This window comes from Musa acuminata, unplaced genomic scaffold (assembly GCF_036884655.1).
Source record: "Musa acuminata AAA Group cultivar baxijiao unplaced genomic scaffold, Cavendish_Baxijiao_AAA HiC_scaffold_1137, whole genome shotgun sequence".
In the NCBI taxonomy this organism is placed as follows: Eukaryota; Viridiplantae; Streptophyta; class Magnoliopsida; order Zingiberales; family Musaceae; genus Musa; species Musa acuminata.
In genome coordinates, this window is record NW_027021349.1 from 656,116 (window position 1) to 800,294 (window position 144,179).

Genomic DNA, 144,179 nt, shown 5'->3' on the forward strand with positions numbered 1-144,179 from the left:
ACCCAACACAATTTGATTACCTGATATATGGCTTGAATTCGAAATCAACCAATGTCCACTTTCAGGATCATCTCATGTTGAGGTATCGGAAAGCAAGAAATTTAGATCGAAACTTTGCAAAAACTATACTAGGGTGAACATGCAAGCCCCCCTCTAATGCTAAAGTTAGAAAGGAGTTCAAAAGATTTAGTAAAGTAATCTTAATTAGAATTGAAGAAAAGAGACAGTTGAGAATACACATACGGGGCCTTTTATATTGTGATGAATGATCGATAGATTGAGGTTTTAATAAATATCGAGATGATTATGCATGTTGTTCGATCATCAACGAGTTATGAGATCGATAAAAAATTTAATATTACATATAAAAATGAGAGTGTGTACATATGTATGGTTTTATGTATACTTAAGATTATTTAATTTCATATTAATTTCGATATTTTTATATTAAAAAAATAATTTTAAAATTCTATAAAATTTTAAATTATTTTTAAATTGAATATGTGATCCGACATTTTTAAGCCAATGACTTAAGGTTTGAATCTTATTATTATTATTATTATTATTATTATTATTATTATTATTATTATTGTCTTGGTTCCATCTTGCTAAGTAGGTGATGGTGCATGTCCGGACTCATGGGTTCTTCTGGTGGAAACATACATGAGTTTATCTTTCGATTTAAATCGTGTATGCTCATCCAAAATGAATAAGCTTATATTTTTTATAATAATTATTATTAATTTTGCTTTTGTCCTCGAGAAGAAGCAACTTTGATGACCCTGACGTGTCCATTGAGGCTGAAACGACTTGGACTTGCAAAGTCTTTGCAAGTCTGATTAGAGGAAGAGGAATCAACCAATGTAGCCAATTTTGAAGCGGAAGTGTATGTTGTTCTGATCGATCATTCAATGACTCTATGTCTATGTTGAAAGTCCAAATTTTTACTAAGTACACTCTTGTAGACTCGACATGAGAAACCCATCGTATACTCTTTCGCATAAGTTGGAAAAAGATTGCTATCTCAATCTTTCTCTAGATTCATCGAGAGAAACTTAGGAGCATCCGAAGATTTAGATCTCTAATATAAATATTATTTTTAATTCATAAAAAATTTGAATCGAATTAAAAACTAAAAAAATTCACCAATCATAATATTCTTGAAGTGTAGACCGGATCGGTTAGTCAAAGTTTTCTTAGCCAACGCCGTATAGACAAGAATGTGAAAATAAAATCCATCGAATGCTATGTCGCCTGTCTTATCGCATTAATTTCTTGGTTGATGTTGTGCGTCGTTGCAGCTTAGGCATGTAACGTTTCTCACCGCTCATCTTCTCTGCACCAATCAAATTCCATGAGAACGAACGTAAGATGATGGGAACAAAGTTGGACTCTCACGTTACATGATGCCATGTTGAAAATTTCATCAAGAGATGGTGATTTCTGTCGTCGAGAACAAATGTTACTATTATTGTTGATGAACCTTTACGATGTAGTCGAGGAATCAATATAGTTTGATCAAGTTCCTGATGTGCAGGGTCGCTCATGTGGATGTTCGGATGGTGAGAACGAGCGTCGAGTCGGATGGAGTTTGGGTTCTAGTTCCATCGTTGAGTTCCTATACATAGGTCGAGATCGAGAGGAAGATTTTTCAATTCGATCCATCCGATACTCTAAATCAAAAAGTAATATATATCTATCCATCCGATACACTAAATAAAAAAGAAGGATTTCTTGACATGACTACTGACCGTCACCTCAGGGGTGGTACCATATCAACTTTGAAAATTTTCTAGGAAAAAGTGACTGGCATCGAAAATTTTCTTAGGAGAAGTGATTGGCATCAACAACTAACGTTACTCTCACGTCACGTAATATTATGTTGAAAATTTTCTTAGGAGAGGTGACTGGCATCGAGAAATAACGTTACTCTCACGTCACCTAATACTATGTTGAAAATATTTCTGAAGAGAAGGTGATTAACATCGAGAACTAATGGAAATTGACAATAGAGAAGAACAAGGCAGAGAGTTTAAAATTCAAAATTATATATTCAATATAAAATTTTCAATAGTTCATCTCTCCATCTCAAATTATATATGTAAATTATTACATAAGCTCTTTATTTATATAGGGTAAACTTAAGTTTTTTATTTTAACTATAGTAAAAACTCTTTATCTTACGTATGATTCCTAACCCAAAATCCTATCTAATCATAAAGTTTATTATTATTCCAATCACGTATATACAGCAATCGAGTGAGCTATGACCGTAACGGGGAATGGCTCAATGTCAAAAGAATAATCAAGAAAATAAATAACAGAACATATACTCAAAATAAATTACATAAAATTTATGTGGTCAGGCATTTTTATTCTTCATTATGCAAAAAAAAAAATGTTTTAAGTGTAAGGAATAAAACTATCTCACGAGTCAATCCAAATATATTTGGTATATCATCTCCAATGGAAATTATTTTCTATTTAGAAATGAAACTCCAAAGAGTCTAATTTTCCAAGTAAATTAGGTACCGAAGAAATTTAATTCTAATTAAGAAATAAAAAAGAAATAATTACTATTTTGCACTTTAGTTATTTCAGTCAGTCAACTGTTTCCGAGTCAAAGTGGTGTAATCTCGATCAATTCTATGCATACTTGGCTTCACGTTCATGACCCGCATGATGCTCTGCATCGTATCCACTGGTTCCGGCCGTCTGAACTCTTACATCTTTCGTCACATACGAACTCTCCGATGGTGAAGGTGACTTGTGTGCTCTCAGTCGAAGTCTTCTTTAGAGAACGAGTCGGTGCAATTAATTCCATGCATGATGTAATGGAGCGGAGAAAGTTAGAGCTTGGAATGGAAGAAGTTGTGTGCATCAGTTGGCTTATAAATTTGTGATTTGGCATAGCGTAGCATGCACCTCCACCTTCGTCCTGTTCTTCTGATTGTGGCGGCTAGGAGTAGGTAGAGAGGGAGGGAGATCAAACTGCGCGCCATGGGTTTCCCTTTACGCTTCTTATCATCATTGTTGTTGTGCCTCTTGGCCCTCCTCCTCCACCGGGCCACGGTGACAAGTGGGTGTTTCAGCATGGAGAGGGAAGCACTGTTGGACTTCAAAGCCGGCATCCACGACACTCATAACCGGCTATCTTCTTGGGTAGGCCAAGACTGCTGCGCATGGGCGGGGGTCATCTGTCGCGCCACCACCGGCCACGTCGTCAAGCTGGACCTCCGGAACACGAATACGCTTGATGGGGCATTACGCGGTGAGAGGATGAACTCGTCATTACTTGCTTTATCTCATCTGAGGCACTTGGATCTTAGCTTCAATGATTTCAGCGGAATCCGCATACCGGAGTTCATCGGCTCCTTCAAGAAACTGAGATACCTCAATCTATCTTCTACATATTTCATGGGAGGAATACCTGCTCGGCTGGGGAACCTTTCGAGCCTCTACGTTCTTGATCTAAGCGATGCTTTATACATCGATGATTATGGCAACGGATATCCCGTCGACAACCTCGACTGGCTCTCCCATCTCACGTCCTTGAAGCACCTGGACTTGAGCGGGTTGAACCTAACCGACGTCCCAGATTGGTTCTCGTCGGTGAACATGCTGTCGTCCCTCCAGGTGTTAAACATGTCTTACGGTGGTCTTAATAGCATCCCGGTTTCTGTTGTCCACGTCAACTTCACCTCCTCTCTTACCGTCCTCGATCTCTCCTTCAATAGTTTCAGCTCCACCTTACCCAAATGGTTGGGGAACGTCAGCGGTCTCACCTCCCTTGACCTTTCCTCTAGTGACTTCCGGGGCACCATTCCCGATGCGATCGGAGACCTGAGCTCTTTGACCTTTCTCAATCTAGGAAATAATTTTCTGCTCGAGGGGATAGTGCCAAGATCCATGGCAAATCTCCGCAGGCTAGAAGAATTAGATATGTCGGTCAATCAATTATCAGGAACTTTGACCGGTTGGCTCGAGCAACTCACAAACCTCATCGTTTTGAACCTCAGCTACAACTTATTCAATGGCTCCGTGCCTAAATCCGTCGGAAAGTTCTCTAATCTCACCGGACTTTATCTCGGTGGGAATTCTCTCGGAGGTGTCATTTCAGAAGCTCATTTTGAGAGTCTCACAAAATTGCGAGTGTTGGACTTGTTCGACAACTCCATCACCGTATCTATTGGCCAGAGTTGGGTCCCACCTTTCCAACTCAGAGTTATATATCTAAGCAATTGTCATCTCGGGCCTCAATTCCCCGAGTGGCTACGGTTCCAAACGCAGACCCAAGAATTGACGATGCACGATTGTAAAATTGCAGCAACGATCCCTAATTGGTTTTGGAACTTTTCATCTTCCACCGTCACACTCGTAGACCTCTCCGACAACCGAATAGGAGGAAGGTTGCCATCTTCTTTGTCGTTCGCCAGGTTGGAAGAATTATATTTGGACTCCAACATATTTGAAGGTCCTTTGCCGGCGATGCTGCCGTCTGCACTCGACACTCTATATCTCTCCAATAATTCTTTTACGGGGCAATTGCCGGCATGGCCGCATGTTAGCTTGGCGTTGCTCTCGAACAACATGCTCGATGGTGACATATCTTCATCGATCTGCCGATGGACGTATCTGCGATACCTTGTCCTCTCCGGCAACAATTTATTTGGTGAAATCCCTTATTGTTTGGGGGAGTCATTGCAAGATCTTTCCATATTGAGTCTGGCCAACAATCATTTTTCCGGTGAAATTCCAAACACGATTGGTTTCTTAACAGAGCTCAAACTATTACAACTGAAAAACAACAGTTTTTCAGGTGAGCTTCCTTTGTCATTGCAAAATTGTACAAATCTACAATTTCTTGATCTTGCTCAAAATAATTTTGTCGGAAGTATTCCGCTTTGGATGGGAGAAAATTTATCGCAATTGGCAGTCCTTCGTCTACGTTCAAATATGTTTTCTGGAGACATCCCTTGGCAACTAGCACAACTTGGACGACTTCAAATATTGGATCTTGCGAATAATAATTTCTCGGGTTCCATTCCCCACAACTTTGGTAATTTTAGTACCATGGCATCAACTTCAGACAATGGTACATTTATTTATGACTTGTTCGATATATCTACGAAGGGACAAGATCTTTTTTATATAAAAGATTTAGATCTTTTGAAAAGTCTAGATCTTTCAAACAATAGACTAATCGGAGAGATCCCTGATGGAATCGGAGACCTTGCAGGACTCAAGAACTTTAATTTGTCAAGAAATCATTTAGAAGGAAAAATCCCCTGGCAGATAGGAGGAATGAAATTATTAGAATCCCTTGATCTATCAATAAATGATCTTTCTGGTAGCATTCCTGAGAGCTTATCGGATTTATATTTCTTGAGCTACTTGAATTTATCGTATAATAATCTTTCGGGAAGGATACCAACTGGTCATCAACTCCAAACCCTCAATGATCCTTCTATTTACATGGGCAATGCCGACTTATGTGGACCACCAACTTCCAAAAGTTGTCCCAACAATAAAATAGCTCAAAATAATATACAAGAGTATGAGAAGGAGATTTCCGAGTGGCTGTGGTTCTATATCAGCATGGTACTAGGATTTATGATGGGATTTTGGACCTTTTGTGGTATTCTCTTCCTCAAAGATGCATGGAGGTATGCTTATTTCCGTATGATTGATGATATGTATGATCGGATTTGGGTGCAATGGCAATTAATTCCTCGACGATTGTTTGAACGTTAATCCTAAACTTGTTACTATGGATGATCAAAAAGGCTCTACAGTAGATGGGAATAAGGTATGTCATCACTCTACTTTTTATTTGTATAGTATTTTGGATTCGTAATGTTTGTTGTGATCAATGAAAAAAGAATTTGTATTGTTGATCTAAGGATGGGCTGCTGTATTATCATAACATAACATCATAACATCTTCTTTTTGAGGCTTGCATTATCATAACATCATACAAAAGTAGGCTCATAGTTTTAAAGCAGAGAGATATTAGAAAAAGAAGAAAACATACACCCAAGTCTTCCACATAAAGATATAGTTTAAAAATATGCTATATTGATTTTAAAGGAACAAACACATTGTATTCAAAATGATAGAACAAACATTATAATTTGACTGCGTGTGGATTGGACACTCAGGAAGAGAGGGGTGGCTTTGGCAAGGAAGAAAAGAGGAAAAAAAAAAAAAGAGGTGTGAGATTTAAGGATGTCGTTTTTATATCAAGAGAGTAAGTTTAAAATTTGAAAGATTACATATACCAATCAGAGAGCAAATAGGACTATAGATTAATTAATCTAAAATCATTGAGTATGTTGTGATGTTAGAGAAAACAATAGTCATTATTAGATAAGAAAGAAAAGATTATGATTGATGATCGGATTGGTTTATATTATTTGAATCATTTAAGAAAAGAAGGAGAGTCTTATCACTATATCAGTTATAATAGTCTAGGATTAAGTTAGGTATCCAATGATTTTATCTAACTTACTTTCAAATTTAGTAATACATATTTGTTAATAATTAAGTTATGTGATTTGCAAATGTTAAATTGGCTTTTGAAAATAAGCTTGTTGATATTGCATTTATTTAAAATAATTAAAATATTTTATTATTATTTTGATTGTTATATTGTTGGACATATTTGAAATGATATGTAAAGAGTTATGCATTGCAAGGATATGTCAATATGTTATTTTAAATGATGTTTAATGGTTCAACCAGTTGGTTTTGATTTGGACTTTACAAATTGGGGTTATAAATTGGTTATAAGTTCATAAGTTATTGATAATCTTTGCATTAAAATGAAATCTATCTACTTATGTTTTATTATGGAAATATATTCAAAGATTATGTTGTCTAATGTGCTTATCATACTAAAAGTTAATGTAAAGTTATTTTTGCTCTTTATATAAGTGTATAGTTTTCTAAACTGCAAATATGGTAAGTTTTGTCAATATATGAGTTTTTGTAAGTTGTGGTTGCTTATATCTTTGCTGTTAAAATTTTGCAGATCCTTGGAAGAAATTGAATTTTGTTATACCTCGAGGTAATAAATTATATTATTTATGGTTTAAACTCTTGAGACTTGTGATGTAATAATCCATTGATGAGATGTCTTTGGTGAACTTATATATTACTGATGTTATATGTGGACATTATGGATGTATCTGTTTTGTATTGTGTCAAGTGTAAGGATTCGGATTTCATTTGTATACAAGTTTAGGCCTTGCAATTCTCATATAAAAACTTATGGAACTATGGTTATAATATTATGACATATATTGTGACGATGAATGATTAAGAGAAGGAGAAGATCTTTACAAGACCTCTGCTATCACCTTAGAAACCCTTATTTTCTCTCGTCTTTAGCTTTATGGAATAATAGTAATGATAACATGTATCGCAACCACAAAACGTAACGTAGCTCTATTGGTTAAGCCTTAACCAATGAGAGCTGTATATAGCGCAGCCAATAGCACGGACAGTGTGCTGTGAATCCTTGAAATAAAACCTGGCCATCAGAGTTGAGGGTGAGCAACGTAGAGATTAATACGCGTATCTAACAGTGAAGTAGTCAAAAGTAACAACAGTAGTTGGCAATCGAGGTGTAAGGACTCTCCTCCTATCATACGTACTTCCACCACCTCTCAATCAACTATTCCTATCCTTTCTATTTTATCTCTTCTTCTTATAAATGATATTGCATTCCACGAATGGTAGAAGGAACAGTAGTTGTCTTATCACACTAACTTGATAAGTGCCTCTGAATCATTCTAAGATGTTACTGAACTTTTTCTTCTCAACTCCTCATTCAACAAACTGCTTGTTACTTGACTCATAGTGACAACACCATCTGGCGCAGAATTACTGAGGGAAACCACTAGTGTCTCCCAACTTTCTGGTAATGAACTGAGAAGTAACATTGCCTGCAACTCATCATTAAGAGACATTTTCATAGAGGATAACTGGTTAGTAATACTCTGTATTTCATTCAAATGCTTAGCAATATAAGCACCCTCTCTATATTTTAGGTTCATAAGTTTTCTGATAAAAAAAGCTTTGTTGCCAACTGTTTTTCTTTCATAGAGACTTTCCAACTTTTTTCAAAGAGAATATGCAGAAATTTGAGTAGAAACATGGTGAAAGACACTATTATCAAGCCACTGTCGAATAAACCCAATTGTTTTTTGATCTAACTTGGTACACTATTATCGTGTAGTCGCTTGTCTTATCACACTAACTTGGTAGTGGTCGTTGAATGTTGTGTGTTCCTTGCAGCTTAGTGACGTAGATTAATCAGTGTTGGCCTTTACGATTGACTCGACTGAGATGGCAGCTGATACAGGAATATCACCGCACCATCGAAGAATGACAGTTGGCAGTCACAGAGTAATCGATATGAAACAATCTGACGTGTGTTCAGTGGGGAGAGAGGCCGACCTGGCAGATGACTCACGATTGACTCTGCATCGCTCAGAATCGTATGGATCAACATCGTGCAGCAAAGGTCCGGACAAGATGACTCAGCTATCGGGAACATACGGGTTGGCTGCTTATACGGTTGCGTCCCACAGGACAATGGCGGTATTAATGATCCATGTACCTTCGGCTTCTCATGTGTATAAATGTCGATCGCAGAAAGGAGACCGAACCTTTTACATCACAAAAGAATTTTTTTTTGTTAATTTAAGCATGGAAATGATCGAGTCAAGAATTTTACCTCAACCTGATGCAGTATAGATGGGACCACTTAAGCTTCACTTCGAGGTCGACCATAATGACGTAGCGGGAGCCCGAAAGCTATCCCCCGACACTATCTCGTTGCTAGTCATGGATGCCCTACAAGCTAATCAAATGAGTAATGATACGTGTGACATGACATACTATCTTTTTAATTATATTATTTAATATTTTATCATTTTATATTACTTGTTGCATAAATATATTGTGATGTGTATGGATCTGTGCAATGAAAATCGGATCGTGATGAGATCATGATAATGAGACCGATTCACCTTTAAAAACTTACTCTAAATAATCCTAGTCATATATTACTCGAGAGGATATCGAGATAACTGAACATACTGGTGTGTTGTATACTCATCCATATGATAGAGGTAGCTGGTCTCACAGTTGTTCGTGTGGGACCATAAGAGATACAGGTGATCATTGGAGAATGAGTTCGCTGATTGATCTGCTCACAGAATGTTGGATGATTAATGATGCCTTATTGTCAAACAGTGATTCCGTCATCCTAATAGTGCATTTGGTCTATGAGAAACTAAGGATGTCCTATATAAGTACTCTGATCTTTAATACCAAACCTATAGGTTTAGAAGTTCTAGATCTAGTACAACAGGTTATTTGGAGTGGCAGCCAACCTTACGAGAGCTATTAAGTATCGATAGAGGATCATCTGCTCTCGGTATCATAAGAGGAATATCATGTGTGTTCTTCCTTAGATAAATCCTTGGCCAAGATCGTTCGGATTGAGAGAAAAAGAGTTCTCCGGGAGAATCCAATTAGAGCGAGACTCGAGGAGAAACCATATGGGTCTGACATTACCATACTAGGTATACGGTTTCTGGGATATTAGATGGATAAGTGACTATAGGTATATAGTAACTGAGGACAGATAGGTCCAAAGGATTGGATTCCCCTGTATCGTCTAGGGACTACAGCATAGTAGCCTAGTACGTTCACAGTCGATGAGTCAAGTGAATTATTATGGAGATAATAATTCACTGAGCCAGAAAGAGTTCTAATAGGTATGACTCATAACAAGCTCGATATTGGGCCTAGAGGGTCACACACATATAGTAGGTGTTGCGACGAGGAGAGGTTCGGATATGAGATATCTACTGGAACCCCTATCTTATTAGATATCCAATAAGCCCCTGAATTATTGGATCCCATGGGTGAGATCCAATAAGAGCTAATAAGAGATTATTGGGTAGAGATCCACTAATCTAAGAGGCTTAGGTAATTAGAAAGGAGGGAACTAAAGGCTTGGAGCTTCTTGGTTGCTACCTCCTATTCTCCTCTCCCATTTTCCTCCTCAAATACAGGCGTAGAGATTTGAGGAGCGTCGTCATAGCCCTACTGTGTGGATTACCGCTAGAGGGGATTCAGGTATTCAGGGATATACGATCTCCCTAGGTAATACAACTATCTCACACGTGATTTTCTGTATCGCAGGTTTTGCATACCAATCTTCGCATGATGATGAACACATTTTGAAAAATTTAGGATTTTTATTTTATGTTCTTCCATTGCGTATATGATGTCACCCCTAGATTTCCCTACAATGGTATCAGAGCCAAGTTGTTCGTGCGAAAGATTGGTTTTGAACTGCGTGTGTTGTGTTTTAGAAAAACTTTTGACATCAAAATTTTTGACGCAAAAGACGAGAGAGGGCAGCAACTATTGCTGCCCTCGTAGGTTGAACAATGGCTACTTGCAGCATTGGCCGAGGCCTAGCCACCTGCGTGTAAGTGGTCGGTAACCTACAGTCAGCTGCCTGCGGTCGGTAGCCTGTGGGCCATAGGCAGGCAACCGCATGGGTGACACCTATTGATGTTGTGCCCGTGGGCAGAACTACCCGCAGGGGCGCCCTCCGACGGGGGTAGCACCGCTTGCGGGTGGTTGTAGCGTCGCCTATGGGTGCTGCGCCCACGGGGGCAACATCGCCTGTGGGCTAAACTGCCCATAAGCGCTACACTCGCAGGCAGAAGTGTTCGTAGGCACTACACTCGCGAGCAGAAGTGCTCGTAGGGGCAGCGACACCTGTGGGCGTTGCGCCCACAGGAGTAGCGCCGCCTGCATGGAGAGGCGGTGCCCCGCTCTCCCCCTTGCAATGGTCGTCACCGGTAGGGTGGCGGTGGCTGCAACGCAGCAAAGGGGAGGGTTAGGGTTTTTTAGGTGAAATGATAGTTTTGCCCCTCGAAATTTATGAAATTCTAGATTTTATCTTTTTATCTAAATTATCAAAATACCCTTCATAATTGAGAAAATTTCTTGTATGTCCCTAATTAAAAAAAATTAGTTAATTAAAATATTTAATTAACTATTATTATTATTATTATTATTATCTAGTAGTCCTACATAATGATATTAACATGTGATGTATGATGTGGACGGATAATCATGGATCGTATGATGTGTGTGTACTTGTGATTATTATTATTATTATTGGAGCTTGCGAGCCTCCATTTTATTTCTCGTTTATTGTCGGGCTTATGTGCCTATGATTAAGTTGTAATCACACAAGGAGGCACAACGGGAGCGTGAAAACGATAGCAGGACCCACGAGGCTGAGACGAACGATCGCGATGCATGGAGATGCACCGAGATGCCGACGGAACCGACGAGGATAAGATGGACGATCACAGGGCATAGAGATGCGTCGCTATACACATAGATCTTGATATGAGTGATTAGGCCTTCTGGCTCGAGCATGATCGTATTAGGTTGTGGTCCATGATCATTTGGTGTGATTGCTCGTGTTATGTGTGATTGATTATGCATATATTAGATATGTATATATATTTGCATGAGATGTAGATATATATTAAATATGTATGTGTGTGACTCGTCATATTAGGAGACCAAATAAAAAATTCTCTCTTTATAATATTAAGTCAGTAAATGTGAGATAATTAGATTAACCCACGTGGCCTTCCATCGTTATAGGTATGGACCGATTCCCAACGTAGGTTGAATTGGTCGAGTCAATCAAGGCTCACCTATTTCACAATTCGCTATCTTGCCAACGACATAAAGATGTTACCAGTGACCTGAGGATATGGTGTACTTGGTCGAGTCACTAGATGGCATATTATCGAATCAGACTCATCTTGTAACGATAGTGATGGCTTAACCAAACACCATGGTTGGTCGAGTCACTCGAGACCATGGTATTTCGGAGGCCGACAAAGACGGGAATCACAAGGAGTTGTGATTAGCAAGAGTTGCCTACTTTCACAGGCTCAGCGTAATTGGTTGAGTCACTCGAGGTTACGTTAAGATGTCAATTAGTTCCCGATCCCCACTAGAGATCTGCCGGGGGTCTCCGATTCACATACCAAAGGGAGTTGTGTGATTTATGAGAAAATAATGGGAGTAGATTAAGATAGAAGTCTGGTAGAACCCTTGCAGATTCTAAGCTTGGGGTTGATCTCTTTAAGGGATCGGCCTCCTTGGAACTCTATAGGGGTTCCTTCCTCCAAGTTGCTGCTCAAAGGCTGCAAAAAAGATTCATCTATTGCTTATCAAAAGAGGATGAATACATGACTATTTATAGGGTTTCTAAACCCTAACTCCTAATAGCACTCCTACTCAAGACTCCTATTTCTTTACAACTCCTAATACTTCTCTAAGAAATAACCTCCTAACCCTAGTCGACCTCTTTACCTCTTTAATAGGGGTCGGCTAAGTAGGTTAACATGAATGCTCCTCTCTATTAGGACTCTCTTAGCTAGAGTCCTAACAGACTCTCTCTCTTCAAATCAGCTTTATCCTCGAGGCTAAGATTCCATAAACTTAAGGAACCTAGTCTTCAGCTCCTTGTATGATTCTCATGTGGCGTCTTCAAGTGGTAAATTATTCCAATGCACTAGTACTTCAGTAGAGAGACGTCAGCGATGCATCATGATCCTGCGATCGAGGATGGCTTGTGGTTGGGCTTGAATAACTCCATCCTCAATGGTGTTGAGCAGGGGGCGACTCTTGTTCTCCCAACTTGGGCTTCAAGCATGACACGTGGAAGATAGGGTGAATTTTGGCATCTTCATGCAATTTAAGTATGTACTCCACGGCTCCAATACGCTCTGTGATATGATAGGGCCCATAAAAACGTAGGGATAGCTTTGTAGAGATGTCAGTCCACATTGAGTCCGGTATAGGTAATGGTTGTAGCTTCCCTGGACTTGCCATTGTTTTACCCTTATATTGTTGACATACATCACATTATGCCATATATTCAGCAATAATTTTTTTTCATCCCTCTCCAATAAAAATTTTGCTTCACTCTTTTGTAGGTTCTTAGGAATCCGGAGTGCCCTGCTAAAGGAGTGGAGTGCATTTCATGCAGGATGATTTTGATGCAAGGGAAGTCAAGTATAAGCACAATGTGACCTTTGTAACGTAGATCCCTCGAATCCCAAGTGTAGTGGGCTATTACACTTGGATCCTCCAATTTTTTTATGATATTGTTGATCTTTGGATCCTTCTTTCATTCTTCCCTAATGTCCTTGAGGAAGCTAGTGGTAGGAAGGGAGATGGCTGAAACCTTAGCTTGCTCAGGTAGCCGTGAGAGTGCATCTACAATAACGTTTTCTTTCCCCTTTTTATAAATAATTTCATAATCAAATCCAAGAAGTTTGGTTACCCATTTTTGCTACTCAGGGATTGATATATTTTGCTCTAAAAAGTACTTAAGGCTTATATGGTCGGTTTTAATTTGAAATCATCGACCGATCAAGTAGGGTCTCCACCTCGTTACTGCGTGTACAATGGCGAGCATCTCCTTATCGTATATTGACATATTTTGATGGGAGGGAGATAATGCCTTTATGGTGTATGTGAGTGGTCAACCATCTTGCATGAGAACAGCTCCAATAATGACTCCAGATGTGTCGGCTTTAATGATGAAGGGTCGATTGAAATTTGGTAGCGCTAGCATTGGCGTCATTGTCATGGCTGCCTTAAGTTTATCGAAGGCAGCGGAGGCTTTGTTCGACCATTGGAAGACATCTTTTTTTAGTAGAGAAGTGAGGGGTGTGCTGATCTTCCCATAGTCCTTAACAAATTTTTCGTAGTAGCCCGTTATCCAAGGAACCCGCATAGTAATTTCACATTTGTAGGTTTCGGCCAGCCTTGCATTGCTTCAATTTTTGTTACGTCTACCGCCACTCCTTCTGATATTATGTGCCCAAGGTACTTTATTTTTTGCTAGAGAAAACTGCACTTTGGTTGCTTAACAAAAAGTGTATTCTCCTGAAGGATCATCAAACCAACCTATAAATGCTGAAAGTGAGTCTCAAGAGAAGGGTTGTAGATGAGAATATCATAAAAAAATACCAGCATAAATTTACGAAGAAAGCTATGAAAAATATCATTCATGAGACTTTGGAAGGTTGAAGGAGCATTAGTGAGTCCAAAAGGTATTACCAAGAATTCATAATGGCCGTTATGTGTGCAAAATGCAGTTTTTGGAATGTCGTCTTCACATACCTGAATTTGGTGGTAATTGGATCGGAGGTCCAACTTCGTGAAGACTCGAGCTCCTTTTAACTCATCAAGAAGTTCATCCACCATTGGTATTAGGTACTTATCCTTGACAGTGATGCCATTTAAAGCTTGGTAGTCGATGCACATCCGTCAAGTTCCGTCCTTCTTGCGTACAAGTAGCACCGGTGAGGAATAGGGGCTGCAACTTGGCCGAACCACCCTTGTTTCAAGCATCTCCTTTATGATCTTTTCAATTTCATCCTTCTAGAGGTGAGGATATCGGTACGACTGAGTGTTCACTGGTGGTTTGCCCGGAAGGATTAGAATATAATGGTCATGTTGCCGCGTAGGAGGAAGACCGTGCGGCTCAACAAAAATGTCGACAAATTCAGCAAGCAATTGGGTGATATTTTGATCTTCAATTTCTATTTTCTTCCCCTCTAGTTACTACTGGAGGTGCATCAAAAAACTACTATTTATCTTGTGTAAAACTTTCTCCATTCGTTGAGTCGAAATGGTGGTTACATTACTTCCGCGCTTTCTTCGTAGGATGATCTGTTTGCTTTTGTAATAGAATTTCATAATTAATTTGGAGAAGTTCCAAGAGACATCACCTAGCGTCGTCAGCCATTCTATGCTAAGCATGGCCTCATAGTCATCAATTAGTAGGAGGAAGAAGTCGATTATAATATATTGGTCTTACAATAATAGTTTCACCTGCGGACATCTTTGGTCGCACTTTAGGATTCTTCCGTTGGCGACCTTTACATTGAACTTGCTGCAACCTTCGATGTCGAGTACCTATAGTATCATAAGAGGAATATCCAGTGTATTATTGCTTAGATAAATCCTTAGCCAAGGTCATTCGGACTGAGAGAGAAAGAGTTCTCCGGGAGAATCTAATTAGAGCGAGACTCGAGGAGAAACCATCTGGGCCTGACAGCACCATGCCTGGTATATGATTTCTAGGATATTAGATGGATAAGGGACTATAGGTACACGATAACTGATGATAGATAGGTCCAAAGAATTAGATTCTCCTATATCACTTGGGGACTACGACGTAGTGGCCTAGTATGTCCGCAATCGATAAGTCAAATGAATTATTATGGAAATAATAATTTACTGAGCCAGAAAGAGTTATGATAGGTATGACTCATTGCCAGCTCGATATTGGGCCTAGAGGGTCATACACATATGATAGATGTTGCGAAGAGTAGAGGTTCAGATATGGGATATCCACTAGAGCCCCTATCTTATTGGATATCCAATAAGCCCATGAATTATTAGATCTAATGGATGAGATCCAATAAGAGCTAATAAGATATTATTGGGTAGAGGCCCACTAATCTAAGAGGCTTAAGTAATTGGATGGAGATCTAGTACCCAATAGGGCAGGATCCATTAGGGTTAACTTGGGGCCTCTATAAATAGGAGGGGACTAAAGGCCCATAGGCTAGGTCTTCTTGGTTGTCACCTCCTATTCTCCTCTCTCATTCTCCTCCTCAGATAGTAGGTGTGGATCACCGCTAGAGAGGAGGATGCTTAACCTCCTTCATCCTCTCCTACAGATCTATAGGGATTCAGGGATATATGATCTCCCTTTATAACACAACTATCTTACACGTGGATCTCTATATCATGGGTTTTACGCACCAATCTTCGTACAATGATGAACACTTTTTGAAAAATTTAGGATTTTTATTTTATGTTCTTCCACTGCACATGTGATGTTGCCCCTAGATTTCCCTACACTCGCTTTCCCGTCTTCCTCGCCCCAAGGACCCATATGGACGCCCTCACTCGTTCGGATAAGACCATGCTATATTGGCTCTCGGGACATGACATAAAAGTTTATAATATTTTTGACGTTAGAAGGAGGGTCGAATGTCACAAGAGCATCCATTGATGAATCCACTCAATGAGTGCTCTAGCAAAGAGGCTCTGCCCATGCACAACGCAGTTGTGACTGGTGAACCAGCACCTTGACGAGGTATAGTAGGAGTTTCAACAGTCAAAGTGTGAGGATAATGACCACACCTCGGGCAGCTCCCCCTTTGTCCAAGATATTCAGGAGGAGCTGCTCTCAACTAACTTTTATCTCCTAAGCAGGAAGCTTTTGATGGCAGTTCTGACCCAAGAGAGCACATGGCAACCTTCCAAGCTCAGATGGCATTGTACGATATGTCGGACGCTCTAATATGCCATGCATTCCTGACCAGACTAAGGGGGGCAGCTTGGGAATGGTATAGTCACTTAAAGCACCTCTTAGTGTTGTCCTTTGCCTAGTTAGCGAAGGAATTCGAGCTTCACTTTTTTGCGAACATGCACCCAAAACCCTCAGTAGCAATGCGACTTAGCCTAAAGTAGAAGGAGGATGAGCCCCTCTCCCATTTTGTCACTCGATTCGCTAGTGAGATTCGGGGAGTTCCTGATGCTCACCCCTCACTAGTCATCCAAGCTTTCAGGATGGACCTAAAGCCCTCTCAATTCTTCTGGTCATTGGTCGAAAGGCCACCAACGACCATTCCCGAGGCTTTCCAAAGGGCCAACCAGTATGTGGTAGCCAAGGTGATGATTTTGAGCCACCGAGAAGAATCGCATAAAATGCCTTGTTAGGAGCCACCCTGAGTCCAATCCTATGACTCACCTCGAGGAAGGCCCAACTGACCTGAGCCGTCGAATATGAGATCTGGCCCCCCTCCCCTTAACATGACAAGAATAAAAATCTTCCAAATGATCCGGGAGAAGGGGTATCTGAAAGGCTTTTTGGTAGATAGGAGGAAGATATGTCTTTGCTCTACCTTTATTTATATGGTGATAGTGTCATGAGTACTATCGACTAATGAGTCAGCACGGTTAGTCCACTACCGAAGGTGCAGGCTTATCCAGGTGCCTTTTCCTAGCTGACGTGGGAGACTTGGTAAGGTGAGATTGAATAAGCTGCTCGGTCGAAAGCCATTCGTGAGGACCCAGTTTAGGATGGCCAAGTAGCCGGACTGAGATCTTCCTAGTTGCAAGGTCCCTCCCTTGGGGCTAGGTCGTCTGGGTGTCTTCAAGCGACCGACGATCCTATTGTTAAATCTCGGATTTTGATGATGAAACCAATTGATAGTATTTATCTTATTTGTGTTTTGAGTAATGCAGGAAGCTTCGATCAGGGAGAGACAATTAAGACAGGAAGAATCATATTAGGCCAGAGTTAAACATGTCAGAAGATTAGATGTCAAGCCAGAGGATCGGTCGACATAAGGCCTTAGGCCATGGGATCGGGCATCGGGCCAAGAAGAGCAAAAATTACGCCAAGGAAATCAGGGTTGTAGAGGTCAACTGGCCGATTGGGCAATAGGCCGCAAGAGAGTACGATGCGCCGAAAAATCGGACGAGGCGTCAATGAATCAATGACATGCCAGACAACATTTGATTAGCTTTGTAATAATTATTTAGATCGAAGTAGGTTTTAGGTGTAATTGGATTGGAATTGGGCTAACTCAATTATGAGCCAATTGGGCCTAAGTTTAGGCTATGTTGGGCCAAGTGAAAGACCCAAATAGTGACCCAAACTAGTGAAAACGTCGGTGACATAGTCTCTGAGACTATGTTAGGCAGTGGTACCGCTAGTTTGGGCGGTGGTACCGCCCAGTGGCAAGGTGTCAAGCGGTGGTACCGCAAGACAGGGTGGTAGTACCGCCTAGTGTTAGTGCTGCAAGCGATGGTATCGCCCAACATAGGCGGTGGTACCTCCAGTATCCCAAGTTTGAATCCACTTGAGGCATATAAATATCCCTCTCATCTTTGGTTAATATACACAAGCACAAAAGGCTTAAAAGTGGGAAAATACTGTAGCAATCACTTGAGAGATCCCCTCCTCTAGTTTTAAGTTTAGAATTCTATTTAGGGAGGAGTGAGTGCTTGTAAAAGGTTGTCTCCTAAACTTATGAAAAGGAGAAGAGAGGTGTAAAAGGGTAGTTGATCTTTGCCTGTTGAAAGAAGATCATTAGTGGATGCCGGTGGCCTCGACGGAAGAGGAATCGATGGAGTGAATATAGGTCACGACGACCGAACCACTATAAAAATCTAATTTGCATTTACTTCTTGCTACTTTTATTGCAAACTGAATTCTTACTTTCACTAAGCTTTCGTACGCTTTCAAGTTAAGCATTTTTTGTATCGATTTTCATCGAACGAACATATTTTAAAAGCTGACGTTTTTATCCGCTGCACTAATTCACACCCCCCCCTCTTAGTGTTAACTTGATCCTAATAGTTTGTATTAGAGCCACGTTTTTTGTTTTTCTCATTTGGTTTAACACCCAAGAAAAATAGCTCTTTTCGGTTTTCAAGAGGGTCACTCTATCATTCGTCTTCCCATGTTCAATAGGACAGACTACACATATTGGAAAACTCGAATGAGAGTTTTCTTACTTTCATTGAATCTCGATTTATGGAATATAATCAAATTTGGTTTTCAAAAGTCTTCTCTTCTAATGAACGATTGGAATGTGTTGGAGAAGAAGACTTTCTCTTTAAATGCAAAGGCTATGAATGCCTTATTTTATGCTTTAGATAAAAATGAGTTCAATCAAGTGTTTATTTATGAAACGGCTTTTGATATTTGGTACACACTCGAAATCACACACGAAGGCATAAGTAGGGTAAAAGATTCTAAAGTTAAACTTTTGATGCATAATTTTGAGTTATTTTGTATGAAGCCAAGTGAAACCATTGGAGACATGTATACCCATTTTACGGATGCCGTCAATGGTTTAAAAGCACTTGGTAAAAGTTTTTCGAATCTTGAACTTGTTAATAAAGTTTTACGATATCTTTCTAAAAAGTAGGATTCGAAAGTAATGGCAATATAAGAATCAAAAGACTTGAATCTTTTTCTAATTAAAGAACTTATCGGGTCTTTGATGACCTATGAAATGACTTGTATTGAATTTGAGAACTACCTTCCAAAGAACATGAAGGATTTGGCACTTTGAACAATAGGATACTACTTGAGTGATGACTCAAGTGATGATGATGATGATGACCTTGAACTCCCCATAATAAAGCTTAAAAAATTCTTAAAACAAGAATCAAATAACAAAAATGAACCTAAAAAGAAGAAAACACTCAATGTGGCTTGGGACGAATCAAGTTCATCCGAAGATGAAGAACAAACCAACAATGGCGAGATGGCAAACTACGCTTTAATGACTTTCGACGATAAGGTAACCAAAACCTCTTTGCTTTATTTTGAATTTACTTGATGCATTTCATGAGTTATTTTTAAATTAGTTTAAAAAAATTATATGTAAATTATTTAAAAAAATGGGAATCATGCTTATCCTTCTAGTAATTTTGAAAATGATCATGAAAATTACATGTTTTATGATAAAGGAATAAAATGTTAGACCTAAATCTAATGCTTAAGATAAATCCTATGTATGTTTTAAAGAAGAAATAATGTGTATCTTGATGATTTCCGTATTGTTTTAGATTCAAGATGGTTTATGTTTAATGAAACCATACTTGATGATGTAATAATGTAATGATGATTTGAAGCATTAATGATTTGAAATCATGTTTAATGAGCTTATATTTCGAAATTATGTGTAATGATGTAAGACGTTAAAATTTTTGATACCATGCTTGATGATTTTATGCTATGCATGAGAATTTGAAGTAATAATGATTTTTTTATTATACTATTGATCTTTGTTGTGATGAACTTTGTTTTTAAATGATGATGTATATTTTTATTTGGCATATTTGGTATAAAGACAAAAGAATGTTTGCATGAAATAAAAAGAGAATACATTTTTCTTGAAAACTTCTCAATCCCTATCTTATCGAGTTTTCAAAAAGAGATTGATGAATCTATTTGTATTAATCTCTTGGACTATGAAAAAAAATTTGATGATTTGATTATTTAAATCTAAATGAGATTTTTCTAATTGAATCATGAACTTTCTCTTGAGATATCTTCTATTTTATGTGAATCAAGATCTCTTCTTTGTTCTTCTATGTTTCTTCTTACCATTTACTAAAGAGGAGATTTTCTATATAAATCATAAGATTTCTTATGCATAAATTGAAATCTTTTTCTCATATGTTTCTTTTTATAATTTACTAAAGAGAATATCTTTTTTGGAATTCATGACTTAAAATTTCTTTTGAAGATCTTTTACTATTTAATCTTCTAATATTTTCTTTTGATTATTTATGAGAAGATTTGTCAAAATGAATTATGTCTTTTGGTATTCATATGATCTTTGATATTATCTTTCATGACATGATGTGTAATTCCTTTATATTTATGGTTGTAAACCTTAGGTTATAAGTAGAGCATTGATCTAAAAAATTGTACCATTGTATTCTTCCACTCTACTTCTTCCTTATTTACAATGATAAAGGGGGAGAAAATAAATGATGAATATTTGGTATCATGATCAAAATGTTGATTTAATGTATGAAGTGATATATGCTTAAAAATTTTAATGTCTTATCATCATGAATGCTTGAGTATCATATATGATATGCCCATAGAGATGATTGATTTATTATTGGTATCATGCATAAAGTAAGGATGAAATATAAGGTTTTGAAATTGTATATGTTCTAATTTGAAACTATAGATGCACAAACATATTGAATTAAGAATGATATTTTATCTTTGTCATGATTTAAAGATTGAAGTAAAGGGAAAAGAATTACAACATTGTATTCTTCCCTTTTTTTTTACAATGACAAAGGGGGAGAAAAATTGCTAGCTTATACATTTCAAGGAGAAAAACTTGCTGTGAAACAAAAGTTCTATCTTGCACATCTCAAGAGAGGCAATACTCATGATGCATGAACATATCAAATTATTGCTAGCTTGCATGTTGTAAAATGATGTAAAATTTTGCTAGCTTGCACTTTACCAAGGAAGCAAAAAATTACACTTCTCAAAAGAGAAGAAAGAAAATTACTAGCTTGATGATAAAACTTGATATTATGTTTATAATGTAATGATTTGAAATTATATATCAAAAACTTGATAGTTGTACCTCTCCTTTTTTTTTATGACAAAGGGGGAGAAGTTATGATGACAATCATACATAGAATGATGTATTGAAATTTTGATTATGTATGATTTTATAATGACATGTTGCTTGGATTCATGATTAAATTTGCTTTGACTTGAATTCAATTTGAATTCAAGGTTCTATCAATATGACATATTGATAGGGGGAGTTTAGTTAAACTTCGTCATTAATTGGTTATCATCATCAAAAAGGGAGAGATTGTTGAATCTCGGATTTTGATGATGAAACCAATTGATAGTATTTATTTGATTTGTGTTTTGAGTGACGTTAGAAGCTTCAATCATGGAGAGACAATTAAGGCAGGAAGAATCATGTTGGGTCGGAGTGGAACATGTCAGAAGATTGGACATCAAGTCAAAGGATCGATCGACATATTGATAGAAGGCCTCAGGCCATGGGATTGGACATCGGGCCAAGAAGAGCGGAAACTATGCCAAGGAAATCAGAGTTGCGGAGGTCAACTGGCCAATTGGCAATAGGCCGTAAGAGAGGACGATACGCTGAAGAATCGAACGAGGTATCGATGAACCAATGACATGTTGGACAACATTTGATTAGCTTTATAATAATTGTCTAGATCAAATTAGGTTTTAGGCGTAATTGGGTTGGAATTGGGCTAACTCAATTAGAAGCCAATTGGGCCCAAGTTTGGGCTATGCTGGGCCAAGTGAAAGGCCTAAACAGTGACCCAAACTGGTGGAATCGTCGGTGGCATAGTCTCCGAGACTATGTTAGGCGGTGGTACCGTTAGTCTAGGCGATGGTACCATCCAAACTCAATCTCCAAGAGACTATCAGGCGGTAGTACCACCAGATTGGGTGGTGGTACCGCCTAATGTCAATACTGCAGGCGAGGGTACCACCCAGAATAGACAGTGGTACCACCAGTACCCGGATAACCAAGGATGAGATATTTTTAGGCTCCAAGTTTGAATCCACTTGAGGCCTATAAATACCCCTCTCATCACTGGTTAACATACACAAGCACAAAGAGCTTAAAAGTGGGAAAATGTTATAGCAATCACTTGAAAGATCCCCCCCTCTAGTTCTAAGTTTAGAATTCTGTTTAGGGAGGAGTGAGTGCTTGTAAAAGGTTGTCTCCAAAACCTGTGAAAAGGAGAAGAGGGGTGTAAAAAGGTAGTTGATCTTCGCTTGTTGAAAGAAGATCATTAGTGGATGCCGGTGGCCCCGACGGAAGAGGAATCGGCGGAGTGGATATAGGTCACGATGACAGAACTACTATAAAAATTCAGTTTGCATTTACTTCTTGCTATTTACCTTTATTGCAAACTAAATTCTTACTTTCACTAAGCTTATGCATGCTTTCAAGTTAAGCATTTCCGATATCGATTTTCATCAAATGAAAAGAATTTCAAAACTAACATTTTTTATCCGCTACACTAATTCACACCCCCCCCCCCCTCTTAGTACTAACTCGATCCTAACATCTATATGATAGGCTGACACTAGGGGTTGCCCGACATGATCCCTCCGATGGTTAAGTCAGTAAAGGAGAAAAGATAGTAATATAAGCTGTATGATTTAGTTAGTGTATAAAGAGCCCCCCATTCAACATGTGCTCGGGGGTAGTTTTTATACCTCTCCGGTGATCTACTATATGTAGGTTATTTGTTCTCGGGGGTAGTTTTTAAGCTAGTGGTTCATTTGTTCTAGGGCGATTATTCTGATCTCGTGTTGTATGGGGCTATCCCCCCACTTTCGAGTGCCGCTTTATGTGATTTCGAGTGGTGTAGATTATGTTTTGCATTGCTTCTAAGCCAAGCGATGTCACTTTAGGACATAGCTGTTTTTGAGTCGGGCTGTGTATGCATGACTCCGGTTGGAGTGGCACTATGTGTGATATGAGGTGGCTGCCAATTGGGTGATACAAAAGTATCCTCTATCATTTTCTCCCTCCCACAGACATGTACCTCATGTTTCTTGTAGGGGGCTGAGAGGTGCGTCGTTTGTGTGTTTTTCTTGATGGCTTCCTTGCTATCCAAAAAACATGTTAGCTCAACCGAGGTGTAGACCTCAGTTCTTCATGCCAAGTGCATGGCTAGAGAGTGCGTAGGCTCGATCGAGGTACAGGCCTCGGGTCTTTACACTAAGTGTATGGCTAGGGAACATGTAAGCTCAGCCTAGGCGCAACCCTTGCGTCTTCATGCCGAGTGCACGACTAGGGAGCATATAAGCTTAGCCTAGGTGCATTCTCGGGTCTTCTTGTCGAGTGCATGGCTAGGAAGCATGTGAGCTCCACCGAGGTGTAGCCCTCAGGGTTTCATGCTAAGGTATATGGCTCGAGAGCGAATCCTTTTTAACTCTTACTCATCGAGGTGCAGGCCTCGGGTCTTCAAGTCGAATGTATGACTAGGGAGCATGTAAGCTTAGCCTAGGTGCAACCTCGGGTCTTCATGTCGAGTGCACAGCTAGGGAGCATATAAGCTCGACCTAGGTGCAACCTTCGGGTCTTCTTGTCGAGTGTACGGTTAGGAAGCATGTAAGCTCAGCCTAGGTGCAACCCTTGGGGCTTCTTGTCAAGGTGCATGGCTCAGGAGCGAGTCCTTTTTAACTCTTACTCATCCGAGGTGCAGGTCTCAGGTCTTCATGCCGAGTGCACGGCTAGGGAGTATGTAAGTTTGGCCTAAGTGCATCCCTCGGGTCTTCATGCTAAGGTACATAGCTAGGGAGTGTGTAGCCTCAGCCTAGGTGCAGCCCTTAGGACTTCTTGTCAAGGTACATGGCTAGGGAGCACATAGGCTTAGCCTATGTGCATCCCTCGAGTCTTCATACTGAGGTGCATGACTCGGGAGCAAGTTCTTTTTAACTCTTACTCATCCGAGGTGCATGACTCAGGAGCAAGTATTTTTTAACTCTTACTCATCCAAGGTTCAACCCTCGAGTCTTCATGCTGAGGTTTATGGCTAGGAAGCACGTAGGCTCGGCCTAGGTGCAGCCATCGGGTCTTTATGCCGAGGTGCACGGCTAGGGAGTGCATAGGCTTAGCCTAAATGTAGCCCTCGGGTATTCATGTCGAGGTGCATAGCTAGGGAGTGTGTGGACTCGGCCTAAGTGCAGCCCTCGAGACTTCTCACCGAGGTGCACAGCTAAGGAGAGCATATGCTTGGCCTAGGTGCAGCCTTCGGGGTGCTGAGCTTGATCGCATTGAGGCTAAGGATTGGGCTCGTCCAGGGTCAGACTCAACCGCATTGAAGTGGGGGTCCGGACCCATCCAGAGGTTCGGCTCAACCACATTAAGGTGGGAGACTGGATCTGTCTGAGGTCGAACTTAGTCGTATTAAAGCGGGGTCCGGAACCATCTAGAGGTTCAGCAAGAGATTGGATCTACTAAGGGATTTGACCGCATTGGAGCAGTGGATTGGACCCACCAAGGGGTTTGACCACGTTGAAGCGATAAGTTGGACCTGCCATCATACCTGACCAATGGTGGTGGATGATGCTATGACGAGTGGCATTTGTCACTGCTAAGGCACTTTTCCCAAGATGTGATGAGTCATCTTGCCCTTAGGATTTCTATTACCTATGGTACTTATTTACGGGGGAGCTTTCTGTTACCTTAAGGTTTGATGTGCTTAGGGGGTCATGCTCCTCTTTAGGTTCCACTAGCGTGCGGTGATTAGAGGTGCAGCTTCTATGGCGAGTCTGAATTTGGCCACCATAGGCTGGGGAATGGATCTACCTGAGTGACTTCTGCTATGGCATTTTGCCAATGGTGGATGCTAGGGTGCAGTGCTGCCGAGGTTCAGGCTGCTGAGCTACTCCTAGTGCTACAAGCAAAGGAAGCCAAGCAGAAGCTTGCAGAGGCCCGAAGGAAGTTACCGAGGATGAGACAAAGGCACAAGGTTATTGAGGCCTAGCAAAGGAGGTCGAGCAGAGGCTCAAGGAGGCCCGATGGGCACTGTCAAGGATGAGGCAAAGGCGTAAGGCTGGTGAAGCTTAGTTCCTAGGGCAATCCTTAGCATTGTCGAGGACGAGGTAGAGGCGTAAGGCTGCTGAAGCTTGGTTCTTTAGGTCATCCTTGGCACTGTCGAGGACGAGGCGGAGGCACTGGGCTGCTGAGGCATAGTTCTTGGGCTATCCTTGGTGTTGTCGAGGACGAGGCAGAGGCATTGGGCTGCTAAGGCCTGGTTCTTGTGCTATCCTTGGCATTGCTAAGGACGAGGCAAAAGCAGAGTTGACCTTTCATCGAGGGTTCCCAAGAGTCATCAGACGAGGCCTCAGACTCTAACATGGCTATGACACATCTTAATGGTATGCTACACTCCACCATCGGAAAGTGTAGCGCTAGGCCACTTGTCCCTCTTGTTGAATCTCGGATTTTGATGATGAAGTCAATTGTCATTTGTTGTCTAATGTATGTGTTGAGATAAGTGTGCAGGATTAACTACGATGAAAGTAAGACATGCAGTAGGAGTTGCGTCGGAGTCATGACAATGATCACGTTGGGAGTTCGAGAGCTCGACGGAAGTTCGGACAGTCGTCAGAGGTTCTGCGGGAACAAATCCGAGAAGTCCAGAAGCTTGCCAAAGGAGCTCGTCGGAACTTGCCAAGTGGATCATCGCAGTCCAGGAGTTTGCCGGAAGTCCGCAGGAGCATCACCGAGGGTTCATCGGATGATCGATGGAAGTTCGCCGGAAACTCGCCGGAAGAAGCGAGTGACGCACCGAAGCAAGTTACAGAATATGTCTTAGGAAATAATCGTAGTTAGCACTTTGATTAAGTTAGAAATGGGAGGTGATCCCATTAGCTTAATCCTGGGGCAATTGGGCCCCTGAAGAACTCAAATTGGGTCGAATGGTTCAGCCCATTCGGACCTAGGTTTCTGTGGGAGGTGCAACCGCCCAAGCAGGGAGGTAGCACCGCCCAGGCTATGTCTCCCAGCGAGACTGGGCGGTGCAACCGCCCCAGCCAAGAGGTGCAACCGCCCAGGGCTCAGTCTCCGAGCGAGACTGGGCGGTGCAATCTCCTCTGTCAGGAGGTAGCACCGCTAGAGCTCAAGTTTCGAGCTCTGCCAGGCGGTGCAACCTCTCCAGTCAGGTGGTGCAACCGCCTGAGCTCGGTCTTCGAGCTCTGGCAGAGAGGTGCAACCGCCCCTGACAGAGGTGGCACCGCCTAGAGGCTCAGTCTTCGAGCTCTGCCAGGCGGTGCAACCTCTCCAATCAGGAGGTGCAACCGCCTGATCTCGGAATTCCGGGATTTGATCGTTTTGAGCTCTAAATTTGAACTGGGTTGGGGCCTATAAATACCCCACCCATTCAGCACTGAAAAGATACAGACCTACACCGAATTCTTGATCTTTTCTGTGATTCTAAGAGCTTAAATATTGTGTAAAAGTCCAAAAGTTCTCCTCTTTCTGTTCTTCAAGTCTTGAGTTGTAAAGAGAGGAGAGAAAGGTTCTGTAAGGGTTGTCTCCTGAGCCCGTCAAAAGGAGTGAAACTGTAAAAGGGCAGTTGGCCTTCGCCTATTGAAGGAAGGCCTCTAGTTGACGTCGGTGACCTCGTCGGTGGAGGAAGCCAAAAGTGGAGTAGGTCAAGACTGACCGAACCACTCTAAATCTCTGGTTTGCTTTTATTTTGAGTACTTTATCATTACTGCAAACCTCCTACATAGCTACTGCTCTCTGCGCTTTTACAAACAAGTTTCTAAGTTCTGATCTTTCCGAATCTGCATTCAGACGTAAATCGGTGTTTTCGTACGATCTTTACATTGCAGTTTACATTTACGTTTTGATTCTATTTATAACTGCAAACTGTCTTCTGCGCTTTTACGAACGAGTTTCAACGTTCAGACGTAAATCTGCGTTTAGACGTAAATCTACGTTTAGACGTAAATCTGCCTTTTCGTATGATCATCATATTGCAGATTGCGTCTACGTTTTGAGCTTTACCATAACTGCACACTGCCTTTACACACCTGCTTAAACTGCGTCTTATCTAATCAAGCGATTTACGAATCAGCATTTAGACGTAAATCAGTTTCTTGGTACGAACGTTGGATTTCAGTTTGCGCCGATATTCTGGTTTTCATCATAACTGCAAACTGCCTGCATAGATTGACTTTAACCTTGCTTAGTTTCAACTTTCATACAGAAGTTGTTTTTATCGTTCGAACGCAGCTTTCAATTTTAATCGCAGAAAGTTTTCCGCTGCACTAATTCACCCCCACCCCCCCCCCCCCCCCCCCCCCTCTTAGTGTTCTCGATCCTAACAATTGGTATGAGAGACTTAGTTCTTTTCTTATTGAAAATAATTTCATAAAAGGCAAGGTAGATACTACATTATTCATCAACAACTTTGAAAATAATTTTCTCATTGTTCAAATTTATGTTGATGATATTATATTTGGTTCTACGAATGAATCTCTTTGTGAATCCTTTGCTAAAACAATGAGTCTTGAATTCGAAATGAGTCTAATGGGAGAGTTAACATTCTTCTTAGGTCTACAAATCAAACAACTAAGCAATGGCATCTTTATTAGTCAAACTAAATATGCTATGAGTTTACTAAAGAAGTTTAATATGAATAACTCAAAAGCTATTAACACTCCTATGAGCACCTCCACTAAGTTAGAAATTGATGAAAGTGGAGAAAGCTTCGATCAAAAAACCTATAGGGGTATGATAGGAAGTTTACTTTACCTCACTGCAACTAGACTAGACATAATGTTCAGTGTAGGACTTTGTGCTAGATTTCAATCAAACCCTAAGATATCTCATCTCAAAGCAGTTAAAAGAATACTCAGATATCTTAATGGTACCACAAATCTAGGATTATGGTACCCAAAATCAGAGAAGCTTGAGTTAATTGCTTATGCTGATGCGGACTTCGCTGGCTGTAGATTAGATAGAAAAAGCACATCAGGAACATGTCAATTCTTAGGACATGCCCTTGTTTCCTGGTCATCTAAGAAACAAAACTCGGTTGCACTATCAACAACCGAAGCTGAATATATTGCAGCAAGTGCATGCTGTGCACAAGTTGTTTGGATGAAAAATACTTTAGAAGATTATAAAGTTCATCTTACAAATGTTCCCATTAAATGTGATAACACAAGTGCAATATGCCTAACAAAAAACCCTATACAACACTCAAGAACAAAACATATTGACATCAGACATCACTTTATACGAGATCATGTTACGAATCATGATGTAATCATAGAATTCATTGATACGAAACATCAACTAGCTGATATCTTTACAAAACCTCTAAGTGAAGAACAATTTGATTTCATAAGAAGAGAATTAGGAATGTTAATGTGTCCGAATACTTAAACTAGTTAAAATTATTTCTCGGAAGTTATTGGTTACTATTGCATGCCTTGGTATCACTTGATCAAATAACATGTTGGAAATTATGTGACAAATGTTTTTGAAAATCAGTAGCTTACTCATATCCGAATGCATGTAAGAGTTCATCTTATTTTCGGTTTGAATGCTAAAAATAGGATTTTCCTGTACACTCTTATGAAAACTTTTTGAAAAAAGAGTTTCCTCCTTCAAGCAACGAACTATAACATAACAAGGAGAAGAGATATTCAAAGTATTATATGTGTCATGCCTTCCTTTATGTGATCAAATAAACTGCTTATATGTTCTCTTGGAATCACATCTACCATGCTTTTTGATAATGCTATCATGCTTTTTGTTGATGACAAAGGGGGAGAAAAATATGAATTGATATGGTTGCTATTACTGATGCTATGATTAGGCCATACCTGCTATCACTGATAATGATATGGTTGCTATTATTGATGTTGATATGGTTGCTATCACTGATGCTATGATTAGGCCATACTTGCATCACCAAGAAATATATGATTGCCATATGCCCTGTATCAAGATATCAAACAAAAATTTGCATCGTACGAACTGATATCTTACCATGTGATGCAATGCCACACTTGCTAAAATATTCGAAATGTGTACATCATGTAATGATATCAAAATCTTGCTTCACAGCTTTACATGTCAATATCTTACAATATGATGAATTGCTACAATAACCATCATTCAAACTTGTTATATTTGAAAATGTATGTCAAGCCTTGACATCATCTTCAAAGAGATACATTATGATAGGAATCATGATGGGAATATGTCTCTTGAATTTATAAAGTTTTTTAAATTCAAGAAGTATGGCATATAGACAGGGGGAGTTAAGGTTAACTCCATTATCAATCGATTGTCATCATCAAAAAGGGGGAGATTGTTGAATCTCGGATTTTGATGATGAAGTCAATTGTCATTTGTTGTCTAATGTATGTGTTGAGATAAGTGTGCAGGATTAACTACGATGAAAGTAAGACATGCAGCAGGAGTTGCGCCGGAGTCATGACAATGATCACGTTGGGAGTTCGAGAGCTCGACGGAAGTTCGGACAGTCGTCGGAGGTTCTGCGGGAACAAATCCGAGAAGTCCAGAAGCTTGCCAAAGGAGCTTGTCGGAACTTGCCAAGTGGATCGTCGCAGTCCAGGAGTTTGCCGAAAGTCCGCAGGAGCATCACCGAGGGTTCATCGGATGATCGACGGAAGTTCGCCGGACACTCGCCGGAAGAAGCGAGTGACGCACCGAAGCAAGCTGCAGAATATGTCTTAGGAAATAATCATAGTTAGCACTTTGATTAAGTTAGAAATGGGAGGTGATCCCATTAGCTTAATCCTGGGGCAATTGGGCCCCTGAAGAACTCAAATTGGGTCGAATGGTTCAGCCCATTCGGACCCAGGTTGCTGTGGGAGGTGCAACCGCCCAGGCAGGGAGGTAGCACCGCCCAGGCTATGTCTCCCAGCGAGACTGGGCGGTGCAACCACCCCAGCCAAGAGGTACAACCGCCCAGGGCTCAGTCTCCGAGCGAGACTGGGCGGTGCAGCCTCCTCTGTCAGGAGGTAGCACCGCCAGAGCTCAAGTTTCGAGCTCTGCCAGGCGGTGCAACCTCTCCAGTCAGGCAGTGCAACCGCCTGAGCTCGGTCTTCGAGCTCTGGCAGAGAGGTGCAACCGCCCCTGACAGAGGTGGCACCGCCCAGAGGCTCAGTCTTCGAGCTCTGCCAGGCGGTGCAACCTCTCCAGTGAGGAGGTGCAACCGCCTGATCCCGAAATTCCGGGATTTGATCGTTTTAAGCTCCAAATTTGAACTGGGTTGGGGCCTATAAAAACCCCACCCATTCAGCACTGAAAAGATACAGACCTACACCGAATTCTTGATCTTTTCTGTGATTCTAAGAGCTCAAATATTGTGTAAAAGTCCAAAAGTTCTCCTCTTTCTGTTCTTCAAGTCTTGAGTTGTAAAGAGAGGAGAGAAAGGTTCTGTAAGGGTTGTCTCCTGAGCCCGTCAAAAGGAGTGAAACTGTAAAAGGGCAGTTGGCCTTCGCCTATTGAAGGAAGGCCTCTAGTTGACGTCGGTGACCTCGTCGGTGGAGGAAGCCAAAAGTGGAGTAGGTCAAGACTGACCGAACCACTCTAAATCTCTGGTTTGCTTTTATTTTGAGCACTTTATCATTACTGCAAACCTCCTACATAGCTACTGCTCTCTGCGCTTTTACGAACAAGTTTCTAAGTTCTGATCTTTCCGAATCTACATTCAGACGTAAATCGATGTTTTCGTACGATCTTTACATTGCAGTTTACATTTACGTTTTGATTCTATTTATAACTGCAAACTGTCTTCTGCGCTTTTACGAACGAGTTTCAACGTTCAGACGTAAATCTGCGTTTAGACGTAAATCTGCGTTTAGACGTAAATCGGCTTTCCTCATACAATCATCATATTTCAGTTTACATTTACGTTTTGATTTCAATCATAACTGCTTACTGCCTTCTGTGATTTTACGAATGAGTTTCAAACGTAAATCTGCGTTTAGACGTAAATCTGCGTTTAGACGTAAATCTGCCTTTTCGTATGATCATCATATTGCATATTGCGTCTACATTTTGAGCTTTACCATAACTGCACACTGCCTTTACACACCTACTTAAACTGCGTCTTATCTAATCAAGCGATTTACGAATCAGCATTTAGACGTAAATCAGTTTTTGGTACGAACGTTGGATTTCAGTTTGCGCCGATATTCTGGTTTTCATCATAACTGCAAACTGCCTGCATAGATTGACTTTAACCTTGCTTAGTTTCAACTTTCATACAGAAGTTGTTTTTATCGTTCTAAAGCAGCTTTCGATTTTAATCGCAGAAAGTTTTCCGCTGCACTAATTCACCCCCCCCCCCCCCCCCCCCCCCCCCCTCTTAGTGCTCTCGATCCTAACACCTCTTGGCTGAAAAGGTCCTTGGAAGATGAGGTGTGGTCTCCCCGATTTGACTTTGGAAAGAAGAGGTGTAGTTGGCGATCCGAGGGTAACCCATTGCACTAGGATTACCGACTAAGTCAACTGAGGGAGAAGTGGGGTGATAGTTTATATCATGCTGGTAAGAGTCTATACTCGCTGAGTGAGGCTCAGGAATACTTCTGATGGGACGAGCAAGGATCTTGTCTCTAGTCTTGGGGGGGGGGGGGGGGGGGGGAGCCTTGGATCGTTGAGTAGGTGCTAGTTGGGCCCTGGTGCCTCAGTTGAGGCAGAGGCATCGTTTTGTTGAAATGGGGTATGTGCCTTCTCTTCTCGAGGGAGCTTGGGACTAGAGGTAACGTCTCTTCGCTCGAACATTCATTTGGAGGAGTAACAAAAGGATATGCCTGCAACGTTCGACCCTCCTTCTAGTACTAGAATGATGGTGTCATGAGTACCGTTGATTGATGAGTCGACATGATTCGTCCACTATTGAAGGGATAGGATCATCCAGGTGCCTCTTCCTAACTGACATGGGAGACTTTATGAGGTGAGACCGCATAGGTTGTTCGGTCGAAAGCCATTCTATTGGTGAGGACCCAATTCAAGATGGCCGGGTAGGCGAACTAAGATCTTCTTGGTTGTAAGGTCCCTCCCTAGGGGTTGGGTCATCCGGGTGTCTTCGAGTGGCTGACGATCCTACATGACAGGCCAACGCCGGGGGTTGTCAATCATGACCCCTCCGATGCTTAAGTCAGCAAAGAGAAAAATATATTAATATAAGCTTTATAACTGAGTTAGTGTGTAGATAGCTCCCCCTTTAGCGTGTGCTTAGGGTTAGTTTTTATATCTTTCTAGTGATCTACTATCTATAGGTTGTTAGCGCCCATCGATATTTCAGGCAGACGGTTCATTTGTTATGGGGTGATTGTTCTAATCCCGTGCTATGCGGGGCTGTCCCCCCACTTTCGGGTGCTGCTTTGTGCGATTTCAAGCAACGTGGATTATGTTTTGCATTGCTTCTGAGCTGGGCGAAATCACTTCGGAACGCAACCGTTTCTGAGTCGGGCTATGTATGTGTGACTCCAACTGGATGTTGGGCTAACAGCCCATAGTGGGTTCAGCCCATAGCCCACACCCCTTTGACCTAACCCTAGATCAATATAAAGGGGTGTGGTGGCTGTGTTTTGAGGAGCAGGTGGCTGCGTTTTTGGGAGAAAAACTGCAGCAACGTAGAGATCCTTGTAGCAGCAAAGAGGACAAGAAAAAGGCAAAAAAATAAGAGAAAGAAAGGAAAGAAAATAAGGACAACACAAAGAGACTGTTCTCAATCATCTAGCAGTGTTCTCATCTCAAGTTAGATCAAATTTACAGTAGACTCTTGTTGTGATTACTTGGGCAGTTTTAGATATTGTGGACAGTGACGTGATCCTTGTATCCTAGTTATTCTCTTATGATTGTTGCTAGGGTTTAGGGTAATAGATTGAGATTTGTATATTCATTATTCTTATAGTGGATTATCTCTAATTTGCTCCATGGTTTTTACCCTTCACATTGAAGGGGTTTTCCACGTATATCTTGGTGTTCTATTTGATTGTGATTTCATTTAATTCCGCTGCGTATTATGGTCTTCTAGTACTTGTTCATATACAAAGGTTATTCCACTTTATATCCCATCAACTGGTATCAGAGCAGGATTTTGATGATTTAATTTTGTATTTGAACATGGAGGCTAATAATGTTTCTCGCATGATTAGTTTGAATGGAAACAATTGGATGATATGAAAACCAAGAATGGAAGATCTCTTATATTGTAAAAATTTGTATGGATCTTTGTAGGGGGATAGTGCAAAACCCATAACTATGACAGATGATGAGTGGAAGTGGTTAGATCAAAAAACAATTGGGTTTATTCGACAGTGGCTTGATAATAGTGTCTTTCACCATGTTTCTACTCAAATTTCTGCATATTTTCTTTGAAAAAAGTTGGAAAGTCTCTATGAAAGAAAAACAGTTGGCAACAAAGCTTTTTTTATCAGAAAACTTATAAACCTAAAATATAGAGAGGGTGCTTATATTGCTAAGCATTTGAATGAAATGCAAAGTATTACTAACCAGTTATCCTCTATGAAAATGTCTCTTAATGATGAGTTGCAGGCATTATTACTTCTCAGTTCATTACCAGAAAGTTGGGAGACACTAGTGGTTTCCCTCAGTAATTCTGCGCCAGATGGTGTTGTCACTTTGAGTCAAGTAACAAGCAGTTTGTTGAATGAGGAGTTGAGAAGAAAGAGTTCAGTAACATCTTAGAATGATTCACAGGCACTTATCTCAGAGAATAAAGGAAGGTCAAAGTCTAGAAGCAGTTCACGCATGAGTAGAAGCAAGTCAAGATCAAGAAAAGATATTGTTTGCTATAACTATGGTGAGAAAGGATATTACAAGAACCAATATAAGCAACCTAAGAAGAGCAAGAAAAAGGGAAAAGAAGTGGAGTCTATAGAGTCAAAAGATAATATCACAACTACAATGCAGGGTGGTGATTATTTGATTTTGTCTCCTTCTGATGACATTTTTTCTTGTATGTGTTAGGATCTTGAGTAGGTGATTAATACAGGTGCTTCTTATCATGCTACACCACGGAGGGAGTCTTTTGCTACCTATAGGTCTAAAAATTTTAGTATTGTCAAGATGGATAACTATGGCACAGCAGACATCATTAGCATGGGTGATATCCATTTAAAGACCAACCTTGGCTGCAAGTTGGTGCTTAAGGATGTGAGGCATGTGGTTGACTTGAGGCTGAATTTAATTTCAATTGGAAGGCTATATGATGAAGACTATGATAGCAAATTTTACGGAGGGCAATGGAAGCTCAGTAAGGGTTCTCTTGTTATAGCTAGTGGAAAGAAATGTCATACTTTGTACAGGTTGCAGGCTAAAGCTTATGGTGAGTAGTTAAATGCTACAAAAAAAGACTTCAACTTGGAGTTGTAGCATAGACGACTGGGACACTTGAGCGAGAAGGGGCTGCAAGCTCTTTCAAAGAGAGAGGTATTGCCAGATTTCAGAGGTATATATCTGAACCCTTGTATTGATTATTTGGCTGGTAAACAACATAGAGTTTCATTTGCTAGTCCTGCTTTGTCTAGAAAAATGCATGCCTTAGACCGTGTTTATACAGATGTATATGGTCCTTTGAGGACAAAAACTTCCGGTGGATCTGTTGATGTTCTTGGTATAAGTAGTGCACTTTATTTTGTCACTTTTATAGATAATTTTTTCAGGAAAGTTTGGGCCTATGCTTTGAAGACCAAAGATCAGATTATTAATGTCTTCAAAGAGTTTCATGCCAGGGTTCAAAGGGAGACAGAAAGTCAATTGAAATGCATAAGATCATATAATAGTGGTGAGTATATAGGATTATTTAATGATTATTGTAGGTCACATGACATCCAACATGAGATGACAGTTCCTAGTACACCTCAGCATAATGCAATTGTAGAGAAGATGAACCGTACCATCATGGAAAAGATCAGATGTATGCTTTCACAGGCCAAGCTATTCAAAAGGTTTTGGGATGAGGCTCTGAGGACTGCAGTTGATGTGATCAACTTATCACCATGTACAGTCCTAGATGGTGATGTTGCAGAGCATGTATGGATAGGGAAAGATGTTTCCTACAAGCATTTGAGAGTGTTTGGTTGTCGTGCATTTGCATATATTCTAGACAATGAAAGTTCCAAGCTAGATGGTAATTCTAAAGAATGTATTTTTCTTGGTTACTCATATGATCAGTTTGGTTATAGCCTTTGGGATCCAGAAAAGCAGAAGGTGTTCAGAAGTAGAGATGTAGTCTTCTTTGAGGATCAAACCTTTGAAGATTTAAAGAAGAAGACACCGGCCAAGACTTTTGCAGAAGGATTAGCAAATTATAACCCAGTTACTCCTTCAATATATCAGGGTGATGAGAGAGATGTGCAGGAAGATGGTGTAGAGCCTGATGTTGATCTACCTGCAGGACATGTTGAGCAAGAAGAAGTTGGAGAGCAACTTCCCGTAGAACCTCAATTAAGAAGATCTTCTAGACAACGTCAACCTTCCAGAAGATACTTTATATATGAGTATGTGATGCTTACTGATGCAGGTGAACCAGAGAATTACCAGGAAGCAGTTGAAAGTGAGCAAAAAGAGAAGTTGTTAGTTGCTGTGCAGGAAGAGATTGATGCTCTTCAAAAGAACCACACTTATGATTTGGTGCTACTACCAAATGGAATGAAGGCCTTAAAGAACAAGTGGGTTTTCAGGTTGTAGACTCAAGAATATTGTTCTCAACCAAAGTACTAAACTAGATTGATTGTGAAAGGCTTTGGTCAAAAGAAATGTATTGACTTTGAAGAGATTTTTTCTCCTGTTATTAAAATGTCTTATATTCGTGTTGCTCTTGGTATTGCAGCTAGCCAGGACTTGGAGGTTGAACAGTTAGATGTGAAGACAGCTTTCCTTCATGGGAATTTGGAGGAGGAAATTTATATGAAACAACCAGAATGCTTCAAAGTCAAAGGTAAAGAGCTTGTATGGGCTAAAGCAAGCTCCAAGACAGTGGTACAGAAAGTTTGATTCATTTATGATAGAAAATGGATACAAAAGAATGGCTTCAAATCATTGTGTGTACATCAAATGGTTTGGTGAGGATTTTATTATTCTCTTACTTTATGTTGATGACATACTTATTCTTGGGAAAGATATGTCTAAAATTACATATTAAAGAAGGAACTGAGTGAGTCTTTTGCAATGAAGGACATGAGGCCAGTAAAGCAAAAACTAGGTATGCAGATTTTCCGTAACAGGAAAAATAAGAAGATTTGGTTGTCACAGGAGAAATACATCGAGAAGGTATTGGAAAGATTTAGTATGAGCAATGCAAAACCAGTTGGTTCTCCTCTTGCAGGTTACTTCAAGTTGTGCTCAGAACAGAGTCCATCAAGTGATGAGGAGAAGGAGAAAATGCTTCAGGTTCCTTATGCTTCATCAGTTGGGAGTTTAATGTATGCAATGGTATATACGAGGCCAGACATCGCATATGCAGTTGGTGTTACTAGCAGATTTCTTGCAAATCTAAGCAAAGAGCATTGGGCAGTAGTGAAGTGGATTTTTAGATATCTCAGAGGGAGCTCTAAGGTTTGTTTAAGCTTTGGAGGTGGACCACATGTGTTGACATGTTACACAAATGCAGATATGGCAAGAGATATAAATACGAGGAAGTCTACTTCAGGTTATGTACTTACTTTTGCAGGGGGAGCTGTGTCATGGCAATCCAGGTTGCAAAGGTGTATTTCTCTCTCCACCACAGAAGTAGAATATATTGCTGCTACATAGGTATGCAAAGAAATGTTATGGATGAAAGAATTTTTACAAGAATTGGAGCTGAAACAGGAAAATTATGTGGTGTATTGTGACAGCCAGAGTGTCATCTATTTGTGTAAGAACTCAATATTTCATTCCAAGTCAAAGTATATAGATGTCAGATACCACTGGATTCGAAATGTATTTGAAGAAAAGCAGTTGCAGCTTCAGAAAATTCACACAGATGACAACGGAGCATACATGTTGACAAAGACATTACCTAAAGAAAGACATGAGATATGCCGACAACTTGTCGGCATGGCTTCACATTGAGGAGTCATAGGACAGCCTCCCTTATGGGCTGAAGGGGGAGGTTGTTGGGCTGATAACCCATAGTGGGTTCAGCCCATGGTGGGCTTTATCAGCCCACAGCCCATACCCCTTTGACCTAACCCTAGATCAATATAAGGGGGGTGTGGTGGCTACATTTTAAGAAGCAGGTGGTTGCGTTTTTAGGAGAAAAACTGCAGCAACATAGAGATCCTTGCAGCAGCAAAGAGGAGAAGAAAAAGGCAGAAAAATAAGAGAAAGAAGGGAAGAAAACAAGGACAACACAGAGAGACTGTTCTCAATCATCTAACAGTGTTCTCATCTCAAGTTAGATCAAATCTACAGTGGACTCTTGCTGTGATTACTTGGGGAAGTTTTAGATATTGTGGACAGTGACGTGATCCTTGTATCCTAATTATTCTATTGTGATTGTTGCTAGGGTTTAGGGCAAGAGATTAAAATTTGTATATTCATTATTCTTATAGTGGATTATCTCTAGTTTGCCCCGTGGTTTTTACCAAGGGATTTTTCACGTATATCTTGGTGTTCTATTTGATTATGATTTCATTTAATTAGAGTGGTATCATGTGTGATTTGAAGTGGCTGCCAGCGGGATGATATCAAAATATCCACTATTATATGATATTTTGGATATGCAGATGGCTTTGGTCGATGCATTCGCATCGAAAGATCTCTTGTTTATTGCCGCCCATTGCCCCCAGTGCTGTACATCATTCTTAATGCAGAGGTTGACTTGAATCCGCTGTCCTACAATTCAGTAAATGTCTGACTGAAATCAAGTATCGGTACCTAAAAACACCATTGAATTGTGTTGTCTTCATGCATCTGAAGACACACAGCTCAGACCCTCCAACTTGTAAATCCATGGACCATACCACAGAGAGGACCCAACTCTATTCCACCGGAATTCTTCGTAGCTTCACCGTGCTGACTGAACTCTAGAAGAGTCGTACTATTTCATTCAATATCATATTGCATGGATCGATTTTGTCAATGGCAATTGAATGCATAATAGCAATATATCATACAGTTTTCTGTATTGCATACATCATTTTTGGTTTAGGAAAATGTAGCCAGTTGATTGCAGCTGTACTCACTGGAAATAACTATTATGATACAGAATATTCAACGGAGTCCAAAACATCTCTTGAAGATATGAGAATATTCCTATGAAGTAGTAGCATCTCAGTCGAAGAGCTGAGGCAGTGTGATGCAGCATTTTGGGGAAAGAAGCAATTGACGTGACAAAGTGTGGGAAAGAAAAGATGAAGTGTATGGAATTATTCCATCAGAATGAAACCCTAATAATTGCTGCAAAAGAAACTGGAAAGAGATCCTTGTGGGCTTCATGCATCAGCATCAAGCTGCTGCCCTCACACTGGTCTTCTGCGTTCCTGACCTCCCCCCCACATGATCTCTGCCTGTCATCGGCGCCACAGCTGCCCCACTCGGCCAACAAAAGCCGATGTTTTCTTCTGTCTTCCTTGTCACCAAAGAGCCATTGGTCGAGGATGTGTTGCTGTCAAAGCAGAACCCTAGGACTGAGAACCGAGAACCAGAAGTGCAAGTGATGAGTCACCGGTATGGAAGATAGTGCAAACAGGAGTCGGTCATCGACCGACTGCAGTAAAGATTTTGCTAAATCTCTCTCTACCTTATGGGAAATAACTGCAACTTCAAACGCCAGTCTCATGGGAAGAAGCACAAAGCTAAGCTCACCATCCGTGTCAGTGCCACTGACATCGTCCCACGACCTGTGCAGCCTTATCTTCCTGCAACACAACATTATTCCATTCCTTTCCCACCTTATGTTCAAGTATCCAATTGTATTGTAAGCCAATAATGATTGATGATTTCATCATGTTATATTTTCACCATTCTAAAGCCAAAGAAGAGGAGAGTTGAATCTTGTTTATGTTCTCGTTTGAGGTGTCGATAGATTAATTACCGGACATCATTGGGATGCATGATGGGAGAACCATAATTAGACTGGCACGAGTTCCAAAACAAAAAGGCTAAATTCATGGTGAAATCTTTTTAATGCTTTATGTTTGAATCATAGATAACATAATCCCAATGGTGTAAGTCTCGTTGCCCGAGACTTGGAATCTTACTATTGTCTAATGGATCCTTCACATGGTCGTGTTGTCAGTAAGTCAACTCCGCTTATGGAATAGGATTCTATAGCTAGAATGTCAGAGAGAGTGAGGAGGCAATCTATACACGCATGACATGCATCTAAATGAAGACTAATATGCAGCAATTTCTTATCGAATATAGAACGAACAATAATACATTCGAAACAGTTTTGATGATGATCACGAATAAAGCAAGTCAGTCTCTCTTGTTCTCATTCGTCCAGCTTTGTTGTTTTCCCTTGCTATGTAGTACGAATGGCTCAAGACGTACCCCCGACACAGAGATTTGTCATATGTGTTCTTGTCGGTCTTGATAACATGAGGCACATGATAGAATCATTAGATGACTAGAAGGAGGACTGGATGTGATCAGTTCCTCCCATCAGTACAAAGAATGCTTCAAGCTGTTCTTGTCACCCTCCAAAACACACATTGTTCGAAATGAAAACCAAATGATTGGTGAGCAGCACACTGAAATCAAGGGAGAGAGATAGATGTTGATTCCATATCGATCCATCGAGTTCGAGGAATCAACCATAGGGGATACATGAACTCAGATCCAGAACAGAGATAATAATACTACACAAGTGTACCAACAAAACAATCTAGAGATGAAGTGCATCATTTCCTGTTATTATACGGATCCAGCTATGGTCAGCTGTTCCTATTCAAATGATGCTCGGCCAACCACTGTTAACAGGTGCAAACAGGGACTCTCGATCTCCACCAATGATGTGGCAGCCAAAGATTGGCCACGGCAGTGGGTCCACTGCCTGACAGTCAACTCCATTTAAATGAAGAGTGGGTGGTGGGATATCCATCGGTCCCATGGTTGGCAGCTGCATCATCAACATGGATCCCTGTCAGTGCAGGACGCAACAGGGAGATGAGCACTGAAAACAAGAACAACACATCCTTAAAACCTCTTGAAAGATTCAAATCGAGTAATGTTCTGAAGCTCCACTTCGCACCATTCGATGAAGAATCTCATACAACATGCTCACACGAACAGGAAAACAGAACAGATCACCAGAGGGGAGAAAATAATCACTGGGTTTCCTCCATTGCATTACCACCTTCTGTGGGAGTAAGCCTCCCTGTCTGCCTCCTTCGTCATCAGCTCCGAGGACCTATCGAGCCTCCCGATCACTGTTTTCTTGAAGTTGAAAGCCTCTTGAGCTTGAGGGCGTGGTTTCTTCGTTGCGATGCCAGCTACATTAGCCCTGGCCTCCACGTTTACCTCGCTCAACGGCTGCCTCCTCCTCGTCTCTGCCGGATCCGGCGGCTGCTTTGCGGCGCTCTGTGACCTTAGCTTTGCCTTGGATGACTGCGTCTTCGCCATGTAGGTGGGAGAGTTCGATACGCTCAACGATTGCCGGAGCACGGGAGTCGCAGCTACATCGCAGGACAAATTCACGTATCTGGGTGTGCTCTGTGCGGTGACTGAGCACCGGCACCTGTCGCCGTTGATGCAGTACCAGTCGTTCTCTTCGAAGTTTCGCCGGCTGGGTACAGAGATTCGTGCTGGAATCTGAGAGGAGAATCCACGCAGAGGTATGTCGTCCGCTGGATCTGTGAAAGAGGCAGCAGTCGGGCGAGAAGAACTCAGCTTCTTCGGGTAGGACGCATCGATCTCGACCATCTTTGGGCTCCTGTCGATGATGGTGCTATCGAGGCTTGTCGGGAGCCTCCATCTCTGGAACGACGACATGAGATCTTTCGACCTCTCCTGAAACCAAGCAAAACGATAACGCTGAGTGCTGATCGCTTCAGGAGAATTTGAGGTGCATTTTGGAACCGCGACATACTAAGGATCTCCGATGGCGGATTTCCGGTCGAAGGTTTCGAGCTCTTTGAGCTCGGACGGTGGCCTGAGCTCTCACCAGAGCTTGCATGCTGTGAAGAGTCTTGGCGGCTTGCTTGCGAACAAGATATCCTCGAACCAGTGCTTGCAATTTGACTAGTGCTCTGAGAGCTCTGAGTGCTTTCCTCGCCTTCAAAACATTAAAACACCGAACGACTCAAGAACATTTACGTGGAGCAGGAAAGATGCATCTCTATCTCAACAACAGTTAGTGAGGATTTCCGATACCAAGAAGCCTCTGAATGCAGTTTGGATCTTCACCGCCGCCAGCTGATCGCGAGCGCCCGCTCCATGGCTGGTGAGCCGCGCCATGGCCACCGCTGCATCGGCCGCAGCAGCTGTGGCCGCGGCCACGGCGATGGCGTGCTTGCTGTGCTCCTTCTCGCTTTCAGCATAGAAACACTTGAACCACGCCGCCTCGATTGCCGCCGCCGTGGAAGCGTTCTGGCCCGGCGCTACATCGCCGGAGGTCCTTGACTTCCTAAAGCTCCATCTTTTCTTCTCCGTCCTAGCCTCGCCACCGTAACTGGAGCAGTCCTTCGTCTCCTTGTTCTCCTTGTCGCCGCCCCAAAGGTTCCGCAGCCACCGAGTCGCCCGACCCATCTCTCAGCCGCCGGTATCCGATGAAGTCCTGCAGGAAAACTAATACATTTCGGCGACGACGCTTACCGTCTCCATGTCCTACACAGAAAGAACGAGAGGGAAAGGTGTGGGAATCAAAGCAACCTCTTTGAGGTGGCAAGGAAGATAACAAGTATGAGGCCTGCATTAGAAGACAAAGGAGTAGACAGAAGCAATCCCCACCACCCGAACCCATTGATCTAATAGATATCAGAGGTATGTCAGAGATATTGCTCGATGAACTCACGATTCAAACGAAGGCTTTGTTCGACCACTTGATACCCGCAGCTGATTTAGAAGTAACACACGAAACTACTCATGTTTCTATATATCCTCTACGCTCCGAACCTCCCGCAGAAAAGACGGAGAGAGATCGAGGAAAGGGGCAAGGAAACCACCTTAAACATGGCGAAAGAATGGATTTTTCCTGCTCTGCTTTGTAACTTACCAACAAGACAAAGAAAAAGGCAGCAAACAAGACGCCATCTGCTGGGCTCTACCTATGTGTAGACTACGTGACATGCCCGAAAACCACGGCCGTCGCACGACGACGACGAAGCAAGAGAGAGACAGAGACAGAACGAAGAAGAAGGAAACTGACCGACCTCGAAAGTTCAAAAAGCTCCCTGTTTTGCTCCACCAAAACCTTCGCAAACCATTCTATAGCTATGATCTCTACAGTGGCACTCCTACTTCTCATTAGAGTTGCTGACACTCTCGTGAATCAATCTGAATTCTACATTTACTACACATGCAGATTACTCTCCAACCATATCATTCAAAGGGCTGTTATGATAGGAGTACGAATCTTACGAGCGAGAAGAAAAGAAACCACACTGAGCATTCATCTGTATCCATTCATTGCATCAGCATCACTAAAGAAGAACAATGAAAGCTTACTCTTTTCTCGCTGCTCCTCTACGACGACGCTGTTTCCTCCCCTGTTTGCAGAAAAGATCTCAACTCGGAGTACGATCTCAGATTGGAGATGCGAGAAGGCTTATATACACCCGAGTTATGGATTTGAAATCCGAATCTTTAGTACTAACCTTGCGATTCTTCTCCAACGATCTCATTTATGAACGGCGATCTTAATTACGTGAAACTCCCTGTCATACTGCTTATTATTTACTTAATATACCGACAAGACGAGGGCGAATTGGTAATTTATTGTTGCTCGGAATCTTCGGCAGACATCACCCTGATTAAAGCCTTTAATTAATAATCCTTGGATCTGCGGAAATATATTTGTTTTCAGAGGATCAGATATATATATATATATATATATATATATGGGTTAATTTAATTACTTTTAATGGGCCTACTTTTGGGCTTTCTGTCAACACAGGGCTTCAGACAATAGGCCCAACAAGATCATGGGTCAAGTCTGGTTTTGGATAGCCCATTAACTGAGTTATTAGTATGGGATCAAACCCAATAATTGGGAATCGGCCCATTAGTTGATCTGTTCTAGTCCACTTATGTCATCATAGTTGATCGGCTCATTAGTTTGTTCGATCCATTAACATATGCTTAAATTATTATTTTTTTAAAATATATTATATTTAATTTTCTATAAAAGGTATATCTAATACATCTGCAAAATTTGGAGAAGATCATTGTACATAATCCTAACTTTAAATATTCAAATATAATATTCTTATGACTCAAATATCAATCGAGCAATCTTATCATTGTGTCGAAGCCTATTATGTTTGATTGATCACTTCTCGATTTAAGTCTAATACCTATAAACTTAAAATGTGTTAACATATAGAGATCGTTGACTAGTGAGTCAGCTCGGTTGATTTAGTACCGAAAGTGTGGGTCCCTTCTTATGACTCCTCTTGGCAAACATGACAAGCAAGCATTGCAGGAAGGATGAATGATTCTATAGGGAGAGGAGATTCACCGGGAGCAGCCTTGTCTTTGAGCGACGATGCTTAGTTTCAAAGTGGGGCGATCCCCTCTACTAGGTAGGCTCCTAACCGTGCCTCTGGGCGATATCGATAATCCTATATAATAGGCCTACACCGAGGACATTCCGGCTTGACCCATTCGATACTTAAGTTAGAAAAACGAAGAGGAAGGTTAATAATGTAAGTAAGAGAGTAAAGAGCTCTTACCCGCTTGCCCCTATTTGACCTGAGGTTCAACTTTTATACTTGAGCACCTGGTGGCATGGACTGGTGCTCGTGAAGGTCCCCTCCCTTACCTCGCATGGTGGAGGCATTTAATAAGGAAGGCTTGCTAGCATATACCCTAGGGGCTTCGCTTAGGGTGGACTATCGGGGTGGCTCCTCCAGTCTGACCCCCTTGCTCTTTTGGGTTAGGCAAGGTGTGGTCCCTCTACTAATCATTCCAAAGGGAAGGTTCATTAAGTCGAACCATGCCATCAGCCGTTAATGAGGAGGCGTGGTACCCTTCTCGATTATGGTGCTAGGATAAGGTCTTGTGGACCCATTTTGGGATGTCAGGACAAGCATCATGGCCTCCTACTAGCAGTTGTGGGGAGCAGGTAGCTCCCATGCTAGTGCTTATGTATTGCTTCCTTGGCCGATGTGGTGAGGAGGGAGCTGGCAGTGCCAAGATTATCCCTATCATTCATCACTCCCCCGAAACAGCATTCTTTGAAGCTTCAAATAGAGGTATCAAAAGATGTTGTTTTTCCTGTATCCTTATGTGTTTACACGAGTGTTGTTTTGGCGACTGGTTTATTGCTGAGGTTGCGATGGTTGACGAGAGATCTTGTGGGGTGGATTCCACTCTCTTGCTAGGGTGATCTCTGCTTTATCGGTAGACATATGCTATCCTAAGGGACCCTCTCTATCTTCGTTCTCCCTCTCTCATTTTTTGTCCTCCCCCTTTTTTTCTCATGAGGTTTTCCCTCCTCCTTCCACACAAGAGGTTGGGTCTTCTTTTGGGCCTGCCCATTCTTTCACTTCTGAAGGTAGGTACTCGATTGCTTGGGCGGGAGTGTAGGTCTGCAATAGTGAGTGTTGGCTCGATCGCATAAGTGGGAGGATTGATATTAATCCACCATAGTGGCTTCCGTTATAACGGGTCTTGATTCGAGCATCGTAGGTGGGAGTATCAGTATCAGTCTTTCGTAGTAGCTTCCACCGTAGCGGGTCTTGATTCGATCGCCATGGGTGGGAGTATCGGTATCAGTCCACCGTAGCATGTCTTGATTCGACCATCGTGGGCTGGAGTATCGATATTAGTCTATCGTAGCGGGTCTTGATTTGGCCGCTGTGGGTGAGAGTATCAATATCAATCCATCATAGCAAGTCTTGATTCAATCGCCATGGGTAAGAGAAGGGACCCATCGTGGCAGGTCTTGGCTCGACCATGTCAATGAGAGAAGGGACTCGTTATAACAAGTCTTAGCTTAACCGCATCAGCAGGAGGAAGGACCTATCGTGGTAGGTTTTGGCTCGATCGCATGAGCGGGAGGAAGGGACCCATCATGGCAAGTATTGGCTCGACCGCATGAGCAAGAGAAGGGACCCATCATGGAGGTCATGGCTCGACCGCATTAACAGGAGAAAGGACCCATCGTGGTGGGTCTTAGCTCGACTGCATTAGCAAGGACCTATCATGGTGGGTCTTGGCTCAATTGCATCAGCGAGAGGAAGGACCCGTTATGGCAGGTCTTGGCTCGATCATATCAGTAAGAGAAGGGACCTTTCATGGTGGGTTTTGGCTCAACAACATGAGCAGGAGGAAGGGACCCATTATGGTGAGTCTTGGCTCGACCACATGAGAGGAAGAAGAGACCCATCGTGGGAGGTCTTGGCTTAACCGCATCAGTGGGAGTAGGGACCCATTATGGAGGGTCTTAGCTTGACCACGTAGGCAAGAGAAGGGACCTGTTGTGGCGGATCTTGGCTCAACCGTGTGGGCAGGAGAAGGGACCCGTCATGGTGGGTCATAGCTCGACCACGTCAGTGGGAGGAATGGACCCATTATAGTGGGTGGCTAATAGCTGTGGGTGATGCTACGATGAGTGGTGTTATTGCTGTTGGGGCGTCTTGCCCATGGTGCACATCGAGTTGCAACATGCCTTCTCATCCTTAGGATTTGTATCGCCTACGACTTTAAATTATAGAGGGGTCTTCCACTACTTTGAGGTTTGATCTACTTAGGGAGTTGTGCCCCATTTTCAAGCCTTACTATCATGCAGTGATTGGAGGCACATCTTCCGTGGCGGTTTCATCTTGTTGAATTTCACATCATCCCTAGATGGATTTGTACAAGCATTGCCTTGTGGAAGATGAGTCATTTCTAACATCCACCAACCTTATTCTAAGGTCTTTATATGGTTGGGCTTCATCTTGGTATCACCAAATTTCAAAGCTTCATTTTGTTATTGTCTGTTAAGACTCTTCATGCCCACAGGAGGGTGTCCCTTCGTTGTTGGAGCTATCAAGCTCATGAAAGGTGATTTAGAGAATCCCAATGGGGTTGACCCAAAGCCATCTACGAAATCTTCCACTAGACCGGTCCCGTCATAACGGTCGGCTCTTTCGACATGTGGGGACATCCCATTGTGGGTCCACAAAAAGCCCAAGCGCACTACAAGGAGTTTTCCAGGACTATGTGGCCCTTCTCCGTTAAAGGAGGGCATGGAGAGCTGCTCCTTCCTGATGGAGGTAGGCTTGGAACTTCCAACGCATCCTGGCCCATCACAGCGATTGGGACACAGGCCCCTCTGCCAACTGTGTTCCTAAACCCCCCCTTCCCTCGATGATTACATGGTCTTTGAGATGACCAACTATCCTCTTGTGACCCCCAAGGCTCTCCTACAAACCAGGTGGGAGGGTTTGACGTAGGACACGAGGCTATGGGAGAGTAGAGCAGTCATGAACGAGTATTACCACGGGTCGCTTAGCCTAGTTCTAGGAAATCTGATATACCAGACATCCAATAAAAACCTCAAATATTTCTTAAAGCAAAAGATTTCTTCTTTAGAACAGTAGAAATGTGTCACCAAGCTATTAGGATTTGATTATGAGATTATTTATAAAAAGGAGAGCGAGAATCTAGTTGCAGATGTACTCTCACGCCTTTCAAAACAAGCTGAACTAGTACCTATCTCTATTCCTACTTGCGAGATTTTAGAAGTTATTAAGAGGGAATGGTCAAATGATCTTGAGATCCAGAATATTATTAAAAGATTAGAAGAAGCTTCGGGTTCTATCCTAAATTATAGTTAGGATTCGATGGACTTGTGTTATAAAGGCCGAATAGTTGTAAATAGTTGTAGCACAACATTCTTTTTGCTAAACGATAATTCTGAAGGAGTTCCATTCATTACCAATTGCTGGTCATTCTGGATATCTTCGCACTTATATGTGAGTATGATAATTTTTTTATTGGAAAGGTATGAAAAAATTTATCCAGAAATTTATTGTTGAATGTGATGTTTGTCAATGCCACGAAAGTGAAACAATAGCCACCCCAGGTTTATTTCAGCCCCTCCCTATTCCTGATGTTGCTTGGATCAATATATCCATGGTCTTCATTGACGGACTCTCTGTTAGGACCGTGACGACACTAAGATATGGGGGGTGAATTAGTGCTTATATAAAAATTACATAGATTTGAAAGTCTCGTTCAATGAAACTTGTATCGAAAAGATGTTTACTTGAAAACACGTTCATAGGCATAGTGAAACTAAGAAATCAATTTGCAATAAAAATGAAAAACTTAAAGTAAATACAAACTAGTGGTTCGATCATCGAGACCTACATCCACTCTTGATTCCTCTTCACTCAAGACTACTGGCTTCCACTACCGATCTTCTTTTAACATGCAAAGATAAACTATTCTTACAACTCTTTCTCCATTTCACAGGCTTAGGAGAGAACTTTTACACCTCTCTTTTAGACCTCACTCCTCCCTTGGAAAACTTCTAACTCTAGGAGGAAAAGACTCTAAATCCTAAGAGAGTTTTCATTTTTTTTCAAGTATTCTTTGCCTTTTTTGCTCAAATTTGTGCCTAACTAAGCAGAAATAGCTGGGGTATTTATATACCCAAAATAGCTTCAAAAATGGAGTCAAAAAAGGTCTCATCCTGGGTTTCCCAAGTCTTGGCGGTACCACCGCCATTACTAGATGGTACCACCACCTGATAGACTGAAAACTGATGGTACACCACTTGTTAGTCTGACACTAGGTGGTACCACCGCTCACTTTGACACTAACACAGTTTGGGAGACTATGTTTGGGCGGTACCATCGCCAGACCCTGCGATAGGTCATTGAATGGGCCAAACAATAGGCTCAATTCAGCCCTAATTCATGCCCAATTGACCACTAATTAAGAGGAACATCGAGATAACCGGATAGACTAGTGTGCTGTATACCTGTCTATATGATGGAGGCAACTGGTCTCATAGTTTCTTGTATGAGGATACTAGAGCTACAGTGTATGGCTCATTGGAGAATGAGTTCACTGATTAATCTGCTCACAGAATGTTGGATGATTGATGATACCTCATTGTTAGACAACGATTTCATCATCCCAGTGGTGTACCTAGTCCTTAGACTTGAGATAACAAGGATGTCCTATATGAGTATTCCACTCTTTGATACTAGACTTATAGGTTTGAAAGTTCTAAATCTAGCACAACTAGTCATCGGGAGTAACAGCCAACCTTACAAGAGCTATTGAGTGTTGATAGAGGATCATCTACTCTCAATATCATGAGAGGAATATTTTATGTGTTCTTGCTCAGACAAATCCTTGGTCAAGGTCATTCGGATTGAGAGAAAAAGATTTATCCGGGAGAATCCGATTACAGCGACACTCGAGAAGAAACCGTATGAGCCTGACAATACCATGCCCAGTATACGATCTCTAGGATATTAAATGGATAAGGGACTATAGGTACATGATAATTAAGGATAGATAGGTCCAAAGGATTGGATTCCCTTGTATCATCTAGGGACTACGGCGTAGTAGCCTAGTACATATATAATCGATAAGTCGAGTAAATTATTATAGAGATAATAATTCACTGAGCTAGAAGGAGTTCTGACAGGTATAACTCATGACCAGCTCGATATTGGGCCCAAAGGGTCACACACATATGGTAGGTGTTGCAACGAGTAGAGGTTCAGATATGAGATATCCATCGGAGCCCCTATCTTATTGGATATCTATTAAGCCCCTTTGGTAATTTGGCTTTTAGTGAGGAGTCATGGAAGAATGTTCATGCATTATTTGACCCTCCTTCTAGCACCAATCTGATAAGTCACTTAGTTGACGAAGGGCAAATAAGCATACCCACACGATTTTGTCCTTTCAGAGTTGTGGGCTCCAAAAAGCACCTTTAAAGGTAAAGGAGACCTAGGGGACTTATGAGCCCTTAGTTCTCCTACTCCTCAACCGATGTGGGACTATATGACCTTATCGGTGCTCCCTCCTAGAAGAGAGCCAAGGGCTAAGGGGCCCTTCTTTTAACGCCAAAATGTTAACATACAGAGATCGTCAACTAGTGAGTCAACTCAATTGGTTCACTACCAAAAGTGTGGGTCCCTTCTGATGACTCCTTTTGGCTGACGTGGCAAGCAAGCTTTGTGAGAAGGATGAAGGAATCTGTAAGGAGAGGAGATTCACTAGGAGCGACCTCGTCTTCAAGCGACAATACTTGGATTGGGAGCAAGGCGATCCCCTCTACTTGGTAGCCTCCTGGTTGTGCCTCTAGTTGACGTCGACAATCCTACACAACATGCCTACACGGGGGGCATCCCGACTCGACCCCTCCGATACTTAAGTCAAGAAAATGGAGAGGGAAGTTAATAATATAAGTAAGAGAGTGAAGAGCTCTTGCCTGCTTGCCCCTATTTGGCCCGGGATTCGACTTTTATACTTGAGCACTTGGTGGCATAAACGGGTGCTCATAAAGGCCCCCTCCCTTACCCTACATAGTGAAGGTGTTGAATCTCAAATTTTGATGATGAAACCGATTAATAAGTGTTTATGATTTATTCTGCATTTTGAGTGACGCAGGAAGCTTCGATAAGGAAAGACACTTAAAGTGGAAAGAATCATGCTGGGCCGGAGGAAAACATGTCAGAAGATTGGACGTCGAGCCGAAGGATCGGTCGACATATCCACATAAGGCTTCGGGCCATGGATTTGGGCATCGGGCCAAGAAAAGCAAAAAATGTGCCAAGGAAATCGGAGTTGTGGAGGTAAACTGGCCAATTGGGCAATATGCCACAAGAGAGGATGATGCACTGAAGAATCGAACGAAGCGTCGATGAACCAATAACATGTCAGACAATTTTGATTCAAGCTTTATAATAATTGTCTAGATTGAAGTAGGTTTTTAAGTGTGCATGATTAACTATGATAGTAAGGCATAAAGCAAAATGAAGTCCTGGAGTTAAGAACGAGATTTCGTTGGGAGTTCGAGAGTTCATCAGAAGTTCTGCTAGAATTGATTGAGAAGTCTAGGAGCTTGCCAAAGAAGCTCATCGGAACTCGCCAAGAAGATCGTCGTGATCGGCAATATCCAAATAAGTCAAGAAGATCATCGGAACTTGCCAAAGTCGAGAGTAAGTTGGAACATTGCCGAGAGATCATCGGAAGTTCGCCGGAAGATCGCTGGAAGAAACCTAGAGATCGTCGGACTTATTTAGCTTAGTGTATGCCTTAAAAATCATAGTTAGCACATAATTGGGTTGGAATTGGGCCAACTCAATTAGGAGCCAATTGGGCCTAAATTTGGAGTGATTTGGGCTCATTGGGAGGCCCATTCAATGACCCAAATGTTCAGCCAAGCGGTGGCACCGCCAAAACAAGCGATAGAACTGCTTGTGAGTTGGAAAACTTGAAAAACTCAGTCTTCGAGGCTATCAGGTAGTGGTACCGCCCAATGACAGTGTGTCAGGCAATGGTACCGCCCGGTGTCAGGTTGCAGGCAATGGTATCACCTAGTGTAGGCGATGGTACCACCCGTACCCGAAAGACCCGGAAGTTTAAATTTTTAGCTCTATTTTTTAAACCATTTGCGGCCTATAAATACCGCACTTTGGCAATAAGAATTCTAGAGGAAAAAACTAAGAAAACTTTGTCAAAACCTTGACTTCATTCCTCCTAGTGCTTAGAGTTAGTCCTAAGAGAGGTGTGTGAGGGAAAACTTGTAAAAGAGTGACTTGTAAATGTTATCTCCTAAACCTGTAAAAAGGAGAAAGTGTCGTAAGAGTGTAGTTGGTCTTCACCCATTGAAGAAAGACCGATAGTGGATGCCGATGGCCTCAACGGAGGAGGAATCGGGAGTGGATGTAGGTCACGATGACCGAACCACTATAAACTTTTGTTTATGTTTTGCTCCTTCCTTTAATTACAAACTATCATATTTCCTTATTACTTTTGTTTCACACTCTTTCGTATGCTTTTAAAGTCAAGCACTTTCCGAAATCAGTTTTCGATGAACGAAATATTTTACAAACCGATGATTTTCTCTTATTGTGGGTGGCTTGCTAGTGTGTGCCTCCGAGCGCGTCGCCTGGGGCAGATTATTGAGGTAGTGCCTCCGGGCACGTCGCCTGAGGCAGATTATTGAGGTAGTTCCTCCGACATAACCGTTTTCTCTTTTGGGTTAGGTAAGACATGATTCATCTATCGATCATATGAAAGAGAAGACTCGTCAAGCCGAGCCATGTCGTTAGTCGTTAATAAGGGATTGTGGCCCTTTTTTCGACTATGGTGTCGGAAGAGGATATTGTGAGCCTCTTTTGGGAGGTCAAGACAGGCATTGTGACCTCCTAACGGTGATTGTGAAAATTAGATGACGCCTATCCTGACCTCCTAATGGTGATTGTGAAAAATAGATGACTCTCGTACTGATGCTTAGGTGTTACTTTCTTAACTAATGTAGGGGAGAGAGACTTAATAGAAACAGGGGAGAGAGACTTAATAGTAACAGGATTATCCATATTCGATGGTGAGTCGGCCTCTGTAGCTCCTTAAAACATGGCCTCTCTTTACGTAGACTTAATACCTGCTCAAGAGCTTGGATCTCCACCAAAGAGTATATACAGCTCTTGTGTAGACTTAAAACAAATGGCTCGTGAGCAGCTTGATGGTTTGCCCCAAGTGAATCGTTCGACATTGGTCACCGTGAACCAGCATCGTCACGTTGCGGTGGTGGTGGTGGTGCAGGTCATGTCGAGCGAGGTGCAAAAGATGATGGCGCTGCAGTTGATGCAGTGCGGAGAAGAAGGCACACGAACAAGGGGAACAAAGCAGCCAACCCGACAAAGGATCAAGTCATTATGCCGAACACCTGCCAGATTCTTCCGTGTTGGAACACAATACCTTTGCAGCTTGATTGACCGGAGTTAGGCGTGCCCGGTGAACGACAATGACGCCTCATCTGTCCCCCACCACCAACCCAAACAAGGATATGACAATGCCTCCGCCATCCAATCACTCACATCCATCGACGCCACATGAACCCCCTTCTCCTCTTCCTCCTACGTTTTCCAACTCGATCATTAGTTTAATGCTTCGTGCTGTCCCTCGTGACGAGGACAGAATTAGGTGCAATGGCCAGTTTAGCTTCAGCTTCAGCTGGCGACTGGTGGTTTGGAGAGACACGTTGAGAGTTCAAAGTACTGGTTTCCTTAAGATGGAGAAAGACAGCAGTCAGAGAGGGAAGTTTGGCAGGTGCAGTCTCTTCTTCTCAGCTTGCGACTTGCGCATGGGTTGGTTTCAGGTGTCTGGGGAAGGCTGACATTGTTAAGGTATCACCCTCAGGAATTAGCAGGAAAAGACTGGCCTCATGCAGTGAGGGGTTAATGTTCATCAAGATACCATAAGCTAAGGGCAAGGAGAAACGATCAAAGTGTTCCATCCGATATCAATCTGGCCTACACACCAACACCAACCACATGCAGTAGCTGCAAACAGAGAGGAAGAAAAAGAAGCTTAGAGTTGGTGGTTTCATATGATTTAGCACTAGATATTAATATTTCAGACTGTAGATTTACAGATTGTATACAGATAGATAGATCTGTATCAACATCATGTCCCGTCAACTCTATTTCTGCAAACCCATGAAGGCAAATTAGGCAGTAAGGAAGCATCCCAAGCTTCCAGGGATAATGCAAGAAAATAAAAAGGGGGAAGGAAGCCATCCCTTTCAGGTTACAAACCAAAAAGAAGCAAACATTCAAATGACAGACTTAATGACAGAGTGCTCCATTCTTATCTCATGAGTTGCTTGTTCTTTTCCTGCCGACTGCTCTCAGCTGGAGAAACAAAGAGGGTGAAGGTGAAGTTATTATATGACTGATGATGGTTACGATAGCAGTATTGGAGTGGACAATTAAAAGAAAAAAGAACTTACAGATGATGCAGAAAGATCGGAGCTCTTCAACACACGCAGCCTCTTGGCCATGGAAACAAACATGCTGCAAGCGGTTAAAGGTAGAAGCAATATAAGAACATTCCAAAATACAAGCTAGAAAAGCATTATTAGGTTGAGCAACATATATGTGGTGTTTTCAATATGAATCCCCAACAATGATTTGATTTTTTTCTCCCTTTAGAGAGGAAGAACTACAAAGTGATCACAGGTGAATTATTTCTGATAAAAGAGTTTTTTTTCTGTTACTTGACCTTTAAGTTTTTATTTGTTTATATCGGATGGATAACATTTCTGTTCCAGATTGTAGTGCTAACTCAAAATTTTGAAGTTGCTGAAGAATATTCAGCCATGCCGAAAAGGTAAACAATCACTAGCTTATTTAAACATAGAGGTAAGTATTCGTGCAGATATTGAGTTGAATTTGGTGAGCTCGATATCAATCACTAATCACGGAAGACCATTTAGTATGACAAGACTTACTCCCATGGAACATCACCAACCAGCATCCTGTCCCCTTCATCATCTTCATAAACCAGAGTGTATTCACCGCTTCCATCCAATAAGCCGATAAGCACATGCTTTTCTTCAGAGTTCTTCCGTATACTAGGAGCAAGAGGATCCGCTTGAGCTAAATATTGAGCAAGACAAACATCCTCGGGTTAGTATAAGTTGTATGGCAATGGCCGAGAAGACGAAAAAAATCGAAATGTGGTTTGTACAAAAGCCTCTGCTGGTAACATGCGAATTGAAAATTTTGACTATAATTGCATGAATATGAAAGGAAACGTATCGAGTTATGATGGTGATACAGCTGCAATATCTTCGGGTAATTGGGAAAGGCATGTAAAATTAAGATGACCAGATAAACTTAACAAAGAAATTTGCAGAGCACCTGCCATAAGGCCTCGGAAGAGTTCATCTACAGCTAAAGAGAGCTTATCGTAGCTATCATAGGCCTTCAGGTCTACTTTTCTTCCGATCGGTATGCCATCCATGTTAATTTTCACAAACAAGCTCTTCCTATCATTCTCGAGCTTTTTTGCAACCTCTGAGCTCCCATTGTGAGATTCTGCTGATGCCTTAGCGGTGCCAGCAAGATTCATTCTGAATGATCGAACAGGAGGCCAACCAACAACAGGTGTAGCGGCAGCTCTGCTTTCATAGAGACAGACCGTTACAAAAGAATTTTTCCGACAATAATAACATAGTACTAACCATGAAGTGCTTTGACAACAAGAGCACACGCAAGTTTGACCATCGAAACAATTAATAAAACAGCTAATTAACAAACCTAGAGGTATGCAACTGTGCAATCTAAAGTGATAAACAGGGGAAAAAGATATTGTGAAAATCCCACACAAAATATATCATATACCTAAAATCACACACAGAAATCATATCACCAGCCACCCAAGGTAGTGAACAAGTTATACAGCACTTTTAGATTTTCTGGTTCATGCACAAAATGAAGGAAAACAACTTCTACATACACAGTAACAAGAACAGAAAATTAATTTCTGGATTAATCTTCCTATTTTTTCTTCTATTAAGAACTAAAACGATCGCAAATATGAAGCAAAAGAAGTGAACCACGGTGTCAATCTTGCGGAAATATCGCAAGTTTTCACAGAATACAAATGAAAGATTTTTTCTCCAATTCATATATATTTACTTTGCAGTTTAACAAGACAATTTAGATTCCTAAGTATATTTTGCCTGTTAATAAGCTCCACCTTGCGGCAGATAGACAACAAGTCGGTCACATACAACAGGATATATACCATATTACAACAAGTCAGTGACATAACGATAGCTTCTTCTAGCAGATGTTGGAGATAACAATGTTCATGCATTAGGTAAACAACTATGAACAAGAACCAAATTCCTAACATTACAAATCAAAACAGTCAAACCATCAAGCTTCATGTCCACAAGTTTGTGACAAGAATAAGCAAACAAGAAATAGATTTGCACCTAACCACATAAAAATGGAAAATAGAACCTAGTGAACAGAGGAGCAAGCAGGAGTTGGAGGCCAACATCAAGAGTAGAACAGAAACATAAAAGAGGAGATAGCAACCAACATAAATTTCCTTTGCAAGAGAGGAGATCAACATGGAAATTGCAGCAGGATATGATTACTAACCGTGATTGAGAGGCGGTGTGTGCTACTGCTGCATTCTTGGTGGAAGATGCATGTGCCGCATGAGGACCACACCCCTTCCCCTCGAGGCTCTGCTGCTCTGCGCTCCCACTTGTCTTCTGTAATGATTCCTTTCCTTTAGCCTGCAACTGGAGAAACCCAAGCTGTTGCTGCTGCAGCTGCTGCTGTTGGAAAGCTGAAGGAAGAGACAAACAAATGGTCAAGAACTCATGGAATATGGGAAGAAGATTACGGGTACAGAATTAAACTCATGTTATCGATCAAAATACCTTCTGTTTTAGGTTCGACTTGAACCAAGAAGCCTCTTTTGGAGCTAGAGGAAGCATTAACGTTGGTGCTCTTGCGGACCTTGGAGATGTGATCGAGAGATAGAGGAGACTCGACCGGGTGTTCTCTCTTCTCCTGCCCAGCTGACCAATCTTCTCCTCCAGGGAGGCCGAGGCGCAGTTCCAGCTTTTTCTCCTCCGCCGCGGCATAGCTGCCCCAGTCTCTCCCATTGGGAATGAGGTCGAGCAACCGAGGCCGGCCTTCTCCTCGTGTAAATTCTTCCTCCATGTCTTTTCTTTTCCACCAGGAGAACAAGAAAGGAAGCCGAACAGATGAAAAAGATCACGCTTTTATCCTTGTGCGACCTCCTCCGCAGGGGAGAAAGAACGAGGAGCTTTAACGAGAGCGGTAACAGCAAAAGATCCAGAAAGATCACAAGAACGCAAAGAAACCGAGAAGAATTCTGAGGCCTCCAACAGATCAACAGAAGCCTTCTCAAACGACAAGGCAAAAAAGCACTGAAACGGAACAGGGACGAGTGCTCTTCCTTTTGCTTTCCCGCTCACCAACGCTTGCTCAATCTCCCAGGAACCCCAACCTCAAGCCACAAGATCTTAAACCCGCATGTGAAACCACCATTATTAACCATCCAAATCCTCGAAATGAGATATTGTTGACAGGGAGAGAAGAAAGGCCTCCTCCTTTTTTATCTCTCTCTCTCTCTCTCTCTCTCTCTCTCTGATCACTACTATGCTCTGTTCGCCGTGCACTCTGTTTCCTTTTGCTTGCCTTTCTTTCTCTCTTTCCGCCTTCGCACTGTGCGGGATCAGAAAGGGAATGAGAACAGCGGAACAGCAACAGATTCCATGGCTGGAACGAGGCCGGAAAAGGGAATGAGAGCGTCGCTCACGCAAGGTCGGACAGCGGGAGTAAGGCGTGCTCAGACGACAACAGCACGCCTACCGAAGCCGCCCACGGCAGGGAGAGAGACAGAGATGTGCGTGGCGTGGCGAGTGTGTCGCAGTGTCTACTTCCCACTCCTCCCTCTCCCTCCTCATCCCTCTTTATTGAAGGAATCAAAAGGTGCTTTAGAGCTGCATTAATCATGCCTCATAAAACTAGGCTTAACCAGAGCTTATCATGTAATTTGACCCTCTATGACGGATGACTGTGAAGTCGTGAACGGACATACGCACAGCTGACGGACCGCCAATATCTTAATCGGTCTTTAACGTTTAATGCACCCTCAAGTCGGAGATGACGAAGCCCGGAAGAGATAAACCTAAGCTCTCCAGTGTTACGTGGGTTTTTAGTGGGCGGCAGACAAGCAGCGAGACGTGAATATTCTTCGGAGAAGGAAGGGTACTTCCGGTACCACGTTGCTTTTAGGAGCAGCCCAATGAAACACCGAGGATTAAAGTGGGAGGGGAATAGGAATTCCGCCCTGCCGTTCGACATCATGTTCGTAGCTTTGTTTCCTGACCACCTCCCTGGGAAAAGATGGTGGAAGGTAGCAGAATATAAGCTCTTTTCTTATCCCAGTGCTGGGCTCAAGAAAGTTCTTCTTCTAATGGCTGAATTGCCCTCGAGTACGAGCACGGGGTGGATGATGTTGATCAACTCCGAAGCTTCAAAACAATCTCGTTAAGTATGTTGATCGAATCATAAGACCAGTCGGCGGAGTCGGAAATCAGATCTATTGGATGTTCTACCGCATGGGGAATCCATCCACCACAAGCCTTTGATGTCCCTGTCCACGACAAATCTGGTCGACGAACGCCTCCTTTTTAGGTTGGAAACCTGCTTTACTCATTTTCTGCAAACTTTTCTGCGGCCATCGTTCTGCACAAGTCACCGGCTGAATTCATCAAACAGTTCCCATTTCGGATTTGCTGGCCAACTCTGCCAGGAAAGGCCAACAACAAACTCACTCGAAGAAGACGAAGGGTCGACGAACCCATCCGTCTCACGTGATCAGGTTGAAGCTTCACGTTGACGTTACATCTCTTGTTAGATATTGGCACGTAATGACACGACCATTTTAGTAAGTATCCGAGGAGTTGCATCGCGGTTTCTCAAGTCAAAGAAGAGTCGGCGTGCGCTCCTCACCCTCCGCTGGCTGTTACATCGGTGATCCTGAGAGGGAAGACGATGGAGACCACACGTGCATGGCTCGACGTCGATCTCGAATCGGATCTGAACCCTTCGTTCTCCGGTCGACAGAGATCTCGACCGTGCATTCATGATAACGCACCCGGGACGGAGACGAGAAGGCGAGAATGACTGATCCCCGCCGCCTGCTCTGACCTTGGTCGGTCGACGTCGACGCCCGGCCCCGACGACCTCCTCCTCCTCCCTCGCCCCCTCTGCGGTCAAACCTGGTGAGTCATGCGATGGGAGCTCGAAACGTGCGTCGATTCCCCGCGGGGCCCGCTCGCGCCGAACAATGGCCCCCCCGAGATCGTAATCCCGCGTGTCGCCTTCGGGCCGCGCGCACTCCTCCCCGACGAGAAGATTCCGCGCATGAAGTCGCTGTTCGCCGTTCATCATCGACAACTACTGCAACACGAGAAGCTATATTCCTCATGGAGTCTCTGCTGTTGCAGAAAGCTTTTCTTCCTTTTGTCGATGCTGATCAAGGTTAACAGCTACTACAGGATAACGAGTTTGGTGGCCACATGAAATCCCAGCGAGCATGGAACGAGGTAGAAATACGTCGCTAGCCGTATGTCATACTCCACACAGCCGTATGGATTCAGCATTCCTCCCCGTGTCCGGTGGATGCTCGAAGGCCACAAAGCAAATGGAGTCATGGGGTCATCTGTCATCCGTTACGCATAGCATTCACTTTCGAAGGTCTTCACGATGATGATGTTGAGGTACTCCACTGGTAAAGTTGCGCTTCCATTTCCATGGATGGGATGAGGAGGAATCGAATGATTGAGATAGCAACCGAGTTGCATTCCTGGCAATGGGTCCCTGCATTAGCAGTCGAGTGGAGTGCATAGGCATCACCTTCGTCGGCTTAGGGTTTGGTTCCACATATATGAACGGGGTCCTCATGTACGGTTTGGACGTGCATGCAAAGTTTATGTTCTTATGAAAGACAGTCGAAAATATGTTATGAGATTAAGCAGATGGAGTTTGTAGTTAGCAGTCACCGATCTGCACTGAGAGGAGAAGTTGGGTAGGTAAATCGACAATGCCACGGCCATGTTCTGGGCTTCTTCTTTTCTTCCATAAAGAGAAGAAAGAACCTGAGAACGCTTTCTCTGCGTGTGAGAGAGAGAGACTGGGGTGGCCGATATCATGGCCACTTTGCGACCACTTTATCTCTCTCATTGCAGAGAAACTTCGAAGTCCCACTCGATGATAACAAGATCCTGCAGCCATCCTCAGCCATCATGATGACCTCCCAATCCATGATGACCACCAACAGGCGTCAAAGCCAAATCCATGCTTTCGTATGGACCACCGGCGCCACATAGCCTGGACAAAACGGAAACAAGAACAAACTACAAGATGCATGTCAGCGTCTCATCTCTTTCGTGGCAATGGGTTTGCGAGGGAGGCTGCTGCGCTTGTGGCGTCGTCGCGTGCTCTTTTGGAGGGATAACACAGCACGTTTTAAAGGAAAAGGTGGGTGAGAGCGGTTCAATGAACGCATGTAGGGTTTTGTTCTTCCGTCCTGTTTCGGGGGTCCCCTTCGTGGCCGCTCGCCATGCGAAGATATGGTTCACACTCACAGCCCCCCTTCTCTCCACACCTGCAAAAGCAGAGCCCCATATGTCAATGATCATGAACATCACACACACCCTGCCAAGACTCCACGAATGACATCTCTGAAATGGACCCTTTAACCCTTGGCCTCACATCTCTCTCTCTCTCTCTCTCTCTCTCTCTCTCTCTCTCTGCAGAATTTTACTTTAGAACACTCATTGTACCACAGTCTTTTATCACATAGATAAAACACTTACCATAGGAGAGAGACTATTAAGCAAATCACCTTAATATCAGTATATGTATCTCTTGGTGTTCTTTCCATAATATTGTTGACAAAATATAACTTTATATTACTAGAAAAATAGTAGGGCTATAATTTTCAAATTTATTTTATAGATCTCAATAACGATAAAAAAATTATGTTGTTATATAACACGAATTTAATGCTTAAGCTTTTGAATTGGATTAGTGTTCGATATGAATGTTTTTAATTGTTTATAGGGTTCGAGGAGAAAACCGTATATTTTTAACTTCTAATTTCCATTTTGAAAGTTAAAGAACATAATAATTGATAAAAAAAATTTATTAGATTATTATATATCGTGAGAAACGAAACAAAACGATGATGATCAGACTATTTTAAGATGATATCAAAACGAAAGGTCCTATATATGTATTCTAATAAATTCAAGTTTCGCATGTTAAGTCTACGCATAAGCGTCGAAAATATAGATAATGTGGAAGAAGCTTTCGGTATAATAAAAAAAAATAAAGATAAATAAATTAGAGAATATATATCATGATCCACTTACACTTGCAACTTTATTTGATCCATCAGGTGTGCAGTGGACAATGCAATGACAAGTTAGAGAATATATGTAGATATCATGACCCACTTTACCACTCTGGTTTGATCCAGCAGGTGTGATTGCTTCTTTTCACCCCTCCATGCCTGCATGAATTGGATGATGCAAGAATCATTTGTCTAATGAAAGGGGCCTATGTTGCTTGGCTAACACAAAGCCCTCAGCAACCCCACCTTGTCCATCCTTTCCCTGGAATGGATATAAACAAGTGGTAGGTAGCATCTAATGGTGTATGTTTAGCTCATCAGAGAGCGTCAAGTGTCCCATGCGGAGAGATGCTTTACCAAAGCAAAGATGGTTCCTTTGCACACCAACAGCTAACACAAGATTTGATTTGTTGTGATGTCCATCATGTTCGTGGCCCCACTTTTCTCCCTCCTCCTCCTTTTATTGCTTTCATTCCCTCGGCAGCTCATCAAAGAATGAGAGGAATTTATGCAGACAAAAAGGAGTACAAACCTTTACTGGTCCTCTTCACCTTTTACCCACTCTCTCTCTCTCTCTCTCTCTCTCTCTCTGTGTGCAAACAAGCGAGGTGGAATAGCGGCAGCCATGGCGCTTTGTCATCATCTCCAAATCAGCCATGGTGGTGAAAGAGAAGAGACTTTGTGAGGACTCCATCAGCAGCAGAAAGAAGAACGGTGTAGGATCTCCACTTTGAGCTGTCTCCATATGCTGCCGATATCAGCTTGTTAGGTAGTACGCGTGTGTCTAACTCGGCAACTTTGATTCTGCTTCTTTGTAGGTAAAGTGCTTCGATTGATGTCAGTAAAATAAGCTTAAATTGCTCCAACCAGATAACTTTAAGTATCCCTCCCTGAATCGGACGGGGACGTCTCCATCCAACCTCGTAAACAAATCTAGCAGAGAAGCCACCATTATCTGCACTTCGATAACAAAGCAGCAGATGGCCAATTCTTGGCCTGGCTTTATTGTTGGAACATGTGCTTGACAGTGATTTCATTACCATTAAACCGAGGATACGTATCTGCAGAAATGGCAGGGTTTATGCTCGGATCCACGACCTGTCCGTGAACAGATGATATGCACGAAGAAGAGGCATGGCGAGCTCGAAGAGGATGATGTTACACAACCCAGGAGCATGAAAAGATGGAAAAGATGGTTAAGGTAGACCATCTTTTGTAGGGTTTAGGGTGCAGATGACCGACAAAAGAAACACTATATCCATACAGTGATACTGATTGCTCGGCTCGAGAAAGTTGCACATCCTCGCAGCTCGAAGCACTGCCAAAGGGAATTTTCTGTGGCAATCCTGTGGCACAGTTCATGTCAGATTTGTGTTTCCACTGTGGATAGATATATCATCGACCCCAGCCACACCCCGGTTTCATGATGATATGAAGGTAAGGTGGGCTGCTATGAGCAGTCTCCACCATGAACGTTATGCAAACAGAGGTTCTTTGATGGAGCAGAACCACTTGAACCCAATGCTGTTGCCATGTTTACATGAAACAATGATTGTTGAATCCGAGTCATCGAGGTATATCAACAAGACCATAATCACATCACTGCTGACTGAAGCTTTCCAGCTATTTCGAATCAATATCACTACATATAATTGTATTTATTTCCTTAATTTTAAACACATAAGTTGAAAGCTTAAGTTGACTTACAAACAATGAGTTTTGATGTCTTCATTTTACAATTTTTTGATAACCACAGTATGCTACAAGTCTTTGATCTTTCAACAGACCGGAAAAATCATGAAAACTCAATACATATCACCACCAGTTGATCAATCAAGCCTACCCAAGGAAGAACAGGATATAATCAAAACTCCCAAATTTAAATTATGCCCATGGACATGGTGCTGCAAGCCTGATGACAAGGAACTGATGATGAACAGGAACATCCTAAGAAAGCACAGAACTTGTCATGTTTCTGAAGTCCAGACCTTTGGAGAAAAATCTCACAACTCTAATTTAAGAGAACATAAATGTAGAGCACGTAATGAATGTCCATTTGCTATCCCAAGCCAAAAATTGAAGTGAACGATAAGTCTGAAATATGGAGGAGCTGCTTCATTTCTTCTTTCCTGCCTTCGCAGCATCGCCGGCCTTTGTCTGGACAAGACAAAATGAAGAGTAAGCATTTTTCTAGTGCATCAAAATCAGCTCAAGAACAATTGGCAAAAAGAACAAGACAGTCATTTGCTATCCAAATATAAACAAGCACAAATCCGTTTGCCTTGGTTAAATTGTGAAGATGTTTAGCTCACCTTCTTGACTCCGCGAACTTTCTTTGCCCTGTTCTTCCTTTCTTTCATCTGTTTTCTTGATTTCTCAACCTTTGTAGCAAGCCCATTCTGCCAAAGAAAATGGAGATCAGTAACAACCTTTTGTCCAAAGACACTAGTGTCCAAGCAGATCATTTGATTCAGCAGTGCATATTTCCAAGCAAGAGTCTGTGATAGCTACCAAAAGCATAAGCTTGTTTGCAATATCCTAAAGTTGTAGGTGTACATTAGATCCGACATATCAGGTCTGAGTTATCCCATCTTCAGTTAATATGATCCATGCATCTAATGGTGATGCATGCAATCACTAGGTGCATCCAGTCGTGCCTCGATGCTAACAGTACTTGTTGCTAAAAAAAGTTTTCGGTCCCTACACTCGAAAGGAATTAGCAAGTCTTCATGATTATCTAATTAAATAATTGACATAAAAGATGCAGTTATTCTTTTGTTCATTCACGACAGACCACAAAGTTATACAAATGATATTCAAGGTTAATAACATTTATCAATCATGTAGTTATTCACAGTAATTGTATATCTTGTACAATGGAGTTCAAGTTACTTGTGAGATTCCTACTCGTCAGTTATTAACAGCATAATTTTACATGAAGACAAGCAAGGCCCCTTGTGTCACTATCCCTTTTGTCACAAGGTTATACAAATGGTATTCAAGATTCCTAACATTTATCAATCATGTAGTTGTTCGCGTTCAAGTGACCAATTAGATTCCCACTTGACAGTTACCACAGAAAAAATTTAACATGAAGGTATGCACCGCAACCCCTTCCGTCACTGTCCCTTTGGACCTTCACTTTCTGTTGTTTCTCTATCTAATTTCTGGTATTTCATCACCAAGCCCCGATTTCCTGTTAGATTTTTACTCCCTGCAACTTCTTTTCAATGCTATAGCACAACCATAGTCTCTTTTGCTACTAGTTTTGGTTGTTTCTCCGTTTGTTTTCTGACATTTCGTCTCCAAACCTAGATTTTCTTTCAAAATAATTAGTTCATACACATTACTTGTACTGGTACAGCACAGCAGAAGTATGTTTTGCTATTAGTTTTCTCAACCACAACCTCCATATCTGCGTAAGTAATGATAATACAGATGTATAAATCCATTTGTAGCTTGAGAGTAACTGATCAGATCCTGATAATATAGATGTATAAAGCCATTTGTAGCTTGAAGGTAATTGATCAGCTCCTGAAATTTTGTATCATATAACAGCCTCAAACGACCCTGGGATACCAACGGCGGAATCAACAGCCTCCACCCCATTACTTCTTTCGGAGTATAATTCTAATTAAAAAATCACAAAGCATACAAAGTAAAATTCGACCCAGAAATTTAAGATTTAATTAACATGACGTAGTGTGGAAGCAAACTTTCTGATGCGACAGAATAAACTTCATTATGATTGTATTAGTGACAGTTGACAAATTAACTAATTCAACAAAAACTGAGACAGTTGAAGATGACATCTCCTCTTAATTGCATAGTTTAGTAGACAGATCAGATTCCACAAATACAAGCAAAAAACAGTGAAAACCACAATACAAGGCAAACACAATGGTCCCCACAACCAGGCAGTACAAGGCTGAAAGAGATCTTTCGGACCAAAATTTTGTACTTCAGAAATGATGAATCCATTGAGCAGGAGCACTAATTTGTTGTACTTAAATCCGAAGGATAGATTGGTGATTATTGAAATCAAGCAAAAATGACTCATCCAGCCACATTATGCTAGTTTACTCATCTTATCAAGAGATGATTAATGCCCTAATTGCAATTATAACTAGAAGAACAAGATTTATAAGTTTCAACCCATGGCACTGTGCGAGTGCATCGCAAGCTTGGGTTACTGCTTATAGATGGTTGAAAGAATGGCCATATACCTCGTCAAAGATAAAAGAAACACCCCTATCATGTGAAGCAGACTGTCAAAAGCCAACAAAAGATCAGACCCACAGGGAATGTTTATTGCTAATCTTGAACCAAGCATTGTCATTTGACTATACACTGGATTTATATGAAAAGGATGAAACAGTTTATGCAATCAAATTCTTCAATTGGACTAAAAGAACAGGGGTTTAAGAAGCTGATCATTCCATTATAGCCAAATATGACAAAAGGTAGCTGAGAGGCTTGCGATAGAGAGTGCTTCATAAGGCACAACAAGCTGCCACTCCAATGGAAGACAAGCTGAATGAGAATAAAGAAAAGCAAGTGGAAGACCATGTTTTAGTCTCAAGTTAATAATACTGCGGTCAGGATACAAGGATCACTCCAAGAAATCCTATAAAAAGATCCAAGAGGATGCAACAGAAAAATAAATGTCCTGCTTAGGGGATAAACATGTGAAAGACTTGTTAAACAGAAAGCATGCTCCTAACACAATAGAAACAAGGTGAGATAAAAGGTGCATTTTAATTTAATAAAATAAGAAGATGATGGACAAACTTTGTTCAGATAACTTGTAAACTTAAAAGGCAGAGAAAGGAAAGTTAGATAAAGAAATCAACTTTGCACCAAATAAAGAGCAGGAGATAAATGACAAAGTTACCATCTCGGCTCAGCTGAGTTTGATTGATTATATTCCCTAGGTATCGATCAATCCTAATATAATCACAATTAAACTTCATAGGAGTATAGTGGATTTCAGTATATTTAGAGCCGAACCCAAGCAATAACAACAGATTTTAAACTGTGACTGATATATAAACAAATTCTGGAACATCCTGCCCAACCTAGCTTGGTTCTGAAATTCCATAATGAGATTTCAATTTAATTGACCTTATGCCCTGAAACAATTTAAAGCTTATGCCTATAAAAGGTCTGAATAAAAACTGAATCCATGTTTAGTTAAGGCTTCAGTTCATTCATAGAAACAGTTAGGTTAAGGTTTTCATCATCATAGTCAAGTAAAAGGCCAGTCATCTATGACATCTTGTAAAATTTTCCGGGTCATCATAGTCGATGTTCCTTTAAATTTTGTTGGCCCAAAAATATTTATTTGGTTCTTAATAAAATTATACCATTTCCTAGTGGTCAGTTGATGTGACTAGAAAAAGGATAAGGCTGTTATCATAAGACCTGTTTAATGCCACTTCTGAATCTCTTATTCAACTTTCCCATGCAAATGAACATAATTCCTTTTTTTTATCAAGAGCCATCAAAATAGCGCCAGATGATGCCTGATTGCAAGTTCCTACCACAATGACTTTAGCAATTTCAAAACCAGTTAACATCCAAGAACAAATTTTGATACAATGAAACAAGACCAAAGAACACATATCAGGCGTTACCGACTAACGTAAAAGTGAAAATTAAACTGCAGAATGAAAAGATCACGATAGCATTGGATCAAGCAAGCACTAGCAAAAGAAGGGACGGGAGCTGGTATGAATGCATACCCTGATGAGCCGGTACTTGGGCTCATACTTCTTTGCATTCTCCACCGAATCATAGATCAAGCCAAATCCAGTCGACTTCCCTCCTCCGAAGTGCGTTCTGAACTTAAACACGAAGATCGTGTTCAGATCCCTCACCTCGTATAGATTCGCCAGCTTCTCCTTCAGTTCCGCCTTCGCCACAACCGAATCACACAAACAGTAGAAACCTAACTCAGATATCCATATAGAGCAACAACAAACAAATGCAACCAATCCCAAAACCCAAAGGCACGCGAACCGACCTTCGAGACATTGGCTCTTCCCGGGTGAAGCACATCAATGACCTAGAAGCAAATACATACAGAACCATAAAAAAAAAATCCTTTTTTTTTCCTCCTTTTACATCAAAACGCACTCTGAGGAGAACAAGAAAGAGTTCAAAAACTAACGAATTGCTTCCTGGAGAGGAGACGATTGGTCATAAACTTCCTGGTCCGGATCGTGACCGCCTTAGCATCCGCCATTCTCGTTTCCTTCTTCCCTGAGAAAGAGGCGGCCACCGACGCTGGCAAGCAGGAGAGAGAGGGAGGGAAGCGGCAGGTGTTCGCGAACGGTATATCTAAACCCTAACCCTAGCCATCGGCCGTTCTTGATATGGGCTTTCGTTGTGGATCGGCCCAACAATTTTATAAATGGGCTATCGGATTTGGAAAGAATGGATCGGATCGCTATTTGGGCTATCGGATCTTAAATTCGAGCGGTATCCAATTTGGCGTGGAGAATCTCTCATTAAAATAGCACGTGAAATCAAGCGTGAAGGTTTCGCATCATTACATAAATTCTTTATCCTAAAATATTTGAGCATATTTGGTATCAAAATAGATGACTACAAGGTTTGTAATATCGTATCGTACCGATATTTCGACCTGGGTTCGGTACCAGTACGATACGGTATACCGAGCGGTACACCCAGGTGTACCGAACGATACACTCAGATGTGCAAAGTATTGTAGCACTGCTACAGTGCTACAATGCACTCGGACCGGTAACAGGCGGTCCGTATACCGACAACCTGTCGGACCGGTACGTACCGCCCGTACCGGACGATACGGTTCGGTACGGTAGACCCTGGATGACTATTCTTTATTTTATTTTTTCGTCGGAGATAAACCTAATTATTTATTAATAAAAATATCTTTATTTTTTCCTATTAATTCATCACAGTCGCCTCAATAAATGTTTTTATCGGAGTAAAAATATAAGATAAATAGATTATATGAGTGGATGGTGAAAGAGTTGGCAATAGGAATATTTCAGTCCTTCTTCAACCATCCATACATTTTAGAAGAAGACATGGGGATGACTATCTCTTATTCTCTTCTCATGAAACTAAGAAGCCTTTGAAGTCAAAGGTGCCATCTTATTCTAGAAAAATGCCAGGGAATATCTTCCATCCATTTAGCCATTGATTTTAGAAAAATAAATTCAGCACAATATATATATATATATATATATATATATATATATATATATATATATATATATATATTCTATCTTCTTCCTTTGTCTAAGACATTAAATAAAGCACAAATAGCAATATTAATGATGATTTGTTACAATGCCCTAATTATTTGAGATTGATGATGTATATTTCTTTTTCAATATTAAGCATTGTATCAAACAGTATTTTTTATTAAATCAAAAATATGTCACATATATGTTAGGTCTATTGCTTATTATTAACCTACTTTTGCACGAGAGCATAAAGTATTCAGAGTTTTTATATTCGTTCCGTTGAGTTAGTTACGATAATTCGTTTACTTATTATCATCGAATTTAATTTTATGAAATATAAAAAGTTTTATCAAAAAGAGTAAAGTTTTGTTTCAATTTGAAATAAATCTTTAATAGTTTTGATCGTCATACTTATTCCTTTGAATGAAAAATGTTACTGTTTATTGAATACACTTGCATCGATCCGAAATTTTTTATTTTTTATTTTTTATGAGAAATATATTGATAATGATCTTACGAAGTTTTATATTTATGATTAAAGATTTTTATTTAATATTAAGCAATGTATAGAGTGCTATTTTTGATTAAATAATAAATATATCGTATGTTATGTCAGTTCTCTCATGTAATTTAATCTTTACAATTAACACTATTCCTATGTTAACTATCTTTTTTAGGTTATGCCTATGCTCTCAAATTAACTTTTTATTAATAAAATTATTAAAAATAAAAGATATTAAAATTAATTTTTATCCATCATTTATATATAGCATATGGTGTCAGTGTTTTTCTTTAATATAGTTGAGAGCATTAGGATAGATAAGAATATTTTATTTTATTTTTTAAAAATTATAAAAAAATAATATATATATATATATATAATTATAAAAAATTATAAAAATAAAAAATAAAATATAAGAGATAATATTGTAATTAGTCCTTCTACTCCACATCCTGTTTACATAGAACCAGTTGACCCCAAAGAAGTAAACACCCTTTCCTTCCATCCCCCTCTGGAAGCATCTCCGTACGGACACCCACCACCGTGGCGTTCCCGTTATTTCGTCCAACTCCGGCGACACGATCCTCCTGACCGACCACGTGTTTGCTGTGGCTTCCGCACACGTGTAACGACCGCCTTGCGCGACGACAAAGTTGCGGTCGGGCGTACCCCCAACGAGCATCACGTGATCATTCACGTGGCGCCAGTGTCAGGGATTCAACGGCTGCGATCGGTTCTCCTCTCGAAGTCCACCAAATGGTGTGTCGCGCCGAACGCGTGGTCCGCCATGTGGCTGCCACGTCATCTAAATCCTTTATGGGTAAGATTGTAACTTCACTCGGTCATTTACATGAGACAAAGCCGTGATAGATCCGTTGACGAGCACCATCGTCACTAAACCAAACGTTACTCGATTCCGTACCTGTCCCGTAGGACCGGGACCCACAGAGGACGAGACGGGCAAGTGATAAAGGGTAGGAAAACGGGTACGCGAAAGACACCGTCGAGCCGGGCGATAGGGCTCGCGAGGCAATGAACGGTAAAGATGATCCCCGCGACGGACGGTGGCCCTGTTCTCTTGTCGCCATCCAAGGGCATTATCGTAATTACGGTGGAAGGGCGTGGGGGGTCACGGAAGTCGGCGCCTTGATACCGAAATGTCCCGCCGCCTCCGTCGCGGACGCAGCTCTCTCCGCGGAGAGGGAGAGGTCGACGCGGGGAGGGCGTGAGCACGGGGAAAGGCGGCGGCGGAGGCGGAGATGACGAGGCGGTGCTCGCACTGCAGCAACAACGGCCACAACTCCCGGACGTGTCCGGCGCGGGGAGGGGGCGTGCGGCTCTTCGGGGTGCGGCTGACGGAGGGGGTGGCGGCCATGAAGAAGAGCGCGAGCATGGGGTGCCTTCCTTCCTCCTCCACCTCCGCCGCCGCGTGCACCGCGTCGTCCTCCCCCGCCGCCGGTGCCGCCGCGTCGCCATACGGCGATCCGCTTGTCGACCACCACCACTCCGCCTCCGCCGCCTCCGGTTACGCTTCCGATGACCCCGCCCGTGCCTCCTGTTCTTCTAATTGCCGCAGCGAGCGCAAGAAAGGTCCGCCCTTTTCCCCCTTCAAGTTCACATCGATCCATGGTCGAAGGATCGGCCTTTCTTGCTTTTCCCTAATGATCTCCATCCGGTCAATCTATTCCCTTTCTCCATTCATCTATTTTGTTCAAAAAGATGGTTTCTTTCATCGTTGTGCACTTGGGATCGTCTTTTTATGTCTCGTTTTCCTTGTGATCTTTGTTGGTTTTCTCTGAGTGTTGCTTAGATTTTGATCTTGATGTTTCCTTTGGACCCAATAAACTTTACATACCAAAGATGAACTCATGTTTCACTTGTTAAATAATATCTTTTTTTTCGGGGAGGAACTTCTAAGAAACCTTATCATTTCTTCTGTTTTTTCGTGATTTGTAGTCACTCTGGTTTCTTCCTTCTACACTGTAATCAATGGAATGCATGTTTATATAGTTTGGAGTGGCTACTTTTTCTTACCTCTTTAATCGATTCCCTATTCTTAGTGTTCCTTCTTTACTCGTCTGTGTGGGCGGCTCGGAACCGTCCAATGTGTTCAACACCTCGAGGCAAGGCCCATATAATAATATCCAATGGGTTTAGCACGTAATTTTGTGACCACAATTGAAAGCGATGGTCCATAAAATATAGTTTCTGCGTTTGCGCTTTGCAGGCCATAATATGGTTAGTCTGGTCGTGTGATTGTTTCATGGTCTCGATCAAGGGGCCACGGGGTTCATATTAGGTGTTCTTCTGTATGCCTTCATTATTTTACTCTAATATTTGAGTCTTTTCATAGCCTATGTTTTGTACGCCTTCATTTGTCTATTGTTTTCCTTCTTAGAGACCAATTTCTTAGCGATCGATTGTTCATTTGTTGTGAAAGTTTTTCTTACACCATTCTGAACTTTCTATGCCACTAGGATGATGTATATGATTGATTGCATATGTGGCATGTCATCATCAAGTATAAGTCTATTCCAGTTTTCTTTTCTTAGTTCAAATAGTTTTTTATGAGAACTTCGATTGGAAAAAAGAAAATACTCTGTTGTGCATAGAAAATATACTTCGTTTCTGCTTCAACAGAGATTGGCAGTTGCTGCCTAGCTGGTTGCCTAGCAATTGTGAATCTCTAATGCACAAGTTCTAAATTTGGGTCTAGTTTTGGAAATTCCAGAATCATGCAATGTTTGACGTGCCAAAGCGTACTGCTTGATATGGACTGTGTGTACCGGTCCGACTAGTATGGGTGATACATTGGTATACTTTGGTATGCTCAGCATAACTCGGTATGTACCGTATCGCAAGCTGGTTGGTATACCGGTAATGCGAACCATGGAATCATGTCCACTATGAGTCTTGATAATTGTAGAAAGATAATAGTCAAACCTGAAACCCATCTCGACCTGCATTATTCGTCACCTGCAACACGAGATTGTATGCCTTATCCTGGAAAATTCACCTAACTAATCGTCTCAGCCTGTGCTAAAAAGTTGATCTGCTGGAGGTACACAGTATGCCTTATCATTGGTTGGTTCCTTCTCATCCATGTCTCCATAAATTTTTCTTGTTTATGAGGATTATTGACTTCTTTCTCTACTGCTGTTTTGCATGCGAGTTGATGTAACTTGGATGTAATTTCCTGTGACATTCTCGGATATTTATCTTTGTTCTCACTAGTTTATTATGCTCTATTGTATTCTGTAAACCCATGATGGCTATTCTTTCACTTAAGAATCTCATGTTGCTTGCCAAATGATCTTGTTGGGTGTTTCTTTTTTTTGCTTGAGATCTCTGATTTCTTCAATTCTGTTGACAAAGAAATTAAAGGTAGAAATGTGTGTGCTTTTTCTGGATCAAGAACTATGTTCTGTCTTTTCGGTCATTCTCTATTTGCTGATTCTCATCTTCAGAGAACAGTGATGAGGTAAGAGCTTCTATCACATTAGGCCATGTTATTTTCCCATTGCCAGATCAACCAAGTCAGTCAAAAATGCTGGCATCATCCATGAGACTCCCAAAAATGCACAGTCCACGGAGGGGGTGCATATGCAGCCTTACCCGCAAATAGAGAGAGATTATTTAAATCAATTGTGGCTGTATTTAAGTACCATGTCAGCAATCAAGCAACTTTAGCCTGTGTTGCATGCCATGATTTCTGGTTATGTTAGGTTCTCAGCTTCCTGCACTATAATTCACTAACTCATAGCTGAAAGAGAACAAGATGAGACATTCTAGACCAAAAGGAAATGCTACCCTTGTGAGCTTCACATGTTTTGAGGGCTTTGTGAAATTTTTTGTTGATTTGACTAGTTGATGATCAATATCAGTTTTCCTTGTTTAAAGGAATCCAACTCATTGCATAATAACATAAAGACCCAGTACACACAATGGATACTTTGTAGGCTCCTTTATTTTCAGACTTCATTCTTGACACAATTAAGGATGAATTAATCACCTCAATTGTGGTTTGACAGTGGTTCCACTTGGTTTTGCAAGCCTTTCCAAGTTTGTGTTCCAAGCTGTTAGACTTTTGGTAACTTATTTTGGCACCGTCACATAACTATTCTGATGTATACGTTCGGTAATGGAGAAGTTAGCATAACATAGAATAATAGATTACTTATATGCTTTAATGGACTCTTCTGATCGATGAGCTCCAGAACCATATCTGATATTTTTTGTAGGATAAATTCCTGAAGGACATCTTATATCAAATTACTTGATGGCGATCTGATAATTCTATTATTTGTTTTATGAATATTTAGAGCAATATTGTTTTATGTTTACATCTTTAACTACAAGCAAGACTTCCTGGAAATGAACTTCAATTTTTAGTCGTTGACGTACCATGTAAATTTTTAGCTTTTCCCTGTATGTTTGTGTGAAGGTTTAGGTTACGTGTCTCATCTATTTCGTGGTCCTTCTAAATTGTGATAAACTGTGGAACATTTCTTCTGTTTAAAATTTAGGTTTAGATTTCGTTGTTGAAGACTCGCAGTAAATTCAGAGAACCAATATTCTAATAGTGCACCGTTTAGCAGGTGTCCCTTGGACCGAAGATGAGCATCGGATGTTCTTGATGGGCCTTCAGAAACTGGGAAAAGGTGACTGGCGTGGAATAGCTCGGAACTTTGTTGTGTCTAGGACCCCAACACAAGTTGCAAGCCACGCACAAAAATATTTCATCCGACAGAGCAATGCCTCAAGAAGAAAGAGACGCTCCAGCTTGTTTGACATGGTCCCTGAAATGGTTCAGCTTCTTTGTCACTTTATCTTCATTCTTTCTATGTTCTGCAGTACTACATGGATATATAAACATTTCCTTTTTTTGTTCTTTGTCTGAATGTTCGTGCAGCCAATTGACCATGGCCCTCCACATGAAGAACAGTTGTTGCCCAATTCTCCTATTGAAGTCGAGACCACCAATAAATTGCCAGCTTTGCATCTTGGTCTACAAGGACCCAAGCCTATCGAACCCTCAACAACCGAGCATGTTGTGGAACCGAGAGAAAGTATCCCACATGAGAATCATCCGGTAATGATGCTACCAATGTTCTACCCGACCTTCATACCAGTGCCTGTGCCATTCTTGCCTTCGGATTTGGCCGCCACTGCTAAAGATGATACGATGGGGGAAGCCCACGAGGTTGTAAAGCCAACTCCTGTTGTCCGAAAGGAGCCAGTGAACATGGATGAGGTCATCAGCATGTCGAAGCTCCGCATCGGCGAGGGTGTAGCCAGGAGCATAGAGCCATCTGCTCTCTCCTTCAAACTGTTGGGTTCCTCCTCTGCTTCAAGGCAGTCCGCCTTTCACATCAACCCCTCCATTGCCATGCCTGATCTGAACCAAAGCAGCGGCAGCCCTATCCATGCAGTTTGAGACAACATTGTCTCTTGTTCTCCGACACCGGTATCCTAATATCTGCGTCAGGTTATATAGTACATCAGATTCTTGCCCTAGTGTGAATTAAACTGAAGTTCTTGTCATAATTGAACTGCAGTTCTCAATGAATAAGGCCTTTTATTGTCAGTATCATCCAGCCAAAGCTGCCTTCTATGGTAGTTTCAGTCATACTACTATGAAGAAGAAATCACATGAAGTAGGGGATTCTTATTTCTACAAACAGTATTTTGAATTTACAATAGTTATGTGCAAATATTTCTTTTTCTGTGATCCATAAATATGTGCATAAACACATTTACAATGCCATCACCCGTGATCAATTTATTCTACTTTGTTTTCTACAAAAACTACGTCTTTCCTTTCTTAGTGTTGCTTATATCTCGACAATCCATCATAAACAATGCAACTCAAAAGAGGGCAGAAGGAGAGCCATTACCTTTTTGACTTCCAGCTACTAAGCCTTCAGAAGAACAAAGCTGAATCAACGAAAAGGCATATTGATCTCCTATGCAATCCACAAGCATCTCAAATCTCAACATATCAATTGATTGAGGCAGCATATCACATGAGCTACAAGTTGAAGCTTGAATTGGTTAGAGATACAAATTGCACCATACACCATATAGGGGAGCAAGAAGATAAATCCAAATGCAATGATGTCTCCCATCCACAAATGTCTTAAATCGATGACAGGAAGCACATCCAGAACCATGAACACCGATTTTAAATGATGAAAAGTAAAGTATATAACATACAGATACAAAATAACATCTATAATTACACAATCTTGTACTTTATCTTACACGATACTATCGACAGAACAAATAGCATCAACTAATAAAATGTAATACATGCATTACATGATTCTAAAAGAGCTACATTAGATGATTTTTACAACATCTGTTTTATCGAAGAATTTCTTTTAGTGCAGTTATCGAACAAGGGATCGTACATTTTTCCCCTTGTCTTGAAGCATGCAGCATGCATAATGCTCGTCCTGCGATTTTCCAGGCAAAGCTGCATCTGCCAACAGCCTGACACCTCTCTGCATAGTCGTAAGCATTGTTGTAGATGGCAAGAGCTTCATCCCAGATATCTTCCAGCTTCCTAGGGCTTTCTTCAAATTCGGCAGCTCCATATAACAACTAAGATTTGTCCAATAAATGAGAACCTTTTGAACGAAAAATTATATAGTTGTCTTTCAATAAAATTATGGTACACTTACCAACTTATATTTCTGTATTATTTCATCTGCCATTTCATTTTTGGAATCTTTAGTTTCGTGCTTCATTTCCATGACCTGCTTCATTTCTTTCAGATAGTTGCTGTACCTTTGGCTCCACAATAACAGGCAAGACTGAGACGGCTCTTCCGTAAAACAAGGAAGTTTCGATATACCTGCAGCCCAAATTGTAAATCCTTGAGCACTGGAGTTGAAAGGGTGTAGGGACCAGACCGCTCGGGAAGGAATGGTCTTGGTGACGAGTGATCATCTATAACAGTGCAAGATATACAATGTTTTTGGTTCCAAGTAAAACAAAGTTGTTCATGCTTACACAACGAATGCATTGGTCTGTTACAATTTTATTATTGCATGCTTTTCAGACTTCATAGCTAAAAAGAACTCCATCTAATATGATCTACATAGAAATCTTAGTTCAAAAGAACTGCAGATAATAACATATCATAAAATAATATTAAACATGTTTTATTTAATTAAATCTATATCATTAGCAATATATGGCCTTTCAGGCGACGATCTGTGTTCATCAGGCCTTTCTAAGGAGTTATTGCTTACGACCATGCATGCTGACAACTTTGATATAAAGTTGTCATCATTCATCATTCCAGTTTAGCTGCACAGACAGGCTGCTAGTTTTTTAATGGTGCATAGAATTTGATTACATACCATCAGGGAGAAAAAAAAAGGGGGGGTGGGGGGGGGGGGGGTGGGGGGGCGGGTGCATGCTGCACATCACAAAAGCTAGTTAGGGTACTGACTTATGCTTTATGCAAATGCACATATAGTTTATGCTGGGCACCTGGATCGATTACTTAGTGAGCAACCAGGTTTTCATAATTGTGCATCACATACAAAGTCCAGGAACAGAAGTACTCGCCATTAGATGGAGGATCTTCAGTTTGCACTGAACTCACTTTATCAAAGATCAATCCCAGGATGGACATCGAAGTATAAGAATTTGACCTTTCCATGTAATGTGGATACTTCTCAGCCTTGAGCTCAATTGGAACTTCTACCTAGTTTACGAAATGGTAGATTAGTAAAGCAAACTCACCTTGTGAATGATAGATTAACCAGAAACACAACTCATTAGAGATCACCATGTGCCTGTAAAGAAGCATAAAATTTATTGAAGCACAAAGAAAAAGTGACATGGCATCCGTAGAACCCTTTCAAGATAGCTACTTAAGATAGATATTACCACTATGAAAGCACAGCAAAAATGACAGCGTTGCCACTTTCATAGGAAAGATCTTGTCAAGCCATGCTAGTGTTACTAGGAGCAATAGGGTGAGATGAATAGTTGTGTCATGTAAAATGATAGACAACATAAACTAGTCTCAACTAGCTACAAACATCCAGTGAATGAGAGTAGAGATAAACATCCAACGAACCATAGAACCTTAAACATTAAGAAATAAAAAAAAATATTTAGTAAAAAAGAACAAGGGCATGACTGCTTGAAACAGCTTTCTGCCAGAGCACCAAAAATTGAGTATGACAAAAGTGTCTTTCGGAAAAGAAACTGTCAGTTTTAACAGATTAAAAGAAGATTAAGAAACCTGACTTTGAACAACTAGTCAACTAGTACTCAGAAACTGACCTTCACTCCACTTTTTGGTGCATCCAATGCATCATAATATATATTAACTAACTGAAGAATTTTTTCTTTCAGACATTCCTTTTCCTCTGCGCATTCATCACCCAGAGTTAGCAGCCTATCCATATAGGACAGCCAGCAATCAGATGCCATGCTAACTGTGTTACTGGAAGAAGGATATCAAATTCCATGTGTGAGTATGCTGGAGAAATAATAAGAAAACAAATGGGCAACACTATAATGCAAGAATGCCTAGAGGTGTTTTTGAGCATACGAGAACTTGTTTTTGTTTTGTAAATGTAACCAGGAAGATAGCTTCTTGTAAGAAAGATAATATTATGAGAGTACATGTGATAAAAAATTCCAAGCATGGGGTGAGAGTATAATAAGAATAAGACTGAGCAAGAGCACATCAGAATTTGTAAATCTGATCTGGAGCTAGGAGAACTTGTTCTAGGTGTATCTGTTTATGATTGTATCTAGGAAAATTAGCTTTCCATAAGAAAGTAAAAACCAATATAGTACTGTATTAAAGCAAATTGGAAGATGAACTAAAAAAAAAGACATACATAATATGAATCACTAGCTACGAAAATTGTAAAGTAAATCAATGCTTATTTGCTACCTTTGCATGTAGGTTTTCCATTTTTCTTATTACGTGCCACAAAGACAATTGCCAACCTTTTGGCATGGCCATACCGAAGACAAATCACATACCCTCGTGCTATGTAACACTTATCACTAGTAACTATTATCAATGGTTGGCTATATGATCAAATAATACAGCCATAACAATAGGATAATTCCTTTCCTTTTATGCGATTATTTTTTCCAACATACTTATGGATCTTAGCAAACAATTATTGACATGACCAAAACTGCACCCTTTTTGGGCCCCACTCCTGCTAAATCCTGGTTCTGCGCTCAGAAACAACCACAATAAACTACAGTGTTGTGACCTGAGAGGAAGCAATGAAGCACCTCACAGATCCATTATTTTGCAAAGCATACCTGTCGTAGAGTAATAAAGTGCAACAATCTCTATCTTGTTCTATATAAAATTTTCAAAAAAGAAGCCAAGTCTTAGTTTTGGCATATTCATCATCCTCTAGAATATGTACTAACACATTTCCTTCCTACCCAACTTTCACTTTTGCAAAAGTGAAAAATGAATGACTGACCAACCTTTTTAGTTTTGACAGCTTTTGAATTTCTTATAGAGTGGACTTGAGCTTGAAAATTTGGATCATAATATGATAAATCTATTCTTGATCAGTCAAGTGACTCATAGGAAAACCTAGACAAGGTACAGGAACAACTGAAGATGCTAGTTTGTCAGGCTAAAAATTCACTTCCATCTTTAAAACAATGTTGCAATTCTACTTGTTTGCAGATGGTGTCTAAGTGAATAGACATAGTTCTGACTCCATAATTAGTGAGTTCATATGAAATGATACACATGAAAATACCTTGGCTTGAATCTGTTGATCAAGAATTGTTGGAAGAGTTCCCTTTCCAATTCTTTACTAGAAAACTCAATAGGTTTTTTTTGTTGAATGCCTCTCATATTTGAAGGTGTCGGAGTCCATGGCATGCTACTCCTAAAATATTGCAACAACTGAACAAAGAAGGATAATGCATGATTAATCAGGTAGTATAAAATGTTCCAAGTGTAAAAGCAGTAGCATAAACTTGATATAATATTATAATCTAGGAGAATGTCCAACCATAATTGTACAAATTATGGAATCTACAGCAAACAAGGAGAGAACTAAGCCATGTCTTCCAAGATGCATTGTAATTTGTAGATTACTTGAGAAGCACCAAAGATTTACCATATCCGGTGCATCTGATGGTTTTGCAGAAATTAGTTAAAACTAGGAATAGGATCTGAAACAGAAAAATAACGAGCAATGAAGGATAACAACAAGAAATTATTTGCATAGATTGCCTAAAGAACATGGTGAGCTACTGCTTAATACCAAGTAAATTATTAAATCATAAAACATAGAAATTGCATTAGCAACGAACGGTAACACCAAGAAACTTCTTACATACTTCACCTCAAAAAACATGGTTGCCATACTTAATAGTTAATACCATGTAGATTATTAAATCATAAAATAAAGGAGCACACATCTGTAGTCCCATGTGCTAGACACAAGACAGAGGACAATGACTGCTCATTTCAGATATGACTATACATAAACACCACAACCAACTTATCACAGTTAAAAGATAAGAGATGTTACAGATAGTATAAAAACTCCAAAAACAATTTTATATGTGTACCATCCAAATGACAAAAGTTTCAGTGTTACAACTCAAGTTCAGAAGAAAAGGACAGTATTTACTTGATTTCAATTTATTTCTTTAACCATAGTAGAGAAAACTGAAGTTCCAGTAGCTTCTCATAGAATAATGTAAACAATTGTTGGGCCTAAATAAGGTCATTTTGGCTCTAATCAAATCATCTTAAGCTCTAAACTAGTCACTCTCCAACTTTCAATACCTGAAACTTTTTTCTCCTATTAAGTAAATTTATCAACCACAGCAACTCAAAAATTTTATTGTAAATCATAGCAAGTTTACAAATACCGGATGAACTAGTATGTATTGACCGTTATTTGCTGGTCCAAACAAAGACCAATACTAGAACATATATACTGGTACAGATTGGATTTGGTTCTTTATTAATTTTTTCCAATGATAACAAGCGATGCAAGTTGGTATACCACCTAATACACTGCTATCATACCAGTCCAACCAGTTTTTAATACATAGGACCAAACAATTAAAAATAAAGGCAACCTTATGTTTTCTCATTCAGTTAATAGGAAACAGAAATGAATGTTGCACTCATTTATGATAAAAAATCATTATATATCAATGCTTACTACTCGTATCTGTGTCAGGCATGTGGAACACTGGAGCAAATGGCCAAAACCTAAGCACGAACAGAACAATTCTACATGATATGTTCCAGGATGAAATACATTTATTAAGAATATAGAAAATGTCTAATAAAAAGAAAAATACTAGCCTGTGAGTTTCTGGAGACCCAGTACATATCACCATCAAAATCACTGTTTGCCATCTCATCAGCTAAAGACCGTGGCCCTTTAGTTGGGAAGAAAATAGCATATTTAGAATATCCTACAAACTTCTCTAAGTCCTTATTGTAGGTTGCAGTCAGAACATGTACGTCACCGAAGTGCAACCCTGGATGCTTATAAACAAGAACATCTCCAGAAACTTGCCCATTTTCACTGCACGAGACCAAATTTTTAAGCATTACGGACTGTTAAGTTTAGAATATTACTGAAGATTCATGCAAGCAAGAAATGACAAACTGGAAAAATAATGGGATAAATATCTATTAAAATAGTTGAAGAGTCCTGAGCAAACTTCACTAGGCAATACATACAGTATAACACAAACTTCATTAGGTTTCAACAACCCTGTGGGGTCTACAGTCCCCATTAGATAATAACAATCCATCACTGGAAGCTTTCCTGTCTTCAAACTCTTCCTTTCTTCTCTCATTAGAATTGAAAGACGAAACTGCAGATATGGCTCATCAAGTGGCATTCCACAAAGTATCATTCGGGACACAAGGAAATCATCCATATCCCCATACTTCAGTGCAACTACAAAACAAAGAAAAGCAGGAAAGTTCAAAAAGCTACCAAATGACACCTCTGGTAAGAAAATTATGAACCAAAGCCATGAAACATAGACACTCTCTTTATCTGACCAGGGATGTCCAGAGACTCAAAATAAATTTATCCAATTGCTGCAGAGTCAATTATCACTTAAATGTCAAAAATAACAAAATAGTAGAGTATGAACCCACCAAGAGATCCAACTATGTATTTTCATCTTAAAAATTACCTCGAAGTGCTGCCTGTTTGCTGTACCTAGCATTTTGGGCATCATCCAGAGAATTCATCAAAAGTTCCAAAAAGAATTCTTTGGGAACTCCTCCGTAATGAAGCAACACAATCAAGTGCCTTGATAAGCAAGTCCGCTTTGGTTGATTGCTGAGATAATGTGAAAACAAAATCTTGATAAACAATTTCTGATACCAGAAGTACAAGCTGCACTTGCAAATTACCAGCAATAGGAAACATGTCTTTAACACACAAAAAAAGTTACCAATAGACAAGTAGGCAGACCAAATAATAAACAATCTTGATTTATCCTTATGTATACAAATTCATACTTCCCATTCATTTTGTTTCCACTAGATACATCGACTAAAAAGCCATGAAATTTTTATTATGTGAATTTTGGTTTCCAGGAACTTTAGATCCTGTGGACCAGTTTAGTAGTGTCTATATCATACACAATGCCTTGTCAGCTATTTTTCACATCAACACAACTCATGTTGGTTAATTCTTATATACTAATGAACATGTAGTTATTGTTCGCTTCTTTACAGAAAATGCATATGAAAAAAAAAGCTACGAAAAAAGTGAAGGAAACGAACTTTGTTTCTAGAAATTTTGATGCCATAGATTGTCTGACAGTATTGATATTAAATGAGGCACCTTGTCAACAGATTCCTATGTAAAATTAATTAAAAGAAATCGACTAAGAAAAGTAACATATCTACAGCCAACAAGCCCCACAGCAACAAGAATGGTCATGGCTAAAAGGAAAAGCAATTCTACAACAAAAAATCAGACCAAACCCAATGTTAGCATAATCACCAGAATCTTCATTTTATGTCATGCATACATACCTTGTGGCAACAATCTCTATGGAGTTGCAAGATTGAATATATGAAATATTTGGGTCTGATTTAACCTTTATCATGGAACGCCGTACCTGTATAGTTTCCGGAGGAAGCTACATAGACACATGCACAGTATAAATTAATCATACATCTACTGTTTTCAACAAAACAAAAAGTTAAAACTATAAACATGTGTTTAAGGTTTCAAAGTTATTCCCAAACAATTTCTTTATTAGCTAAGAACATATAGCAGGACCATCACCAATTCCAAATATAAGAATCACAAAAGTTGATAACCTAGTAAGTTATCCAATAGTCAACCACAAAAAGGCCAAACCTTAAATGGAAAATTAACTACAAGTTTCCAAAAATTCATTCTAATAAATGCATGAATAGTTAAGTGCCCTTGTGTTGGGCCATATTTCAGGTTCGATACCATTGAATCTTCTATAAATCACAATGAAATTGAGAGTGAATGACAACTTCAACAATGACATAACTAGTAAATATTAAAATAGTGAACTTGCAAATTTATTTAAGCTTACAAGTTTATTTAGAAGAAGAGTTCCCTTAACAGCTCTTCCGTTGTTGAACATGCGGAACTGGATAAGCAAAGGCTGGTACAAAATGAAGAAGAAGCACATGAATTGTATACAATATTTTGTAGATGGCAAGAAATCAGAATAAGAGCATCATTCACTCCTCTGCCTGCATACCACTTCAGAAGTAAGAGATCTACATTGTGCAGTGCCTAAAAGCCTTTCTAAAGCTTCAGCTCCACCTAAGCATTTCTGAAACACAGAAATTTGAATACAGAACCATGAAGAGAAGAAAAAAATATAATGTAAATAAACCATAAAACAAACATAGATAAGAATAGGCTAGAAATGTAAACACTTTTAAGAATAGAATATAAAAGGAGATGCCTTGGAAACCTAGATGAGGATAACATTAATATTACTTGAACTATGATGGCTAATAAGATTAGGAGTTTAACAAAGAAGATTTTTAATGAAACTAAAGGTAGAGGTGTAACCTTAAGAAAGTGTTAATGGTGGTGCGAGAAAATTAAAAAAGCAATTTTTACTAAAGGATTATGTTTTAAAGATGGGTAAAATTATAAAAATAAGGAAAACTTAAAAGATATAAAGAATCTAAAAAAAGACTAAAAAATGATTAGTATGGCAAGATATAAAGCTTATAATAATTTTTATAATAAATTAGGTACTAAAGATAATAAAAAATATATATATCCAATTGCTAAATCATGGGAAAGATAGTGAAAGGATTTAGATAATATTAGATGCATTAAAGGCATAGATTAAAGAATACCTGTTAATGATAACGAGATTAAGGAAAGATGAAAAAAATTATTTTTATAAATTATTTAATGAATATTTTACATAGGACTTAGATTTAACAATAAATAATAATGGTAGATTTAATAATCATAGATTTGTTCATAAAATTAGAGCTAATGAAGTAAAAGACATATTAAAGAAGATAAAAATAACTAAAAGTATGGGGCTTGATGATATCCCTATTGAGGTATGAAATAGTATAAGAGAGAATAGATTGATTAACTAGCTTATTTAACAAAATCATGAGATTTGGAAGAATGTATGATGAATGAAGAAAGAGTTTTTTAGTACCAATTTATAAAAATAAGGATGACATACAAAATTATTCAAATTATAAAGAAATTAAAATTATGAGGCATACTATGAAACTTTGAGAAAAAGTTATCGAAAGTAGGATAAAACTTGAAACAAATATCTCTAAAAATTAATTTGGTTTTATGCTTGGAAGATCACCCATAAAAGCTATTTATTTATTAAGACAACTAATGAAAAAGTATAAGGAGAAAACCAAAGATTTGCATATGATTTTTATTAGCTTAGAAAAAGCCTATAATAGGGTTCCTAGAGATTTATTATAGTGAGTTTTAGAAAAGAAAGGTGTATTCACTAATTATATTAATGTTATTAAAGATATGTATGACATTATAGCTACTAGTGTTAGAACTATAGAGAGTGTGTCTAGTGAGTTTCCTATTAGCATAGGATTACATCAAGGATCCGCCATTAAGTCCCTACATTTTCACATTGATAATGGATGAACTCACTAGTCACTTTGTATGTTATTTGTTAATGAAATTGTCTTAGTTGATAAGAGTATAAGTGGAATTAATTATAAACATGAGCTATGGAGGCAAGACTTAGAAAATAAATGTTTTAGATTAAGTAAGAGTGTAAGACTAAAATTGAATATATAAAATGTAATTTTAGTGATTCTAGAAATAGATAGGATAATATAGTTAAGTTGGATGAACAATATGTTCCTTTAAGTAAAAGCTTTAGGTATCTTGGATCAATTATTCAACAAGTCAAAGAGATCGATGAATATATTATTTATAGAGTAAAAATAAGATGATTAAAATGGCGAGGCACTGTCACGAACGGTCATCGCGCACTCACAACAACTCCGTTCAACGAATCGTTCGTCGCACTCATCTACATGTACAGCTGCTTGGTAGCATGTTTTGTCTTGGTTTCAAGTCATTTTGCTTGTAAAAATGTAAGTTCGAACAAGTTATAGCGCTACAAAGCGACCGCTCACCGAATCAAGCAAAACAGCCCCAAAACAGCTCCGTTTTCGTGGGCCACGGGCTGTTTTCTGCAGTCCGCTTCCGCTCACCAAAACGTCAGCCATCTCAGCCCCTTTCAACCCCCCGGGTGGCACAAGGCTGGATGGGGCTTCGGTATAATGTCAGGCGTTGAACAACCTTTCGCAAGTTCACACGTTACCTTGACGGGAACTTGTTGTCGCGCCCGGCACCCGGTGAGCAGTTGTTTGTGGACTTGCAATTGTTCGTTCAACCCTCTAAAGTCCTTGTTTTCCCCCTCTCCCTCTTTTCTCTTGTGCACGCAAGGTGCTCGCTGAATTGCTTGTAAAGCTTCCCCCTTTCGCGAGACTTCGGGACTTGTCCGTCGCTCGTTCTTTCGAACTAATCAACTTTCTCTTTTACAAGTCCTTAGGGACCTGCGAGAGGTTGCAAGTGGGCTGATCTTTGCGGAGCAATATCGCAAGGGCGAAGCACGACTTAGGTAAGGCAAACTAAGTTCGCGTCTTTGCCGCAAGGGTGCCTCGCGACTTAGGCAACGCAAGCTAAGTCTGCGTCTTGGCCGCAAGGGTGCCTCACGCCTTAGACAATTCCAGCTAAGGTCGTGACATTGTGGTATCAGAGCGGGTAAGGACTTCGAGCGAGCAACGAAGGAACTTCGCAACTTCGCCATGGTAAAGCATCGTGGCGAATCAAGCAAGACGGGGCAAGCCGGACCCTTGCCCCAAGCAGCCATAGGTGGGCTGTATGTGCATACTCGCTCTCATGCTATTGGAGCCGCTCAAGAGGAGCGCGGCAACGAACATGATGAGCGAGAAGTTGGCTACTCTCCACGAGCGGAGGAGGCGCAATCTAGAGTGTCAACTGGAAAAAAGAGTCACAAGGAGAGACTCACAACGGCGGAAACCCGCTTGGATATTCTTGAAGCGAGCATGGAGGAACTCTACCATGGCCAACAAAGGCTTGTTGGGGTAGAGAGCTCGCAAGAGGAAGCGGAGTCCAGGATCGACAAGGTCGAGGCCATAGTCGACCGACTGTCTGATGACACCAAAGACTCTGTGCAACACTTGCAGGATGTTGTGGCAGAATTCACTTCAAGGGTGGCCATGCTCACAAGAGCACTAAATGCGGGAGGAAGCAACACCCGCGTTTCACCACCACAAAACTTGAGGGCACCCGAGCCTCATGGTTATGGAGGGGTCAGAGATGCCAAAGAGCTCGAGAATTTTCTGTTCGACATGGAACAATACTTTCGAGCTACGAGGCCCGATTATGAAGATACCAAAGTTTCTATAGCAACAATGTATCTGAACGGAGATGCGAAACTTTGGTGGCGAACCCGTTGGGAGGAGATCCAACAAGGTCGATGTCGGGTTGACACTTGGGAGGACTTGAAGCGAGAGTTGAGAACTCAGTTCCTACCGGAGAACACAGAGTTCGTCGCAAGAAGAAAGTTGAGACAACTCCACCAGAGTACTTCCATCCGAGACTACGTGAAACAATTTTCTGTGCTAATGCTGGATATACAGGACATGTCCGAGAAGGACAAGCTGTCCAGCTTCCTCGATGGTTTGAAGCCATGGGCTCAACAAGAACTAAATCGAAGGAATGTCACCGATGTGGTCGGGGCAATTGCTGCTGCAGAAAGGCTCACCAACTTTGTTTCCTCTGAAGACCCGGGAAGAAGGAAACAATCTTCAGGCAATTGCCCTCTAAAGTATTATCAAGGGAATGAGCTCGGGGGCGAACAAAAGAAAAAGAGTTCCCACAAAGGGCCAAGCCCGAAGGGCAAGGCCTCGAAACCTGGCGGATACTTCTTGTGCGGAGGGCCGCACATGGTGAGGGAGTGCCCACAAAAGCAGGCACTCAATGCTTTAACAGCTTCCATCCACCCCCCTCGGTCAGAAAAGGGCAAAGCTGTTGCTCTTAGTTTGAGCAGTTTTGAATTCAGCAGCGATGACAAGGAGTCGCAAGGACCCCGAATGGGAGCAATGCATTTGTTGAACGCCATGCAGGGTCAAGTGGGGGAGAACACGAAGACAAAGCTACAAAAAGCAGGAAGTGGTGAGCTGATGTACGTAGACATCAAGCTAAATGGCCAAACGACCCGTGTAATGGTGGACACGGGTGTTACCCATAACTTCATAGCCGATCGAGAAACAAAGCGACTTGGGTTGATCTTGGAGAAGAGCCCAAGTCGAATGAAGGCGGTGAACTTGGAGGCCAAGCGAATCTCCGGGTTAGCAAAGGGAGTTCCCATCAAGATCAGAAAATGAAGCGGGAACACCAACATGATGGCAGTGCCATTGGACGACTTCCAAGTGATTCTTGGAATGGAGTTTATGCATGCGGCGAAGTTGGTGCCTATGTCGTTCCTAAACTCCTTGTGTATGATGGGAGGTGACGACCCCTACGTGGTTCCCGTCTCTCGGAGAGGAACTAAGGAACCCCAACATATATCGGTATTGCAACTGAAGAAAGGGATGCGAAAAGGTGAATTAACCTTCGTGGCTGCTACGAAGCTAGAGTAACTCGACGAGAAGGCCATTCAAGAACCTGCTGTGGTGGCAAATGTCCTGAAAGTATCCCATCCCACTCATCGCGAACTTGTTCGACCAGTTGGGCAAAGCCAAGTATTTCTCAAAACTCGACCTTCGGTCGGGGTATTGGCAGGTGCGCATTGCTAAAGGCAATGAAGCGAAGACTACCTGTGTGACCAGGTATGAAGCGTTTGAGTTCTTGGTGATGCCTTTCGGCTTAACCAACGCTCCGGCCACGTTTTGCACTCTCATGAACCAACTATTCAAGGAGTATTTAGACAAGTTCGTGGTCGTCTACTTGGACGATATCATCGTCTATAGTCAAACGCTCGAGGAGCATGTCCTGCACCTTCGGACAATTTTTAAGGTTCTCAGGGAGAACACTTTGTTCGTGAAAAGGGAGAAATGCTACTTTGCCCAAACGGATATCTTATTCTTGGGGCATCGAATCGGTGATGGCTCCATTCGTATGGACAAATCAAAAGTGCAAGCGATTGCGGAATGACGAACTCCAAAGAACGTGCCAGAGTTTAGATCCTTCCTTGGTTTCGTCAACTACTATCGACGCTTCATAGCGGGGTTCTCGAAGCGTGCAACTCCACTGACGGAGTTGCTTAATAAGGACCAGCCTTGGAAGTGGTCGAACAAGTGTGAAATAGCATTTCAAGATATGAAGGCTGCTGTTATAGAAGAACCGGTGCTCAAATTGCCAGACTATGGGGAGCCTTTTGAAGTCCATACAGATGCTTCAGATTTCGTTATTGGGGGAGTACTCATGCACAGTGATTGCAAAAGGCGCTCGGGCGCTCGCCTAGGCGCTCGGGCAAGGCGAGGCGAGGCCCGAGCGCCTCGCTAATGTCCCAGGCGGAGCGCTTCAAACAGGCGCCGCCTGGGCGCTTCGGGCGAGCGCCTGGGTAAACCAAGGCGACCGAACCAGAATTTTAGGTCTGGTTCGGTCCTGGTTCGGTTGTTAGTTGGTTCAATCGAACCAACTAAACCGATATAACCCCAACCCTAACCCTAACCCTAACCCAACACTAACCTGCTGCCGCTGCCGCTCTCGATCCCGATCACGATCTCGTCGCTCGCTGCCGCTGCTCCCACTGCCGCTGTCGCTGCTCGCGCCTCCCTCGAGCCTTCCCGCTGCTCGCGGCTCCCGCGAGCCCTCTCGCTGCTCGCGCCTCCTGCGAGCCCTCCCGCTGCTCGCGCCTCCTGCGAGCCTTCCCGCTGCTCGCGCCTCCCTCGAGCCCTCCCGCTGCTCACGCCTCCCGCGAGCCCTCCCGCGAGCCTTCCCGCTGCTTGCGCCTCCCTCGAGGCCTCCCGCTGCTCGCGCCTTCCGCTCCCTTTCCCTTTCCCGCTGCCGCCGCTCGCCGCTGCTGCTGCTGCTGCCGCTACCGCCGCTCTGACACGGACTTAGCTGGATTTGCCTAAGTCGTGCGGCACCCTCGCGCGTCCGTCCGCAAAGGTCAGCCTCCCCGAAGCCTCCCATTGTCCCTTAGGACCACCAAAAGAGAGAACGGGTTAGAGAGAACGCCTCAAACGGGATCCACAAGCAAACATCTCCGAAAAACACTTCATAGACAATGCAAATTACAAACAGACTATTACAAGCTCTGAACAGTGGCACAACAAAGGGTAAAATGGTCCATTACAGACCGAAAAGCTCTCGAGCGTGTCCACATGACACAACCTTTATTTACAAGCCTAAAGAGGCCACCAACCCAACTAAAATGGGACTATTAAGCCTTCGGCCGCCCCTTTACATTCTGTACAAGGCATGAACATGCCAAACGACACGGACATACATAAGCATTACATCAAACACCTTGTTTAGAAGTTTGTCCGTGACATTCTCCCCCACTTATCCCTTCGACGTCCTCGTCGAAGCCTTTGTGAACACTGCAACTCTTCGCCTTTGCTAAGTCTTCAATCTTCTGCTCCAGCTGCAATGCGCCTCCTGGCTCCCAGCTGCTCTCCGCTGCTATTTTTGAGTAGTCGAACCTTTGATCCGCCATGCTGCTTCAACTCGCCAATGACTCTGACTCTGGTGTGGGGTTGGCTGAGTTGTGTTGATCCTCGTTGATTCCTGCGGATCCACCAAATGAAGGAAAAGACCATTCTTACCGCGCCAGTTTCTCAAAATTTCCACATGCTGCTTGAACTGGGTGGATGCTTGTTGGAGCTTTAACGAGCATCGCCTCGCAAACTTCTGAAGTTTTGGGTCCTTCCTCCACAAAATCTGCTCATTGACTCTTCTTTCAGTTAGTTGTCACATCCAAGTAGGTTCGCATCACTTCCGCTTTCGATTGGCATTTCGTTAGGAAATGAAGCGGACAATCTACTCTCAGTAGCACTGATCACCGTTGGTGAGGATTTGACAACTATTGTCTTCCATTATCTTCGAAAGGTCTTTGAACTTGTGCAGAGCTCCTCTGCTGGATAGATAAGAGAACTGGGGTACTCGGTTTCGCCCATTCTCTTAAGAGTTGAGAAGGCAAAGGTTACTTGACTTCGCCCGCCTCCTCGAGGTTGTACTTCATGCATCGAGCTGGTTACTGGCCTTCGCCTGCTCTTTGCTCACACTTCTGAAGCACTTGAAGTGTTTGCACTCCTTGCGTTGAGTTAGCTACTGTGATTCACCTTCTCAATGCCATTGAACTTCTGGAATGCAGGAAGTTTTCACCCCAACTTGGAGTAATTCTCTGATAGATGAGGTCGCCTCTGGGATTGTACCGTCTTCTCCATCAACCCTGCCGCCTACTCCACTAAGTAGCAAAGGTACAGCACCACGTACTGCCTGCTTCGTTCCTTGGTCGTGCACTCTTGCATGACCCGAAGTCCTTCACTTACGGCTATCTTGATGAGAAACTTGTTGACACCGGTCTTACGAAGTTTCTTGGCCTCTGCCCTTCAGCCTTGTCTCAGTACTTGGAGATTGCCTCTGCATGCTCCACCTCCTCGGCCCCTTTCACGACCAAGCGCTCTCCCTCCGTGAGAGCAAGGGATCAATGACTTTGACGGAAGTCCCGCCTCTGCGGTACCATGGCGCTGCCATGCCCATGGCCCTACTATCCGTCGCCTCGCATCTGCATCCCTTTTCTTCATGATCAATAGATATGTCTCCGTGGCACTCCTCTGAGTCCACCTCCATTCTAACTGATGCTTGATTTTGGGTAGCTAAGTCCCTCTGGACTCGTCGTCGCTTCCTCGCCCCTTTCGACCCCCTGCTTCAACACCTCTGTGTTCTCCAAGCAGTCTGTTTGGTCGATGGAAAGACAGACTGCAACTCCCATGCATGGCCTCTGCCATCGCGTTGTAGGGTTTGCACCAATTCTGTTCTCCTTAGCTTCCTTGGTAGCAACGTTCGCTTACTCGACCTTGTCCTCTGACTTGTCGGGCTCCCTTAAGCGAATATGAGCTCTGGAGCAGTCCAACTCTCCAGCTGCTTCGATCATACCTCTGCATGATCAAGTCCCTCCCATGGGACTCACTGGTACTTGCATTCGAACTTTTCCCTTGGTGAAACCCAGCCCCCATATGCTGATGACCAAGGTTTTCATCCGATGCAAAATTCGATGCACGCCCGAAAGACCCGCCTCTGCGGTACCATGGCCTTCACTCCTTGAATCCATAGCCCTTCTTGCCGTCGTGTTGTTCACCAAAGCGGAGCTCCCAGTAGCTCCCGATCATACCTCCATATGATCTCATCCCTCACGGGACTATGTCGTGTGTGTCGCATTGCCACGAACTGTTCCACCACGATCCGCTGCACCATGTCGCCTCCTGGTGACATCTCCATTGCATTCTGAACCTTGTGGAATAAACTCGAATTTTGAACCCTCCATGTGTGGCCTCTGCCAATACATCGCAGGGTCTCCTCCACCTTCGATTTTGTTCGCTCCTTTGGCAATCGACCTTCATCCACCCACTCTTGGGTCACACCTAGATGAAGCACCGCTCTAGGACAGTCCGTCGCCTAGTAGCTCCCGAAGTCCACCGACTTCACTGTAATTTGTGTACCATTGTCTGGATCCTGGGCCTCTGCCCCTACCAGCACAATCTCCGCTGCACACCGCTTCCTTCATAGCAACTCGAATGGCAACACTGTGGCATATTCTTCAAGAGTACCTGCCTCTGCGTCCTCTTGCCCCGTGCTAAGGCCTTCTGAACCCAACTTCGCCTCCGCAAATTGAGTCGCCTTAGTTCCTCCATCAAATGCTCCTCCGAGATAAGGTGCATGTGCCCAGAAGCTCCCTTCGTCTTTGGCACCATGCAAGATGAGTCCGCTCCGTCAGAACGAAGGACCCACGGAACAACATGATCCTACTCTTGCCTCTGCAAGAGTTCATGTCTTTGACCTCTGTCTAAGGAAAGCACTGTGCTTCTGCTCCATGTTCCAACTTCTCTGCTGGCTCCCTTCATGCGGCTTGGGTACTTCGCCAAGTTACACCCAAGTTGCTCCGCTCCTCGTTTTTGCATTGAGTCGATGGTGGCCCTCGCGCCCACCATTCCACGGGTCAGCCCTCCCTTGAGTCCGATCTCCATATCGACTCTAAGTGTGCCTTCATTTAAGTTGCTTCATGTCGCTCCCCCACTTGATCTCGCAATGCATCCACCCATGCATTCTCTCGAGCGAGATCATGTGACAACTCCTCGCTGCTTGCTCGGTCCATTGAGCTTCGTGGAGTTGTTGTTTGTGAGGTACTCCTCCTCAACATGTGAAGTCCATCTCACATGATTCTCCCTCTGGAGAGCCGAGACTTATCCCTCCTGGATAACTGTCCCATTGGAGCAACATCTCTCTTCGTTTCGAAGACCACCATCCCCTTGGACTACTCCGATCTGCTGAATAAACTGTGCGTTGTTCTGCCTCCTGCAAACGCACTTGCTAGATTGCGCCTCCACGTCAATACAGCCACCACTGCACCCCTCAAGGCCTAGCAACATGCTGAACTCGTTGCACACTTCAGCCTCCTCCGGACGTATCCTTCGCATGCCAAAGAGAAAGTTTCAATGCTCCATAGCGCCGAGTCTCGGTCGCCTTGGGATGGCCACGAACAATCCATCGTCCGCATACAAGCCCATGCATGAGTACCGAATTCTTCGAGTTAGCAATTCCCCTCACCTCTGTGAGCTTTGCACAACTCTTTCGGTCGCTGAGCAACTCATTCCACTTTGCATGGTCTCGTCCTTTGCCAAGCGCCTCGCTTGCCTTGAGCACCATCAAGTAAAGTTGTCAACGTTGAGCCGTAGCTCAAACTCAGCCATCCCAACCTTTGTGCGCTCCGCATTCTTCCAAGCTTGCCTGTTCTCGTGGTGCCTCTTGCGCGAAGGGTTGGCCATTCCTCTGAATGCCAATGTCAGATGCTCGCTCCTCTGAGCGACTCTTTTCCCTACATCTCCATGCCCGTTTTCCCTCAAACGGTCGCGCGTGTGCTGACTGCCCTCCATGCAGCCCCACTAGGTCCCCCACGTTTGCATGTCAAGTGTTTCTATGAGTGCTTGTCCCGCTCTGATACCATATGACACGGACTTAGCTGGATTTGCCTAAGTCGTGCGGCACCCTCGCGCGTCCGTCCGCAAAGGTCAGCCTCCCCGAAGCCTCCCATTGTCCCTTAGGACCACCAAAAGAGAGAACGGGTTAGAGAGAACGCCTCAAACGGGATCCACAAGCAAACATCTCCGAAAAACACTTCATAGACAATGCAAATTACAAACAGACTATTACAAGCTCTGAACAGTGGCACAACAAAGGGTAAAATGGTCCATTACAGACCGAGAAGCTCTCGAGCGTGTCCACATGACACAACCTTTATTTACAAGCCTAAAGAGGCCACCAACCCAACTAAAATGGGACTATTAAGCCTTCGGCCGCCCCTTTACATTCTGTACAAGGCATGAACATGCCAAACGACACGGACATACATAAGCATTACATCAAACACCTTGTTTAGAAGTTTGTCCGTGACAGCTCGCCGCTGCTGCCGCCGCCGCTCGCCGCTGCTTCCTCGTTTCTCCATCAGGCTTAGTATACTCTTAATATTAAGTTTATTTAAATTTTGAAATGATTAATTTTCTGTTAATAGATTAATAATATATTATTTTGATTTTAATGTTGTTAATTTTTATTTATTTGAAATTATTGTTAGGTTTCAACATAAATGGCAAGTGTAGAGAGCAACTCAATAGAGTCTCCAATGGTATCAAAAAAAGATCCTGCATGGAAGTATAATTATTTGAAGGATCTGAAAGATCCTAATGCAGTGACTTGCATATTCTGCGATAAGACTACCAGAGGTGGTATTTTTCGTGCAAAACAACATCTAGTAGGAAATTTCAAGAATGCAGCAGCTTGCAAAAAATGTCCACCTGAGGTAAAAGAAGAGTTGCTGAATTATATGAATGAAAAGAAGACACAAAAGAATGAATCTTATGGGAATTTACCAGAAGACAATGTTGAACATCTCAGGGATAAAGAAGAAGATTATTCTGCGAGTATTAACCCAAGTGAAAAAAGAGTATACGACAAAAAGGGAAAAGAAGTTATGAGTACTAAGAAAGGTAGAAAAGGACCGATGGATCTATATATGCTTCAAGGATCCCAGAAACAACAAGGGCAAGCAGGAGGCTCAAAATTGAGACAAACAAATATAAGTGATGCTTGTGATAAAGAAATAAGAGGAAGAACAATTCAGCACATTGCTCGCTTCTTCTATCAGGCTGGTCTTCCCCTTAGTACAACTCGTTTAGACAGTTTTAAGGATATGATTGAAGCTATTGGAAGATATGGTGCAGGATTAAAACCTCCAAGTTATTATGAGATGCGAGTTCCATTGCTGCAAAAAGAGTTGAATTATACAAATGACTTACTAAAGGGTCATAAAGAATCATGGGCAACACATGGTTGCTCTATTATGTCAGATGTTTGGACTGACAGGAGGCGCAGGAGTATAATTAATTTTATGGTTAATTGTTCTTTAGGGACTATGTTTGTGAAGTCAATAGATGCTTTATCTTTTGTAAAATCTGGAGACAAGATATATGATTTACTTGACAACTTCGTGGAAGAAATTTGAGAACAAAATATCGTTCAAATCATAACCGACAATGGAAGCAACTATGTTTTAGCTCGTAATATTCATCTTTTGATTTTGTTAATTATTTTATCTTCAATTAAGTGTGTTAAACTCTTAAGTCTTATCATTTTTGTTATCCTTTGTCTCAGGTAAATTGCTTGAATAAAAAAGACAACACTTGTATTGGACTCCATGTGCAGCACATTGTATTGATTTAATGTTGGAAGATATTGGAAAGATCTTAGAAATCAAGAAAACCTTATAAAGGGCAATTTTTGTTGTTGGATTTCTTTATAATCACATTGGGGCTTTGAATATGATGAGAGAATTTACAGGGAATAAAGAATTAGTGAGACATGGTGTTACCCGATTTGCTACTTCATTCTTGACATTACAGTGCGTGCATCGTCAAAAACATACTCTGAGAAATATGTTTACCTCTGAGAAATGGGTGACAAGCAAATGGGCAAAAGAAGCAAAAGGCAAGAGGGCTGCTGATATCATCTTAATGTCATCCTTTTGGAATCATGTAGTTTATATATTAAAGGTAATGGGCCCTCTTGTTCGAGTCCTTCGGTTGGTGGATAATGAAAATAAGCCTGCAATGGGATATATTTATGAGGCTATGAATAGAGCAAAGGAGACGATTAAAAGATCTTTTAATGAAAATGAAGAAAAATATGAGAAAATTTTTACAATCATTGACGAAAGATGGAATTGTCAACTTCATCGTCCCTTACATGCAGTAGGATATTATTTGAACCCTGAATTCTTTTATAAGATTAAATCTATTGGATTTGATGCAGAAGTTTTGGGTGGGTTATATCAGTGTGTTGCAAGATTAGTTCCCAGCATTGAGGTTCAAGATAAGATTATTCATGAATTATCTTTATATAAAAATGCTGAAGGTCTTTTTGGAATTCCAATTGTCGTTCGATCCAGGACAACTACCTCTCCAAGTATTAATAATTTGATATAATTAATTTCATATATATTATGTTACTATGTTATTGCTAATAATAACATAAATTTTGCAGCTGAATGATGGAGTCTATTTGGAAATTCCACCCCGAACTTACAGAAATTTGCTATCAAAGTACTTAGTTTGACATGTAGTGCTTCGGGTTGTGAGCAAAACTGGAGTGTCTTTGAGCATATAAGTATTACTAAATATTTTTATTTTAATTTATTTATTTATTTAGATATATGTATTAATATATTTTTAAATTTTATGACATGATAGATTCACTCGAAGAGAAGAAATCGGTTAGAACATCAACGATTGCACGATCTTGTTTACATAAAGTATAATCAAGCTTTGAAGACTCGTCATGATTTGAAAAATAGATTTGATTCAATCTCATTGTAAGATATTGATGATTCAAATGAGTGGTTAGTAGGAGAAATGGGTGCTAACTTGCAAGATGTTGAAGACGAGCTTGTATTTGAAGATGATAGATTGACGTGGGGAGATGTGGCAAGAGCTTCAGGTGCTGGAGAATTACAAACATATACAAGACAGATGTCAAAGAGAAAAATGAGTGCAAAAGCATCAAGCTCGGCTCCTGCTATTGTTGAAGACATAGAGAATGAAACATATCTTGATGAAGAGGAAGGAATCGAAGAACAAAAGGAAGAAGACGAATTCAATGAAGATGATTTGTGTGAAAATGACGATAATATTGATTATGATGAATGACTTTGATGTAAAATTTTAATGTTTTGAATTTTGAAACTTTTTGTTAATGTGACATTGTGATTTTGTATCTTAGATTTTCTTAATTTAATAGCATATTTTTATTTAAAATTTTAAATAATTATATTTATTAATTATATTATATATTTTTATATTTTAGCGCCTCGCTTCGCTCGGGCGAGCGCCTAGCGCCTCGGGCGTTTTTGGACCTTGGCGCCTAGCGCTTTTTAAATCACTGTTCATGCAGGAGGGTTATGCGGTGGCCTACGAGAGCCACAAGCTCAACGAGACCGAGCGGCAGTATCTGGTGCACAAGAAGGAGATGACAGCGGTGATCCACTGTCTACGAGTTTGGCGACACTATCTTCTCGGATCGCGATTCGTGCCAAGGACAGACAACATCGCCCTGAGCTATTTCCAAATACAGAAGAAACTTTCCCCAAAGCAAGCACGATGGCAGGACTTCTTGGCTGAATTTGATATGACAATAGAGTATAAGCCTGGAAAGGCAAATGTCGTGGCCGATGCATTGAGTCGGAAAGTGGAGCGTGTGAATGCCGTACAATTGGAGGGCGGAGGCCAAGCAAGTCAATTGCACTCCAACTTCCTTTCCAGGATTAGGGATGGACTGTATAGTGACCCCCAGGCAGTTATCCTGATGCAGCTCATCAAAGAAGGCAAGGCACGACGATTTTGGATCCAGGAGGGACTCGTTTACACAAAAGGGAATAGGGTTTATGTTCCCCGAGTAGACAATTTGAGGCGTGAACTCTTAAAAGAGTGTCACGATTCCCTTTGGGCTGGACACCTAGGCATTCACAGAACGTTAGCTCTCGTGGAGAGGGCCTTTTACTGGCCGAAGATGGGGACTGATGTGGAGGAATATGTTCGAACATGCCTTACTTGCCAACAAGACAAGGTGGAGCAACGAAAGCCGGTGGGACTTTTGGAGCCGTTGCCCGTACCAGAAAGGCCGTGGGAGAGCATTTCCTTGGATTTCATATCAAGCTTGCCACTTGTGGGGAGACTTGGATCGATACTCATGGTGGTCGATCGGTTTTCAAAGTATGCAACTTTCATTGCTGCTCCCCTACACTGTTCAGCAGAGGAGGCGGCCAAGCTGATGATGAAGGATGTGGTGAAGTATTGGGGAGTCCCACACAATATCATTAGTGATCGAGATGCTCAGTTCCTGGGACGATTCTGGACCGAGTTATTCAAATTGTTGGGGTCGAAGTTATACTTCTCTACAAGCCTCCACCCCCAAACGGATGGCCAGACTAAAAGGATAAACTCGTTCCTGGAGCAATATCTCCAGCACTACCTGAGTGCCAACCAACGAGATTGGGTGAAGCTGTTGGACATTGCCCAATTCTCCTACAACTTGCAGCGGAGCTCTGCATCCAATAAGAGCCCCTTCGAGATCATCACAGGACAACAACCGTCGACTCCGCACACCATGGCAATGGGGTATACTGGGAGTAGTCCATCAGCCTATCATTTCGCAAAGGAGTGGCATCGAAATGCAGATATTGTGCGGGCTTACTTGGAGAAGGCGACAAAAAGGATGAAGAAGTGGGCAGACTTGGGAAGGCGACCGCAAGAGTTCAAAGTTGGCGATTTGGTGTTGGTCAAGCTCCAACCAGTATCACTCCAATTCTTTAGGAACAAAGTCCACAAAGGATTGGTGCACAAGTATGAAGGGCCCTTCCCAATTATCAGTAAGGTAGGCAACGTCTCCTACAAGTTGCAACTGCCGGCGTGGTTCAAAATTCACAACGTTCTTCACGCCAGCAACCTAAAAGCCTACCACTCGGATCCGCAAGATGCTTCCCGAAGTGTTCCAACTCGGCTATCTCCCACCACAACCTCCTACGAGAAGCGAGTTGAAACCATTCTGGCGGACCGCAAGATAAAGCTACCCAATGGAACTGAGCAGACAGAGTACATGGTGAAGTGGCGAAAGCTTCCCCGAACTGAAGCCAGTTGGGAGCCCGAAGACGCCCTGTGACATGAAGGAACAATTATCGACAACTACCAACAAGTGTCGACGAGGGCGTTGACAGTTTAAGTGGGGGAGAATGTCACGAACGGTCGTCGCGCACCCGCAACAACTCCGTTCAACGAACCGTTCGTCGCACTCATCTACATATACAATTGCTTGGCAGCATGTTTTGTCTTGGTTTTGAGTCATTTTGCTTGTAAAAATGTAAGTTCGAACAAGTTGCAGCACTACAAAGCGATCGCTCACCGAACCGAGCAAAACAACCTAAAACAGCTCCGTTTTTGTGTGCCACGGGCTGTTTTCTGCAGTCCGCTTCCGCTCACCAAAACGTCAACCATCTCAGCCCTTTTGAACCCCCCGGGTGGCACAAGGCTGGATGGGACTTCGGTATAGTGTCGGGCGTTGAACAACCTTTCGCAAGTTCGCACGTTACCTTGATGGGAACTTGTTGTCGCGACCGACACCCGGTGAGCAGCTGTTTGTGGACTTGCAGTTGTTCGATCAACCCTCTAAAGTCCTTGTTTCCCCCTCTCCCTCTTTTCTCTTGTGCACACAAGGTGCTCGCTGAATTGCTTGTCAAGCTTCCCCCTTTCGCGAGACGTCGGGACTTGTCTGTCGCTCGTTCTTTCAAACTAATCAACTTTCTCTTTTACAGGTCCTTCGGGACCTGCGAGAGATTGCAAGTGGGCTGATCTTTACGGAGCAATATCGCAAGGGCGAAGCACAACTTAGGTAAGGCAAGCTAAGTTCGCGTCTTTGCCACAAGTGTCACGGACTTAGCTGGTTTTGCCTAAGTCGTGCGGCACCCTTGCGTGTCCGTCCGCAAAGGTCAACCTCCCCGAAGCCTCCCATTGTCCCTTAGGACCAACAATAGAGAGAACGGGTTAGAGAGAATGCCTCACTCGGGATCCACAAGCAAATATCTCCGAAAACACTTCATAGACAATGCAAATTACAAACAGACTTTACAAGCTCTGAACAGTTACACAACAAAGGGTAAAATGGTCCGTTATAGACCGAAAATCTCTCACACGTGTCCACATGACACAACCTTTATTTATAAGCCTAAAGCGGCTACCAACCTAACTAAAATGGGACTATTAAGCCTTCGGCTATCCCTCTACATGTTGTACAAAGCATGAACATATCAAAAGACACGAACATACATAAGCATTACATCAAACATCCTGTTTAGAAGTTTGTCCGTCACATTCTCCTCCACTTATTCCTTCGACGTCCTCGTCGAAGCCTTTGTGAACACTGCAACTCCTCGCCTTTGCTGAGTCTTCAATTTTCCGCTCCAACTGCAATGCGCCTCTTGGCTCCCAGCTACTCTCCGCTGTTGTTTTTTAGTAGTCGAACCTTTGATCCGCCATGCTGCTTCAACTCGCCAATGACTCTGACTCTAGTGTGGGGTTGGCTGAGTTGTGTTGATCCTTGTTGGTTCCTGCGGATCCTCTAGATGAAGGAAAAGACCATCCTTACTGCGCCAGTCTCTCAAATGCCTCATGCTGCTTGAACTGGGTGGATGCTTGTTGGAGCTTTAACGAGCATCATCTCGTAAACTTCTAAAGTTTTGGATCCTTCCTCCACAAAATTTATCCATTGACTCTTCTTTAACTTAGTTGTCACTTCCAAGTAGGTTCGCATCACTTCCGCTTTCGATTGGCATTTCGTTGGGAAATGAAACGGACAATCTACTCTCAGTAGCACTGATCACCGTTGGGGAGGATTTGACAACTATTGTCTTCCATTATCTTCGAAGAGTCTTTGAACATGTGCAGAGCTCCTCTGTTGGATAGATAAGAGAATTGGGGTACTCGGTTTCGCCCATTCTCTTAAGAATTGAGAAGGCAAAGTTTACTTAACTTCGCCCGCCTCCTCGAGGTTGTACTCCATGCATCGAGCTGGTTATTAGCCTTCGTCTGCTCTTTGCTCACACTTCTGAAGCACTTGAAGTGTTTGCACTCCTTGCGTTGAGTTAGTTACTGTGATTCACCTTCTCAATGCCATCGAACTTCTGGAATGCAAGAAGTTTTCACCCCAACTTGGAGGGATTCTCTCATAGGTTTGGTCGCCTCTGGGATTGTACCGTCTTCTCCATCAACCCTACCGCCTACTCCACTGAGTAGCAAAGGTACAACACCGCGTACTGCCTGCTTCGTTCCTTGGTTATGCACTCTTGCATGATCCGAAGTCCTTCACTTTCGGCTATCTTGATAAGAAACTCATTGACACCGGTCTTACGAAGTTCCTTGACCTCTGCCATTCAGCCTTGTCTCGATACTTGGAGTTTGCCTCTGCATGCTCCACCTCCTCGGCCCCTTTCACGACCAAGCGCTCTCCCTCCATGAGAGCAAGGGATCAATGACTTTCACGGAAGTCCCGCCTCTACGGTACCATGGCGCTGCCATGCCCATGGCCCTACTATCCGTCGCCTCGCATCTGCATCCCTTTTCTTCATGATCAGTAGATATGTCTCTGTGGCACTCCTCTGAGTCCAGCTCCATTCTAACTGATGCTTGATTTTGGGTAGTTAAGTCCCTCTGGACTCGTCGTCGCTTCCTCACCCCTTTCGACCCCCTGCTTCAACATCTCTGTGTTATCCAAACAGCTCCCTTTGGTCAATGGAAAGACAGACTGCAACTCTCTTGCATGGCCTCTGCCATCATATTGTAGGGTTTGCACCGATTCTGTTCTCCTTAGCTTCCTTGGTAGCAACGTTCGCTTACTCGACCTTGTCCTCTGACTTGTCGGGCACCCTTAAGCGAATATGAGCTCTGGAGTAGTCCAACTCTCCAGCTACTTCGATCATACCTCTGTATGATCAAGTCCCACCCATGGGACTCACTGGTACTTGCATTCGAACTTTTCCCTTGGTGGAACACAACCCCCATATGCTGATGACCAAGGCTTTCATCCGATGCAAAATTCGATACACGCACGGAAGACCCGCCTCTGCGGTACCATGGCCTTCACTCCTTGAATCCACAGCCCTTCTTGCCGTCGTGTTTGTTCACCGAAGTGGAGCTTCCAGTAGCTCCCGATCATGCCTCCGTATGATCTAGTCCCTCACGGGACTATATCGTGTGTATCGCATTGCCATGAACTGTTCCACCACGATCCGCTGCACTATGTCGCCTCCTGGTGACATCTCTATTGCAATCTGATCCATGTGGGATGAACTCGAATTGTGGTCCCTCCATGTGTGGCCTCTACCAATACATCGCAGGGTCTCTTCCACCTTCGATTTTGTTCGCTCCTTTGGCAATCGACCTTCATCCACCCACTCTTGGGTCACACCTAGATGAAGCACCGTTCTAGGACAGTCCGTCGCCTAGTAGCTCCCGAAGTCCCCCGACTTCGCTGTAATTCGTGCACCATTGTCTGGATCCTGGGCCCTGCCCCTACCAGCACAATCTTCACTGCGCACCGCTTCCTTCATGGCAACTTGAATGGCAACACTGTGGCATATTCTTCAAGAGTACCCGCCTCTGCGTCCTCTTGCCCCGTGCTAAGGCCTTCTGAACCCAACTTCGCCTCCGCAAATTTGAGTCGCCCTAGTTCCTCCATCACATGCTTTTCCGAGATAAGGTGCATATGCCCAGAAGCTCCCTTCGTCTTTGGCACCATGCAAGATGAGTCCGCTCCGTCAGAATGAAGGACCCATAGAACAACATGATCGTACTCTTGCTTCTACAAGAGTTCATGTCCTTGACCTCTGTCCAAGGAAAGCACTGTGCCTCCGCTCCATGTTCCATCTTCTATACTAGCTCCCTTCATGCGGCTTGGGTACTTTGCCAAGTTACACCCAAGTTGCTCTGCTCCTCGTTTTTGCATTGAGTTGATGGTGGCCCTCGCGCCCACCATTCCATGGGTCAGCCCTCCCTTGAGTCCGATCTCATATCGACTCCAAATGTGCCTTCATTTGTGTTGCTTTGGGTCGCTCCCCTACTTGATCTCACAATGCATCTACCAATGCATTCTCTCGAGCGAGATCATGCGACGACTCCTCGCCGCTTGCTCATTCCATTGAGCTTCGTGGAGTTGTTGTTTGTTGAGGTACTCCTCCTCAACTTGTGAGGTCCGTCCCACATGATTCTCCCTTTGGAGAGCCGAGACTTATCCCTCTTGGATAACTGTCTCATTGGAGCAACATCTCTCTTCGTCTCGGAGACCACCATCCCCTTGGACTACTCCGATCTGCTGAACAAACTGTGCATTGTTCTGCCTCTTGCAAACGCACTTGCTAGATTGCGACTCCACGTCAATACAGCCCCCGCTGCACCACTCAAGGCCTAGCAACATGCTGAACTCGTTGCACACTTCAACCTCCTACGGACGTATCCTTTACATGCCGAAGAGAAAGTTTCAATGCTCTATGGCGCCGAGTTTCGGTCGTCTTGGGATGGCCGCGAACATTCCATCATCCACATACAAGCCCATGTATGAGTACTGAATTCTTTGAGTTAGCAATTCCCCTCACCTCTGTGAGCTTTGCACAACTCTTACGGTCGCTGAGCAACTCATTCCACCTTGCATGGTCTCATCCTTTACCAAGTGTCTCGCTTGCCTTGAGCACCATCAAGTATAGTTATCAACGTTGAGCCGTAGCTCAAACTCAACCATCCCAACCTTTGTGCGCTCCGCATTCTTCCAGGCTTGCCTATTCTCGTGGTGCCTCTTGCGCGAAGGGTTGGCCATTCCTCTGAATGCCAATCTCAGATGTCCGCTCCTCCGAACGACTCCTTTTCCCTACATCTCCATGCCCGTTTCCCCCCCCCCCCCCCGCCAAACGATCGCGCGTGTGCTGACTGCCCTCAACGCAGTCCCGCAAAGTCCCCCACATTTGCATGCTAAGTGTTTCTATGAGTGCTTGTCCCGCTCTGATACCATCTGTCACGGACTTAGCTGGTTTTGCCTAAGTCGTGCGGCACCCTTGCGTGTACGTCCGTAAAGGTCAGCCTCCCCGAAGCCTCTCATTGTCCCTTAGGACCAACAAAAGAGAGAACGGGTTAGAGAGAACGCCTCACTCGGGATCCACAAGCAAATATTTCCGAAAATACTTCATAGACAATGCAAATTACAAACAGACTTTACAAGCTCTGAACAGTTGCACAACAAAGGGTAAATTGGTCCATTATAGACCGAAAATCTCTCACACGTGTCCACATGACACAACCTTTATTTATAAGCCTAAAGCGGCTACCAACCTAACTAAAATGGGACTATTAAGCCTTCGGTTGTCCCTCTACATACTGTACAAAGCATGAACATATCAAAAGACACGGATATACATAAGCATTACATCAAACATCCTGTTTAGAAGTTTGTCCGTGACACAAGGGTGCCTCACGACTTAGGCAACACAAGCTAAATCCGCGTCTTGGCCGCAAGGGTGCCTCACGCCTTAGGCAATTCCAGCTAAGGTCGTGATAGCGCGTTAGAAGTCTTGTATAATCCTCAAAGACCTTTGAGATCAAAAGAAAAATTTTATAACACGATTGTGAGACCAACAATATTTTATGGATCTGAATGTTCGACAACTGAAAAACAATATATACAAAAGGTTTGTGTTGCTGAGATGAAAATGTTGATATGGATATATAAAGTTACTAGGAAAGATAGGAAAAGTAATATTTTTATTTGTGAATAACTAGGTATCGCTTCGATAGAGGATAAGATGAGAGCAAATTGTTTAAGATGATATGGGCATATGCTTAGGAGACATCCGAATGCGGTAATCAGAAAAGATGAAATGATTAATGTTAGTAATACGAGGAAAGGTAAAGGAAGACCTAAAAAGACTTTAATAGAAACAATTCTGAATTTAACTAAACATATGGCTTATGGTTTTGTTGTTGTAAATAAGAATAGGAAGGTGGAATCATGAAAATGAAATTTTCTTACTGTAATCCAAACAAAAGCTGAAAACTTATTAGTTAATGAAACATAAAAAAGGCTAATAAGCAAAGTTTCTATTGGTAAGCAAATCAAAGAATCATTAGTATGTAAAACTTTTAACAAAACAATGCCTTACATCAGATATTTATATTGGAGACCCAACAAGAATTGAATGTGATCTAATGCATAACTGTACACGAAGGCAATACCACCCAGCCAGCATATGCTAAAAACCATCTAAGTGTCACCATATAAGTGAACCCTCTAAGCATGCTGGCCACTGTTTTTTTGTTTCCTATTATTTCAAGTGACTCGAATCTAAAAAAGAAAACAGTAGAGTATAACACCATAATTGTAACATCCCATTAGTCCCACATCGGAAGTGGGCAATGTGTATGATTAGCTTATATGGGGCTGATGAGTATACTACGTTAACTCCCGCTTAAGCAATTTGGTTCGTGGTTGCATTTGGGCAGGGTGAGAGGGCTCAAGTAGGAAAAGGCTACCCGTGGATGGAGTCGAGAACTCATCACGGCGTGGAGCCACCACTGAGTTAAACCTCACATGCACTATGCTAGGGTTCGATCTGGGTTATGTCGGGCCTTGACGAGGATGTCAAGCTAATTGAGTTGGGGATATTGTAACATCCAATTAGTCCCACATCGGAAGTGGGTAATGTGTATGATTAGCTTATATGGGGTTGATGAGTGTACTACGTTAACTCTCGCTTTTGGTCCGTGGTTGAAGGACCAAAATGGAGTTATTGGCCAGTTGCCTTGACGAGGACGTCAAGCTAATTGAGTTGGGGATATTGTAACATCACATTAGTCCCACATCGGAAGTGGGCAATGTGTATGATTAGCTTATATAGGGCTGATGAGTGTACTACATTAACTCTCACTTTTGGTCCGTGGTTGAAGGACCAAAATGAAGTTATTGGCCTGTTGGCTCATCAGACTCGGGTCGTGACAATAATCACCTAACCTTGACTCTCTCTTGCAACATATATGACATAAAATTCAATACATTTGATGAATATCCCTCCTAGATTTTATATTTTTTTCTTTTTAAGAGAGCCTCATAGCATTGAGCTTATATTCAAGCAAAGCATTTAGATAATTACAAACTAATTCTTCTAGCAGAATATGTGATCCTGATCTCGGGGAAGCAAAAGCCATAGGAAGACTTGAACTAGAGCAATTTAATTCCATACAGTTTTGGCCCAAATTTTTAGTTGATATTTCCATGGTCAATGATAGTTAATTTTATTTGTCCATATTGTCGTATACCTTAACATGCTAGCACTTTCAGCACTATCAATATTTTACCTACTTCATGCATATGTGCTAAATGATAAGACATTTTTATTTCTTATATCAAGAAAACATCAGTGAAGTAAATTATAACTGATACAGCAGCCCTCAATTACTTGGTCTATTATTTATTTCAACTACCTTAATAGTCTCTATGAGATGCATGAAATTGAACTCTAGCCTAAATTACATAAACAGCATTGCAATACATGAAACATGGAATGTACATGCTACAAGTATTTTGTATGGCAGTTGGTTAATACTTAATACAACCAGAAATCATCAGAGATCAATCCACGTATGCCTGAAAGTCAATCAGAATGGGGGGATACAAAAATTGGCAGATGAAACCAAATGCAAACCAGACACAATTATCCGGGACAGATTGAATCCAACTAAGTGCCACTTAAGTCATGGTGCTTCCAATGAAAACCTACTGATTCTGAAGTTTCTCATGATAAAACCTAAAAGATCTTGCCCCATATCAGGTCAACCGCAACACTGGAGAAAGAACAGGGTGACAGCCAGGAAGAGGGTCATCTTGGCAATCTGCGTATCATGTTACAGTTCATATTGTTTGACTCCTACGTGGACAGAATCCACAGATTTCTGCATAATACAAGGCACAAACCCATCTACCACCCCAACATCAAAATCTAGTAGAGTTGCAAGGTCAACCTTTTCTGTAGCAAATTTTAGATCAATATTGGTCAAGATTCTTGGAACTTTGTTTTCCTATCTAAATCAGATTTCTAATGTTACATAATTGGTTATTACAGCATGTGCTACGCTTTTCTAATTAAAGTCAGGTGCCGTACGTATACATGAAATTTCTAATGTCAGTGCAGCAGACCAGACTAATGATGAAATTTATTATGGATCCTTATTGTTTCTTTTTCTGTTTTCCCTCAGGGAACAAGGCTTGAGGCGGCTGGCCCATGTCATGCAACCTCTGTCATTCATGGACATCTATCTTGATGCTTAAAACAAACGATTCATAGATAAATGTATGATAGAATGACTTTTTTTTTTTCCTGACACTTGATAAAGTAATCTAGTATGATAATGCAAGCTCCACAAACCAATTCACTGTGAAATAATGCAATCATCTTTTAATAGTTAAATACAAAGAAAATGAATGCACAATGATATTCAAGGAGGTCATCGTAATTCATAAGTACATGGAGGAGTTACAGAAGAATAGCAATCAACATCGGCACATATCACAGAGAAACATATCAAGCTGAAAGGGAAAATTAAGCTATCAAAAACCTGGATATCTGTTGGTATCGAACATTTCCCTCTATAGATATGCTGGGGGCATTTCATAGCCAAGTCTTCTGAAATAAATCCAGTTCCATCTGTATGGATCATTGGATCACCATTTTCACCACATAAGATGTTTCCATTGTCATCCTACAAGAATGAAAGAGCACTATCCAAATAAGCCACAGAATCAGGACATAGGCAACAGATTGAAATTTGATTAAAAATCTTCCAATGAAACATAAGTATACCACACAAGGTATGTCCTCAATCACTTCCACATGAATAGATGAAAGATCGATATCTAACTTGATGGTCTTGGACAAGATCAAAGAAAACCTGCATTTATGTTCTATTCAACTAATGACACCATATGCTAACAACTGTATCGCCATAAAAAACAGACAATGTTCAACATAGTTGGCTATGCCCACAAACTAGACATACAATGTGCAGAAAGACATTACATATCCAGCAGAAAGTTCAACCTGGCCATGTATTTGGACAAACTTGAAACTGTATGAATGTGCATGAAAACAGTTCTTGCTTCATGTATAAACTTGTCAGATAAAATATAAGCTTTTTCCTGGTCCACACCCCAATTGGATTCCATGCGAACAAAATAGCATTTTACAGGAGAGCTAGTTGGGCTTTTCTTCTTCTCTTTGCCACCATCCTTGAAAACTGATCACACAAAAGAAGACAGGTCAGAAAGCATTTTGATTTATAACAGTAAGAATTTTTCCATGGCTTTAAGGAGCATGCTTAAAAAACACCATAAGAAACTGCAGGACTTGAGTAGAAAATGGACTTAGCAATTAACTCTTAAGATAACCAACAAAGGACATAAATAGTAAACAAAGTAACAACAATAGATAATTCCACAACAATATGGTCTGCAGTGTCATAGTGATAATTCGATTTTTCTCCGATTTCTGGGAGCAATGACAATGACAAATAGGAAATAAAATCCTATTAGTTAGGAAGAATTGTTGAAGAGTAAGGAATGAAAGTAGACAATGAAAGTCCAAAACCATAAAACTCCTTAGTGACCACACTTGTCTAACTTGTCGTATATGTGCTGAGCAGCTTAGGAAAGCTCAACCAGCTAGTGTCTTGCATCTGGGAGCGGGAGCAATGACAATGATGAACAGGAAAAAAGATCATATTTGTCAGAAAGAATTGTAGAAGAGAGAATATGAAAATAGCTGAACTGAAAGTCTGAAACCATAAAACTCAGTTTCCTAACTTGTATGATAAGCACAGAGAAGTAGGAAGGTTCAACTAACTGGTGTCTTGCATCTGGATTGGGCAAGCACAATTTCTGTAATGTTCAAGGCTCAGTGCGAACCCTTTTTCCTCAAGGATAGTGTAAAATCAAATTGTTACTTGACAATTCAAACCAACCAAACCAGCTGAACTGATTTGTTGTACAGGTTTACTAAGGTTTGTCATCTCTCACCGACCAGGCATATCAGTCCCAGACCAGACTGGTATGTACCAGTCGGTATGACACACCGGTACGTATTGAAGACTCAAAGAGGGAGAAGAAGAAGAAGAAGAAGAAGAAGAAGAAGAAGAACAGGAAGGATCAAATGGCAGTGGAGGAAGAGGAAGAGGAAGAGGAAGGAGAAGGAAGAAGAGAAGATGGTGGAGGAAGAAAAGGCGGGAGGAGGAAGAAGACAAAAGAACAAAAGGAGGCAATGGAGCAAGAGGAGAAAGGAGGAGGAAGGAAGAAGAGGACCTGGTGAACCAAGAGGAGGAAGAAGAGGAGGAGGTGGACGAACAAAGAAAAGGAAAAGGAGGAGGAAGAGAAGAAGAGAAAGAATTCTACCCAAAATTGACAACAAGCGATGGATGGCAGCAAAGGCTCACAGGCTGTGTGTGTATGGGGAAGAGGGCTCACAAACACAAGACCTAAACCAGTGAGATAGATTTTTTCTTTTTTTTTTATTGGTCGGACTGGACCGCCCAAATCAGGGGTAGTCTCTGTACTGGTTCAATGGATGGGTACAACTGCCCATTTTGTACCGGTCCGGGCAAAACAGCAGTCCATGTCTTACACAGTTGAGCTCTGGTTGGTCTGATCAACTTCAGGACAGCCCAATAGAATCGAACAGCCCAACCCCTGACCAGAAGAAAAGATGACTGTTTGCCCCTTCGAACAAAGAGTTCAATTAAAATGGACATAGAAAATATTGAAGCACTATTTAAATATACATAAACCAAATGTACCATGAAAAAAGGCAAAAGATAGCATGAGAAGCCAGATACATCATTTTTTCAGGAAAAACTTTTTGTATACTTTCATCAAATACCTGAAAGATACTAGAGATGTGACTCAGCAATGGCACTACAGCATCCAATCTGAGGTACTCATTTAAATGTATTCTCATAAATTCAGGAAAACACTTCACTGGACAATTTCTATGTATTTAAAAGAGTAATAAGAATAAATCACTTCTCAGAACAAGCATCATAAAGCATATCAAATGGTCTGAAATCAGCTTAAATCTCATGGAAACACTCATGCTAATTTTCAATTCCTAATCCATTTTCTTTAATTGGTATGTGTATTTTATGAAAGCACTCAAGTATCTTATATCACTTCCCAAAAAGTCCCATTGAACAAGAAGACCCATGTAAATGCAAAATTACTAGAACCCAAGGCTAGAACATCATATAAATCAAAACTAAAGCATGCAAGAGTTAGGATCCTTTTCCTATCCGTAATTACATTTATTTTTCAGTGATAGAAGTATACTTCAGTCTTAATTGCATCTTTTGCAACACAATTATAAGAAGGTACTGAATATAATGTACGGGAGAATTAGACCTTTCTTTTCAACATAGCTTTTCACACCAAATGATGAAAAGCTAACGAGTCCAAAAATACAAATGCTGATCAAGCACAAACCAATTGTTAGCTCATTCCCAAATATGTCAGAACATATTAAATCAGTAAAGGCAGACTAAAAATTTGATTATTTTTTTTTCCAAAATAACCCTTAGGCATCAAATAATTGCCAGTCGCAATCATGTTAAATCACTAGAAAGTTCTAAAATATTAAGCAAGTATAGATTTATCAATCCACTCTCACTCCCAAAACTGATGAGACCAGACTTATCGCAAACATTAAGCTGCAACAAAGAATTATGACAAAGAAAGTTAAAGAAAATAACCTTACCAAAAAATTGATACCATCGTAAACCCACAAAAATCCCCTCTTCAGCAACTTTGTGGTATACTGAGTTAGATATTTGAAAACTACAAGATGATCTTTTTTCTCCACTCATTTCATCAGTGAATTTTACCAACAAGACATTGTCATCACCTAAGATCCGCTGCAGATGAGTTCTCTGAAGTTGAAGATAGGGACCCTGAACATGTACTTGCATAACTAAATTTTGTGATACAAAACAAAAAGACTAGAGTGCTCATGAATTCATATCCCATCTCTGAATATTAGGAGAAGAAGACGACCATGAAATTTGACAAAGAGAATGTCAGTTATGAAGAGCAGAATATAAACAACAATTTAAAATACGGTGCATATTTCACCAATAAAAAAATCGGCTGACTTTTTTTTTTGTTAAGGATGGGGTGGTTTTGTACTTTCACTTAGACCTCCTTTTCCGTTGAATGCTATTGTTATTCTCCTAAATACTTACTTTCTTTTTCCCACTCGTATCAACACAGGTCCTTGTCTTCATCAGGAGTTATGTGCCCAGCACATCTTCTGAACTAAATATTTTCCAAACTTATTATACAAAAGAATGAAACAAGATAAATCTGACTGAACAGTAAGTAAGGCAGTACTCTACAGATTTTGCATACATACATATGTAGTATTGTCACAGTTTAGTCAATTTATCCTTGTTTTCCCCACAAAGCAACCAGCTCACTATAAACTTTTCTTTTTGTGTTCATATTTTAAAATACTATGAATTTAAAATCCAATAACAAGGTGATGTTTTGGAAAGCAGAAGCTATTGCTTATACTAATTGAAAGCCCTGGCATGACAAAAAATTGATTCAAGAAGTCTAATAGTAGCTCAAATAAGCTAAATGAACTCCGATTGCCAAATGATCAATACTGTAAATCATGTGCCGCTGACAACATAACCTAGCTCAATGAATAAAAGAACAGAATGGGGAATTTGAATCTTCTACATACCCAAAAAGACTGTAAATCAAGAAGTCTATTTGGGAAAGCAGAATTTAAAAGCAGAAGTCTATTTGGGAAAGTAGAAGACTGTAAATCTTCTACATCCCCACAAAGCAACCAGCTCACTATAAACTTTTCTTTTTGTGTTCATATTTTAAAATACTATGAATTTAAAATCCAATAACAAGGTGATGTTTTGGAAAGCAGAAGCTATTACTTATACTAATTGAAAGCCCTGGCATGACAAAAAATTGATTCAAGAAGTCTAATAGTAGCTCAAATAAGCTAAATGAACTCCGATTGCCAAATGATCAATACTGTAAATCATGTGCCGCTGACAACAAAACCTAGCTCAATGAATAAAAGAACAGAATGGGGAATTTGAATCTTCTACATACCCAAAAAGACTAGTAACATACCTTAAATGTAAAATTTCTCTCTAAGTCAACGTGACAATGGTATACATGAGCCTTACCGGAATCCCAGTCCATATTCTGCAAGCCAGAGAAAGAAAAATCATTAGGTGTAGACATGGAAGGCTTTCTCATGCATGCGACAACACGACAAACATGAATGTTATTCCTTTCCCAAATTCTGAAAAACCAAATTCGGTTGAGGAGAATAGGTCCAGCGTTGAGATCTTTCCCAAATTATTTCCCAGTACAAAAGTCTCAAGCTTCAAGGGCAGGCGTGGAGTATTAGAAATTAAGCACAAGTTATTTCCTGGTTCAAAAGTCTCAAGCTTTAAAGGCAAATGATTCTTAAAGAATTATGGAAATGAACAATGGAAGTAACCAGAATGGTTAAGACACTTCAAAAAAACAAATACAGAACAAACTATATGAAACTCCAACACTTAAATTATATTAGTCAATTCCACTAAAGAAGTTCATCAAGATGGCCCCCTTCAAACTTTCCCTACATTTTACTAATATATTTTCAAAAGATATTTCAAAGAATGTGCCAAATTGAGGAATTATTTTGGTGAATATGAACTTAAGAACAACTATATTTTTATAGAGTAGTTGTGAATGGTAAGTTTTACCTTTCTCCTATCTAGCTCAGAAATGCACTTAGACCCAACTTCTTTCCAAACTTCCAACTCGAATTGCTTCATCGGCCATAATTGTATTTTCTCAATAAAATCAACTGATATCAACTCTTCTAGTTTATTCCTGGGAAAGCAAAAGAAAATCGGTATCAGCTAGTTAAGCCAAAACTGTTTCAGATGTATTCAACTTGCTAAGTGCCACTCCCATCCTGAACGAACTAAAAATTGTAACCAACACAATGCAACCAGCTATAGGGGCTTCAGGTCCTCAATGACCTACCATTTACAAATTGTTCATCTAGGTATCCTCAGACATACATTGCATGATGAAAACAAGTTTATGACAGAATGTTATCTTCCCACCCACTATGACAAAGAAAATGAAGATTCCTTGAACGAATAAGGAATCATCAACTTTATTATTTCTCCAAACATAATCACTCATCGTGCAGCAACACTTTCCAGCACATAAGTCATAAACTGAAAGGTTGACCAGGAAATTATAAATTTTTATGATGAGGAGCAAAATTTGTCTGTGCACGTCTGTACCTTAATGGTTGACATTGTCCACAATTAGCTGTAAATTGAGGACAAAACAAAAGGCTAATCAGCCAGTAAGCTCCTCCGCACTCCAAAAGCCTAGATATAAGATGCGCCCCCTTTTTTCCTCTCAAGAAGGGTTAATGATGAGGAAAGTTCAACATTACTTAATAAATAAACCTGAATCGATAATTTCAGATCAGGTAATGTATCAACTGAAGTTTCAGCATGGAAGTGTCCCAGCCTCTCAGGTCATCAAGCTTTTTGGCATTGCATGACCATTTTCAAGAGGAATTGGAAGGACGTATCATCTAAAATGCTTTCTTCTTTTAATAGATTGCTTCACTTATGCTCCCTTGCACAAAGGGCCCAGGCAAGACAAAAGATATATGATACACTCCCTAGTCTTCATTCAGACAATTCAACACTCGGAAGAATGCTCAATGACATTTTAATCTGTGCCAGAACAAATAAAAACCAGATGGATCAGGCCCATATTTGTTTGGTATGGGAAACACTGTGTTGACACCAAAATAACAGCATTTCTTTGAACATATACAAATTGGCTACCGCAGAGACAAAATTGCAAATTGAGAATTTAAACTCGCAAGGCAGTCAGCAAAACTTGGCATTTAATCTGCCAAGTTTGCAAGATGAAGTTACATGATGCGGACAACAATAAAATAAATTTCAAACAATAGAATCTTTAATGCTTCCACATATCTGGTGATGAATATAATTGCAGGTAAAACGTATTCACAGGTAAAAATCAGAAGTTCATATTCGTATGGCATTCAGATGTGCTTTCAAGAAGCAACTTAGAGCCGAATGATTGCTCATGTTGCTACAGAAACTGAAAAGGCAGAAAGACAGTTTGACAATTTCTGGCTCGAAGGTGCGTAGGATGTTAAAAATATTGAAGTGTTCTCTATGACTCGATTTTATATACTTCACAAACATTTCGTATTCAAAATTGATCTTCCGAAAAGGGTAAAATAAGTATCTCGTTGTCTTTCTTGCATAACCCAAAAGATCACCTCAGGACCTCCTAATGTACCTCCACATGGCCATTTAGCATTTCCTTGAGCTATCAGGAAATCAAGAACATTAAACCAAAAGTAGCGCCATCACTGACCTTCCGATATAACTAAGGATCAAGAAAGCCTTTCTAAATTCGAGCCTGCCCAAAGCCACGAGCTGCGGACTTGCCATCTGCCCCGATGGCAAACTCCCCTCAAATCTTGGCGTGCACGCATGTGGTTCTTCTGCTACGGAAGCAAAAGCGAAACGGTAGTCGATAGTTCAACGAAGACCCAAAGCCGAGTTTGTAAAAGACAAACAGGCTCTATCTTTTCTAACGAAAAAAGGAATTTTTTTGTTTAAACTAAAGCAAGAAAACGTAGTTTCCCACCTGCAACCGAGTTAGGGCCAGAGGACGGGGAATGGGGAAAGCAGGCGCTCGCATGGGTGGAGGCCTGGGCGGCGTTCGGTCGGCTAGCCATGTACATGATCAGCGCGGACAAATTCTTGATTCTGCGGGAGGACACCTTCCGCAGGATGTCCAAGGCAGCGGCCTCCCCTAGGTCGGCGAGGGCCTTCCTCGCTACGGGGTCCGGTGGGAGTAGCGACTTCTCCCGGCAGATCCGCTCGATCAGGTCCTCCGCAGCGCTCGGTAGCCGGAGTTGGGGACCGATCCCCGCAAGCAGCGACAAAGGAGGGTGCCCCATCGATGGATCCCGCGGAAGAGGAATTCGTGTCCGGAGGGGGGATGCTTCGACGATGCTATTCCTTCCTTAGGAAGGAAGCAGCAGCGGCAGCAGAACCGAGCGCACAACGGCCTTTTCGAAAAAATAAACGTGAGAGATCCACTTCAAAAGCTAGTATATTTGTTCTCTTACACTCTCACATCTCGATTCTCCACGGATGCAAGTCCTACGCATCAACCGTTGGATGGCATTCGCTTCATGGTAGACGGATGCTATGGTACTTGGAGAGCATCCTAATCTTTTCTTTCCGTACGAAACTGGTTTGTCGCTTTGGACAGCTGCGTTGAAAGCAGACGTACGGAAAGGAGGAAGTTTATTTTAATAATAATAATAATAATAATAATAATAGTAGAGATTAATATTTACGATCACTTAAAATATTTTTTTAAATTATTTTTTTATGAATTAATATATATATACATATAATTTATAATTTAATTCTAATAAAATTTGTTTATTTCTCACTTCTTCTTTTTTTTCTTTCTTCTTCTCCTCTCCTCTTGCGGTAGCTACACCAGGCGATAGAGAGCTAGAGGGAAGGGTGTTACGAGCAAAAGGTGGTAGTGCAAGATCGATCGATGATGGTTGACAAATACTAACGACCTCAGGCGACAGGGAAGGAGAGGGAAGGGGTGAGGGAGCCACGGTCCGATATAAAGAGAAATAAATTTTTATATAATAATAAATAATAGCAAGTCGTAACACGTAACAAAATTAAATGGAATTACAATCAAATAAAACACTATGATTTACGTGAAAAATCCCTCCAATATGAAGGGTAAAAACTATAGGGTAAACTAGAGATAATCCACTATAAAATTAATGAATATACAAATCTCAATCTCTTGCATAAAATCATAGCAACAATCACAAGATAATAACTATGATACAAAGATCACGTCACTGTGCACAATATCCAAATTCTCCCCAAGTAATCACAACAAGAATCTACTGTAGATCTGATCTAACCTGAGATAAGAACACTACATGATTGAGAACAGCCTCTCTACATTATCCTTGTTTTCTTCCCTTTCAGTGTATGGAGATCAATAATGGATCTCGGTACAATACCCTCGAGTCGATTGCCTCCTAGATCAAGAAAAGTGAGTCTAAGTCTCTAATTGCAGTAAGAATAATGCCATGGAACTCGGAATTAAAAATATCAAGATATGTAAGACTACTAATATTCTCCAACCATTTGGATAAGACGGTAAAAGAGATGGTAAAGATGACATGGACGATAGAAGCTGGGATGCTATTGAGACCAACGAAAGACATACTTAACACTTGGAGGGACAATGGTTAGGTCTAACCGACTGAGCTTCAAGGAGGTAAGATGAGAGAGACAATCGAGGTTGTCAAGAAGGGGGTGCAAAGACATAAAGCAACTCTTAGATTAAGAACGTAGATGCTTTTGAAAGGTTCCCCACCCGAGTAGGTATTCCTCCCATGAAATATGTATGAGATAGATTAGGTTATTTTAGTTTCTTGAAGGAGCCAATGAATCCCAGGATCCAGATTCCTCTGAAATCATTGGAGCTAAGATCCAAGTGCTTCAGGTGAGATAAAGCAAGTAATGATGAGTTTATCCTCTCACCGCGTAATGCCCAATCATTTGTATTTGTGCTCCGAAGGTCCAACTTGACGATATGGCCAGTGGGGGTGTGGCAAATGACGTAACGGTCTTAGCCTACCCAAGAAGATAGCTAGTTATAGGCATCAAGGATGCCGACCTTCAAGTCCAAAGGAAGAGTAGTCTAGTTCAACTATATCTTCCATTACTAGATAGAAAAAATATATAAGATTATCACGAGTAGAACAAGATAAAATATTATATCTTTCACTTAAAATTTTTTATAACTTTAAAAATTTTATATTTCATTACCCGATATATAGGAGTTTTATAGTCATACATTACATTAATTATATTTAAAATAAATCATTTAAAAAATATTTTTTTTTTTCAAGAATCAAAAGCCAATTTAGTTTGTTAATTTATTTCTCCTCTTGATGCAATGAACCTCTTTCTCTTAATACACTGAACCTTTTTATGATACTTTAATAAGTTAAATTTTAACATTCACCTCCCTTGAACTTATTCCATCTAACATACAAAGTTTCTTTCAAAGTTGTTAAGATATTTCAAATTTGAGAGATTGTATAAATATATTAGTCACTTATTAATTTGTCTTGATATAAACTAGTTTTATTTTTTTATTTTTGACATGATCTCTTATAAAATAAAATCTTATATCGATGTGCTTCGATTTTTCATGATAGACTGGATTCTTGGCTAAGACAATAACTAATTTATTACTAATATAAATCTTGATTAACTTATTCTGCGGTATATGAAGTTCTTGAAATAATCTTCTTAACTATATTGCATGACAAACACAAGAAGATACTACTATATATTCTGCTTCATATGTTATTTTTTTTAAGACCATGTGAATGTAGTTTTACTAAAATAAAATATAAATCCAATTGTACTCTTTCGATTATCGTAACTTTGGACGTAATCACTATCATTATATCAAATAAGCTCTAACCTTTTAGATGATGAATAGAATATTTCATACTCGATTATCCCTTTAACATATAGTAAATTTTTTTTGGAAATATTTAAATGAGATATCTTAGGAGCTTCTATGTATCTACTTATTAAACCAACTCTAAATAATATATCAGGTCGAGTGCATGTCAAATATCTTAAACATCCAACTAAATTTTTATAATAAGTTGGATTAATATATTTACCTTCACCTTCCTTGTTTAACTTGGTGCCATATTCCATAAGTATATTTGTAGAGTGACAATCTTCCGTGAAAAATTTCTTTAGAACCTCCTTTGTATAATTTTCTTATGAGATGAAAATTCTTTCATTATCTTGTACAACTTCAATACTGATAAAATAAGTTATTAGGCCTAAGTTGGTCATCTCAAACTCTTTCTTCATAAAGTGCTTAAAGTCTTTAATTATGAAGATATTATTACTTATAAAAATTAAATCATCTACAAACATGCATATAAATAAGATATCTTTATCAGAGTTAAATTTCATATAGAAAGCATGTTCATATGGATATTTAGAAAATTTATTTTGAATAAAATAAGTATATATTCAAGAATTCCATGCTCATGGAGCTTGTTTAAGCCCATAAAGCACTCTTTTAACTTGTATACCTTATCTTGTTATTCATGAATATTAAAACCACGGGTTATTGAATATATATCTCTTCTTCAAAAGCTCCATTAAGAAAAATATTGATTTCACATCCATTTATAAAATTTTTTATTTCATTTGAGCTGTTAAGGAAATAAATAATCTCATTGTCTCCAATCGAATAATTGGTTCAAATACTTCTTCATAGTCAATCTCATATTCTTATTTGTAGTCCTCCGTAACCAATCATGCTTTGTATTTCTACACCTCTTCTTGTGCATTTCTTTTTGTTTTTAAAATCTATTTTACACCAATTGCTTAGTGATCTTCTAGAAGTGTAGTAAGTTCCCATGTATTATTTTTGTTAATAGCACAAATCTTCTTGTTCATAGTTTGTCACTATTTTTTTTCTCTACAAACTTATTTGAAGGTTGATGGATTATATCGTATAAAAAGATAAAAAAAAGAAAGCTCATCATTGTTAGTATTGATCATTCAAGTAACATCATATAGCTCCTAAGTTATTTTTATCCTTAAAATCGGACTTCTTGAATCATGTGACCTAGCCAATCTAGGTGATGATTCAAGTAAAGACTTTTCGGTGCTTGTTTGTATTATATCATCCTCTTCTAAATATATAGTTTTCTTATGTTGCTCATCACTTTTCCGGTTTCAAATCCATTATTTCTCAAACTCAATATCTCTTAGCATCACAACTTTGTTTGCGATATGATTATAGAGTTTGTAACCATTAGAATTCTTAGCATAACCTAACAAGATGCATTTTTAATTTTTATTCTTAAGTTTTGTTCTCTTTTCTTCTGGTATCTTAGCTAATATAACACTTCCGTAAAATTCTCAAATGATTTAACTCTTGGTTTATGTAAGCTTCAACTTCTTTTAGTGTTATATTACCAATTCTCTTTGTCGAAAAAAAAAATGTTAAGCAAATAAAATGATCTCCCCAAAATTCTTTAGGAATTCTTTAGCTAATTAAGCCAAAATTGTTTCAGATGCATTCAACTTGCTAAGTGCCACTCCCATCCTGAACGAACTAAAAATTGTAACCAACACAATGCAACCAGCTATAGGGGCTTCAGGTCCTCAATGACCTACCAGTTACAAATTGTTCATCTATGTATCCTCAGACATACATTGCATGATGAAAACACGTATGTGACAGAATGTTATCTTCCCACCTGCTATGACAAAGAAAATGAAGATTCCTTGTACGAATAATGAATCATCAACTTTACTATTTCTCCAAACACAATCACTCATCGTGCAGCAACACTTTCTAGCACATAAGTCGTAAAATTCGTCTGTGCATGTCTGTACCTTAATGATTGACATTGTCCACACAGTTAGCTGTAAATTGAGTACAGTAAGATAATCAGCCAGTAAGCTCCATTTTTTCCTCTGAAGAAGGGTTAATGACGAGGAAAGTTCAACATGACTTAATAACTAAACCTGAATCGATAATTTCATATCAGGTAATGTATCAACTGAAGTTTCACCATGAAAGTTGATGAGGATAGTAATTATGATAAGACTCGGCTGACGTCAGTCGACGCCTCACGCCTCGATCGACGCGACTGCACTCAGTCAACCGAACCGGAACACCGACCGAGGCGCATTAATGCCTACTCAGGCGCGGTTCTTCATGCCACGCCAGCACCCATGTCAGACGCTATCAGCCTGCCTCTTACAGGCGGGCACATCAAACAGCAGTAAGCTTCCCTATAAATACCCTCTCGTTCATCAGAGAAAGGGGACGGACAGTGACACATACAAACACTTCATCTTCTGAAACCCCCTCCACATCTTCTGCTAACTTGATCGTCGAATGGGTCGGGTCGTACCTCCCGACCCGACCTTTGTGCAGGAGCGAAGACGAGGGTCCCCGCCGGCCGCGCGGACGACGAGCCCCTGCTCGGAGGAGACGACGACCCGTCTCGATCGGACACCGCCCCCGACCTCCTCAGCGGGCTCGAGGAACGCCCCCAGGGAAATCCCCGTCTTCCGGATCCGAACCGAGCCGCGTCGGCCCCGAGGTCATGGCTCTCAAAGTTGTTTCCCGCAACAGAAGTGTCCCAGCCTCTCATGTCATCAATCTTTTCGGCATCGCATGACCATTTTCAAGAGGAATTGGAAGGACGTATCATCTAAAATGCTTTCTTCTTTTAATAGATTGCTTCACTTGTGCTCCCTTGCACAAAGGGCCCAGGCAAGACAAAAGATATATGATACACTCCCTGGTCTTCATTCGAGCCTGCCCAAAGCCACGAGCTGCGGACTTGCCATCTGCCCCGATGGCAAACTCCCCTCAAATCTTGGCGTGCACGCATGTGGTTCTTCTGCTACGGAAGCAAAAGCGAAACGGTAGTCGATAGTTCAACGAAGACCCCAAAGCCCAGTTTGTAAAAGACAAACAAGCTCTATCTTTTCTTACGAAAAAAGGAATTTTTTTGTTTAAACTAAAGCAAGAAAACGTAGTTTCCCACCTGCAACCGAGTTAGGGCCAGAGGACGGGGAATGGGGAAAGCAGGCGCTCGCATGGGTGGAGGCCTGGGCGGCGTCCGGTCGGCTAGCCATGTACATGATCGGCGCAGACAAATTCTTGGTTCTGCGGGAGGACACCTTCCGCACGACGTCCAAGGCAGCGGCCTCCCCTAGGCCGGCGAGGGCCTTCCTCGCTACGGGGTCCGGTGTGATAGAAGATAAGATTTTCCCACTATATGAGGAAATCTTGGGTGTAACTTGGCGAAGTACCCAAGCCGTATGAAGGGAGCCAGCAGAGAAGTTGGAACATGGAGCAGAGGCACAGTGTTTTTCTTAGACAGAGGTCAAGGACATGAGCTCTTGCAGAGGCAAGAGCAGGATCATGTTGTTCCATGGGTCCTTCATTCTGACGGAGTGGACTCATCTTGCATGGTGCCAAAGACGAAGGGAGCTTCGGGGCACATGCACCTTATCTCGGAGGAGCATTTGATGAAGGAACTAAGGCGACTCAATTTGCGGAGGTGAAGTTGAGTTCAGAAGGCCTTAGCATGGGGCAAGAGGACGCAGAGGCGGGTACTCTTGAAGAATATGCCACAGTGTTGCCATTCGAGTTGCTATGAAGGAAGCGGTGCGCAGCGGAGATTGTGCTGGTAGGGGCAGAGGCCCAGGATCCAGACAATGGTGCACAAATTACAGTGAAGTCGGTGGACTTCGGGAGCTACTAGGCGACGGACTGTCCTAGAGCAGTGCTTCATCTAGGTGTGACCCAAGAGTGGGTGGATGAAGGTCGATTGCCAAAGGAGCGAACAAAATCGAAGGTGGAGGAGACCCTGCGATGTATTGGCAGAGGCCACACATGGAGGGTTCACAATTCGAGTTTATTCCCCAAGGATCAGAATGCAATGGAGATGTCACCAGGAGGCGACATGGTGCAGCGGATCGTGGTGGAACAGTTCGTGGCAATGCGATACACACGATAGTGCGTCCCGTGAGGGATGAGATCATATGGAGGTATGATCGGGAGCTACTGGGAGCTCCGCTTCGGTGAACAACACGACGGCAAGAAGGGCTATGGATTCAAGGAGTGAAGGCCATGGTACCGCAGAGGCGGGTCTTCCGGGCGTGCACCGAATTTTGCATTGGATGAAAACCTTGGTCATCAGCATATGGGGGCTGGGTTCCACCAAGGGAAAATCTTATCTTCTATCATGCCCCCGCAAGATGGTGCTCCTGACAAGGATACCAATCTTGGATCATCTTCTATCACGGTGGGAGTAGCGACTTCTCCCGCCAGATCCGCTCGATCAGGTCCTCCGCAGCGCTCGGTAGCCGGAGTTGGGGACCGTTCCCCGCAAGCAGCGACAAAGGAGGGTGCCCCATCGATGGATCCCGCGGAAGAGGAATTCGTGTCCGGAGGGGGGATGCTTCGATGATGCCATTCCTTCCTTAGGAAGGAAGCAGCAGCGGCAGCAGAACCGAGCGCACGACGGCCTTTTCGAAAAAATAAACGTGAGAGATCCGCTTCAAAAGCTAGTATATTTGTTCTCTTACACTCTCACATCTCGATTCTCCACGGATGCAAGTCCCACGCATCAACCGTTGGATGGCAATCGCTTCATGGTAGACGGACGCTACAGTAATTGGAGAGCATCCTAATCTTTTCGTTCCGTACGAAACTGGTTTGTCGCTTTTGAGAGCTGCGTTGAAAGCAGACGTACGGAAAGAGGAAGTTTTATTTTAATAATAATAATAATAATAGTAGAGATTAATATTTACGATCACTTTAAATATTTTAAATTATTTTTTTTTATAAATTAATATATATATATATATAAGGTTTTATAATATATTTCAGTTGAGAGTTTTTAAGACTTTTAATATATTTTAAAATAAAGGATATACTTCCCCCCTTTTTTTACATAATCTTAAGCTTATAATTAAAAAAATCTTATAATATCTATATTATTTATTTAAAAGAATGATAATAAGAAACATTCTCACTTATAATATTTTTTTAATTAACTTACAGTGTTTTTGTCATCTACTCTTTTTTCCTTCTCAAAAGTTATTAACATGAGGTTATAAATAACAAAAAAAGGGGGGGATTGTAAATAGTATTCTCCAAAAAAATAAATACAAAAGAAAAAGGAAAATTCGAAATCACAAAATTACCCTCCACCCACGAATTATGGGCCATATGTCGATGGGTGTGAGCCCTAATTGGAAGCCGGAAACCTTATTGGGCCGGCCGGCCGGTCCATCGTTTGAGACAGCGCACGTGGTCTAACCAAACGGTAAACGGTAACAACTACATAACGCACTGCCAGTCGCCACCACCTATCACCACACACGCGATCGCGGAGCGGAAATGGCGCCGCTGCTCTTCGCCGTGGGATTCCTCCTCAGCCCCTCCGCTCTCTTCATCCCACCCACCAGAAACCTGGCGCTCTTCCTCCTCCGGCTGCACCGCTTCGCGAGCTCCAGCTTCCGTCGCCTTCGTCTCGAACTCGCCGACCTCCGTCGCTGATCGCTCCCACCCTCCTCCCTCTTCACATGATCTGGCGGCCGTCATCATGTAGCATCGATCTCCTGCGCCGCCATAATTATGCTCGGCTCCAGTATACGACTATGTTCCGATGATACGACTTCCCATATATATGTACGTATATCGATCGTAAAGATGTTTATGATGCAATGGCCAAACTATGAGTGTGTGCCTCTTTCTTTATGGTGATATCTTTGCCACTGTTCTTCATTTGTTACCGTCGGTGATTGTAACGAAGAAGAGCAAGGCAGAGAGAATTGTAATAACCCATCCAAAATGATCAAAAATGGCCAAAATATAGCTCGGTTATGTCATGCGAGTGTGCATATTTGGGATCAGATTTCTGATTAATCCAAACTTAAAAAGATCAAGTCGACGGTAGGTTATGTTGAGTATAGTGAGTGTGTAGCATTTCGATTAGTCCTACATTAAAAATGAATAAGGTTAAAATTAATCTATAAAGATCAGATGAGTATATTATTAAATATTTTAACTTAAGAGAGCCAACATAATATTTGAATATGAAAGGACTCGATTAGGAAGAGACTATATATGAATAAAGTCAAATGACTAGTCATAACGTGGAATTATTATTGGTGCACCTTATATGTATTATGCTAGGATTTAAGCTTAAATAGGGTTTAAGTATTTTGATTAGTGGTTTAGGTTAAGTAAAATTGATACGCCAAACCTATCAAATTCGGATCGTGACAAAATCTTTTCGAGAAAAGAATTTTATCTCATAAAAATATTCTCTTTTGTATATATTTATATTTTTTAGAAAAACAAACTATATTATAAAAAAAAAGAGTACAATGAATGAAGTGAGAATAATCAAACAAAGGCCAATAATTTTGGCTAATAGTCCTTCAAAGTAAGATAGTACCTCACAAAATTAGTTAATCAAATTAAACATCCATTTCCTTCTCTCTATAAACATGTAAGTTCTTATATTTGTTTGTGGAAATACGAAACAAACATTAATATGGTTCGATATCCTTTATCTACATTTATGAAAATTCTTCCTATACACTCTCTCACATAATTCTTGGCTCTCATAAGATTTAACAAACTCGAAAGCGAGTCACATTGGCAATAATAATCGCATCCACCTCGATTTCAATTCGCTCCAACACATCTATCTTAGCAAGAAATCAGCCCCTCACTCCTCAATACGTTCCTTACTTTCCTTTCTGTTAAGAGCAGAGAATTAAGCTCGATATTGATGTTGTTCATGTGGAAAATATTGAGAGAAGGAAAGACTTTTGACTCTTTGTTAGATGCATACATGATTTCCCCGATAATACGACACCAGCCCACCATCACCACCACCTGCACACCATGCAATTAGAGAGCTCTTTGTTTAGGTCATTGTTTGCCCTTGTTTTCCATGGCCAACACCATAATCTCATGTGACATGGGGTGGTGTGCCAATGGAGATTTAAAGTTCATGTCCCACCAAAATCATTGGTTTATGCATTAGTTGCTATAATGACTTGTCTTCAGATATGCTGATGAAAATTAAGAAATAGTCACATGCATGCAACAACGACAAAACATTGTTACTAGCAATAGTCACCGCCAGCCCTTGCGGGCCCGTAGGCGCCGCCCGCTCTCGCGGAAACTGCTGCAGGCAGCCTGCCGACAGCCAGCCAAACGCCTTTGCGAGGGCAGCAACAGTTGCTGCCATTTCTTACCTTTCTGCGTAACAATTTTGATGTGAAAAGTATTGCTAAAACATAATATTTAAAACTAATCTATTACATAAATAACCTGGTTCTGATATCATTGTAGAGAAATCTAGGAGTGACATCACATACACAGTAGAAAAACATAAAATAAAAAATTCTAAATTTTCCAAAAGGTGTTCATCATCGTGTGAAGATTGATGCACGAAAATCGCTACACAGAAAACCAAGTGTGAGATAGTTATGTTACTTAGGGAGATCGTATATCCCTGAATCCTTATAGATCTGTAGGAGAGGATGAAGGAGGTCAAGTGTCCTCCTCTCTAACGGTGATCCATACAGCAAGACTGTGACAACGCTCCTCAAATCTTCATGCCTACTATATGAGGAGAAGAAGGAGAGAGGAGAATAAGAGGTGACAACTAGAAAGCCCCAGCCTATGAGTCTTTAGTTTCCTCCGATTTATAGAGGTCCCTAGTTAACCCTAATGGATCATGCCCTATTAGGTATTGGATCTCCATCCAACTACCCAGCCTATTAGATTACTGAATCTCTATCCAACAATCTCTCATTGACTCTTATTGGATCTCATGTATAGAATCCAATAATTCATAGGCTTATTGGATATTCAATAAGATAGGGGCTCCAGTGGATATCTCATATCCGAACCTCTACTCATCGCAACACCTACCATATGTGTGTGACTCTCTAGACCCAATATCGAGCTGACCATAAGTCATACCTATCAAAACTCATTATGGTTCAGTGAATTATTATCTCTATAATAATTCACTCGAATCATCGACTACGGATGTACTACACCACTACTTCGCAATCCTCAAACGATATAGGGGAATCCAATCCTTTGGACTTATTTATCGTCAGTTACTATGTACCTATAGTCCCTCATTCATCTAATATCTCAGAGATCATATATCGGGCAAGGTCCTGTTAAGCCCATATAGTTTCTCCTTAAGTCTCGCTCTAATCGGATTCTCCCAGAAAACTATTTTTCTCTCAATCTGAATGACCTTCGCCAAGGATTTGTTTGAGCAAGAATACACAGGATATTCCTCTCATGATACCGAGAGCAGATGATCCTCTATCGAAACTCAATAGCCCTTGTAAGATTGGTTACCACTCCCAATAACCAACTATACTATATTTGAAACTTCCAAACCTATAAGTCTGATATCAAATAGTAGAGTACTTATATAGAACATCCTTGGTGTCTCAAGTCTAAAGACTAGATACACTATTAAGACTACAGAATTGCTGTCTGACAATAAGGCATCATCAACCATCCAGTATTCCGTAAGTAGATCAATCAATGAACTCATTCTCTAATGAGTACCTACATTGTATCTTTAGTGTCCCCATACAAGCAGCTATGAGGCCAGTTGCATCCATCATATGGATGGGTATATAGCACACTAGTCCGTTCGATTATCTCGATGTCCCTCTCGAGTAACCTATAATCGGAATTAAAATGATAAAATACCAAATATATAATAAGCAAAAAGATCACGTGTCAAGTCATACGTGCCATCACTCATGTGATTAGCTTACAGGGCACCTATGACTAGCACTATAAACTCAGTTTGTATTTACTTTTTGATTTTCATTGTCATTACTTATTGATTCAATTGTTTAGTACTCTCACTTGCTCTCTAAGTTTAAACGTATTTCTGATACGATTTCATTGAACGAAAATTTTCAAACTGAGGTTTTTACGAAAGCACTAATTCAACCCCCACTTTTAGTGCCGATAAAGTCCTAACAGCTATAACCTTAAGACAAGCTTGATCGATACTTCAAAATAAATTTCAAGGTTCATTGAAAGTGATTATAATAAAACTTTAGACCCTTCATAATTTAAAATTTTATTCATGAAAAATAATGAATCGATGTAAGAATTTCTTTCCCGAGTGATTTAAATTATTACTCAAATAAAATCTTATGATAAATATCTTAATGATTATATTATTATTGTAAAAGTTATGAGAAGCTTAACTCTAAAATTTGATCCTGTTGTTGCTACAATTAATGAGTCAAAAAATTTATCTATATTTTTTATTTGATGAACTAATAGGTTCCTTGTAAGCACATGAAGCAAGTTTGAACAAGTCATTTAAAAAAAGTAAAGAAAAGGTATTTTAAACTATGAAGAAGTCTTCTACTTCAAAAAAAAAAAGAGAATAAAATTGAACAAGAATAGGACATGATAAAAGAGATTTTTATGGTAGAGGAAGAGAATGATGATACATTGATGGATACGATGAACAAAAACAATCAAATTATGATAAAAAAAAACTACAAGAGTGGAATTTAATGTCACTATTATAAAAGTTTGGTCACATAGAAGCATATTGTTAGAAAAAGAAAAGTAAATAAGCTATACGGAGGAAAAGCAATAAGTTGTTTATGACTCATTCATAAGTTAATGATGCTTCAAATAATATTTGATTTTTAAATAGTGGATGTCCTATTCATATGTTATTTTTAAATCAAATAACATTTGATTTTTAAATAATTTTGGATAGAAGCAATTGCAATAATAGTTTATTTGTTAAATACTTCATCAATAATTGTTATGAATCAAACTCATTTGATGCTTAGTATGGTTTGAATTCAAGTGTAAATCATCTAAGAATTTTTGGTTATAATGCTTATGTTTTGATAAATTCATAAAACCATCATAAGCTTCATAAAAAAATATAAAAAATATATTTTAATTGGTTATCCTTTACGATCCAAAAATATCGATCGCATAATCCTATTCGTGGTAAAGTTATTATTAACAAAAATATTATGTTTGATGAAAAGATAAGTTAAAATTAGGAGAACAATGAAGGTGAAAAACAAATTTAGTTTCCAGTAAAACTAGACACTCCATAGAATTAAGTGATAGATTTTGTTTCAACAAGTTCATCATCAACCTCACATAGTAGCAATTCATATTCATCAAATGATTTCTCAATAGAATATCGTATAGTCCTCGACATATTGGTATTCCTTACAATAAGTTCATCAAGTTTGCTATTTTCTATAGACAAGAAGGCATCGAGAGAGTTTATAATGTTGTATAGTCCTTAACAGATTAGTATAAGTGAATGAATAAGACTTTGGCAAGAACTAAAGGATTACCGGGTATTACAAGTCCTAAGTCCGACCAAGTTATTTTGGGTTGAAATAGTAAGAATCGCTTGTTATGTTATTAATCAATCTCTCTCGATCGCGATTAACCTAAAGACGCCTGTGAAGATGTGGATTGATAAGCCAGTTGATTATTCTTCCTTATCAGGTCACATGGTATCTATGTCTTTTGATTATTCAATTTTCATGTGTTGGACTCATATCTTATTAGGCCAAGTACATATATATATTATTTATTCCTAAAGTTTCAAGATAGACTCAACTACCTTGATTTGTTGCTCTTACATATGCATGTTCAAGCAAGTTTGTTGCCCAACACAATCTTGATTATTGTTCTTTGTTAAATTAGAATTTGATTACCTAATATATGGATTGGATTCAAAGGCAACCAATGTCCATTTCCGAAAGAATTTTTATCTTAATCCTTTTTAAATCTACTAAGAGAAATTTAAGAACACCCAAATGTGTATCTCTCTCATCGACATCTTAGATTTATGGTACATGTATCGAAATAAATTCTAATTGATTAAATTTTTTTTTTTTTTTTTTAGATCTCTAATCTAAATTCTAGTTTACCGCAAGTCAAAGTCTTCTTGGCCAACGACGTGTAGAAAAAGAATCCATGGAATGCAGCTTAGGGATGTGAGGTTTCTCACCGCTCATCTTCGTCTGTCAAACAGTGCTTATCCCACTGATTGAGAACGATGCTATCGGTTTCCAAAATTCTATCTAATCATAAAGTTTAATTTATTATTCCAACCACACATATATTTCATGCCCAATTTATATATCATGGATAATGGGTACCAATTTATATATTTCAAAAGAGCAATCAAGAGAATTAATAACGGAATAAAATTATCTCACGAGTCAATCCAAATATATTTGGTATATCATCTCCAATGGACCTTCAAGAAATTATTTTCTATTTCTATTTAGAAATGAAACTCCAAAGAGTCTACTTTTCCAAGTAAATTAGGTACCGAAGAAATTTAATTCTAATCAAGAAATAAAAAAATAAAAAGAAATACTGACTATTTTGCACCCAAGTTATTTCGGTCAGTCAACTGTTTCTGAGTCAAAGTGGTGTAGTCTCGATCAATTCTATGCATTTATACTTGGCTTCACGTTCATGATCCACATGATGCTCTGCATCATAACCACTGGTTCCGTCCGTCCGAACTCTTACCCCTTTCGTCACATATGAAGGTGACTTGTGTGCTCTCAGTCGAAGTCTTCTTTAGAGAGCGAGTCGGTACAATTAATTCCATGCATGAGTATATATTTAATATAAAAACTTTAATCTATTTTAATTCATCTCTCATCTCAAATTTTATACCTAAAGTATTACTTTACATGAGCTCTTATTTTATAAAGGGTAAACTTAAGGTTTCAATTTTAATTATATCTTGGATAGAATTCATAAATCAAAATTCTATCTAACCATAAAGTTTAATTTATTATTCCAACCACACATAGCAAGCAAGCTGAGTGAGCTATGCCCAATTTATATATCATGGATAATGGGTGCCACACATAGCATGCACCTCCACCTTCATCCTGTTCTTCTGACTGTGGCGGCTTGGAGTAGGTAGTTAGGTAAGGGAGGGATATCAAACTGCGCGCCATGGGTTTCCCTTTACGCTTCTTATCATCATTGTCGTTGTGCCTCTTGGCCCTCCTCCTCCACCGGGCCACGGTGACAAGTGGGTGTTTCAGCATGGAGAGGGAGGCACTGTTGGACTTCAAAGCTGGTGTCCGAGACACCCGCAACCGGCTATCTTCTTGGACGGGCCACCACTGTTGCACATGGAAGGGAGTGACCTGCGACACCACCACTGGCCACGTCGTCATGCTGGACCTCCGAAACACAAATTTTACAGATGATCGGGCATTACGCGGTGAGAGGATGATGAACTCGTCATTGCTTGCTTTATCTCATTTGAAGCACTTGGATCTTAGCGTCAATGATTTCAGCAGGATCCGCATGCCGGAATTCATCGGCTCCTTCAAGAAACTGAGATACCTCAATCTATCTTTTACATATTTCATGGGAGGAATACCTGCTCGGCTGGGGAACCTTTCGAGCCTCTACGTTCTTGATCTAAACGATGCTTTAGATTTTGCATACCATGTTGACAACCTCGACTGGCTCTCCCATCTTACCTCCCTGAAGAACCTGGACTTGAGCTGGTTGAAGCTAACCGGTGCCCCAGATTGGTTCTCATCCGTGAACACGCTGCCATCCCTCCAAGTGTTAAGTATGTCTTATGTTGGTCTCGATACCATCCCAGCATCTGTTGTCCACGTCAACTTCACCTCCTCTCTTACCGTCCTTGATCTCTCCTTGAATAATTTCGACTCCACCTTACCCAAATGGTTGTGGAATATTAGTGGTCTTACCCATCTTGATCTTCATGAATCTGGGTTCTATGGGGTTATTCCTGATGCAATTGGAGACTTGGGCAGACTGAAAGAATTATATATGTCGGACAACCAATTGACAGGAAATTTGAGCGGTTGGCTGGAGCAAATGACGAATCTCATCATTTTGGATCTCAGCTATAATTTATTCAACGGTTCCATGCCTTCCTCCTCCGTTGGTAAGTTGTCTAATCTCACTGAATTGTATCTCGATGGAAATTGTCTGGGAGGTGTCATTTCAGAAGTTCATTTTGAGAATCTTACGAGATTGCAAGTATTAGACTTGTATGACAACTCCATCACCATATCAATTGGCCAAAGTTGGGTCCCCCCTTTCCAACTCAGATTAGTAGGTTTAGCCAAATGTCAGTTGGGACCTCAATTTCCAGAATGGTTGCAGTTTCAAACACAGATCGAAGAATTATATTTGGCAGACTGTAAAATTGCAGGGACAATGCCCGCTTGGTTTTGGAATATTTCATCTTCTACCATCATATTTTTAGACCTTTCCAACAACCAAATAGGAGGCAAGCTGCCATCTTCTTTAAAGTTCACCAAGTTGGAAAGATTACAGTTGGATTCCAACAGATTTGAAGGTCCATTGCCAACGATGCTACCGTCTACACTCGATACTCTATTCCTCTCCAATAATTCCTTTACAGGGCAATTGCCGATATGGCCCCATGTTTACTCAGTGGCACTCTCTGATAACATGCTTGATGGTGGCTTATCTTCATCAATCTGCCAATGGACATTTCTCGTATACCTTGACCTTTCGAACAACAAATTACTTGGTGAGATCCCTTATTGTCTGGGAAAATCATTACAAATCCTTAAATTCTTGATTTTGGACAACAATCACATCTCGGGTGAAATTCCACACACGATCGGTTTTTTAAGTGAGCTTCAGCTATTGCAATTGAAAAATAACAGTTTTTCGGGTGAGGTTCCTTTGTCATTGAAAAATTGTACAAAGTTACAGTTTCTTGATCTGGCTCAAAATAATCTTGTTGGAAGTATAATGCTATGGATGGGAGAAAATCTACGACAACTGGTAGTACTTCGTCTACGTTCAAATATGTTTTCTGGAGTTATTCCTTGGCAACTTGCTCGATTTGAACAGCTTCAAATATTGGATCTTGCTAATAACAATTTCTCTGGATCAATACCTCACAACATTGGTAATTTAAATACCATGAGATCGACAACACTTTATAATGAATCTTGTGATTATGAATCAGATGTCTTTACAAAGGGACAAGATCTTTATTATTTACAATGCAGCATGCGACGTATGAAAAGTTTAGATTTTTCAAACAATCATCTAACCGGAGAGATACCAAAAGGAATTGGAGACCTTGCAGGACTCAAGAACTTAAATTTGTCAAGAAATCATTTACAAGGGAAAATCCCTTGGGAGATAGAAGGAATGAAATCATTAGAATCTCTTGATCTATCGATAAATGATCTTTCTGGTAGCATTCCTGAGAGCTTATCGGCTTTATATTCTTTGAGCTATTTGAATTTGTCATATAATAATCTTTCGGGAAGGATACCAACTGGTTATCAACTCCAAACACTCAATGATCCATCCATTTACATGGGCAATGCCGACTTATGTGGACCACCAACTTTCAAAAGTTGTTTTAATAATAAAACAACTCAAAATGATATACAAGAGTACAAGAAGGAGATTCCCGAGTGGCTATGGTTTTATATCAGCATGGTACTAGGATATGTGATGGGATTTTGGACCTTTTGTGGTATACTCTTCCTGAAAGATGCATGGAGGCATGCTTATTTTCGTACGATTGATGATATATATGATCGGTTCTGGGTGCAATGGCATTTAATCTTTTGACGATTGTTTAAACTTTAATCCTAAAATTTCTAGTGTGGATGATCCAAGGCTGTACCGTAGATGGGGACAAGGTATGTCATCACTCTACTTTTTATTTATATGGTATTTTGGATTCCTAGATGCTGGCTGTGATCAATGAAAGAAGAATTTGTATTGTTGATCTAAGAAAGGATGGGCTGCTATATTTATGGTGTTTGAGATCAATTTCTATGTAATGTGGTTGTTTACGGTCTTCTTCTATTTGATGTTTGCATAATTATAACATCATGCAAGAGTTGACGTTTGCATAATTACAACATCATGCAAGAGTTGGCTCATAGTTTTAAAGTAAAGAAATATTACAAAAAGAAGAGAACTACAACCAAGTCTTTCGTATGAAGATATAGTTTAAATATATGCTATATTGATTTTAAAGGAACAAACACATTACTTTCTAAATAATAATAAATTAGAGGAAGAGAGGGGTGGCTTTGGTAGGGGAAGAAAAGAGGAGAAAAAAATAAAATAGGTGTGAGATTTAATAAGGATGTTGTTTTTGTTTCAAGAGAGTAAGTTTTAAATTTGAAAGAGTATATATATGTATGATTTTGAATTCCTATTCATTCCCTACTAATCAGAGAGTAAATAGAGCTATAGATTAATTATTTTAAAATTATTAACTATGTTGTGATTTTAGAGAAAAAAATAGTCATTCTCAGATAAGAAAGAAAATATTATGATTTTTTATTGGATTGGTTTATATTATTTGAATGATTTGGAAAAGAAAGAGAGTTTTGATCACCATATCAGTTATAATAATTTATGATTAACGTAAGTATCGAATGATTATGTCTAACTTGTTTTCTAATTTAATAATATATTTGTTAATAATGAAATTATGTGATTTGCAAATGTTAAATTGGCTTTTGAAAATAAACTTTTCGATATTGCATTTGTTTAAATAATTAAAATATTTAATTAGTATATTTTCCAATGCTATATTGTTGAACATATTTCAAATAAGGTGTTAATATGTTAATTTAGATGATGGTTAATTGTTCTCAATTAGTTGGTTTTGATTTAGACTTTATCAATTGTTGTTGTACATTGGTCTGAGATAGAGATAAATGTATTACCTATATCATGGAGATTAAATATGATTTTGATCCTTGTCACAAGGATACGATATGGTCATAGCCATTAGCACTTCTGACTTCTTTTAATACATGCCCTTTGTTATAATCATGACTATGGATGAATTTAGATATGAAGGCTTAGTTATACTTATATTGATTCATGATTGATTAATAATAATCTTGGCATTAAAATGAAATCTATCCACTTAAGTTTTGTTATGCAAATGTATTAAAAAATTATGGTGTCTTACGTGCTTATTAAGCTAAAAAGTTGTGATTTGAAAAGCATGTAAAGATATGTTTGCTCTTTATATAAGTGTATAGTTTTATAAAATGCATTCATGAGAAGTTTTGCTAATACATGAGATTTGGTGTTTACTAAGTTGTGGTTGCTCATATCCTTGTTAAAATTTTTCAGATGCCTGCGAGTAGATTGAATTTGGTTATGTATCAAGGCAACAAATTATATTGTTTATGGTTCAAACTTTTGAGACTTGTGATGTAATAATTCATTAGTGGGATGTCTTTGGTGAACTTATTTGTGTTTGAGAGTTCAATATATCGCTGCCGTATATTATGGACGTATCTGTTTTGTATTGTGTCAAGTGCATGTATTTGGATTTAAGTTGCGTACAAGTTTAAGCCTTGCAATTCTCATATGAAAACTTATGGAACCGTGGTTATTATATTATGACATATGTTGTGATGATGAATGATTAAGAGAGCGAGATGTTGACAACAACTCTGCCAGGTTTATGTAATTGGAGGTGATGGATCTAAAAAAGGTGCCTATGCAATATTTAGGGGTAATTATAAAATAAAAACCCTTTAACATGTGTTTTTGTTGGTATCTGTTTACTTTCTAAGTTCAATGCATCGCGACGACAAATTTTTGTACTTCTCCTCTTGATGATTAATTCCTCCTCCTTGAATTATCTAATGTGTTTCAGGAAATCTAAAGGTTTGGCTAAAATTTTCTATTGTTGGTATTACAAAATATTATAGATAATAACATTTTAGAATTATTATATGATAGTTCAGTTTTTTTCTAATAAACCTGTAATCATCATTTTTTCTATTTAAAATGATTTGGTAACTTTCGTCTATCCGAAGAAAATTAAAATTTTCATTATGTGAGATCAATTAAAGATTTGGATTATCCTCACTCAAGCACAATTATCTTTATATATCTTCTCCTATTAACATCAAATAATTTATATCTTTCTTTCAAGAGGAATCAAAGTATTTTTCACATCTTGTTCTCACTTAAAATCTAAAGATATATAGAATATCTATAAAAGAAATAAACCTCTTCGATAAGACTCCTAAGATAATAGCACTCTAACCCGTTTAATGCTACTCCAATTTAATGGTAAGATCAGCTACAAAACTTCAGATACGTTGTGAAAGAGTAATTACTGTGGATCGAAAAGAGTTGATGCTTAAATCAAATCAAACTTTTTCTCATTAGCTAGACTTGCATGAATTAATAGCCAGTCACAAATTAGTGAACATATAATAGAAGTTGAAAACCAATTTATGGTTTGAAACTAGAGATCAGTATAGAATCATTTATACATCTACATTGATCACTAGAGTTTGGATCCACATGGAATTATAAATTGTGTCAAGCCTACTCATAGATCACAATAGTTAGGCAAGTTAGATGAATAGGTCTCTTAACATGTAGAATTATCCTCTTTATAAGAAATATTAAATATATATATATATATATATATATATATATATATAGTAAAACCCTTAATTATAAATATTAAAATATATTTATCTTTTTTTCGTTGGGTCACTTTCAATGATTAAGAGGAGGAGAATGAGAAGAATAAAAAAAGAAAGGAAAAAAAGAGGTAAGGAGTGAAGAAGATTTTATTAGAATCAGTTATAAATTAAAGATGTATATGTCTATTTATAAAGAGATAAATTAGGAATATTAAAAGTTATTAACATGAGGTTATAAATAATAAAAGAAAAAGGAGGGATTATAAAGAGTGTTCTCCAAAAGAAAATTCTAAAGAAAAAAAAAATCACAAAATTACCCTCCACCCATGAATTATGGGCCACATGTCGATGGGTATGAGCGCTAATTGGGAGCCGAAAAACGTATTGGGCCGGTCGATCGGTCCATTGTTTGAGATAGCACACGAGGTCAAACCAAACGGTAAGCGGTAACAACTACATAACACACTACCAACCGTCACCACCTCTCATCACACACACGCGATCGCGGAGCAGAAATGGCATCACTGCTCTTCGTCGTGGGGTTCCTCCTCAGCCCCTCCGCTCTCTTCATCCCACCCACTAGAAACTTGACGCTCTTCCTCCTCCAGCTGCATCGCTTCGTGAGCTCCAACTTCCGCTGTTAACATAAAAATCTGTAATATGCTATATTAAATGATCTTTTATGCTAGGATTGAAATTAAAGATAATTAGATCTAGTTTTACGATGCGTATCTTTTGATACCATCTGAAAAAGATATCTCTGTTTTGATCTGCAAGGGTATCATCTTTAGATCCAAGATCATTGTCAATCTGCAAGAGAATTAGAATCATCTATGAGATACGTAACCTCTCTTCTTTTGCAGTACTTAGAGGTCTTGTTTATTTATAGGTGAAAGTAGAAGGTCTAGGATAAGTAATTAGAAGAGTTCCTCCGGCATCTCCTAAGGAATCCTACTGGATCTTTTTTTTATTGACTAATATATATCATTAAGATCTAATTAGTTATATTATATATATATATATCTTATTTAATTATAAAGGGCCACAAAATCTAACATTCTCCCACTTGGCTCGTTAATTAATAAGATATAAAAAGTATTCAAAATCATAATAAATAAAATAAAATTTATTTAAAAATAATTTTACCTAATTGGATTCCAAAAAATTTTGAAAAGTATTTTATATATGGTCATGAATTTTAAAACAAGTCAATAAGTCTAATAAACACAATAATACTATATTACGTCCAACTATCAATGTGAGTCATAGTGATTGTATATCATCAATTCAATGTCATACTCTTTTCTATATACTATAACATTATTAGTTTTTCCTAATATAATCCATAATGACTCTTGTAATTTGTCTTATTAAGATAATCCTGTTATTATAACTATAATATGTATAAACATAAATTAAACAGGATAGAAGAAATAAATAACTTTAATTAAGCAAGAAAAATATCAATAATAGTATTCACTTAAATATGGATCACCATATCTTTTATGACTTGCTCACAAGCCTCATTCTAAGAAATGTTCTTTAAATATTTTATACTATAAAACTTTTGTCAATTGATCAACAATCATCATAGTGGTACTCAGGTTCTCAATTAATATTTATTGTTTCTGGACTCTTTCTCTAACCACCAAGTATTTTATCTCAATATACTTGAAACCACTAGAGTACTTGTCATTCTTAGAGAAGAAAATTATTGTGGTGTTATCATAAAATATCTTCAATGGCCTGACAATTGAGTCGACCACACCAAGTCCTAAAATGAAATTTCACAGCCATAAAGCTTGATTTGTGGCCTCAAAGCATATCACAAATTCAGCTTCCATTATTGATGATACAATAAGCGATTGCTTTGCACCTTTCCAAGGGATTGTCCCACCAGCTAACTTGAATATAAATCCTGAAGTGGACTTCCTACTATTGAGGCAATTTGCAAAATCAGTATTTGAATATCTTATCACTTCAAGCTGATCTGATCTCCTGTATATGAGTATATAATCTTTCATCCCCTATAGATATCTCATTACTTTCTTTACAACTTTCCAATGTTCCATTCCTGTGTTTCTTTGGTATCTTCCCAACATTACAACTACAAAACGGATATCTAGTCTTGTACAGGTTTGTGCATATAATAGACTTTCAACTACACACCCATAAGGAATATTCTTCATTTAATTCTTTTTTAAGTCATTTTTCGAGTACTGGTTTTAGCTAAATTTTTCACCTCTAGTAATAGGTATATCATTGGTTAAGCAAAGCTGTATATTAAAACTCTCTAAGATACAATTAATATATCCTTTCTGAGATAATCCTAATAATCCTTGAGATCTATCCCTGAATATCTCAATGCCAATAACATAGATTGCCTCATTCATATCAACCATCTTAAAATTCTTATTAAGAAATATCTTAATTTCGTGCAATAAACCAAGATCACTATTGGCAAGTAAAATAACATCAATATATAAGACTAATATAATAAATTTGCTCTTACTTATCTTTAAATATATACATTGATTAATAGTATTTTATTTAAATTCAAAGAAAGTAATGGTATTATGAAACTTTATATATCATTGTCTAGAAGCTTGTTTAAGGTTATAAATGGATTTCTTAAGTTTATAAGTCCAACTTTCTTTTCCTATTTTCTATGAATCCTTCATATTATTCTATATAAATTTTCTCATCTAGATCCTCATTCAGAAATATTATTTTCATATCCATCTAATGTAACTCAAGATCATAATGAGCTACTAATGTTATGATGATTCTCAACAAGTCCTTTCTAGAAACTAAAGAAAAAGTCTCATTATAGTCGATGCCTTCTTTTTGAAAAAAACCTTTGGCCATAAGTTTGGCTTTATATCGTTCAATATTGCCCGTTGAGTCATGTTTTGTATTAAAGACCTATTTACAACCAACTTTTTTATAATTATTAGGTAATTCAACGAGTTCCTAAACACCATTCTAAACCATCTAATTGTCTCTCGACCTTATTTGTGTATACTTCAAGAGTGTTAATGGCCTGAGACTTTTTACATATTAGATAAACATAGTCATATCTAGACATGTCATCTATAAATATGATGAAATACCTTTCTTCACTAAAACAAGAAATATGGAGTGGTATGTAGATATCAGTATGAATAATCTCAAGGAGTTCTTTACTTCTTATGGCATTTTTCTTTATATGTTTAATTTGTTTTCTCTTAATGCAATATATACAAACATCAAAATCAGTAAAGTCTAAATATTCCAAAATATTATCCTTCACTAATCTTTTAATTATTTCCTTGGAGATATACCACAATTGTTTATGCCACAATATAGAAGATCTTTCATTATTGAAACTACATTTCAATCCAACACTTAGATTGTAGGATCAATAATGTCTTTGCAAACTCAAGATTCAAATTAATTCTATACAAACCATCACATAGAATTTCAGAACCAACTTTTATTGAATCATAAAATATACTGAGTTTACCATTACCAAAAGAAAGGCAATATCCTAACTCATCAATTCTATATAGGGCAACTAAATTTCTAGAAATAGTAAGAACATAACATGTATCAACAGGATCCATCAGATGACACGTCTCTATGCGTAGATAATAAGTCTCCACTGATATCACTTTCGCTTTGAGATGATTTCCCAATATGATGAATCTTTCATGTTTTTTTGATTTTTGGATTGAAAAAAATTCCTACATATTATTGGTAACATGAGTTGAAGCACCAAAATCAATCCACCAAGTGTTAAAATGAACTTTTGTAATGTTTGATTCGAAACATATAAAGGTTGAGTTAATACCTTTCTTTTTTAACCAAATCTTGCATTTAATACAATCCTTTTTCACATGTCCTTTCTTGCCACAAAAGAAATGTTGGGAAATCATTGGGGGGCAACATCATATGCGCAGCGGAAGAACAAGAAAACAAAATCCCCGATTCCCAAAAAGATGTTCGTCGTCGTGCGAAGATTGGTGCGCAAAAATCCGCAAAACACAAAACTGCGTATAGAGATTGTGTTACCTAGGGAAATCGTATATCCCTGTTTCCTCGCAGATCCTTAGGAGAGGGTGAAGGAGGTCAAGCATCCTCCTCTCTAGCGGTGATCCACACAGCAGGGTTGCGACGACGCTCCTCAAAACTCCAGGCCTACTCTGAGGTGGAGAGGGAGAGGAGAATAGGAAAGGCAAACAAAGACTCTAGCCTATGAGGCTGTGAATCCCTCCTATTTATAGAGATCCCGTGTCAAACCCTAATGGGTCCTTCCCTAGTGGGTATTGGATCTGCATCCAATAAGACAAGGGCTCCGTCGGATATCTCATATCCGAACCTCTACTCATCGCAATGCCTACCATATGTGTGTGACCCTCTAGGCCCAATATCGAGCTGGCCGTGAGTCATACCTGTCAGAACTCCTTCTAACTCAGTGAATTATTATCTCTGTAATAATTCACTCGACTCATCGACTACGGACGTACTAGGCCACTACGCCGTAGTCCCCAGACGATACAGGGGAATCCAATCCATTGGACTTGTCTGTCCTCAGTTACCATGTACCTATAGTCCCTCATCCATCTAATATCCCAGAGACCGTATATCGAGCATGGTGCTGTCAGACTCATACGGTTTCTACTCGAGTCTCGCTCTAATCGGATTCTCCCGGAGAACTCTTTCTCTCTCAACCCGAATGACCCTGGCCAGGGATTTGTCTGAGCAAGAACACATAGGATATTCCTCTCATGACGCCGAGAGTGGATGATCCTCTATTGACACTCAATAGCCCTCGTAAGGTCGACTACCACTCCCAATGACCAGCTGTACTAGATCTGGGGACAGCCAAACCTATAAGTCTGGTATCAAAGAGTGGAGCACTCATACAGGACATCCTTGGTGTTTCAAGTCTAAGGACCAGATACACCACTAGGACTACGGAATCGTTGTCTGACAATAAGGCATCATCAACCATCCAGCATTCCGTAAGCGGATCAATCAGTGAACTCATTCTCCAATGAGCACCTGTACTGTATCCCTAGTGTCCCTACACGAGCAGCTATGAGACCAGCTGCATCCATCATATGGACGGGTATACAGCACACCAGTCTATCCGGTTATCACGATGTCCTTCTCGAGTAACCTATGACCGGGATTATTTAGGATATGTGTTTAAAGGTGAATCGATCTTATTATCGTGATCTCATCACGATCCGATTCCCATTGCACAAATCCAAGGACATCACAATATATATATGCACATATGCAATTGTTATAAAGTGATATACGCCAAAATATAATAAGCAAAAAGATTATGTATCAAGTCACACGTGCCATCACTCACGTGATTGGCTTGCTGGGCACCTATGACTAGCAAGAAATACTTTACTGTAAATGTTTTTTTTCATTATTCTGTTTAACATTTTCAAACCTGGCAAATTTCTTTGATGGATGATCTTTCAATTTTCTTTTCTTGTTACCAGCTCCTTGAGTAGCAGTCATGACATTATATAAACTTTCCTACTTTAATCTCAATTCTTCCTGAACACATACTAGTTAACTCATTCAAATCTTACTTATCCTTATTTGTATTATAATGAATCTTAAATGGACTAAACTGAGAAGAAAATGAATTGAGAATGAACTGCATGTGAAAAGACTTATTAATATTCATGCCTAATGCTTTAAGTTTTACAGCTTTATCAGCTATATTGAGGATGTGATCCTAAATTCCTCAAATGCCATCATATTGAGTCGTAATCAGTTCTTTCATTAGTGTGTCAACCAATGACTTATCAATATATTTAAATATGTCTTCAATAACCTTTAAATATTTCTATGCGCTAGTTGCAATCGATAATGAAATCTTTTTGTTATTTGCAATCGTTATTATTATGAACATTAAACTAAGTCTATCATATCTTTCCCAAGCCTTTATTCTATTAACTTATTCAATAGTACTTTCATCAATCAAGTCTGTAAACTTTTCAATAAGTAATGCTAAATCAAGATCTAATATGTGAAATAACATTAATGCTTTGAGGTTTTCAAAATTTTGATGAACTATTGAAATAATCTATATTACACATTTGGGTAAAATAATAACATATCTAGTGTTCACTCAGGATTATCTATGGAAGACTGATACCATCCTTGTGAAATAGTATTATTGTCTTTAGGTATACAACCCTAAATTGCAAGGATATCTAAAATAGTATCATCCTACTCCATCACATAATTATTTGAAGTAGATTCTCCTTTGAGATTATCTAAATCTCCTAATTATGTGTCATTATGAATATTATTTCCTTAATGTCATTTATGACTGATTCCTTAATGTTATTTTATAAGTTATTGGTCTATGTCACTTTAGTGGCTACAAGACCAATACAATAATATAAAATATAGTTTAAAATATCTTATAAATAATAATTTTTTTATTATAATTCACATAATAAAAATCTATCATCCTAGGCCACTTTGACAACAACGAGTCACATAAAACTTAGGGAGATGAGTTACAAATAATATTCATCAAATTTCTTTAATTTAATTTATGCTAAGCAGTTCAATAATAGAATAACAATCATAATAATTATTAAACATTAATTAGAAAAAAAAACTCATATAATAATCATAATAATATATAAATCATGCGAAAGATGAATATTATTATACAATTTCAAATATATACATGTGAATAACCAAATGAATATCCAAGAATAATAATTAGATTTTATTTACCATATGTAAAAATATAATCAATAATTCACATGAGAAAACTATAAAAGTAAACTATAATTTATAGTTTTCTTAATTAAAATTAAATCCAATCAAATAATCAAAATATAGTTATGATTAAATTCAATCATAATTATAATAAATCATATTTATTAATTTTATAATTGAGAATATAAATTAGAAATTCTCAATTTCATAAGAGTAAAATAGTAAATATTTGACAGGATATAAATTATAATTATGAGATTTGTAAAGAGCAGAACTATAAAAAGAATTAAAGGATATTGATAAAATACAAAAGGGCAAATTTATAATTTAACCAAAGGGAAACCCTAGGGCAAAACTATAATTTTTGCTAAAAATCTGATATGCAACACCCCCATCGCCTTTGCGGCTATCGTCGGTGTGGCCTGCGCTTGTGCATGGCTGTCGCCACCACGGTATGTGTCCGCCGATGCGGCCAACCTACTGATGCACGATTGTCGCCCATGTGTGGCCTGTGCTCACGAGTGGCTACGCTGTCGCGGCTGTCGTTGCATGCGCACAGCCGCCACTTGGGCGTGGCTTACCCATGCGCGACCGCCATCGCTTGGGTGCAGCCTATGCCTGTGCACGGTTGTTGTATCGGTGCAGCCCCTGCTGAGGCTATCTACCTTCGTGCAGCCACCACATGGACGCGAGTTTTGCCCACATGCGACCGTCGCATGGGTGCAGGGCTGCCCACATACAGTTGTCGCTTGCTATGCTAGCTAGCGCAGCCTCTGCTGCCTATAGATTTGCTGGCTATACGCAACAAGGTCGATGGCGACCATTGCTACTTTGTGATCATTCATGCATTATAAATAAAAATAAAAAATCTAATATATTTGATTTCAAGAACCTAGGCTCTAAGATCAATTATTAGTATAAAAATATGTAATATGCTATATTAATTGTGGAAACGATCTTTTATGCCAAGATTGAAATCAAATATAATTAGATATGGCTTTATGATATGTACCTTTTGATGCCATCTGAAAAAGATATCTTTGTTTTGATTTGTAAGGGCACCGTCTTTAGATCCAAGATCACTATCAATCTTAAAGAGAATTAGATCCTTCTCCTCTCTTCCTATTCTTTCACAGGACCACCTATTGATGATTAGAGAGAAGAGTTGAGAGAGAGATTGTAATCCCTCAATTGAATCCTCCATGAGATATATAATCTCTCTTCTTGTGCAGTCCCTAGATATCTTGTCTATTTATATGTGAGAGCAGAGGATTTAGGATAAATAATTAGGAGAGTTCCTCCCATCAAGGGCATACGACTTCCCATGTATGTACGGATCGTGAAGATGTTTACGATGCAATGGCCAAACTATGTGTGTGTCTTTTTTTTATGGTGATCTCTTTGCTACTGTTCTCCATTTGTTACGATGCAATGGTCAAACTATGTTTACGATCCATTTGTTACGATGCAATGGCCAAACTATGGTGATCCCATGTATGTACGGATCGTGAAGAGCAAAGGATTTAGGATAAATAATTAGGAGAGTTCCTCCCATCAAGGGCATACGACTTCCCAGTGATTGTAACGAAGAAGAGCAAGGCAGAGAGAATTGTATTAACCCATCCGAAATGATAAAAAATGGCCAAAATATAGCTCGGTTATGTCATGTGAGAGTGCAGATTTGGGATCAGATTTCTGATTGATCCAAACTTAAAAGATCAAGTCACCGGTAGGTTATGTTGAGTACTGTGAGTATGTAATATTTCGATTAGTCATATATTAAAAATTAATTTATAAAAATTTGATGAGTATATTATTAAATATTTTAGCTTAAGCATATTAGAGCCAACATACTATTTGGACATGAAAGGACTCGATTAGAAAAAAACTATATATCAATGAAGTCAAATGACTCATGAAGACATTACTGAATTACACCTCATATATATTATGCTAGAATTTAAACTTAGAGTGAGATTAAGTATTTTGATTAGTAGTTTAGGTTAAGTAAAATTGATACGCTAAACTTATCCAAATTCGGATCGTGACAAAATCTTATCGAGAAAAGAATTTTATCTCATAAAAATATTCTCTTTTGTATATATTTATATTTTTTTAAAAAAAACTATATTATCTAAAAAAAAGGAGTACATTGAATGAAGTGGGAATAATCAAACAAAGGCCAATAATTTTGGCTAATAGTCCTTCCAAGTAAAATAGTACCTCACAAAATTAGTTAATCAAATTAAACATTCATTTCCTTCTCTCTATAAACATATAAGTTCTTATATTTGTTTGTGGAAATACGAAACAAATATCAATATGGTTCGATATCCTTTATCTATATTTATGAAAAATATTCCTATACACTCTCTCACATAATTCTTGGCCCTCATAAGATTTAACAAACTCGAAAACGAGTCACATTGACAATGATAATCGCATCCACCTCGATTTTAATTAGCTCCAACCCATCTATCTTAGCAAGAAATCAGCCCCTTCCTCCTCCATACTGTCCTAACTTTCCTTTCTGTTAAGAGTAGAGAATTAAGCTCGATATTGATGTTGTTCATGTGGAAATATTGAGAGAAGGAAAGACTTTGAGTCTTTGTTAGATGCATACATGATTTCCCCGATAATACGACACCAGCCCACCATCACCACCACCTGCACACCATGCAATTAGAGAGCTCTTTGTTCAGGTCATTGTCTGCCCTTGTTTTCCATGGCCAACACCATAATCTCATGCGACATGGTGTGGTGTGCCAATGGAGTTTTAAAGTTGATGTCCCACCAAAATCATTGGTTTATGCATTAGTTGCTATAATGACCTGTCTTCAGATATGCTGATGAAAATTAGTTTTAGTTTAATAGATTATAGACCTATTTTTTTCAGTTACTTTTGAGTAACTTATGCTTCAAATTAATCTCTTATTTTTGAATATATTATATATAAATTTATTATTATTCTAAGGCCTCTGATATTATTTTAATATGAGATTGGTGCATAGAGTTATGAGTGTTTTAATTTGAGGTATTCAGAATCTTCTATTTTCTCTATAGTAGTTATGTTCAAGCTAAATTGACATTTTTAATGGATATGATTAGATCTCATTCTTTGAAATTAAATGAATATCATCTCTATGCACCAAAATATAAAACATAGAAGCTTAAAGAGTCTCAATCCAATTCAATAGAATATAATATGGGATGATAGTTAAATTTAGAGGATACTTTAGGTTCCAAATAATTTTATTTTAAATTAAAATTTAATGTATATTTAATTTTACATCACTTAAGTTCTTAATAAACACTCAGAGAGGTATTTATTAAGAGTTCATTACAAATCATTAGTCATGAGTGATTTAAAATAAAAAATATATATTTTAATTTGGACATAAAATGATCTAATATTTCAGTTTCCTAACACATTTGAGGATCGTGGTCTTTCACTAAATCAGATAAGCATGAGCTTGATTTACTATAAAATAATGGTTATATATATCATGTGAATTCAAATATATTTTTAATAATAAAATCATCATGAGCTTAATGTATGTCAAAAAAATGTTTTATCATAATTGTAAATCATAGAATTTATGATAACATATTATCATGATTCTATCAATAATAAAGATCATGATCTCAATGTGATCTCCTGAAACGGTTCAGTAAATATTTTATATTTATTATTGATTGAAAAAAAATCATGTAATTATCATATTTTTATAATATTTTTTATGTATATACACTATCAATAAAATTTAGTTAATCATTTCTTCTCACAAAGATCAACCTTGCGCTAGTAAGATGATTTGGGTCAATCACTCTCGTAGGGCATGCAACCAATGGAAGTCTCCTCACCCACTCTACAAAGGAAAGAGAAAAAGGTCCTGTCCTCCACTTAACTTAAAAGGCTTTAAAGTTGTAGGGTTAGTACTCCATCGAAAGAAGAAGAAGAAGAAGAAGAAGAAGAAGAAGAAGAGGAAGGCATCCAAAGCTAATTGATGGAGGAAGAAAGACTAAAGTAATGCAGCGAGACAAGTCTTGTGGCCATGGCATAAGACTACGTGGCCAATGCATCGGCCTGGGATATGGTTTATTACTGCCACTGCAAGCTAATTGCATGCTTCTTCTCCATGTGTCTCATGAGCACCTGTAAGCAAAGTAGCAGGTGGAAGAACCACTGTGATTTGCTTCCCTAGTGGTCCTTTTGTATT

General features: G+C 40.2%; 7 protein-coding genes across 16 annotated transcripts; 3 read left to right on the forward strand and 4 right to left on the reverse strand.

Moving 5' to 3' along the window:
- The first annotated feature begins 3,000 nt into the window (after positions 1-3,000).
- On the forward strand, positions 3,001-40,237 carry LOC135670969 (receptor-like protein EIX2). The gene is made up of 3 exons (XM_065178775.1): positions 3,001-4,819; positions 35,773-35,882; positions 40,109-40,237. Exons 1-3 carry the CDS (start codon positions 3,001-3,003, stop codon positions 40,235-40,237), a joined length of 2,058 nt encoding a protein of 685 aa, XP_065034847.1.
- Positions 40,238-40,405: 168 nt separating this feature from the next.
- LOC135583962 (protein IQ-domain 26-like) lies at positions 40,406-42,971 on the reverse strand. Of its 2 annotated transcripts, none has more exons than XM_065178726.1 (4): positions 42,846-42,971; positions 41,553-42,005; positions 41,269-41,454; positions 40,406-41,189 (listed from the first exon to the last, which is right to left on the reverse strand). In XM_065178726.1, exons 2-4 carry the CDS (start codon positions 41,925-41,927, stop codon positions 40,530-40,532), a joined length of 1,221 nt encoding a protein of 406 aa, XP_065034798.1. In that variant the 5' UTR covers positions 41,928-42,005; positions 42,846-42,971; the 3' UTR covers positions 40,406-40,529. The 2 variants fall into 2 exon arrangements, with proteins under 2 accessions (XP_065034798.1, XP_065034799.1); XM_065178727.1 differs by lacking the exon at positions 42,846-42,971 and adding an exon at positions 42,193-42,299.
- A 9,911-nt stretch (positions 42,972-52,882) lies between these two features.
- Positions 52,883-56,874, reverse strand: LOC135583773 (auxin-responsive protein IAA16-like). 2 transcript variants are annotated; one of them, XR_010512576.1, is made up of 7 exons: positions 55,768-56,224; positions 55,481-55,673; positions 54,227-54,486; positions 53,815-53,962; positions 53,314-53,377; positions 53,091-53,215; positions 52,883-53,040 (listed from the first exon to the last, which is right to left on the reverse strand). XR_010512576.1 is itself a non-coding variant. In XM_065178746.1 (6 exons), exons 1-6 carry the CDS (start codon positions 56,051-56,053, stop codon positions 53,177-53,179), a joined length of 990 nt encoding a protein of 329 aa, XP_065034818.1. In that variant the 5' UTR covers positions 56,054-56,874; the 3' UTR covers positions 52,883-53,176. The 2 variants fall into 2 exon arrangements, 1 of the variants encoding a protein (XP_065034818.1); XM_065178746.1 differs by having other exon boundaries at positions 52,883-53,215; positions 55,768-56,874.
- A 5,268-nt stretch (positions 56,875-62,142) lies between these two features.
- LOC135671073 (small ribosomal subunit protein eS24z-like) lies at positions 62,143-66,610 on the reverse strand. Its single transcript, XM_065178978.1, has 5 exons — positions 66,454-66,610; positions 66,307-66,348; positions 66,026-66,196; positions 62,594-62,680; positions 62,143-62,438 (listed from the first exon to the last, which is right to left on the reverse strand). Exons 1-5 carry the CDS (start codon positions 66,526-66,528, stop codon positions 62,397-62,399), a joined length of 417 nt encoding a protein of 138 aa, XP_065035050.1. The 5' UTR covers positions 66,529-66,610; the 3' UTR covers positions 62,143-62,396.
- Positions 66,611-69,142: 2,532 nt separating this feature from the next.
- Positions 69,143-73,608, forward strand: LOC135671072 (transcription factor MYBS3-like). 2 transcript variants are annotated; one of them, XM_065178976.1, is made up of 4 exons: positions 69,164-69,453; positions 69,484-69,611; positions 72,620-72,828; positions 72,934-73,608. In XM_065178976.1, the coding sequence occupies exons 1-4, from the start codon at positions 69,281-69,283 to the stop codon at positions 73,456-73,458; spliced, it is 1,035 nt and encodes a 344-aa protein (XP_065035048.1). In that variant the 5' UTR covers positions 69,164-69,280; the 3' UTR covers positions 73,459-73,608. The 2 variants fall into 2 exon arrangements, with proteins under 2 accessions (XP_065035047.1, XP_065035048.1); XM_065178975.1 differs by having other exon boundaries at positions 69,143-69,611.
- A 621-nt stretch (positions 73,609-74,229) lies between these two features.
- Positions 74,230-113,079, reverse strand: LOC103973036 (probable RNA-dependent RNA polymerase 5). Of its 5 annotated transcripts, none has more exons than XM_009387497.3 (19): positions 112,661-113,072; positions 112,385-112,514; positions 110,704-110,833; positions 110,078-110,152; positions 108,678-108,870; positions 105,978-106,173; positions 105,741-105,828; positions 105,496-105,639; positions 81,783-81,857; positions 81,612-81,683; positions 81,073-81,179; positions 80,220-80,368; positions 79,753-79,975; positions 79,369-79,594; positions 77,795-77,943; positions 76,329-76,491; positions 75,603-75,741; positions 74,708-74,880; positions 74,230-74,627 (listed from the first exon to the last, which is right to left on the reverse strand). In XM_009387497.3, the coding sequence occupies exons 1-19, from the start codon at positions 112,974-112,976 to the stop codon at positions 74,388-74,390; spliced, it is 2,988 nt and encodes a 995-aa protein (XP_009385772.2). In that variant the 5' UTR covers positions 112,977-113,072; the 3' UTR covers positions 74,230-74,387. The 5 variants fall into 5 exon arrangements, 4 of the variants coding, with proteins under 4 accessions (XP_009385772.2, XP_009385771.2, XP_009385774.2 ...); XM_009387496.3 differs by having other exon boundaries at positions 112,385-112,517; XR_010512624.1 differs by lacking the exon at positions 75,603-75,741 and having other exon boundaries at positions 74,490-74,627; positions 112,385-112,517; positions 112,661-113,078.
- A 14,530-nt stretch (positions 113,080-127,609) lies between these two features.
- LOC135670945 (receptor-like protein EIX2) lies at positions 127,610-132,145 on the forward strand. 3 transcript variants are annotated; one of them, XR_010512572.1, is made up of 3 exons: positions 127,610-127,973; positions 128,053-130,428; positions 131,891-132,145. XR_010512572.1 is itself a non-coding variant. In XM_065178723.1 (2 exons), the coding sequence occupies exon 2, from the start codon at positions 128,060-128,062 to the stop codon at positions 130,355-130,357; it is 2,298 nt and encodes a 765-aa protein (XP_065034795.1). In that variant the 5' UTR covers positions 127,610-127,973; positions 128,050-128,059; the 3' UTR covers positions 130,358-130,561. The 3 variants fall into 3 exon arrangements, 2 of the variants coding, with proteins under 2 accessions (XP_065034795.1, XP_065034794.1); XM_065178723.1 differs by lacking the exon at positions 131,891-132,145 and having other exon boundaries at positions 128,050-130,561; XM_065178722.1 differs by lacking the exon at positions 131,891-132,145 and having other exon boundaries at positions 128,053-130,561.
- The last annotated feature ends 12,034 nt before the right edge of the window (positions 132,146-144,179 follow it).

Bases quoted from the DNA above. Each gene is read 5' to 3' on its own strand.
- LOC135583773 (XM_065178746.1), bottom strand. From the start codon at position 56,053: ATGGAGGAAGAATTTACACGAGGAGAAGGCCGGCCTCGGTTGCTCGAC. The intron at 55,674-55,767 runs GTATTTTGATCG...CTCTTCCTTCAG, and splicing joins AGTCGAACCTAAAACAGAAG to CTTTCCAACAGCAGCAGCTG. The intron at 53,216-53,313 runs GTAAGTTCTTTT...TTGTTTCTCCAG, and splicing joins CCGATCTTTCTGCATCATCT to CTGAGAGCAGTCGGCAGGAA.
- LOC135671072 (XM_065178975.1), top strand. From the start codon at position 69,281: ATGACGAGGCGGTGCTCGCACTGCAGCAACAACGGCCACAACTCCCGG. The intron at 69,612-72,619 runs GTCCGCCCTTTT...ACCGTTTAGCAG, and splicing joins CCGCAGCGAGCGCAAGAAAG to GTGTCCCTTGGACCGAAGAT. The intron at 72,829-72,933 runs GTTCAGCTTCTT...ATGTTCGTGCAG, and splicing joins TTGACATGGTCCCTGAAATG to CCAATTGACCATGGCCCTCC.
- LOC135671073 (XM_065178978.1), bottom strand. From the start codon at position 66,528: ATGGCGGATGCTAAGGCGGTCACGATCCGGACCAGGAAGTTTATGACC. The intron at 66,197-66,306 runs GTCGGTTCGCGT...GTTGTGGCGAAG, and splicing joins GAAGAGCCAATGTCTCGAAG to GCGGAACTGAAGGAGAAGCT. The intron at 62,681-66,025 runs GTATGCATTCAT...TTTCTTTGGCAG, and splicing joins CCAAGTACCGGCTCATCAGG to AATGGGCTTGCTACAAAGGT.
- LOC135583962 (XM_065178726.1), bottom strand. From the start codon at position 41,927: ATGGGTCGGGCGACTCGGTGGCTGCGGAACCTTTGGGGCGGCGACAAG. The intron at 41,455-41,552 runs GTATCGGAAATC...AATGTTTTGAAG, and splicing joins CTGCATTCAGAGGCTTCTTG to GCGAGGAAAGCACTCAGAGC. The intron at 41,190-41,268 runs GTATGTCGCGGT...GCTTGGTTTCAG, and splicing joins TCCGCCATCGGAGATCCTTA to GAGAGGTCGAAAGATCTCAT.
- LOC135670969 (XM_065178775.1), top strand. From the start codon at position 3,001: ATGGGTTTCCCTTTACGCTTCTTATCATCATTGTTGTTGTGCCTCTTG. The intron at 4,820-35,772 runs GTGAGCTTCCTT...TTACTGATGCAG, and splicing joins GAAAAACAACAGTTTTTCAG to GTGAACCAGAGAATTACCAG. The intron at 35,883-40,108 runs GTGCTACTACCA...ATACGGATCCAG, and splicing joins AGAACCACACTTATGATTTG to CTATGGTCAGCTGTTCCTAT.
- LOC135670945 (XM_065178723.1), top strand. From the start codon at position 128,060: ATGCCGGAATTCATCGGCTCCTTCAAGAAACTGAGATACCTCAATCTA.
- LOC103973036 (XM_009387496.3), bottom strand. From the start codon at position 112,976: ATGGGGCACCCTCCTTTGTCGCTGCTTGCGGGGATCGGTCCCCAACTC. The intron at 105,640-105,740 runs GTATACTTATGT...TCATTCTTGTAG, and splicing joins TTGAGGACATACCTTGTGTG to GATGACAATGGAAACATCTT. The intron at 81,180-81,611 runs GTAAGCTTAAAT...GTGTCTATGTAG, and splicing joins CTCTTCTTCTAAATAAACTT to CTTCCTCCGGAAACTATACA.